Source organism: Zonotrichia leucophrys, chromosome 23 (genome assembly GCF_028769735.1).
Source record: "Zonotrichia leucophrys gambelii isolate GWCS_2022_RI chromosome 23, RI_Zleu_2.0, whole genome shotgun sequence".
Lineage (NCBI taxonomy): Eukaryota > Metazoa > Chordata > Aves > Passeriformes > Passerellidae > Zonotrichia > Zonotrichia leucophrys.
The window spans coordinates 3,984,829-4,124,361 of NC_088192.1; the positions used below are offsets into that span (position 1 = coordinate 3,984,829).

The 139,533-nt window shown below is 50.6% G+C and overlaps 6 protein-coding genes across 16 annotated transcripts; 2 read left to right on the forward strand and 4 right to left on the reverse strand.

Annotated features, from left to right (window-relative positions):
- The first annotated feature begins 18,026 nt into the window (after positions 1-18,026).
- Positions 18,027-28,368, forward strand: ZC3H12A (zinc finger CCCH-type containing 12A). 2 transcript variants are annotated; one of them, XM_064731746.1, is made up of 6 exons: positions 18,027-18,030; positions 18,200-18,643; positions 21,508-21,647; positions 23,491-23,725; positions 25,412-25,518; positions 25,623-28,368. In XM_064731746.1, the coding sequence occupies exons 2-6, from the start codon at positions 18,243-18,245 to the stop codon at positions 26,609-26,611; spliced, it is 1,872 nt and encodes a 623-aa protein (XP_064587816.1). In that variant the 5' UTR covers positions 18,027-18,030; positions 18,200-18,242; the 3' UTR covers positions 26,612-28,368. The 2 variants fall into 2 exon arrangements, with proteins under 2 accessions (XP_064587816.1, XP_064587817.1); XM_064731747.1 differs by having other exon boundaries at positions 25,591-26,501.
- An 8,529-nt stretch (positions 28,369-36,897) lies between these two features.
- Positions 36,898-43,499, reverse strand: MEAF6 (MYST/Esa1 associated factor 6). 5 transcript variants are annotated; one of them, XR_010442675.1, is made up of 9 exons: positions 43,345-43,499; positions 43,113-43,228; positions 42,939-43,026; positions 42,257-42,302; positions 41,561-41,753; positions 38,891-38,920; positions 38,731-38,788; positions 38,099-38,132; positions 36,898-37,651 (listed from the first exon to the last, which is right to left on the reverse strand). XR_010442675.1 is itself a non-coding variant. In XM_064731595.1 (8 exons), exons 1-8 carry the CDS (start codon positions 43,438-43,440, stop codon positions 37,643-37,645), a joined length of 612 nt encoding a protein of 203 aa, XP_064587665.1. In that variant the 5' UTR covers positions 43,441-43,499; the 3' UTR covers positions 36,898-37,642. The 5 variants fall into 5 exon arrangements, 3 of the variants coding, with proteins under 3 accessions (XP_064587665.1, XP_064587667.1, XP_064587668.1); XR_010442676.1 differs by lacking the exon at positions 38,891-38,920; XM_064731595.1 differs by lacking the exon at positions 38,731-38,788.
- Positions 43,500-45,080: 1,581 nt separating this feature from the next.
- Positions 45,081-50,695, reverse strand: SNIP1 (Smad nuclear interacting protein 1). The gene is made up of 4 exons (XM_064731820.1): positions 50,559-50,695; positions 50,381-50,483; positions 48,442-49,001; positions 45,081-46,536 (listed from the first exon to the last, which is right to left on the reverse strand). Exons 1-4 carry the CDS (start codon positions 50,693-50,695, stop codon positions 46,272-46,274), a joined length of 1,065 nt encoding a protein of 354 aa, XP_064587890.1. The 3' UTR covers positions 45,081-46,271.
- Positions 50,696-50,772: 77 nt separating this feature from the next.
- On the forward strand, positions 50,773-56,823 carry DNALI1 (dynein axonemal light intermediate chain 1). Its single transcript, XM_064731411.1, has 6 exons — positions 50,773-50,896; positions 51,004-51,080; positions 51,160-51,329; positions 52,158-52,336; positions 55,375-55,539; positions 56,480-56,823. Exons 1-6 carry the CDS (start codon positions 50,816-50,818, stop codon positions 56,513-56,515), a joined length of 708 nt encoding a protein of 235 aa, XP_064587481.1. The 5' UTR covers positions 50,773-50,815; the 3' UTR covers positions 56,516-56,823.
- A 662-nt stretch (positions 56,824-57,485) lies between these two features.
- GNL2 (G protein nucleolar 2) lies at positions 57,486-69,271 on the reverse strand. Its single transcript, XM_064731403.1, has 16 exons — positions 68,993-69,271; positions 68,821-68,905; positions 66,805-66,899; positions 65,772-65,911; positions 64,339-64,523; positions 64,017-64,083; positions 62,763-62,921; positions 62,115-62,228; positions 61,840-61,968; positions 60,756-60,860; positions 60,499-60,657; positions 60,239-60,361; positions 59,490-59,920; positions 58,795-58,874; positions 58,064-58,155; positions 57,486-57,666 (listed from the first exon to the last, which is right to left on the reverse strand). Exons 1-16 carry the CDS (start codon positions 69,054-69,056, stop codon positions 57,517-57,519), a joined length of 2,178 nt encoding a protein of 725 aa, XP_064587473.1. The 5' UTR covers positions 69,057-69,271; the 3' UTR covers positions 57,486-57,516.
- A 4,362-nt stretch (positions 69,272-73,633) lies between these two features.
- RSPO1 (R-spondin 1) lies at positions 73,634-106,999 on the reverse strand. Of its 6 annotated transcripts, XM_064731408.1 has the most exons (7): positions 91,687-91,764; positions 91,354-91,473; positions 82,078-82,454; positions 79,154-79,345; positions 77,625-77,774; positions 77,132-77,320; positions 73,634-76,548 (listed from the first exon to the last, which is right to left on the reverse strand). In XM_064731408.1, exons 3-7 carry the CDS (start codon positions 82,169-82,171, stop codon positions 76,397-76,399), a joined length of 777 nt encoding a protein of 258 aa, XP_064587478.1. In that variant the 5' UTR covers positions 82,172-82,454; positions 91,354-91,473; positions 91,687-91,764; the 3' UTR covers positions 73,634-76,396. The 6 variants fall into 6 exon arrangements, with proteins under 6 accessions (XP_064587478.1, XP_064587479.1, XP_064587475.1 ...); XM_064731409.1 differs by lacking the exons at positions 91,354-91,473; positions 91,687-91,764 and adding an exon at positions 106,952-106,999; XM_064731405.1 differs by lacking the exons at positions 91,354-91,473; positions 91,687-91,764 and adding an exon at positions 106,677-106,810.
- Positions 107,000-139,533: the final 32,534 nt, after the last annotated feature.

A 139,533-nucleotide genomic window follows, 5' to 3' on the forward strand; every position in this document is an offset into this window, starting at 1 on the left:
TTTCAGGTTTTTCACTTGACAGAACAAGAGCTGTGGAGAGAAGGACGTGAGGATAAAGAGCTCTCTGCTTTCCATTCAAAGCAGAATGACCTGGGCAGGAAAGGAAAACTCAGGAGCTGTGATGATAACACTGCTCATGTCGTGCTGCTCTGTGTTGTGGCTTTGTGGGCTTTTCAAGCAGGGCTCACCACCTACTTGAGCATCTTGTGCCACTCATGAAATGCTCCTGCCAGCACGAGGGTGGGACAGTGTTCACAGGGGTCTCATGTTGAGGGAAGAGATGAGGATCTGACTCCATGTTTCAGAGGACTTGATTTATTATTTCATGATATATGTTACATTAAAACTATACTAAAGAATAGAAAAAAAAAGTTTCATCAGAAGGCTTAGCTAAGAATAGAAAAGAAAAGAATGAATAACAAAGGTTTGTGGCTCAGACTCTCTGTCTGAGCCAGCTGACTGTGATTGGCCATTAATTACAAACAACCAACATGGGCCAATCACAGATGCACCTGTTGCATTCCACAGCAGCAGATAACCAGATAAACTTCTTCTTTTCATAAAAGATGTCTGTGACACTTGGGGACCCCTTGGTGCCCCCAGGACACAGCCCTGGAGCCTGTTGCTGCTGGTTTGTGCTCAGGACTCTGGTCATGCACTCCCCTCACCAGTCAGCTCCAAAATCATGAGGGCAAACCCTCCCCAGCCCTGCTCCTGGGACACCCCAACGCAGCTGCAGCCCAGGGTGATGAAAAATGGATGAAAACAAGACAGGGAGGAGAAATGCTGGGTCAGCCTGGGGAGACAGCTCTGTGTGCCTGTGAGCATGAGCCTGGCTGTGCTGTTGCTGGATCTAATGGCTTTTGCAGTTCAGTTTCTGGCTCACTGGAGCATCACCTGATTGAAGGCGCAGGGGAAGGACTGGGCCATGCCCACACTGCCACAGCCTTTGGTTCAGGCTGAGTGAGCACTCAGCAATGCTGCGGCTGCCTCCAGGTCTGCAGCAGTGTCAGAACCCAGGAAATTCCTCTGGCTGCCCTGGAGGGCTCAAAGCCCCTGCCAGGGGGCTCAGAGACCTTGGCACAGAGCCCAAGACCCCTGTGCCTTTGATTTAGCCCTTGGAAAAAACAATTACCAACCTTATATGAAGAATTGCAAGCCACGAAAGTTTAAGTAGAATGACAGTGAATTTATCACAGGGTGAAAAATAGATTTTTGGGGTTTTTAGAATGGGGGTTCAGGGGGCAAGATGGAGGAATCTGGGCGTGTCCGGCCTTTCTCCTTCTTCTTCGTGGCCTCCATCTTCTGCTGTGATGGTGGCACTTTGGGATTGGTTTAGAATAGAGGCAGACTATCTAACACAGGTGATAGGTATTGGAAAATTATTATAAATAAAGTACACGTAGTTCTTACTATGAAAAGCTGACACCACCCCAAGGGCAGGGACTGTGCTGCAACCTGACCTGCCAGACAGATCTCAGTGTTGGGAAGGATGAAAGTTTGACAAGAAAGTCTCACACATGTGTATGCTTAGCAGAAAGATTTTTGAATGTAGAATTTGAAGAAGGAATAGAAATGAAAGCAAGTTTTGATATAGAAGAAAAGAATTGCTGAGCCACTCTTACTGGATAACCAAGGAGGCAAAGGGTGTGTTAGTTAGAAGGGGTTTTCATGGCTTAGAGCAAAGGATAAACCCACCCCAAACAAGAAGATGTTTTTACCAAGCAGAAAGAGAGCACAGGCAAACAAGCCTGCTGATGTGGCAAGTAGAAAAAAGGTCTCAGAATTTTCCACTGCAAGAAAACTGAAAACCAACTTCTATCTTAAACTGTAATGTACTGACTTTTAGTGATTGGAGAACAGTAACATGAATATGGTAATTATAGTAGTTATGATAGGCTATAGATAAAAGTTAAGGTATAGATTGGTTCTGCTGTATTAAGATGCTCAGCAAAGTATAGAATGCATTGTAACCAAAACCAAAGTATATAATGCAATGTAACCAAAACTAAAGGGTCTCCAGGCCTGCCTGCAGCTGGAGCTGACAGCTGTAGGCACAGCTCTGTCACCCATGACCCTGGACTGCTGTAACCTCTTGGAATAAACTGCATTTTGAAGAACAGCCTGGAGTCCCACAACTCTCATTCAGGCTCTTACACCTCAGCAGGTCAGAGAAGGAATGTTATAAATAAGGAAAAATAAACAACCTTGAAAAGCAGAACTGACAAATCTCGACTTCTTCTTCGGTCACAGGACTGGGAAAAAAGAGACTTTCTAATACCTCAGGGTCATCTCAGCCACAGAAACCCGAGATCTGTTAATTATGCCACTTAATGAGATGACAAATATTCATATTTCAGCAATGACTCTGCTCGTGCTGCATTCAGCTCCTCGGCTGCAGTGATGCAGCTTCCCCCCGTTCCCTCTCTCCTAATGAACAACCACTTAGAATTTTAAAAAGTGGAGAATATCTTTCTGAGTTAATTAGCTTGAAATTAGCTTAATCACAGCTCATTTAAACTTATCTAAACAACAGCATGAGGAACTCTAGGAAAACTTGGGCTCAGCCTTACTCAGCTTTCCACCCAGCGAGCGGCCAGCTGGGGGTTTTACTCCTCTGTACCAGGCTGATTTGAATATTAATCGTGTGTGACCTGTTGCATTCAGCTCATGCAGATCCAGCCCACAGCTACTTTATTTACCTGCTCTGCCTCCTGCAATAGCTGTCAGGAGGAATGAATAAAGCCTGAATTAGATCCTGAACAGAGAAACGTCATGCTGGAACAAGTTTATTATTTCATGTGCTTTTCAGGGTTCCTGAACACGATGTTAAGATCGGATCAATGGAACATCTGGGTTTCCTGGAGGCTGAGGCAGGATCATGCAATATTTACACCGATAGTCTGAGATCAAAGAAGGCAGGGAGTCTTCAAGAAAAGCTCCATGCAGAGGGATGAAATGGAGTGCAGGAAAGCACAGCTGAAATCCAAGTCAAGCCCTGTCCTGCCCTGCTGGAACCTGACAGGGAAGGACACCAGGAGGTCCCTCAGTACCACAGGGAGCTGCTGGGACTTGGGGACCATCAGAAGGTCCACAAGACCCTGAGATCCACTTGGCCCACTGTGGAGTGACAGCACACCTCAGGAGTTTGCTCTCTGTGCTCCCACCCAAACTGCCATGATTTTAACCTGCTCTTTGCTTCAACTTCAAAGGAGGCAGACCCTTTAATGCTGAATTTCGGTTTCCAGAGCAAATTCCAAAACACATTCCCCCCACGAGCAGCTGGGAGCTGCCTGGTAGCAGGAGATGCTGATGGCAGTACCAGCCCTGCTGCTACTGCAAATAGGAGGAGAGAGAAGGGTGAAGGCAGAACCCTCAGAGATCTCATTAGTGGGAAGCATCCTCCAACTGCTGCTGTATGGCTCTGAAAGCCCAGCGTGCTCAGGGCTCCAGAACCATGTCCTGGGCACAGAAGGGAGCAGGAACAGGCTGGGCTGGACTGGGTTACCTCTGAGCAGAGAGCTCTGGGCTGTGGGTGTTCCTGAGCTGTGCCACTGCCCATCTCCTCGCTGCAGAGGTGGAGGAGCATCCATCCATCCATCCATCCATCCATCCATCCATCCATCCATCCATCCATCCATCCATCCATCCATCCATCCATCCATCCTCACTGCAGAGCAGCTGCTTATGGAATCAGAGGTGGAACGTGGAAGGTTCTGTTTCTGTTCCATTACACCAGGCTGAGGCTTGTTCTGCTGGGGATGAGGAGCAGCTCATCCCAACATATCCTGCTGAGGATGAGGAGCTGTGACCGTGTTCACAGGGGTCTGAGGATGAGAGAAGAGATGAGGATCTGACTCCATGTTTCAGAAGGCTTGATTTATTATTTTATGATATATATTATATTAAAACTATACTAAAAGAATAGAAGAAAGGATTTCATCAGAAGGCTGGCTAAGAATAGAATCAGAAAGAATGATAACAAAGGTTTGTGGCTTGGGCTCTCTGTCCAAGCCAGCTGGGCTGTGATTGGCCATTAATTAGAAACAACCACATGAGGCAAAGATGCACCTGTTGCATTCCACAGCAGCAGATAATCATTGTTTACATTTTGTTCCTGAGGCCTCTCAGCTTCTCAGGAGGAAAAAATCCTAAGGAAAGGATTTTTCATAAAAGATGTCTGTGACAAGGAGTGGCTCAACCTGATACATCCTGCTGAGGATGAGGAGCAGCTCACCCCAAAATGTTCTGCTGGGAATGAGGAGCAACTCAACCTGGCATATTCTTCTGGTGATGACAGGCAACTCGCCCAGGTACCTCTCTAATTGCAGGTTTGCTGCATGAGCAGATTATTTTCACTGTGTCAGTGCTTCCCAGAAGGAGCTCACTTCAGGAACACTCTTATTTCCTGTATCATGGAAAATATAAGTAGTGTTTAGGGCCTGTTTCAGCACTCTGGTATTTGTGCCACTCTCATTAGCTGTATGAGGCAGCACTGTGCTGCACCACGAGCGGCACAACTCCTCTGTTTTTAAATCAGACACAAGATCAAAATACTTGAGGGCTACTTGAGCAGAGAAACAAACGCCCTCTGCCCACTGCAGTCATACCTGGTCCCTCTGGCTTAGTCATTACTCTGCAGTTAGCAACAAGGTGAATTTTAATTCCAGACCATTTTTTCAGTCCTGCTGCTCCTTGTGTGTGTTGTGTCTAATAACAATGTGAGCCATATGGTGCCTCCAGCGCTGGGACTGCAGCCATGGGGTAACAGATGCAAAATGGCCCAAGATAATAGATGGAAAAGTTTGTATTCTCACTTCTGAGGATCTTGAAGAGCTACCAAAAACAGCAACATGAAATATTCAGCAAGTTAAACATGGCTGGAGTACATAAAGTCCAGCCCAGCTGGAAATTAGTTCTTCTGGGGAGCCTTTCTAGGACACTTTGGAGGCACAGCTCCAGAGGCATGTCTGCAGGATGCACTGCCTGAGAGCTGCTAGAACATCTCCTTCACTGATCCTTTCAGGAACTACCCAAAAAATGTCCATCAGAGCTAGCTGGGCAGGGCCTGGAGCAGGAGAGGGCTGAGATTGCACCCTGAGGTCCTTCCCTTAGCTGGATTTGAAACTCCCAGACTCTTTTCCTAGCCAGATTCTGTCCTTGCCTACAGCACACAGCTGGGCTCTGCAGAGTCCTGCCTCACCCAGACAGCCAGGTCCCATTGTCCAAGAATGTCCAAACTCATTGGTACAGAATGAAGCAAAATGAAAGTCAGATACTAAGGGATGACTTTTAGAGCTCCTGCAAAGAGCAGAACTGGTAGAGGACAAGTCAAAGCAGCTCCCAGCCCATGTCAATATTGGGCTGAGACCCCACCAGGGCTTGGCTTTGCTGCCAGCTCTCCCCAGCCCTTTGGCTGCTCTGACACAGGGAAAGGAGTGACTGGAAGGCAGGAGGGTATTGAACACCAAGGAAAGCTCCTGAGGATGCTGTGTTTGGGTTCACTGCTCTCAGGGCACAGCCTGAGTGCTGAGGAGCTGGTGTTGCTCATTAGAAAGGCATTAAAACACGATTTCTAATGACTGTGGAGTTCCACAAATGCCACCGCCCCATCAAACAGTTATTCAGTTATTGATTTGCATTAAACAAGTAGATAAATACTTAATCTGAGTAGCAGCAGCACTCTCATCATAAAGTGAATTAGTGCCTAAAATGTCTCTGGCTCATTAGCAGGCTCAGAGCTGTGTCACTGCTCCCAGGGCTGCAGCCAGAGCTGTTCATGACCCACATCCCCCATGGCTGAGCCCCCCAGGCTGCAGGACATGAAATGAACTGCAGAAAGATTCTTTTTTAGAAGGGTAAACTGATAATCCCAAGTTTTGTCTCTTTATGTTGTTGGTGGAAAGGAAAGAAGGGCTGGGGGGAGAAAGGTGTTCTGAAAGTTTATTTAGTTCTCATCATTCTTCGTTTCATTCTGTTAATAAAGTTTTCTTTATACCCTTTAAAGTTTTGAGCCTGTTCTGCCCCTAAAGCATTTTCTCCTAATCCTTATCTCAACCCCATGAGCTTTATTTTAACTAGTTTTCCCCTCCTCTTGTCCAGCTGGAGCAGAGGAAGATGAGTAAATGATTTTTGTGAGTGCACTGGCCTTTGGCCAGAGGTCAGCCCACCACACAACCTGCTTTGTGCAGTGCCTCCAGAGGATCCATGGGCAGCAGGAGCAGCTGGGGGGGGCACAGCCTGCTGAGGCACCTCCATCCTGCCTTCCCTCAGCACCCCAAATCTGCTGTAATGAAGTGTGGAGTGCCAGGGCAAGGGAACAGCCAGGATCTGTGTTCCTGCAGCTCCTCCTGTATGATATTCACATTCTCTGAACAGAGAGAGACATCATTCTCTCTCTCTCTCTCTCTATCTCAGGTTTTTCCTGGAAAAGCACAGAGATCAAAACAATTCTTATCTCATTTGCTGCTCCTGTGTTTGTGCCCATGTGGAATGTATTAATTTAATTAATTAATGGAGATTTTTTACCCAAGGTGACCAACTGGATCCACATGTGTGAGTCAGGACTCTCGGACAGAGAGTCATGAGTTTTTCAGTACTGTTAGAAGCTAGAAGTGAGTATTATGTAGTCTAGAATATATCTGTCTTTAATATAGTATAATGTAATATAATACAATTTTAATAAAGTGAGCATTCAGCATTCCAAAGCCATGGAGTCAGATGCCAGTCATTTCCCAGATGTTGGGGGCTCCCTGCTTTTACAATACTCCTGTCTGTCCAGGGGCTGTGCTGGGGCCCCGGTAATTAAGGTTTCAAAAGGTAATTAGGACTTTGGACAACTTTCTTATTACAGGTGGGAACTAATATTGATAACTTCTTCCTGAGCTATTCTCCTGTGGAAGGACTTGCTGCAGGAAAGTAACTGAGCAACATATTGAAAAAAAAATCCATTCTCATCATCCCATCCTGCTTCCCAGAGTGTATCCTCTCCTCCTGCCACCTATCAACAAATAAAGTTTGGCAGTTTAATTGTGAAGGACACCCTTTAGAGCTGGGAGCAGTGAGCCCAGAAGGATGGATGGGTGGGGTAGGATGGTGTAGGAGCATCAGGGGGCAGGATGGGCAGGATGGACAGACACCAGAGACCTCTGCAGCCAGGGCTGGGAACTTGTGGTTTATTGCAAAGGGCCTGGGTGCAGGGCCCTGCTGGGAGCTGCCAGCCACAGCTCAGAGCAGGCCCCAGAGAAGAGAGGGGAGAGAGGATGAGAAGGTGAGAGAGTAAGAGGGGTAAGAGCATAACAGAGCAAAGTTCCCATTCCACTACAATAAATCTTCTTCTGTGCTGAATATTCTCATTCTCACTACCCAATCTAGTACAAGATACAAATCCTACAGCATTTCCATACAGCCTATAAGAATCATTACAATGCCACACTGTGTTACATTTTAAACACTAAAAACTCCTCTTTGGGCCCTTCTGCCAAGCTGGCAGGGTCTGCTCTGAGCCTTGGGCCTGTCTGCAAGCAGAGGGGATTGTTTGATCAAAAGGGGATCACCTTCAGCTGGCCATGCCATTGTTTTCCAGTTGTTCAGTAACTGAGGGATCTCAAAGCTTGCTTTCATTTCAATCTCTCTTATAGTTTCTGTATTCTCAAACTCTTTTGCCAGACAATCATATTTATAAGGCTTTCCTGTTTCATCTTCCCCAACAGGGTGGGATGTTCCCCACACTGACACCGTGTCCCGGCACGGGGCGGGAGCAGCCTGGGCTGATTTACTCCAGATTTGAGCTGGGAGTAAATTGGAAGGCATGAATCATCCTGACGCAGCCGCTGCGGAGATGGATTACCTGCTTTGGCAGCTTGCTCCTCTCTTTCCACAGCCTTGCTTTTCTCCTCTCAGTGAAGTTTCATTTCCCAGACACAGAAGCTTCCTGCTCCATGCCCATACCCCAGGGAGCCCTGTGTCACTCTCCAGGCGCTTTCATGGCCAGACTGGACCTGTGGCTGCCAGAGGCACTGGGTGATTCCTGCTGGTTGGAAGCTGGTGTCCCCCTCCAAACCTGGGCTTAGGGCCCCCTCCTTCCATCTGGCACCTCCAGACTGTCAGCCACAAACAGCATTGAGCTGAAATAGTGCCACATTAGCTCTGTCTACTACAAAAGTGGATACAAAGTGCACCATCTCTTTCTGCCCAGGCTGCTAGGGGTGTTCAGCACATCCCTTCCCAACTTTTTCCCCCCAAGAACTGCATCTTCTTTTGTCACAGATTGCAAGGCAAATTGTATTCTATTTACCATTTATGGCAGTCGTTTGCTGTTCAGTGGGCAGTTTTCCTTATCTCTTCCACAACTGGGGAGACTCCTGCTGATAACAGCTACTGAATGTCCCTGCATGGCTGATAAGAACTACAGCATCCCATTGGGAGATGGGAGCCCAGAGGGAGGAGCCAAGCATTCCTACCCGGATAGAACCTGGAGATTCTGGAACACCAGCACGGCTTCTGCACTGGATTGCCCAGAGGAGCAGCAGCTGCCTCTGTCCCTGGATCTTCAGAGGCAGAGACTGCACCTTTCTCCAGGATCCCTGCTCCAGCAGAACCAGCCCTGACACTGCAGGAGGGCTGAGCCACAATTCCAATGGGACTGCTGCCAACAGCCTGACCCACAGGGTGTCAGGTTGGGTTCTGACTCTGGCAGTGTTGGTTTAGTTCACTGCATTGTTTATTTTATCCTTTTTTTTTTCCCTAATAAATAACTGTTATTCCTGCTCCCATATTTTTGCCTGAGAACCCCCCTTAATTTAAAACTTAGAGCAATTTGGAGGGAGGGAGTTTGTATTTTCTATTTCATGAGAAGCTCCTCCCTTCCAGATACCTGTCTTTCAAAACCAGAACATCTTTTAAGACCTGTAGCTGAGCAGCAGCCTGCAAGGGCTGGATGGCTGCTGCTCTTCCTTTGCAAGTGACTTTTGCCTTCTCCGTCTCTGTGGAAAGCTGAGCTGGAAGCACAGGGAATAATGCTGCTCCACATTTCATTCACCAGGCAGACTGACTCTCCCTCTGTGATCCCTGGGGCTCCAGCAAAGGGCAGCACACCTGAGAGAAATCTTGACTCACTTGTATGATGAGGGAGGGCTCAGCCTTGCTCTGGTGCAGCAGGCCTAAATTCCCACATAAATACGGTCCTGACACCTTCTCACCTTAAAGAATTCAGCACTTCAACACCACAAATTATGAGCTAAACAGGCAAATAAGCCCCAGCCCCGTTTTGCAGTGATTGCAGCAATCAGAGCCCAGCTCAGGTTGGCTCCCAGGGACTGTAAATCCTGAACTCTGCAGGCACAGCCCCGGCTGATGGTTGATAGCAAGTGATTAGCCCTAATTCCACTCTTCCTCTCTTTTAGGATGGTTCATCTGGAGCCCCCACGGTGTTCCTCTGATCACAGCCCTGTGCAGGAGCAGCACAGGGGGCAGAGACACCTCCAGCCTCCCCTTCCTGCTTTCCTTCTTGTCTCCAGCTTAACTCCTCCTGGAACAGAGGTTTTCCTTGGTGGGAGGGGATTTGGAAGCAGAGGGAAATCTGGGGATGGAAGCAGCCCTCTCCTGAAGGGTGTTAGAGCAGCACAAGCTGCTGCTCTGGGGCAGGTACACTTTGGGAACCAACTTCTCCTGGCACTCAGAGCATCCAAGCCCTGGCTTGGGACATGCCCAGCTCTCCCCAAAAGCTGGCATTCCCAGACTATGCCATTCCCCAATGTTCCCACCTGGCCTGTGCAGCTCTGGAGTTAACAAGCAGGTTGGCTGCATTTATTTTTAAGAGGTGGTGGATTTTTGATCACAGCCTTGCTTCCACCCTCCTCTCCATCCCCTTCTCCAGCTTTCTTTGAACAAATCATTCCATTTGCAGAGTCCTGTTGTTTAATTTTGCCAGTTGCTGAGTCTCAACCTCCCGTTAATTGGTTTTGCCCGTCTTTGTGCATTCCGTTAAATGAGAAAATGCCACACATAAAATTTTAATTTTGAAAGCCGCCTTGTTTGTTTTATATTGAAATTACCCACGCCACGTCGGCCCACAGAAACAGACGCTTTCTCATTTCATTAAAAACTCTTTGTGATGATAAAAAAGCAGCAGAAATGAGATAAAGAGTGGTGTTTCCTTAAAGGCACATGAAAGTGAGAGAGATAAATCCCATGTATTGTAGGGATCAAATGCAGCGCAAGGCTGCGAAGTGGCGATACCACAGAAGAGGCTGTGCCAGCAGCAGTGCAGCAATAGCTCCTCTCCCAGGATGCTGCAGGCTCTGCCTGGCCTGGCCTCTGTCACCTGCCCATGTTTCTGCCCCCTCTGTCACCCACCAGTGCTTCTGTCACCCACGAGTTCTTCTGTTACCCACCACTGTTTGCCCCCAAGTATCTGCAATGAGACACGCGGGAGCCCCCCAGCCCTGTGTGTCCCCAACTCTGTATGTCCCCAACCCTCTGTGTCCCCAGCCCTGCTGATGGCTGGCATGGTAAAACCACCAAAAGAGGGGCCCTTTTCTGCCTGGCATGTGGGTATGGGGAAGAGGGAGCAGCTCCTTCCTCTCCAGCCTCGTGTTTCAGACCTGCTGTGTGAGCACACACAGGGGATTTAACCAGCTCCACGTGAGGGATCCTCTGAAGGACCAAAGCCCTTGATGCTTTAAGTTTTAGGTTTTATATTTTTCAAATTCTGTGCTGCTTTAGTGTGTACTTCTGAGCTATTAAGGGATGGTGAGCTCCCTGCACAGAGTAGGGAGACAAAACAATTCCTGCTTCAGCTGGGAACTAAGGCCAAATGATCCAAATCTCAGGACCAAGAGCACAAACAACGTGGGCTGAGACAAGAGAGAAAAACAAGAAGGATGGGACTTCATAACCTAAAGCTGTAATTAGACAATTAACTCCAATATGCAAATGAACCAAAACTTATAAAATGAGAGACCTCATGACCAGGTGTCCATTTTGTGACCAGTTTGGTCCATCTTGGGTGTAGCCCTGGCTGGGTTCTTGTACTGCCAAAGTGGATCCATTGAGGCCTTTTAATAAATCCCTATTTATTCTTTAACTCAGGCTAGCCTCTGTTCTAGGTCAGCCTTCACCAGGCATCACCCTCAGCAGCTTCAACACCTGCTGATCGTGGCAAAGCAAATTTGTTGTCACCATTCTGCTGTCCCCTGCTCTGGGGCAGATGTGAGCACTGAGCACAAAGGGAGCTGAGGTGTGTAAGCTCCTGTGCACAGGGAGGTGTTCCCATATTTATTCTGCCCAATGGGATTTGTAAAACAGCACAAATGAAGAAAAAACTTCCAGCTTCAGACTTGATTGCTTCACTTCCCTTTACATCAAAGTGAGTTTTTTTCTACTCGATTTTCAATCTTCTTCAGCAGTTGCTGAATTGCTATTCAGCTTTGCACAATTTTTCCACCCACTGCCATTTTAAAGGTCATTTAATTATTATTACAGAGAACTACAAAAAGATAGAGAATTGTTTAAATACCTTAAGCTACAACAGGTTATTGGCACGGATTTTTTTATAGTCATGTTAAATGGATCAGTATTTACTGCTCAGGAGTCTTTCATTGGAAAGACTAATTTCATCAGTACATAATTGTGTCTGTTAAAGCAAACTGAAATGGGAAGCAAAAGCCAGCCTCCTGTTTTCATGAAAACGTTTTCTACCAAAATTCAATTGTTTTCTACCAAAATGAGCAACTTTCCACCCTCACAGAAACACTGCATGGAGCAAGGAGGAAGAGAAGAAGGTGCTGCTCGTCCTGGTTTGCAAAGAGGCAGGATTGCAAACAGGGACGGTGGTGAGGCACACCAGGTCCACCTCCTGCTCTGAGCAATCAGAATTTGATGGTAGTTGCTGTAGAGAGAATTTAAGATTATAAACCTAAGGACAAGCTTTCATTTCTGCGCATCAGAATGGACAGAAAAGCCCAGCAAAGAACATGGGTTTATCAGCAGAACTGGAAGAGGCATTAACCAGCCTTGGCCAATCGTTAATTGCTGCTTTCAACTGCTTTCTGCATCTCATCATCCTCCTCATCCCAAATGCTCTTTCCATAAAGCTGAGACGTTAAATCCGAACATTTAGACTAAGCTGTAAAGCCTCGCTTAGGCCTCTAGGTGGAAGGCTGAGAAAGCAAATCTGATTCTTGGGAAAAGAGGTAGTTGTCCCAAAGAGGAAAACCAACTTGCAATCCCTTCTTTGCCCCTTTTCTTGATGTCAGCTGTGAATCAGGTGTGTGGGCTTGGGAGGATGTTAAGACTGGCAAGGTCTTAACAGAAACTGTCTGACAAACAGACCTCAGATCCCACACACTGAATATTGTGTCTCCTGAGCCTCCGCTCCAGAAGCTGTTTTGCAATAAATGCATCACTCCTGCACACGGTTGTGTAAAAGTGGAAAGACAGGCTGGGGCCGGGCTGGGCTCTCCCGTGGCACAGCAGGGGGACCGGGATTTGGGCTGGGGGTGGCAGCGGCCCAATCCTCCAGCCGCAGCATCCTGAGCTCTGTGCTGTGCCAGGGCAGCTTCCGCGGCCCGGCCAGCGCACAAACAAGCACCAAACCCACAGCTCCGGCTCTGCTGCAGCCCCACAGGAGCCCCACACGCCTCGCAGCGGGGAAATCCCCAGCCAAGGGAGCGAAAGCACGGTGTTGCCTCACTCCGCTGGGTGTTCCCGGAGCAGGACGGGAGGCCGGGGCTGCTCGCTGGGCTGCGCGGGGAGCGTTGCACAACTGCGGCGAGGGCTGCTCCGTTCTCTCCCGCACTGCTCAGCCCCGCTGCCCGGCACGGCTCAGCCCGGCACGGCTCAGCCCGGCACGGCTCATTTCTGCTCCTGGCACGGCTCAGCCCTCCTGCCCGGCACTGCGAACCTTCGTGGGCAGGCTAGCACCTTCACAGGTGGCGCCGGAGCAGGTGGGAAGCCCCTCCCGGCCCCTGCCTGCCACCCCTGAGTCACAGCGCAGCGGCCGCTGACATCACGGCAACGGCGAGCGGGCTGTGGCTGTTTGTCTGTCTGTCCCGCTGACACACATCCGTCCCGACCCGCGGGACGCCCGCCGCTGCCCCACATTGCGCAGGACGGCGGGCAGCGGCACGGCCCCCACGACCACACGGACCCCATGACCCCATGGCTCCCATGACCACACGGTCCCTGTGATCCCACGGCCCCCATGACCACACAGATCCCATAACCACACGGACCCCATGGCCACCCGGACCCTATGATCCCATGGCCCCCATGACCACACAGATCCCAAAATCACACGGTCCCCATGACTACATGGCCCCCATGACCCCATAGCTCCCATGACCACATGGTCCCTATGATCCCACAGCCCCCATGACCACACAGATCCCAAAACCACACGGTCCCCATGACCACATGGCCCCCATGACCACACAGACCCCATAACTACACAGACTCTATGATCCCACAGCCCCCATGACCCCATGGCCCCCACAACCACACGGCCCCTATGGCGACATGGACCCCATAACCACATGGACCCTATAACCACACAGCCCCCATGACCACATAGCCCCATGACCACACAGCCCCCACAACCACATGGCCCCTATGGTCACATGGACCCCATGACCCCATGGACCCCATGACCACACAGACCCCATAAACACATAGCCCCCATGACCCCACAGCCCCCATGACCCCATGGCCCCGTGGCTGGGGTCCCCACTGACCCTGCTGGCCCACAGAAGGAGGAAATTAATTTCCTGACGGGCAATGTGTGATGAGAACCAGGACCTTGCATTCCTAAGAAAAGCATTGGGGAAGTCCAGCCTGTCCCCCAAGTGATTCACCAGCCAACTTTGCAGAGAAGGTCCCAAAGTTGTCCAGGAGTTACTGTTTGGTTTGGGATTTCAGAGGGGCTGCCACATCCTACTCTGAATTCCTGGGTGCCCAGGGCAGACACTGCTGCTCTGCTTTTCTGTTCCTTAGAAAAAACACTTCCCAGATGGATGTGACTTCTTAGGAGATATTTGCTTAGCAATAGGCATAAATCTCCTGCTCTTCATATCGGTCTGGGTGAGATAAAATATTCTGTGACTGTCTATTTAAACATCTTATGTTAATACCATGAAGTGTTTGTTCAAGTTTTATTATTCTTTTAGTTCTGAAGTCGCGAATGCTCCCAGGCATGTCAGAGTACAGCAAACCCAGAGCTGCAGACACTGCATCCAAACTAACCTGGGGTACAGCAGGCTGGGATATTTCTGGACAAGGGGAGCACTGACATTTTCCGGCAGAGAGGCCACGGCTGGGAAGAGCTGAGCAAAACAGTAAATGCTGCTGTCACGGCCCCTTGCGCAATCGCTCGGTTTTCCCCAATTATTTATTACTTGAATTTGTTGCTTCTCTCTGCTCTTGATCAGGCTGCTGGGAAGCTGAGGTTGCCTGGTGAGCCAGAAGTGCTGCTTCAGAATGGAGACGGTGTGGATGCTCTGGGTGCTGCTGCTGGACATGATGCTGTGGGATGAGGTGATCACAAAGGGAAAATATCACCAGATATTGAACCCCTGATGCAGCCTGGGCAGGGGCACTGGGACTGTTCCCCCAGGGGTGTCAAGGAACTGCTTTCAGCTGAAAGCTCAGGTGATGGTGAGGCTTCTGCTGCCTCTGTCACTTCAGCCTCCCCAATGACAGATTTATAGCCCAAAAGGCTGTCAAAGGACAGCTCTTTTCCTTGACAAAAGTGCATGAGAAATAATTGTCAGGGTGTGCCCAATCCATCTGTCATTGAGGAGATAGGCTCATCCTATAACTTAATGCCATCAATCACTAAGACCAAAGGTAGAGATCAGGGCTGCTTACTCAGAGGAGTACCTAAGGCCGTGTCTAGTCAGGCACACAGTGACAGCCAAATAAATTTCCTTGGTATGGTCCCTGGGGAGCCTGCACTCTCCTCCAGAGCTCAGAAACATGCCTGCTCTGCAAGGAGCCCTCGGGCTACTCAGGGAGTAATTACTCTGCAGAGTGCTTACAAGGATCTCCTTATAGCCCATAGAATAAGTTCAAAATAGAATGTTTCAGAGAAAAATGCATCTACTTGTCTGCAGCTGCATATGAATCCCATACTTGTGGGTGAAGACAGAATTGGGAGGACCACAAGCAGCGTGACAAGGACTGCAGGTATACAGGCTCCAAACATGAGTTTATAAGCTCCTCCTCTAGTCCTCCTTCCTACATTTTCCTTTTTTCTGAGCAGAGCTGAGCTTTGTTTCTCCTCTGGAATCACTACAGCACACAGCACCAGGGTCTGGAGGCCAGGAGCTCTTGCCCAACATGAGTGGGAGGAATCTTCCCTCAGTGCCTCATGGCACTGGGCACGTGTCCAGCCTGGCTTTGCTCAGCTGGCAGCTTTCCCTGCAGCAACCTGTGATGGTTCTGCCACCAGACCCTTGTTCATCAAGGCCAGTCAGAGCAGCAGATCCCTCAAGTGCCATCTCCATGAACCTGAGTGGCTGCACTGTAAAAACAGTCATAAAGGGATGTTGCTCAGCTTTGCTTCCAGCATTACTGCTCAGCTTTCCTCGTGAGGCATGATGACCCTCTTCCAAAGAAAGGGATTAAATCATCACTTGTTTTCCCTTTCATTCCAGAATGTGCTGAGTCCTCTGTAATAAATTATACTGCTCGCTGTAAAAAAAAAAAAAAAAACAACAGAGGCAGCTCTGTGAGCTGCAGGTGATGGGAGAATTCAGTTCATCACCAGAACCCCGTGTGGGTGAGTGCAGTGAGATGAACCATCAGGTCACTATAGATGAGCAAGGCATTGAGGACACCAAAGCTGCTGGAAACACACACATCCCAAGCCAGTCCCAGCCCTGTCAGCTCCCTGAAAAGCTGAGGAATGAGCTCAGCTTGGAGCAGGTGCCTTAGTAGGTCCCTCATTTCTCAGGGTTTGTCTATACAGGATTCTTAAGAAAATTAAATTGAATTAACTAATTCTAAAGTAGAACATTAAAATTCTGCATAAAATTCTCATTCAGAATTAAAGCAGCCTTAATTCAGTTTAATTTACTCCCAAATGCTGCTAAATAAGGCCATTTAAGTTGTCTTTAATTAACATAATGGTCCCACATAGGCTTTTATAAATGAGATATAATTAGGCCTTTTTTAGAAGTGAGTTAGCTGCCTTGAGCTTCCATAGGGAAGCAGCCAGGTCCAGGGCCACTGTGCTTACAGGGCTCCTGGTTGTGGCTGGTTAGCAAGGAACTGGCACAAGGCCAGCTCCTACCCCACCAGCAGATAATGGGAGCCTTGAATATCAACTATTTTGGCTGTGTTAAATGCATGAGTGGGAGATGAAAGGCTCTGCCAGAGGATGAGCTCTTCCTTTAAAATGTGGGACATGGGGGTGGTAATCCCTAGGAAAATGTGACATTAAGATTTTGAGGACTTGTTCATGAACAAGGAACCAGGGTGGAGGAAAGTCAGCAGAGAAGGGGATGGAGGTGGAGGACAGGCAGGGACTGACCCCATCCATGGGCTCCTGCTGTCACAGAGCATTTTGGGGTCCCTGCTGTCCCTGGATGCTTTAGCTCCTTTTTTGTCCACCAGAATTCCCAGCTCAGCAGGATGAGATGCAGCTGGCTGCTCTTAATGACCATCCTGAGAGCATCTGGCCCTGTCCTCCCCTCGGTGTCACAGGTTCCTCCTTGGAACAGCCCAGTGCTTTCTTGTGCTCTGATGGGGACTTCCACCTCTTTCCTGTGGCCACAGATGTGTGACAGAGGACAGAGGTTTGGCAGTACCAGGTGACAGCCTGTCCCACCACAGAAAGGGCATGATGCAGCTGTCCTGCTGTGGGCATCATCATCATCATCATTGCCTGGAGCTGGACAGCCTCAGTGCATCCACAATCCCAGCAAAGTTCTGTGAATCTTCACATCCTCAGAAACTGCAGCTTCCACCATAGCCCTTGCACTACCAAAAAAAAAGAGAAGTACTGTTCAAAGCAGTTTTCAGCTGTGGAAAAGAAAAGAAAAAATAGTCAAAATCACCCATGAGGAGCTCTGAGGTGTGCCCAGCATGTGACTCCCTCTGACTTTTTGGGTGGAGAAGCCAACAGCCTCCCTCTCTCCTGGCTTCTCTTTCACCAAATTAGAGCGATGTGGCTGCTGCCACTGCTTTGCATAAATCTGGAGATTCAGCTTTGTTCCTCTTCCTTGGGGTATGGCCTATAGGAAGTACGTCTGTGGCCACACTTTCTGGTGCAATAGACTTTAGCCTGGAAGCAAAAGCACACAAACAATACTAAATTCATGCTGACTGGAGTAGATTCCAAGGGAAAGAAGTGTTGGGAAAGCACCTACTTAAGGACTGAGTAAGGATTATCTCTGATCTGAATCTCGCTCTGTGTGTGTGTTACTGTTGAGCACACAGTGTGGTTTCAGACACAGCCAGAGACAAGGAAAAATGATTGTTTCGGGGTAACCACAAGGAAGATGAATGCAAATGCATTCCTGTAACTGGGAGAGTTCCTCGCTCCTGAGCTGGGCTCCGGTACATGGCCTGGGGGAAGCAAATTTGCAACTACCTTCATTAAATTGTTTAGGCATGATTAATCAGAAGTCAGAGATGTGAAGTTTTTGCACGTTTCACAATATAGATTTAACCCCTGTATTTCCATACAGGTGCGGTTTGGCGCTTGGCAAGGCACAGGCACCGGTGGGTGACAGATGTTTCCTGCCAGCTCCTATCTCCGCACGGCCGCGTTGATAAACCACCAGTGGCTGAATCACGGCCGCCTGCATCGCTGGGACCCAGGCGGTGCAAGGGACGCGTGTCACGGAGCCACAGCCCGGCAGCACAGAGGGCTGGGCTGGGAGGGCCGGGCCGGGCCGGGCCGAGCCTGCCGCTCCACCCCTCGCTCTGCCCTTCCGCCCTGCCGCTCTCGGTATAAATAGCGGCCGCCGCCCGCCCTGCTCCGGCCCCATGGAGAGGCAGTGGCAGCCCGGCGGTGGCAGCGGCCCGGTGAGCGCGGGGGGCTGGGGCCGACCCGGGAGTGGAGCCGGGGTTGGGCCGGGAACGGAGTGTAGCTGGGGCCGAGGTTCGGCCGGGAGCAGAGCTGGGGTTTGGCCGGGAGTGGAGCCGGGGATCGGCCGGGCTGCGGGGCGCTGCTAACGCCGCTGTCGCCCCGCAGGTCCCGGCGGCGAGCGGAGGCCGCGAGTCCCCCGCCGGGAGCCATGAGCGCGGGCAGCGTCGCCCCGGGCTGGCCTGAGGCGCTGCCGGCCGCGGCCCGGCCCGCAGCGGGGATGAGCGGCAGCGAGAGCCCCGAGGGGCTTGGAGACGGCCCCGAGCTGCAGCTGAAGGTGGATTTTTTCCGCAAGCTCGGCTACTCGTCGGAGGAGATCCGCGTCGTGCTGCAGAAGCTGGGCCTGGGCGCCGACACCAACACGGTGCTGGGGGAGCTGGTGAAGCACGGCCCGGCCGAGCGGGACGGCCCCGAGGCCCCGCCCGAGCCCGGCGAGGCCCCGCTGGTCCCTCGGGGCGGTGCTGGCAATAAATCCCCCGCGCCCGGCCCCGAGGAGAAGGAGAGCGACAACCTGAAGCCCATCGTCATCGATGGCAGCAACGTGGCCATGAGGTGCGTCCGGGCTGGGCGCGGGGCTGTCGGGTGTGAGTTCTGCCAGGGCTCGGAGGTGAAAAGCTGTGAGTGCCACGCTCAAAGCAGCCGCTTCTGGGTGCTGGGAACGGGGCTGGTAATATTTTCCAAAGTTCCTCTCCGACACACGAGGACGAGCATCACGTTTGCGTTTGCGGGCCCGGCTTGCCTGTTCTGCCTGCCCAGAGCCGCCAGTCACGGGGCAATGGTGAGGGCAGCAGTGCTTCCTCTGAAACCAACACTTCCTCCTGGGCTCTGGCGATGAAGGGATAACTGAAGAGACGTTGTCCTCTCAGCTAGTGGCTTTGTGTAAGTTTCCGTAGCAGGAAGTTGCTCAATAAATAATTACAGGCTTAATTAGAGAAGGGTTTGTAATATGGAGCTCCGTTGGAGGCTTGTCTCCGAATTGTGCCTCTTGTATATTGGTGAAATTCTGTACGAGGTAGAGCGCGATGAGATGTCAGAGGTGTCACCAAGGCAGGGCTGTGACTCATCCTCGCCGTTTCACGTGTCCCAGTGTTACTGGAGCAGGTTCTCATGGACGCTCACCAGAGCCCCCAGTATCCATGAAACATTCAGAATCTCAGGGCTGGATATTTATTGGTGTGATGTTCCCACTTTCACCCTGGATTTTTCTCCCACTTTGGTGGACATTGCTTGCCCTCACCCCACCCCAGCAATGCGTTCCCCACCTCTGCATAGCACACTCTTGAAATTTAACACACCAGCTTCTGAACTGGGTCCTGAAAGCTTTTTTCTGTTGCAGCTCAGAGGCAGCCTCCTTTGTTGTTTATGTTTGTGTATGCAGATTTTATAAAAAATAACCCTGGGTGCGGGTGGAGCTGCCGTGTCGGTTGCAGTAGGTTTGTCTGAGGTGAAAGTGCTGCGTGGAGGTTTGTTTGCAGGTGTGGTTTTTGCCAAGCCCTGGCTGACAGTTCTGAGAACAGAACAGAAAAGATGGGGCACAGGTGAGCCCCAGGGCGGATGAGGAATGGTGGTGGCAGTGGAACAGGGCAGGAGAGTGAAAGCCATGCCTGGCACTCCTGAAGAGAACCTGCTCCAGTTCCTACCTTCTCTACAGCTCTAGGAACACTGTGGAAAACGACCTATTGTGAGCCCAGGCTGATAAGTGACTCTGGCAACAAAGTTTACCTTGGATAAGTGCTTGGGCTTTAACAGCAGGATTGGCCGTGTTAGTGAGGAGCCTCTTAGAGGTGAAAGTTACCCCAAACTGCAGAGGGGAAATCACAGCAGCTGTGAGTCAGGGCAGGCCGGAGCCCAGGGTCTGACATGAGAGAAGCAGTCTGGCTTTTTTAAGCAATTCTCTAGAAGGGGAATTCCATTCTGAAACTTCCTGTATTGATGGTGTGATGTTCCCTGCTGATTCATTTGCAGTAGGTACAGCGGCCTCCTTCAACAGCTCTTGACAAACTTATGCAAATCATAGTGGAAATTAGCTTTTACTTCCTTCTAAGGGAATTTTTCCTTGGCTGCTGCCAAATCAGATCAGCCCAATTAGCTGCCTTCTGGAGGTTTGAGGTTGGTAGCAGAGACTCAAAAAATAAAAACAACCAACAACCCAAAACAAAGACAAAAGAAAATCCAACAAAAAGGATTTGTTTTTCACACTTATCTCTAAAAAATTGTAGTAGTCTATGCCTGGCTATAGCTAAATCCATCTGATATTGGAGAGAACTTTTAGAGCATCTTCTGGTGGTGATTTTCAGCCTTTTGTAATTTAGGATTCTTATTTGAAGGTGTGTTAGGTGTCTCTTTAGGTGTTAGTTCTGTTGCCAAGTGTTTAGTTCTTCTAGAATAAGTACTTTTGTACAGCTCTTCAACTTCCTTTGTAGTTTCAAAGAAAGGGTGAGGCTGGGAGGGGAACTGAAACTTCTCTGTAGTGGTGCTGCAACAGTGCCACTGCAGGAACGGGGCTGATGGGGGCTGAAATGCCATTCAGGTGTAGATGGAGGGAGGAAGATTTGGGACAGGTAATGCCCAGGTGAGGAAAACCTTCCTGGATTGTGAGAGCAGCTCCCCTTTTGGTGTAGTGCATTGTCACAGAACATGGATCCCCACAGTGACATATCAGGCTGCAATAGAAGTGTTGGAAGTTTGTCAAAACCGCTATCAGCAGAAGAGCTGATTGCACTGTAAATACTACTGCTTGTAAAACAGGAGGGGTAGTTTCCTCCTAGAAGTTCTGGAAACTTATTGATATGACTTAATGAATAATTAAGAAGCTTTTTACATCAGTACATGGCTTCTGACAAGGTTGTCAAACTTTGTTCTCTGGCTGCCATGAGCAGCACTGATGACAGGAGATGATGCCATTTTGTGCAAATAGTGCATTTGTAGATGAGGTTTGGAGCCATCATGGAATGAATCATCTTTCCTTGAGATGAGAGTGCATATAAAATACCTTGTTTTGCTGAAGTGATCAGAACAACTTTGCAAGCAAAGGCCCGGTGAGGGTACAGTGGCAGGAAACAGTCACTGGCATTGGCTGTCAGAGTAGCACAAAGGGCTTTTAGGTCACATTGTGCTCTGGGCTAAAAATAACATCAGAAGGCTTGAAACAGAGAGTTTCAGAGCAGCTGCAACAGTTCCAGCTGCTGCCTCCCTCCCTCCCAGTGAGTCCTTGGGTGTTCACTGGTATCCTGAGGTGCTGACACAAACGGGGGTGCTGGGCAGGTCTGAGTGAGGCTGTTGTTACACAAGACAAGCATCTGTGTTTGCTGCCTGTGCTCCTCAACACTTCACTGAAGCTTGTCCTAATTGCCAGTTCCCTTTGCTCTGTGCACTGAATCATGAAGGGATTAAAGTCTTAATTTTCTCCTTTGCAGCCATGGGAATAAAGAAGTGTTCTCCTGCCGAGGTATCCTTCTGGCTGTGCAGTGGTTCTGGGACAGGGGACACAAGGACATTACAGTGTTTGTGCCATCGTGGAGGAAGGAGCAGCCCCGACCAGATGTACTCATAACAGGTATGAAAATATGGAAACCAAAAGCAGCTTTTCAGGCTGACTGCTCTGTCACTTAGTGAGCTTGCAGAGTTCTGGCTAAGTCAGTAATTAACTTCAGAATGGAAAGTCTGAGTAGTAGGAGCTGAACTGACCAGGGAGTATTAGTCATTAACTTCTCCCATAAGCCAGCTTTTGCCTGGATCAGTTGCAATAATTCAGAAAACAAGGAATGTAATACTGCTCTGCTTCCTAACTTCTTGTCTTTTATTTCTTGATATTTTTCCTCTTGCAGGTACATGCTTTGTATTTAACTGAAGCATATTTAGCCAGAATTATTCAAATTGAGGGGAGCTTGCAGAGAGCTGAGATTTGAATAACAGCGATGAGCAGGACTGAATATAGTCTGGGTTGTGGAGAGACAGAATAAATGTTTTTGTTTATTTATAATGTCTTGTATTTGCAGAGTTCCCAGATGAAGGGAGGAATGATGAATCTGACTCCATGTTCTTGGCGGCTAATTTATTATTTTATATTGCATTAAAGACTACTATACTAAAGAAAGGATACAGACAGAAGGCTAGAAAGATATCTTGTGACTCTCTCTCCAGTGTCTGACACAGCTTGGCCCCAGTTTGGCCAATAAGTTAAAATAACTTAGCAGAAACAATGAAACAATCACCTGTTGGATAAACAATCTCCAACCACATTCCAAAGCAGTAAAACACAGGAGAAACAAAAGAGATAACATTGTTTTCCTTTCTCTCTGAGGCTTCTCAGCTTCCCAAGAGAAGAATCCTGGGCAAAGGGATTTTTCCAATAATGCTATTTCATCTGTGTGAAGGACTGTGTAGGTGTGTCACTGTCATATTTTCTGGAAAAACCTCTTCACCAGGATTTTCTCCTGGGAAGCTGAGAAGCCTCAACTTCTCCTGTTTTGCTGTTTTGGAATGTGGTCTGGACATTGTTTACCAACAGGTGCATGTTTGATTGGTTTCATGTGAGTTGTTTTTACCTAATGACCAACCACCATCAGCTGTGTTGGACTCTGAGGAGTCAGTCGTGAGTTTTTCATTATCGTTCTTGTAAAGCCTTTTGTCTGTATCTTTTCTCTATTCTTTAGTATAGTTTTAGTATAGCATTCTTTAATATAATATTGTATAGTATTAAATAAAAATTTAAAAATTAAATAAAAATTTAAAAATTAAATAAATTAAAAAATTAAATAAAAATGTAAAAATTAAAAATTTTAGAATTTAATAAAAATTTAAAAATTAATTAAAAATTAAAAAGAAAAATAAAATAAAAATTAAAATGCAAACATTAGAAAAATAAAATAAAAATTTAAACATTTATATATAATGTATACTTATATTTAAGTAAAAATAATGAAATAAAATAATAAAAATAAATAATAAAATTTAGCAATAAAAATAAAGAATATAATATAAAAGTGGTATTAAAAATATAAAAGTATAAAAAATTAAAATAATATAAAAGTAATATAGAAAGTAATATAGAAATAGAAAAATATTAAATAATATTAAAATAATATGAAAATATAAAAGTACTATAGAAGTTTAAATAAAAATGATAATATTTTTATATACTTTTATATTACTTATAAAAGTACTCTAAAAGTATATAAAAATATTGTCGTTTATATGAAAATATAAATGATAATATAAACATAAAATTATAGAAAATAAAAATATTTAAAATATAATATATAATTATAATATAAAAATATAACATTAAAGTAAGTTAGCCTTCTGATATCAACGGAGTCAGATTCACTCCTCTCTTCCCTCCTCCTGGGGCCCCCATGAGTCCCCCCCAGGTGTTCTGACCGCTGTGTTTGCCCCAGACCAGTACATCCTGCGGGACCTGGAGAAGAAGAAGATCCTGGTGTTCACGCCGTCGCGGCGCGTGGGCGGCAAGCGCGTGGTGTGCTACGACGATCGCTTCATCGTCAAGCTGGCGCACGACTCCGACGGCATCGTGGTGTCCAACGACACCTACCGCGACCTGCAGAGCGAGCGGCCCGAGTGGAAGAAGTTCATCGAGGAGCGCCTGCTGATGTACTCCTTTGTCAATGACAAGTAGGGCTCCTGCCTTGTTTTTAGCTTGTATTGTTTTATTTTTTGTACAGAAACTCTATATGGAGTGTTAGTAAGCTCATCACGTGTTGGTCAGATCTTGTGTTTGCAAGGTTCCCAGATGAAGGAAGGAGCGATGCATCTGACTCCATGTTCTTAGTGGGCCTTGTGTTTAACTGAAGCATATTTAGCCAGAACTTTTTTTTATATATTCTAATATAATTTTTAATTTTTTTTATATTTTTAATATAATATTTTAGTCCTACTTAGCCAGATTTTTTTTCAATTATTCACATTGAGGGGAGCTTGCAGAGTGCTGAGATTTGAATGACTCAGAACAGTGATGAGCAGGGCTGAATATAGTCTGGGTTGTGGAGAGACAGAATAAATGGTTTTGTTTATTTATAATGTCTTGTATTTTTGGGGTTCCCTAATGAAAGGGAGGAATGATGAATCTGACTTCATGTTCTTAGAAGGCTAATTTGTTATTTTATGATCTATATTATGTTAAAGAGTACTATACTAAACTATATTAAAGAATACAGAAAGGATACTGACAGGAGGCTAAAAGATACTCATGAGAACTTGTGACTCTTTCTCCAGAGTCTAACACAGCTTGGCCATAATTGGCCAATAAGTCAAAACAATTTGCATGAAACCAATGAAACAATCTCCAACTACCTTTCAAAGTAGCAAAACACAGGAGAAGCAAATGAGATAAGAATAGTTTTTCTTTTTCTCTGAGGCTTCTCAGCTTCCCAGGAGAGAAATCCTGGGCAAGGGGATTTTTCCAGAAAATATGATGGTGACAGTCAGACAATCCAATCCTTCTGGGCCTGAGAACCAAGGGCACCCTCTGCCTCAGGCCCTGAAAAGTATCAACAAAATTGAATTGGAGAGAGAGGAGCAAATTGGGGAATATGACTTCATTACCTGAAGCTGTAATTGGGCAATTAACCCCTGATGTGCAAATAGACCAAACTTAATCTAAAAAACTCAGGACCATGGTCCATCTTGGGTGTAGCCTGTGCAAGGCTTTTGCACTGCCCAAAGTATACCTGTTGAAGGTCTTTAATAAATCCCCACTTTATTCTTCTAACTCTGGCTAGCCTCTGTTTTAGGTAGACACTCCAGAGCATCATGATCACATTTTCCTGGCCTTTTAAGAAAGATTTGTGTGAGCACACTGGCTTCTTCTAATGAAGCAATAGTAAGTGCTGCATGAGAAGAGCAAAATGCTAAAGAAGAAATAATCAAAAGAAATAATGAAAGCTTTTCAATATTTCTTCACTAGCATTTTGCTCTTCTACAAAGCATCATCTCAGCAGCTACTGAGATGCCACCAGCTCCTTTGGCTTCTACAAAGCCAAAAGGAGTTGGGGCATCTCAGTAGCTGCTCCTAATTTGGAGCTAGGAGTTCCAGGCTGTGATTTCCTCACAGGACAATTGTTAGCAGCAGGTAGTAATTCTGGTTGACAATCAGGCATTGAGCCTCCTCTGTGCCTGAAGGGGAAGCATTTTGTGCTGGTGTGGACTGGGTGGCAGGAGGATTATCTCTGCAGGAAATGGGAGAGCTTTGTAGGGCTCAGAGAGCTTTTGATCTTCAATGATATGGGAGGCTTTGAGAGGAAACCCAACCTCAACTCAAAAAAAGTAAACTGCTTCTGACTGAAATTTGGTTTTCTTTAGGTTTATGCCTCCAGATGATCCCTTAGGTCGTCATGGCCCCAGCCTGGATAACTTCCTCAGGAAGAAACCTGTAGTTCCAGAACACAAGAAACAGCAGTGCCCTTATGGTAAGATCTGCCTTATTAATAAAAAGAACAAGGTGCCTGTGCAAGTGTCACTCATAATCTAGTCAAATCCAGCTGGTCATTTCATGCTCTGGCTTTCCTTACAGGGAAAAAATGCACTTATGGAATTAAGTGTAAGTTCTACCACCCTGAAAGGATCAACCAGCCGCAGCGCTCGTTGGCTGATGAGCTCCGTGCCAACGCAAGGCTGTCCCCAACCAGAAGTACCAGTGCCAAGGAGGAGAAGAAGGGGAAGCGGGGTTCCCAGGCAGAGCTCTTGTGCTCTGTGCCCACAGAGAGTGACAAAAGCTCTGTACAGAAGGTGTCTGCAGAGAGGAAGAGCTTGGCCCACAAAGCCAAGCCCAGTGACGTTGTGCTTCAGGCCAAAGGCTGCGTGTCAGGCACTGTCTCCCCTGACAGGTACCAGCAACCTCCCATGGATTCTCTGTCTTACATCTCTCAGGAGCATCTCGACTCAGGCATTGGCTCTCTGGAGAACCAGCTGTCTGACATGTGGCCTCACAGATGTACCAGTCACTGTGACCATTCCCACGGGGAGCAGGTGCCCATGTGCACCTGTGGCAGGCAGAGACCCATCTACCCCCATTCCCCCAGCCTGGAGCAGAACGGGCTGCTCTCTTACAACCACAGCTCCCACAAATCCTCTTCCTCTGGTGCTAGCTTCTTGCAGTACAGCCCTGAGATGCCTCGCTCGGGGGCACCCCACTCTTTCTCAGGCTTTGGGGTGCCCGTGGGTGCAGCAGGGCAGTACAGCCTGCCCGGTGAATTTGGCGCTCCCATGCCGCGCTCACGGGAGTTCTGGTCCGAGCCCTACCCCCTGCCCCAGGTGAGATCCCCCGGTGTGCCCGGCCCACACCCCATGCACGGGGCTCCAGGGCCGCCCTACGGGGACTCAGGGCCCTGGGCTGACCCGGAGAAGTTTGCTGAGGAGAGGGCCAGCGTGCACGTCAAGCTGTGCGGCATCTTCCACCCGCACCTGGTGAACGCTGTCATGAGCCGCTTCCCCCGGCTGCTGGACCCCCAGAGGCTGGCAGCTGAGATCCTCATCTACAAGGCCCAGAACCCAGGGGTGTGAGGCAGGTGCTGAGGGCAGGCAGGTGTGGGGAGAGCTGGAGGGGCTGGGATTGCCTCTGCAGCTGCCACAGGTGCCTTCGAGTGCTCCTTATTCCTTTGGAAGTACTGGGCTCCAGCTGGAGGCTGGGTGCCAGAGCAAATTGTGCTCACAGCAAATTCTGCTCCAGCTATGACCACGTGCCTGTGGGAGAGGTGAGAACATTCCATCATCCCGCCTTCCCCAGGGGCTAAGCAGGAAGGGAGGCTGCAGCTCTGGAGCAGGGCTGTTCCTTTGGGGTTCATGGGAGTCTGGCACACCCTGAGCTCCTGTAGTTGTCCATAACTGGATGTGAGAGAAGTGGGTGCTGCCTTTGTAGTGGCCTAAGGCTGGTTTCTGAGGACCCAAATGCTATTTCAATGCTGTTGTTAGGTCCTGACTAAGCCTCTTTACTAAATCCCACCATTTAGATCTGTGGCAAATATTGGGTTATAAATGTCATCTGGAGCTGGATTTTTCTGACTGGCTTTACTGGTGCACTTCTTGAATGATGTTTTCCACACCCCTCCCACCTCAGCTGACTTTCCTGAGGTAGTTGTGCCCCATGGACCACAAGTGCTGGGTGAGCTCTGAGCTCCCAGGAGCGCAGTCCTGGCTCTGAGGAGTGGCTGCACCCTGCTCCAGAGCTGGGTGTGAGTTGTGTGTTGGGGATGTGCTGACAGCTGCAGTGTCAGAGCAGGTGGGTGAGCTGAGCATGCTGTGAGTGCTGCTCTGGAACTGTCTCTGTCCCAGGCTGGCTCTGTGCAGCACTGACAAGGATTTATTATGTGCCTTTTGCCTTCAGACAGCAATAGAACAGCTGCAGTCACATCTGGACTGCTGCCAGGGGCCTTCCCAAGGAGTCTTTAATATTTTGTGTTGTAAAGCTGTTGCTTTCTCTTCTTCCTCACCAATATTCCCCTGTACCCTTTGGCTGTGCCCAACTAGAGCAGCATCCAGAATTGTAGAATAAGAATTATTTGGCAAGACTGTTTTTGTTTAATTTCCTCTTACTCTGTAAGATGTTTTCTATTGTAGGTACTGTAAGAGATTTTAAATATGCAAAACCAATTGCTGTAGTAATTGTTTCTGGTCCTGGAATTTTGCTGTGCCAAGGGATGCAGAAATGTTCCTGGCACTCGCAGGCCAGAAGCAGTTGATTTGTTGATACACATTGTATCTGTGTGTGTTGTTGTTTTCTAAATACAATACGCCCTTCTGTGGTTAAACCAAGGTTATTGAGTGGCAAATTAGGAAGGGGAGAGTGGAAGGCAGCTGGTCCTGAAACCCTCCTGGGAGCAGGGTTGTCTGTTCTGCTCTTCCCTCTGCTGTCCAAGGAATGACCTGCCCAGACTGGCACCATGTGCCATGAGACCACAGGGACACAGAAACCTGTATACCTGGTTAATAATGATACATTACAAATTAGTAATGTTTCATGTTAGTAAGCAAAATGCTTCTTAATTTTAAAGTAACCTGATACTTTGCATATTTGTAAATTACAGATAAAATGGTTTTTAATGTTACTGTTCAGCACCTTGCTGCTTGCAGTTTTTAATCAATGCTGTCTTCACCTCAGCCATGTGTTACTTGGCAAGGTGGGTTTGGGTTTCTGGTGGAATGCTGGTATCTGCTGCCTCTCTTGCAATGAGAAGATTTAACATTTTGTACTCCTCAGCTGACACTTGCTGAACTTTCTGTATCACTATGCAGTATAGCCATGTACTGAATAGCCATGTGACAGCCCTGGCAAAGAAAAACTGTGTTATATAAATAAAAACTGCTGAGTTGACATATTTGGTCTCTGGTGGCTTTGTGGAGGAACATTCAACATTCAGGGAAGCCAGAGAAATGATCCTTCCTCCCCGGGGCTCCTCTGACTGGCTTTGATCTCTGTGTGCAGCCTGAGGCTGTTATTGACAGGCTGGCAATCGATGCAGTGACACCAAAACATCCATGTGCTGCGGCAGATAAGGGCATGAGCAGTGTCTGCTGCTGATTTGGGCTTGCTCAGTGCCCAGGGCAGGTGCCATGGGCAGCAGCACTGGCTCTCACTCAGCACCACAGTGTGGGTGCCCTGGGTGCTAAAGCAGCATTTATTGCCATTTAAAGCGGCAGAATTGCCAGACTCCTGGCAATTTTGGAATCAGCATGGACTGTGTTTGGCTTTAAGGAGCAATTCCACAGTACAGCCAGGAAATAAATACATATTTTATCCAGTTACAGTACATCTGTGTCAGATATTGAGTGTGGAATGCATGAATGGTAACATGTCCAGGTTTTGCTCTGAAGATTTGTTATGGACTGAAGTGCAGCAGGAATATCAGTGCTCACCTTGTGGAGTAAAGCTCTTCCCCTGCCACCTGCTCCACTGCAGCACAGCACGTTCTTATCTCACTGGTTAAATAACTTTATGGTCTGTATTGAAACTTGTGCTCTTCATTTACCACAGGGCAGTGACTCTGTAGTTAATGAGAAACCAGGCAGGCAGGTGCATTTCCAGGGACCAGCTGCATTTCAAAACAAACCTGCAGCTCTCACTCTGAAGTCTTTATTGACTGTGGGAGAGGAAGCCTCTGGGGCTGTCACTGCAGTGACACAGCTCATGTGGGGATGGAGAGGTGTGTCAGGGATCTGAGCACACCTTTAGCCAGGTGAGGAGTTTGCTGCTGTCCTTAGTGGGATTTGTAGTTGAAAAACGCTGCAGGATTTTAAGGCTGGTGTTCCTGTAAAAGACAATGGTAATTTGAGTTTTACAGGATGTGTAAAAGGGTAAATGTAGAGGGGTTTGGGTTTGTATCTCAAAGCTGCACTGAGAGACAATTAAAGGAATCAGTGTGTCGCAGACATCTTTTCATGAAAAACCCTTTCCGTAGGATTTTCCCTCTTGAGAAGCTGAGAGACCTCAAGAACAAAATGTAAACATTGATTATCTGCTGTTGTGGAATGCAGCAGGCGCATCTGTGATTGGCCCATCTTGGATGTTTATAATTCATGGCAAATTAATGCCCAGCTGGCTCGGAGAGAGAGTCCGAGACAGCTGCCTTTGTTATCATTCCTTTCTATTCTATTCTTAGGATTTCATCAGAAGGCTAGCTTTCTTCTATTCTTTTAGTGTAGTTTTAATGTAATATATATCATAAAATAATAAATCAAGCCTTCTGTAACATAGAGTCAGATCTCAGTCTCTTCCCTCATCCAAAAACCCCTGTGAACACGGTCACGTCAGTGCAGGGGTTCATTATCACAGCCAGGAGAGGAAGAGCTGGAGCTGACTGACTTTTGTTGTGATGTTTTGCTGCAGTGACAGTCCTGGGGACACACAGTGGTTTGGGAGGGTCAGGCCCTAACACAGATCTGGATTTCTCCCCCAGACTGCTGTGTGTGCTGCTGGGGCAGCCACAACCCCACTGCTGTACTCTGAGTTTCCTCCTCATTCACACAAAGTTCTGTGTCCCATTCCCCAAGCTCACTGTGGTGCCAGAGATCTGGGACATGGGAATGCTGACTGGAACTGTTGCTGCTGCACATTTTTTCCCCTACACACTCCTCAGTGCCAGGGGTGGTGGGGCTGCCTGCCTGCACAGCTTGGAGCCCTGCTGGGGCTGTTCAGGTGGGGGTTTTGGGGTGCATCCTCTGGTTTAGCACTTCCTGGGGCTGGGGGGAAGAGCCTGCTGTGATGCCGGGTGTTTGCTTTTGGGTGTTTTGCCAAACTGGGTCAGATCTGTGTCAGCTCTCTGGGCTGTTAGAGGGAAGGCGGTCACACACGGGCCTGCTGAAGGTTTCCTGTGCTCAGGGGCTTCCCAGCCCTCATCCTGTCAGCTGAGTGCCACTGCAGCCTCGTGCTGAGCTTCAGGAGGGGCTGCTTCCTCCAGGCAGGCCAGTCTGCTCTCCAGGGCTTGCTTGTCACAGACATCTTTTATGAAAAATCCTTTCCTTAGGAGTTTTCCTCCTGAGAAGCTGAAAGGCCTCAGGAACAAAATGTAAACATTGATTGTCTGCTGCTGTGGAATGCAACAGGTGCATCTGTGATTGGTCTCATGTGGTTGTTTCTAATTAATGGCCAATCACCATGAGCTGGCTCAGACCCTCTGGTCAGTCACAAGATTTTATTATCATTCCTTTCTATTCCTTGCTAGCCTTCTGATGAAATCCTTTCTTCTATTCTTTTAGTATAGTTTTAAGATATCATTTTCTTTTCATATAATATATATCATAAAATAATAAATCAGCCTTCTGAAACATGGAGTCAAGATTCTCATCTCTTCCCTCGTCCTGGGACCCCTGTGAACACCACCACATTGTTGGTGCTGCCTGTTTCATTTCCTCTTACTCTCTAAGATGTTTTCTATTGTAGATACTGTAAGAGATTTTAAATACCTAAATTAAATTACTACAGCAAAACCAATTGCTGTAATAATTTGTTCTGGTCCTGGAATTTTGCTGTGCAAGGGATGCAGAAATGTTCATGGCACTTGCAGGCCAGAAGTAGTTGATTTGTTGATGCACAAACATTATATCTGTGTGTTGTCAGGATGCTGTCAGCAATTGCCTTCCAGCCACAAGCTTTCCAGCTCTCACATATTTTCCTAAGAGCCCTGAATACCCCAGAGCCCCCCAAGGCCAGGGGCTGCCCCTGGGAGCCAAAGCCCTGTCTGGGGCAGCAGCAGCCTGCTCAGCCCTCCTGCCAAAGCCACCGAGGGCCCTGCCAGGGCTGGGGAGCAGGGTTGCACAAGTGCTGGAGGAAATGCAGCCTCGGGTTAAGCAATAGGTCAGGAGCTTTGGCTGGGGAAGGTTTCTGTGGCTCCTGCCGTGCTGCAGGTGCTGTGGGGAGGTGCAGGTGCTCCATGGGGTGCAGAGCTGGGGGCTGCAGCTAATCCTGCTTGATGTCACCCTCCTCTTCCTCCTCCTGCTCCCTGTGGGCTGCCTGGGGATTTTCAGCCCAAGGATTGCCATGGGGAGCTGAATGGAGGCTGCAGCAGGAGCAGGACCTGGTCACTGCCTGGTGTTCCCAAGGTCCCAGCATGGAGGTGCTGTGATTCCTGCAGGACTGGGTGTCACGGTGTTCACAGGGGTCTGAGGATGAGGGAAGAGATGTAGATCTGACTCCATGTTTCAGAAGGCTTGATTTATTATTTTATGATATATATTACATTAAAACTATACTAAAAGAAGAGAAGAAAGGATTTCCTCAGAAGGCTGGCTAAGAATACAATAGGGAAGAATGATAACAAAGGCTTGTGTCTCAGACAGAGTCGAGCCAGCTGACTGTGATTGGCATTAATTAGAAACAACTCTATAAGACCCATCACAGATCCACCTGTTGCATTCCACAGCAGCAGATAATCAAAGTTTACATTTTGTTCCTGAGGCCTCTCAGCTTCTCAGGAGGAAAAATCCTAAGGAAAGGATTTTCCATAAAAGATGTCTGTGACAAGTGGGGGGCCAGCTTGGGGCCCCCATGGCACCTGCCAGGACCTGGTTTTCTGTGCCATTTCTGAGCAGCACGGGGCAGTCCCTGGGTGAGTCAGGCTGCTGCTGTTGGCGTTGCATCAGTTCCCTGCATGTGGGAGCTGCACGGGCACGTTGGGAGCACAGATCCCTGCCTGTCCTGCTGCTGCTGGAGCCCAGCCCCTGCTCTGCTCCAGCCACAGCTCATCCTGTGCCCCTCCCAAAGAGCCTGCAGGGCTCTGGTGGAGCTGTCCTGTAGGGGGACACAGGATGGGTAAATGAAGGTGGTATAGAATGTGTAATCTTATCCCCTAAAGAGTTGCAGCTGGACTAATTGCTAAAGATTAGGAGCAGGCCTGATCTTAACAGGCCACACCTGTAGCCAATAAGAACAGTGGTGTAAAAGAGTGGATTGGTGGGATCTGGAGTCAGATGGCTGCTGCAAGGACCAGGAAGAGTCAGTGCTTAGAGGAACTGCCTACAAGAAACATTGAGGAGGTACAAAACTCTGGTGATACGGAATCCTTGCACTATAATGATAACAGAACTCTTGATATATAAGACTGTCCCAGCCCTGCTGGGGAAAGACCAAGCACACACAAACAATGGAGGGCAGCTGCCTGTATTGAGCAGGGGGAGCCTGGGGCAGGGTGCAGCCCCTGTGCAGGGCCAGGCCTGGGCACTGGGCAGCCCCTCAGCCCTGCAAGCTCCTGGGCCAGGTGTTGTGGCCAGCACAGAGCCCTCAGCTGTGCCTGGGGAGCCGCCTGCCCTTGGCTGCTCTCCCAAGGGCCATCCCAGGGTTGTGACATGTGCAGGAGCAGCTGGAGAGGATGGATCTGGTCCACAAGGAAGTCAGTGGGTAAATTCTGCAATCCCTCACTCCAGTGCAAGGTGACTGAAGCTGCTGCTGACCAGACTCTTGTTCCTGGAGCTCCCAAAAGCAGCAGAGCAGGAGGATGCTCCTCGGTGAGCTTCAGCAGGCACAGTCAGCCCAGGGCAGGGAGGGCTGTGCTGTGTCCTGGGGCAGAGCCAGGGCCAGTGGCTTGTTCTGAGCTGCCTCCAGCTGGCTCCTGCTCCTGGGGAATAGCTGCAGCTCTGCTGGATGGGGCTGGGCCCAGCCAGCACCAAAGGATGGATGGAGGCACATACAGGGTGCAGCTGGGACTGCAGCAGCCTGGGCAGGGAGGGATGTGTGGATCCTGCCTGGTTTGCTGAGCCCTGCTCACACCTTCACTCACATTTTCTGCCTGTCACGCTGGATGGAGCCACGTGCTTGCTGAGGTGCCTCCATCCACGGGCGACCTGGAAAAGAGAAAAGGAGAGAGGGGACAGCAGTGGCAGCCCCCAGCCAGGCTCCTGCTGGGAACAGAACTGGGAACCCCCCTCCCTGGGCTGCCCAGTGCACCCAGTGTGTCACAGACATCTTTTATGAAAAATCCTTTCCTTAGGATTTTTCCTCCTGAGAAGCTGAGAGGCCTCAGGAACAAAATGTAAACAATGATTATCTGCTGCTGTGGAATGCAACAGGTGCATCTGTGATTGGCCCATGTTGGTTGGATGTTTGTAATTAATGGCCATTCACAGTCAGCTGGTTTGGACTCTGTCTGAGACAGAAGCTTTTGTTATTCATTATTTTATTCTGTTATTAGCCAGCCTTCTGATGAAATCCTTTCTTCTATTCTTTTAGTATAGTTTTAATGTGATATATATCATAAATATTCTGAAACATGGAGTCAGATCCTCATCTCTTCCCTCATCCTCAGACCCCTGTGAACACGGTCACAGAGGTGGGAGCTGGGGGAATCACCCACACTGCCCAAAGCAGAGCTCAGCATACATTGCCCCCTCCTCACCACTGCCTCCCCGAGCCCCTCCACCATTCCCATTCCCTCCACCATTCCCATTCCCTACCTTCTGGGCTCTCTCCCTCACTCCCACTGGCACTTGGGTCCTCTGCTTCCCCCAGCAGCTCGGGGCTGTCCCTGCTGTTCCAGGGCAGCTCCTGCAGCTGGAGCAGGGTGTGAGGGTCTGGGGGGTCACAGGGGCTGTTTGAGGGCTGGCACCCCCTGTTCCCCCCATCACTCACCCGCTGGCGCAGGCTCTGCTGTTCCCGCAGCAGCTCCAGGAACCTGGAGCTCCACAGCAGCTTCTCAGCCCCCAGCTCGGTGCACAGGAATCGGACATCGGCCTCCAGCGCCTCCAGCCTCGCCAGCACGGCCTCGCTGCCCTGGCCACGCCACTGCCCTGGCAGCACAGCTCAGCTCAGCTCCTGCCACCCCCGGGGCACTGCCAGCCCCGGGCACACCCCCGGGCCGGGCACCCACCTGTCTGTGCAGGCTGCCACGCAGAATCCGAGTCCACATCCTCCTCCTCCTCCTCGCTCCCCTCCAGTCTCAGCTGCAGGGCTGTGCCGAGCTGGAAGCCAACACGGACAGTGGGCATGGGCAGGTCCGTGGGCACCAGAGCCCCCCAGTGCCACCCAGCAGGCGCTGTCACCGGGCCCGGCTGTCCCGGGGCTCTCCCAGCCGGGCTTTACCTCCTCGGTCACCTGGAAGGCGCCATCCCAGCAGCTCTTGTAGCACATCAGCAGCACCTGGGCGAGAGGACGGCTCACACCTGCCCTGAGCAGAGCGGTGTCCCCGCGTCCAGAGCGCTCTCGCTGGGCACAACCGCCCCCGCCCAGAGCCTTGAGCCGCGCAGCCCCAAGGGACGGGGGTGCCGCTCCCGCACGGGGTGCTGTGGTGAGGCAGCTGCAACACCCGCAGCAGCAGCAGTGCAGGGACTGCACCCTGACCCCAGCTGCAACACCCGCAGCAGCAGCAGTGCGGGGATTGCACCCCAGCACGCCCCGTTTGGAGCCGGCCGAGGTTCGGGGAGCCCCCTGGGGAAGGGTCCGCGCGGTACCGACCCAGGCCAGGCTCCAGAGCCGCCGCAGCCCCCGCAGCGCCGTCCCGCAGAGCTCCAGGACCCAGCGGCCCCCGGCGCGCAGCAGCCGCGTCCAGCAGGGCCCGGCCGGGGCTCGGTGCCGGCCCATGGTGGCACCTGCGGGCCGGACATTACCCTGATCAGGCCCAGCCATGGCTCAGGGCCGGACACGGGGCTCAGCCTCGGCCGGGGCTGCCCAGCAGCGGTGCCGAAGGTGGTCAGGCTCTGTCCCGGCTCGCCGTGAGCAGCACAGCGAGAGGGGAGCGGACACGCGGGACCCCCTCTGCCCTCCCCGTTCCCTCCCCACTGCCCCCTTACCCACCGGCTGCCCCCTTACCCAGCCGTGCACCGCGCCCCTCCTGCCCCTCGGCCCCCAGATGAACTCCTCCTGCCTAATCCTCTTGGTGACGAGGCTGGGCAGGGATTAGCGCTTCCCTAGCGCTCCACCTTTAGGGTCCATGACGACAGTGGTAGTTCTTCTGAGCTTTCCTTTGCTCAGGATTCATCTTTCACAAGCAAAGGACTCAGGATGTATTTCTAATCATTACTTTTAGCTTTAATTAGCTTTCATGTGAAGTCTGTGCATCTCTCTCTGACTCCTATGCCCATCCTGGGGATCTTTAGTCACTCAGGCTCTTTAGGAAGTAAAAGAGAAGTGTTCAGAAGTCAAATGGGAGTTTTAGGCACAACTGCTGGAGTCAGGACCCAGCAGGGAACAGCTGATGCTTTGACTGAATCAGGTGTGTGCCATTTCTCTTTCTGCCCCATCCATGTGCAGGCTGTCCCTTCCTTCGGTGACAAACACAGCCAGGGCAGGAATGGCTGCACTTCACATTGTCCCTGCAGCGCCCCAATGTGTCACAGGGAATGCAGAGCTGGCCCTGCCTGCACAAGGCTCCCAAGCTACACCAGCCCTTTGCTGCTTCTTCACTCAAAATGTTCCACCCAAGAAAATCTGGCAGCTTTCCTCGAGGGCAGAGGTGCAGCAGAGACTTCAGCCTCTGAAATCCAGGTGCTCCAGCCATCCCTGCTCAGAGCAGCAGCAGCAGAAGTGTTTTCATACCAAGGCCAGGGAACCAAAACCATCAGCTGAGAATTCTTTTTTCCAGAACTATGGAGGAGTGAGACTTTGTAGTTTATGCTGTTTCCTAGATCTTCCACCCCCCTGTACTTAAACTGTAGCTTAAAACACAGAAGTAGGCCGGCTTTGCAGCTTGGCCTTTAAGCTGCTCTAGCCTGATCCCCCTGAGGAGGAGCTGCCACAGGTCCCAGCTCCCTGCAGGATAAGCCAGCTCCCTCCAGGAACAAACACAGAGCTGCCTTGATCTCCAGATCACACACAGCCCAAAGCAGAATTCTGCTCCCTCACAGTCCCAGACCCCAAACACAGGAGAGCAGAGGTGCAGCAGAACATCTGAACCCCCAGCTGTTCCACAGGCTGTGCACACTTTGGGGACTCAGTGACATCCCTGTCCCATGCAGGGGTTACACAAACACATCCCAGCACTGATAAAGCAATTCCCCACAGCTCAGTTCAACAGCAGCAATAAGATTCTGACGTGGCTGCTGCAAGAAGCACCCAGCCATGGTTCCTGTCTCTCTCCAGGGACAATCCAGCTGCCTCATCCTGATCTGCCAGCAATATTCCCTCACCAGCACAACCATGGACATTCCAGTCATGTCTTGCAGCAGGATCAGCCAAACACAGCTGGAAATCAGAGCCTGGCACTCCCTGCAGAATTTAGGAACAGCTGCCCCAGGAGAGAAAGCACCAAGAGAACACCCAGGGACAAGGAACAGCTCCAGTGCCAAAGGGGAAGAAGCCCAGCAAGGCCCCATAAAGCAGGTGAACACTAAAAAGCAGCAGGAGTCAGTTTGGACTGAATAAACCATGAGAAGAGACAAACATGGAACTTTTATTGTTTATGTACAAATGACAGAGGTTTGTATTAAAAAGAGAACCCACCCAAAGTCAGCGACAGTGAAGAGCTGGCACTGAGCTCTGGCCCTTCCTGCACCTAATGCACTGAGGAATATTGGGAGATGGTGTTTAAAATGAAAGAGAAAAGGGTTAAACTGCCTTCTTCTCTGCTTGAGTAAGAATCAAAAGCTGCTCCACAAAATGAAGAACCTTCCACTACACGGACTAAACAAAGAAACCCAAAGTCAACTTGTAACTATACACTTCAGCTTTAAAAAAGGCACAAAAAAACAAACAAAATAAAACCAGAAAAAAAAACCCCAAACCTGCAAAGCTAAATATCAGCAACAAAAGTAATTTAAGTCTCACAACATGGATGGGACACACTGAATCCTAGCCCAGTTCCAGTGGAAAAGGAAATGCCTCTGTGTGGGTCTGCAGGTGACAGGGGGCAGCAGTGTCAGCCTTTCCAGCAAGTTCCCGACCAAGGTGGAAGCACAGAACAGTCAGGAATTCAGAACTACGACAACTACTACACCACCTTTGTCCTCCTGCAACTCAGGTGATTTAAAAATGATGCAAAGTACATGGTCCAGGATTTCCTCCCCCCATCCAAGTCCCTTAGAGTGAGTCACTCCTGCTGCAGCTGCCATCCTGCTTCAGGGCTTCTCAGTGGGGAGTCACAGACCTAAATCCCAGGAGCATCAGCACTGATGGCTCTAGTAGTCCTGCAGAGAAAGGACAGCACATGCACATTAACACCTTCCCACCTCCGAGTGTGCTCTTGGAGCTGGGGGTCTCAGTCCTCTCTCATCTCACACACCACTAGCTGCTGGCAGAACAGATCTTTCTCTTGTAGCTAAACATTGAAAAGCAGGACCCTGCCAACCTTGAGTATCAACTCAAACCAGATGCTTTTGATGCTCCAGATCATGACAAGAGGATGCAAAGCAGCTTTTTCCATGAGAAGCACACAGGAGTTATCTGTGACCTGGGCTCAGCTGCTGCCACAGCCAGGGGACAATGCTGACCTCACACTGCGACTCCTCAACCATGACAATAAAAACTCAAATGACAGCAGCAGCAGCAGCAGCAGCAGGAGGGTTTTTAAAGCTTGTGAGTCAGCCAGCCCTTCCAGTGAGCAATGAAAACACAGACAGAGCACGGATACTTACGGCTCTTGGCTTTTTGTTTAACTTGAGATCAATCCTGTGGTTGGAAAGACAAGAGAAACGTCCATGTCAATACCTGACCCAACACCAGAGTTACTGCACAGGGCACAGCTAGACAGAGACTATGGTTAATCCATCCACTCCCAGCTGGCTGAGCCAGGGGCTGTGCCCAGGGTTACTGGGCACCAGAGCAGCACAGGAGAACCGAGTTATTATTTGCCAAAAAGCAGATTCCATCCACTCCCAGACAGAGTTAATCAAGGGGCACAATCAATCACAGGGCACTTAGGCAGTGAACAAGGGGAACTAGGCATGCTTTATGTTAATTTAATCTGCCAGAGGTGTAACTATGCCACAGGTAATTAGCCAGACATAGCGTGAGAGTTATTTACTTGGATAGAGAGAGGAGTTAGGATGACAGGGATTATATGAGCCAAAATTACTGAGTTAAGTACATTTTTCCAAAAGGAAATATCCAAGTCTATACTTATCTCCTTAAGCAGCAAAGCCAAAAGAATCAGTGTTTAAACTAAGTTTTAAAGTTAAAAAGTTTTATCTATTCAAATATGAAACAGAAAGGTAAAGAAGAGTGAAGTTAATTTATAATTTGCTGAAGTTATTAAATAAAATGTTACCTCCATCACGCTTTTCTGTTTTTAAAAAATACTTCCCAGCCTAACCTAATATACATACCTACAATTAAACAGATAAACTAGGGGTTAGCGAGGTCTCAAAAGGCACATCGTGTCTACACACTAACAACACAGCACAAGTACTAATTCAAGTCAAACTTACTCAAAGTCATAATCAAACATGCCAGACGGGCTGAGGGGCAGCATTTGAAAGGAAGAAAGCAATAGAAATTAATATACTAATGAATTAAATCAATTAATTGATTAGCCACCCTAGCAAGATCGCTAAAAAAATCAAATGAAATAAATAATAAAGCCAGTGTTCAAACACCATCAAGTTCTTCAGATATCTTAACCAGGACTGGACACAAAAAGCTCTCTGGCTTGGCAATGCAGAGTCCCCCTCCCCACTGGATTTTGGGAACAAGTGTTAGCAGAGGTGGGGTTGGGTCACACAGGGGATTTCAGGAGCTGGAGGAGGGGCAGCTGCCAGGAACCCAGAAGGGCTTGGGGAACCAAAGTGAGGGGTCAGGAAGCTGGAGAGGGGACTGGGCTGCCAGGGCAAGGCAAAGCTGCTTCAGGCAGAGGTGACACAGAACCCCCACACCCCAACAATGCTGCTGTCCCCAGCTGGGTTACCCAGGGACATTGGGCCAGAGCTGAGCACTTTGGGGACTGTCCCACCCCCCATACAAGTGGCCTCCAGACACAGCTGTGCCCACAGCTGGCAGGACTGATCAGGGAATCCCATTCCAGCACTGCACTAAGAGCAAACAGCACTGGGTTTGCTCAAACCCAGCCAAGCACACAGAAAATCATCTCCAGCCTGGCCTTGCTGTGTGGCAGGGAGCAGAGGGACAGCACAGCCCCTGCAGCCACACCTGAGGCCCTGGGTGCACCTGGAGCCAAAGGTCCCACAGGGGAAGGCAGCGAGGCTCCTGCAGGGCCCTTCCCCAGCACCTCCCAGAACGGGGCAGCACAACCCAGAGTCGTGCTGGCAAGAGGAAAAGCTTCTGAATAAAGAGAAAAGCCAACATTTCTTTTATTTTTCTCTTTTGACCCCTCAGGGGACAGACCCACAGGTCTGGCTGGAGCACCTGTGGGGTTGTAGGGCCTGGAATGCCCTCGCTGCACGTTGTTGCTGGGGGGGTTTTAACCTAGACATATTCGAGAATTGTTTGGTCTTGTCTGCCAAAATTTAGGGGATACTCAGTAACAGCAATCACAATTTGAACAGAGCTTTTATTACAGACAAATTTAATGATCTTTTTATGGTTTTTAATTCTCTATCTGGCCCTGCTAAACATTACAAACAGTCAGTTCCTGCCTTGCTGAGCCCCTCGGAGTGTCTGAAGGGGCTTGGGAACACAGAGGCTGCCACAGGTGAGCAGGGCAGGGCTGCTCTGTCCAGCCAAAGCTGCACAGGGGGGATGAGAAGGAACCCAGAGCCACACAACCTGTTGGGGAACAGCTTCCCCCCAGCTCCTGTCCCTAAAGTCCAGGTCAAGGACCAGAGCAAAGAGATTTGTGTCAGTTCCAGCACCTGCCCTGCACCGCACCATGTTGTTGGCCATGGTTTGTGCAGGGAGAATATTTTATAATTTGTTTGAAATGGCAGTTTCCTTAAGCTGTACTTCAGTTTTACAGGTTGTTTCTCTGGACTTGTTCACGGATGTGGTTTCCTTGTGTTATTCCTGAACTTCTTCCAAATATCTACAGGCAAAAAAAGAGATTTGAACTTCTTTGGATTCCCAGCTCATGGGGAACAAAGGGACATCCAGTCCTTTCGGATATCTGCCCAATTCAGGCTGCTGTAGGAAGCAAATTCTGACCTAAGAATTAAAGACATGCTAATGACTCAACACTTAATGAAGGCAAAAAAGGAGTTAAGCATTTTTCAAGCATTGTACCTACCTCACGTCCCCATCCCAACTGTCCCCAGCCCCCCTTGGAAGTTTCACCACTTTAAACCCTTTCTCTAATTGCATGGCAGGTCCCTTAAAGAGGAGAGCCAGGCAGAGCAAACAGCTCAGAGCCAGCACAGACTGGCTCTGAGAGAGCTTTTAAAACAAAAGAGTTTTAAAAGCTCCATTACTTCTATGAAATACTTAAGCCCCAGCTTCAGCAATCCTTCCAGACAGCTCTGCAGCGTCTCCTCTCCAGGGTTTTCCTCCCTCAGGACCTGACTCAGGCACTGTCACTGCCAGAGCCTGGCTGAGGGCACAGGATCCAGCTCACTGCCCTCATTATGCCCCAAGGGCAGAGCTGGACAGGTAAATCCAACCAGAAAAGAGTTCAAGGAATCTGTTCCACGTGAATTTCAGGTCAGTTTAATAACAAACACTCTGAGGTGAAGGTGACACAGCAACTTCTCTATGCCAGCACTGAGACTCGGTTGGGATGTGAGAGCTGGAAGGGGCTGGAGTGGAAATCCAGACACAGGGAGTGTCCAAAACCCCAAAAACATTCCCATTTGCATTCCACCCTCCCTCAAAGCAAGCACTAACATTCCTGTCCTCCTGGGCTCTGCAGAAACCAAGCAGCAAGCTCAGGAGGTCAGGACCTGCTGGAAGGAATAAACTTTATCCTGGAGAGATGGGAGAGCTGGAGAAGCTGCCCAGCTGTGCCACAGCTGGAGTGAGCACCCTGTGCTGCTTGTTTAACTTCCTCAGCACTCTCCCCTCCTCTTCCAAAAGCAGGAAAACCCCCAAAAAACTAACCCCAGCTGCCTGTTGGTTATTCCAACGTGTTACTGGTTCCCTTCAGGCAATAAATTCAATCCAGCCCCAGCCAGCTGTCCAGGTGTGGTGAGCAGGCTGCTGGTCCCACTGACCTGTGTCTGTTTTTGTTCTTTCTCTTTTTGTGGCTGCTGTGGTGGCTCCCAGAGGAAGTGGAGGAAGCAGCTTTCTGAGGCTTCACACCCTGCACGGAGCCATCCAGCTCTTCAGCATCCTCCTGGTTGGGCTCATTCTCCTGGTTGTGGAAGTCTGGAGAAGTGTCACTCTCTGTGCCACTGCCCGGCTCCCCTAGAGCAGGACAAAGCCAGGTGAGCACCAGGCTGAGCTCCTGGCACAGCCCTGAGTGGGAGAAACAGCGCCAGAACAGCAGCAGAGGCACCTGAGCCCTGCAGCACCAGGTGAATCACAGAGCCAGGGAAACAGCCCTGCAGGATGGACAGGGAGCTGCTCCCCAGCTCTGAGGAACCACATCTGATTTGGTGCTGGTCACAAAAAGGTTTCTCAGTGTCCTGGAGCTGGCTGGTCCCTCCCCAGGCCTCCTGTGACTGACACATCTACAGATGCAGGGCTTCAGCTCCTCCAGCCTCTTCCTCTACAGAGCACCAAAGCAAATTCAATCCTTTTCACACACAACAAAGCCCTCTGAGCCTGGAAGGAACTTGGGAAGTCAGGAGCAGCCTGAGGGCAGCAGACACAGGGGCTGGGCAGGGGAGCCAGACCCCAGACAGGGCAGAACGGTGGGGAGGGTGTAATTCTTCCCAAATTCAGAGCAAAATGACAAAGGCACTTACGCTTCTCAATGAGCTGGTCCTGCACTCCAGCTAATGCACTGACAGCCTGCAAAACAAACAGGGTGTCAAGGCAAGCAGGGATTCACTTCCCAGGGCTCAAAGCACAGAGCCCAGGTCACACAGACAGGTCCCTCTGAAGTGCCCCAAGTGGCACCAGGGGTCTGGGGCAGAGACAAAGCCAGGGGACAGCAGTGACACCAGGGACAGGCACCCTCCCACCCCTAAACACCTGAAAAAGGGGCTCTGGAAGAGGCTGCAGGGTGGGATGGGGGTGCTTAGGGCAGGGAGCCAGGGCAGGTATGGGATTTCAAATGGGGAAGTCATTCTGCAGGTGATCCCAGCAGGACTGAGGCACCAAGGGGCAGGGATGGGATGGGATTGGATGGGATGGGATGGGATGGGGATAAAACAGGAACAGGACTTGGGACAAGGAAAGGGATGGAGATAAAACAGGAACAGGACTGGGGACAAGGAAAGGGATGGGATGGGGATCAAACAGGAGCAGGAATGGGAAGAAGGAAAGGGATGGGATGGGGATAAAACAGGAACAAGACTGGGGACAAGGAAAGGGATGGGATGGGGATAAAACAGGAGCAGGACTGGGGACAAGCAAAGGGATGGGAATGGAGACAGGGATGGGCACAGGGACGGTTATGGGGTCAGGGCTCATCCCAGCACTCACCGCTGCTGAGGTGACCGAGGACTTGCTGAAGAGCCTCTCGGCCTCCTTGAACTTGCGGTTCCTGCGGTCGTTTTTGCTGTTGGAGTTCCTGAAACAGAGACAGGCGCGATGGCGGGGCCGGGCGGGCGGGGGGGACCGGGCGGGCGGGCAGCGCCTCCTCCGCCCCTCACTCACTTCTGGTTGGTGAGATAGCGATCCCAGCCGCGGATGATGTTGCCGTACATCTGCGTGTCCTCCAGGTAGCTGCCCTCGAAGGCGTAGATCTGCCGCTCCAGGTTTGCCAGCGTCTCCTGCCGGGAAACACCGCCGCGCATGGAGCAGGCCGGGCCGCGCCGCTGCGGCCCCGCCGCTCCCCCGGCCGCTCCGCCGCCACCCGCACCGCACCGAGCCCTTCCCCGGTGCTCACCGCCAGCTCCTGCTTGCGTTTCACCAGCTCGGCGAGCTCCCGGCGGGTGTCCGGGATCTGAGGGGGCCCGCCGGCCTTGGCGTGCAGCGCGGCCATGGCGGCGCGGCCTGCGCGGGAGGGGCGGGCGGTGCCAGCGGCGGCCGCCAGGGGCGCTGCTGAGGCGGGAGGGGCGGGGCGATAACCTCACCCTCATTAAACCCTGCACTCCTAATTAATTATCCTGACTACCCTGGGAGGATGAATGGGGCTCAACCAAACACAAATCCGAAAAATCCTAGCTTTTTCTTCCATCTCTCACCTAGGCTGAATAGCAATCAATATCATCTACAACCCTAAACTTACCCTCCTCAACTCCTACCTGGCTATCCCCTCAGCAGCCCTGGGAGGATGAATGGGGCTCAACCAAACATGAATCCTAAAAATCCTAGCTTTTTCTTCCATCTCCCACCTCATTATCATCTACAACCCTAAATTTACCCTCCTCAACTTCTACCTATACGCTATAATAACTGCAACCTTTTTCCTCACCCTAAACACAATCAAAGTCCTAAAGCTTTCTGCCCTAATAACTGCATGGACCAAAATTCCATCAGTAAATGCAATACTCCCAAGGGTTGGAGCGTTCTGTGGTTCTGCCGCTAAAATTTCTGCTAAAAATTCAGATCTCCCCCAATTCCATGTTTTTTAGGGTCACTCTGAAAGGAAGGAGGGGTTTGTCTTTACAAACAACCTGTGGGTAGATAAAACCAGTGCTGAGAGGTAATAGAAGCAATGGGAAGGATTGCACTGATTGATAAATGATTCCATTTTGAGAAGGATTTGTCTTTACAAACTGTAGGTCTGCTAATAAATAAAATTGTATATTGAGAGATGAAAGGAACAATGGGAAGGATTCTGCTAATTCATAAATGGAATGAGAGGTTTGTCTTTGCAGACAAACTGTAGGTCTGCTAATAAATAAAACTGGGTACTGACATGAAGGAAACAATGGGAAGGATTCTACTGATTGATAAATGGAATGAGAGGGATTTGTCTTTACAGACAAACTGTAGGTCTGCTGATAAATAAAACTGGAAACTGAGAGATAAAAGAAGTAATGGGAAGAAGCATTAATTCCATAGAAATTCCACTGATTGGCACAAGGAAAATAAAAAGGGGGGTATACATTAGAAGGGGGTCTCTATTAGGTGTTCTGGGAAGTTTGTACCTCTCAAGTACCTCAGCCAGTCGGGAAAGAGAGAGGGAAATGCAGCTGGGAAATTGGGATAAAAAGTGTCCTCTAACAGTTTGAGATACCCCATGGGAAATGCCCTATGGCCTCTCTCTTTATTGGAATAAAGTTACAGGACTCCTGTGTCTCCTTTTTGGACACAAACCTCAGGAGTTTGTGGATTAATTATCCTGACACCTCCAACTCAAACCCTTCTGTGATCCTATTAAACTGTGTCACTCTGATCCTCTGCAGTGACACTGGGGGCCAGTTTGCCCTTTTGCAGTACAGCAATTCTGTCACCTGCCATTCCTGTGAGAACCCTGTCAGGGCACACAGAATGAGCCACCCTGGGGTGAGAAAGGGGAGCAATACAAACCTCCTGTGCTCACAGCTTCTCCAGGGTCCAAATTGTGCAGTTTCGAACTTATTTGGTTTCTTTACTACAGAAACAAGTGCTAAAACTTCAAGTGTTCTGAGGAAAAAAGAAGGCTAGAAAAATATTACAACTGAAAGCAATCAAGGCTAAATTTACAAATTGTTTATTTAAAAACCCTTGGAGTAGATATAAAGGAGCTCCTCCTGCTCAAACCCCATCCTACCCATCTGAAACCCCAGAGCAATGCCCCATATTTACACTATCCATGTGTACAACAAGCACCTTTGTGTACAGTCTGTACACAGCAGGGACAAACAGGTGAGACCACAAACACCCAGGTGAGTCAGTGAAGTGTGGGACACACACATTGAACATAAAGCAACGTTGGAGAGACACCAAAAACTCTGCAACTCCCAGTGAGTGGGACTGGTGCTTCTCTCCCTAAACACTGACTTCTTCACTGTTAAACAAAGGACTTGGGTACCCAAGTTTTTATAAAAAGAGAACTTAAATAGTGCAAACTGGTTAAAACATGTCACCCTATCAAAGGTGGTTCTGTCTGACACAAACAAACCCTGGGGTGGGGTCAGGAAAAAGGGTTCTAGCTTACAACCCAGACACTCCACATCCAGGACAGCTTCAGCATCATGTGTGGGAACAGGGAACTTGGCTCACAGTCTCATCACCTGAAATTCCAGGAACTGTTTAACTTCTGTTTCACATCCCCCTGTGATTTCCAGGCGGAATTCCAGTGAAATGCCCGTCCCTCAGTCACCATGAGACAAATTAAATACTAAAAACATACAAATACATGAGAATCTTTGCCACATTTCTGCCATTTTAGCAGTGATCCAGGTAAATTCTCCTGTCAGAACTCCCAACAGGCAGAGGAATTTGGCAAACTACGGAGGAGGACGTGCATCAGGTACTCTCTAACTAACCTTTCAGTCTGTAGCATTTTCAAAGGGCTACAACAAAACAAGTCATAAAAATAATTTTCCAGATGCTGTCTGTGTTTGACATGGTTTGCTGGAAGAGTCTGGCAACATCTGGTGGAGGGTTTCCAGCACCAAGAGTTTTCACATCCAGGTGCTCTTCGGCTTCTTGGGAGACAAATAAAATAAAAAATAAAGCTGTAATTCTTGATATGCAAAACTATCAAACACAAATAACGAGCAAAGCCCCTCAAAACAAACTATGGGAACAGACCAGCAACAGAGAAAGGACTTTAAGGCAACAAGAGGCATCAGTGCTGCAATGCTCCACGTTCACATCCCAGTCCCGTTCCACCGCAAGGAGTTTCCCTCCTCTGCCTCTCCCCAGCTTCTCCCTCCTCCGTTAACTGTCAGACTCCTCCTCCTTCTCCTCATCCTCATCATCGTCCTTGGTGTTGGCCTCAGATTTGTCAGAGGACTCGTGGAGCAGCACGTACTCCCTGCTGCTGAAGCCGAACTTGAGCACGTCCTTCTCCTTGAGTTCGTAGTAGCGCTGGGGCTCGATGCGCTGGTTGTTGAGGAAGGTGCCGTTCCCCGAGCCCAGGTCGATGATGTAGGGCCTCACCCTGCGGCCCACGGTGCCGTCAGCCCGGGTGTACTCCACCAGCCTGCAACAAAACCACTGCTGAGCCACCTGAGACACTGCAAACGTGTTCATAAAGCAGCAGGGGCAGAAACTGTGCTCTGCGGGGAGGTGGGAAGATGGCTTATAACTAAGGGTCTTGTAACTTTTTGACCTAAACTGTAAAAATGTGAACTAAACTCACCTATGTAAGAAAACAAAACAAAAAAAACCCTGCATTATCAAAAAAATTAAAAAACCTTAAATTCCTTCCAAATTCCTCCCACTCCCCAAGCTCTCACTGGTACTGGAAGACGGCTTATAACTAAGAGCCTTATAACTTTTTAACCTATACTTACAAACACCAACTAAACTCACTTTTCTTACTTGTGTAGGAAAAAAACCCAACTGAATTATTAAAACCAATTCCAAAAGATCATCCTAAATTCCTTCAAAGTCCCTCCCACTCCTGAGTCTCACCGGTAGGGGAAGACAGCTTATAACTAAGTATAACTTGCAACTTTTTAACCTATACTGTAAAAACATGAACTAAACTCACTTTTCCTACTTAGGTAAAGAAAAAAAACCAAACAACTGCATTATCAAAACCAATTCAAAATTCTTAAATTCCTTCCAAACTCCTCCCACTCCCTCGAGCTCTCACTGGTACTTGAGGACAGCTCATAACTAAGAGTCTTGTGACTTTTTAACCTATACTGAAAAAATGAGAACTAAACTCTCTTATCTATGTAAAAAAAAAAAAACCAAAAAAAAACCAAAAAACAAACTGCATTATCAAAACCAATTCAAAAATAATCTTAAATTCCTTTAAAACCCCTGCCAGTCCCTGAGCTCTCACAGGTACTGGAAGACAGCTTATAACTAAGTTGGCTTATAACTATAACTCTACTGTAAAAACCTATAAACTCACTTTTCTTACTTATGTAAAAAAACAAAAAAACAAAAAAACACATTATCAAAACCAATTCAAAACCGTTAAATTTCTTCCAAACTCCTCTCACTCCCTGAGCTCTCACTGGTACTTGAAGACAGCTTATAACTAAGAGCCTTGTAGCTTTTTAACCCATACTGTAAAACCATGAACTAAACTCACTTTTCTTACTGATGTAGAAAAAATAACCAACTAAATTATCAAAACCAATTCAAAAATCTCATCTTAAATTCCTTCAAAACTCCTCTCAGTCCCGAAGCTGCCTGAGCTCCCACTGGTACTGGAAGACAGCTTATAACTAAGAGCCTTGTAACATTTTAACCTATACTGTAAAACCATGAACTAAACTCACTTTTCTTAATTATGTAGAAAAAAACCAAGACACAAACCGCATTATCAAAACTAATTCAAAAACCTTCAATTCCTTCAAAGCTCCTCCCACTCCCAAGCTCTCACTGGTACTTGGGGACAGCTTATAACTAAGTCTTGTAACTTTTTAACCTATACTTACAAGCACGAACTAAACTCACTTTTCTTTCTTATGTAAAAACAAACAAACAAACAAACAATGGCATTACCAAAACCAATTCAAACCCTTAAATTCCTTCCAAGCTCCTCCCACCCCCAAGCTCTCACCCGGTACTGGAAGATGGCTTATAACTAAGTATAACTTGTGACTTTTTAACTTATACTGAAAAAATGAGAACTAAACTCTCTTACCTATGTAAAAAAAAAAAACCAAAAAAAACCCCAAAAAAACTGCATCATCAAAAACAATTAAAAAATCTCATCTTAAATTCCTTCAAAGCTCCTCCCACTCCCAAGCTCTCACTGGTACTTGGGGACAGCTTATAACTAAGTCTTGTAACTTTTTAACCTATACTTATAAGCACGAACTAAACTCACTTTTCTTTCTTATGTAAAAACAAACAAACAAACAAAAAATGGCATTACCAAAACCCCTTAAATTCCTCCCAAACCCCCCCTGCCGAGCCTCACCGGTACTGGAAGACGGCGTGCTGCTTGGAGCAGGAGGGGTGGTCGATGGGGATGTCGGCGATGCGGCGGTGCCGGCCCAGCAGGTAGGCGCTCTGCCTGTGGATGTACATCACGGGCAGGAACTCGTCGTTCTTGAAGGGGTACAGGCGCCAGCGCGTCTTGGGGATGCGCGCCTCGGGCGGCTCGCTGTACTTGATCACCACGCCCCGGAAGGTGTTGCTGTCCTCCAGCAGCGCCCCCGACAGCTCGAAGCTCGGTTTCTCCTTGTTGGCAGCGGGTTTTTCTTTCTGTTTGCTGTCTGACTGCCAGGGCTCAGCGTTGGGCTCGCCCTGCCGATGCTCTCGCCTCCTCTCGTTGTGCAGCTCTCTCTCCGCCTGCTGCTCCCGCAGGTTCTGTGCGTCCCGCTCGTGGCTGCGAGCTCCAGGGTTCTTCTTCCTGTCTGAGTGCTCCTTGTGCCTGTCCCTGTCCCCGCTCCTGTCGCGGTCCCGCCGCTGCTCCTGCTCTGCTGGGTGCCTCTGCTTCCTCTCCTCCTTCACCCTGCCACAGTGATCCTCCCGCTCCTGCAGGGACAGCCAGAGTCAAACAGCAGCTCAGCTACCTCGGCCTTTTGGAAAATCGGCACCTTACAACTAAGTAGAACTTGTAACTTTTTAACCTATGCTGTAAAAATAGGAACTAAACTCATTTACCTATGCAAAAACCCCCCAAAAACTAAACTGCATTATCAAAACCAATTCAGAACCCTTAAATTCCCTCCCGACCCTGCCCACTCGCTGAGCTCACACTGGTACTTGAAGATAGCTTTTAACTAAGAGCCTTGTAACTTTTTAACCTATACTGTAAAAATGTGAACTAAACTCACTTTTGTTACTTATGTAAAAAAACCAACTGCATTATCAAAACCAATTCAAAAATAATTTTAAATTCCTTCCAAACTCCAGCCAGTCCCCAAGCTCTCACTGTTACTGGAAGATGACTTATAACTAAGAGCCTTGTAACTTTTTAACCTGTACTGTAAAAATCTGAACTAAACTCACTTACCTATGTAAAAAAAAAACAAAAACCAAACTACAAACTCCATTGTCAAAACCAATTGAAAACCCTTAAATTCCTTCCAAACTCCTCCCAATCCCAAACTCTCACCGGTACTGGAAGACAGTCTTGTAACTTTTTAACCTATACTTACAAACACAAGGAAAACTCACTTTTCTTACTTATGTAAAAAAACCAACTGCATTATCAAAAGCAATTCAAAAATAATTTTAAATTCCTTCCAAACTCCTCCCAGTCCCAAACTCTCACTGATACTGGAAGATGGCTTATAACAAAGAGTTTTGTAACTTTTTAACCTGTAAAAACATCAACTTTTAAACTGTAAAAACACAAACTGAACAGCAGCTCATCTACCTCGGCCTTTTAGACAATCCCAATCCCACACTGGGAAAACACACACTGGGATGTCCCTCCCTCGTGTTTGAGGCATGGGGAGGAACATCTGCGGCTTGCACACGGGAAATAAATGAGGGTGCAATGCTGAACCCACCATTGGTGACACTAAAATGACATCGATGCAGATATACAGAGAGTATTTACACAGGATGCAGAAAGGGTTTTGCCATCTTGCTGGGGTGCAGCTCTGACACCACCTAGAACAGATTTCCCTGCCAAACCACTTGGGTTCCCGCAATTTGCATGGAATAAAGCGCCACAAACAGGCGGTGCAGCCTGCTCTGGGGAAAGGATGCAGCTCCCTGCGCTGTGGCACCGGCAGGGCTCGGAGAGGAGCTCCAGGCACGGGTGGCACAGCTGAGCTGGGCAGCGGGAGCTCCTGACTCCCCAGACACGGGACACCGGGCAGGGCCCTGTCTGAACCGACTTTCTGTGCCCGCCAGGCCGAGTCCCGGGAACCGGGCCCCGCTGTACCGACAGCCCCGCTCACCTGCTTCACCCTCACGGCGCCGTGGTGCGGGCTGTGGCTGCGGCTCCTCCTGCCTCGCGGCGAGCGGCTCCTCCTCCCGGACCTGCTCCTCCGCCGCGGCGACCTGCGGAACAACGGGAGGGGTTGAGCGGCGGGGCCGGGCCGAGCGTGGCGGGGCCGAGCGGCTGGGCCTCCTCACCTGCTGCCCGCGCGCGGTCCTGCCGGGCCCCGCCGCTCCTCGCTCGGGCTGCGCCGGGGGCTGCGCCGCTCGGCCTTCACCGCCACCTCCCGCCGCCGCCGCCGCTCTCTCCGCCGCTCCTCCGCCGCGGCCTCCATGGCGCCCGTCCCGACGGAAGTGCCGCCACTTCCGCCCCGCCGGTACTTCCGGCCCGCCGGCGCTTCCGCCCGGGCGTTGGTGCGCGGCGCGGTCGCCATGGTGACAGTGCCGCGGCCGCCATGGCGGCGCCGCCGGAGTCGCTGCTGCGGTACTGCCCGCCCGTGGTGGTGTCCCACCGAGAAGACAGGCCCTCCGCGGCGGTGAGCGCCCACGGGGGCACGCAGGGGGGCACCGCGCTCCGCCGGGGCTGAGCGGGCCGGGGACGCGGTGCCCTGCCCGCTGCTACAGCGCTGTCGTGTTCCCGCAGGGTCAGGCTCCGCGCACCCCCGCCGGCTTCGCCACGCAGCAGCCGCAGGAGCTCCTGAACCTCATCCTGCCGCCGCGGTGAGCGGGGCCGGGCCGGGGCCGGCGGTGCCCGGGGGGCGCCCGGTGCCTCCGGTAACGGCCGGTGCTTGTCTGGCAGGGAGTGGGAGGAGGCGCAGAAGCTCTGGGTGCAGGAGGTGAGCACCGCGCCCAGCACCCGCCGCGACGTCGTGCAGCTGCAGGAACAGCTGGACCGGCAGCTGCAGCAGCGGCAGGCGCGGGAGACCGGGCTGTGCCCCGTGCGCAGGGAGCTCTACACGCAGTGCTTCGGTCAGTGCCCGACACAGCTCCCACCCTGGGGACACCCTGCACATGAAAAACAGCCTTAAATCCTCCTAGTTACCCTCTTAGCTGCACTTCAACCGAGTTTATTTAAAGTTACTTATTGCCGTTTTTATGTTACACTCTAATGACACAGTGCTGGGCTCCCAAAGGTGAGGGGATGCCTGCACGTGAAAAACAGCTTTAAATCCTCATAGTTATGCTCTTAGTTACATTTCAACTGAGTTTATTTAAAGTAACTTACAGCTCTGTGTGTTACACACTCTATGGTGTGGGCTCCCAAAGGTGAGGGGATGCCTGCACCTGAAAAACAGCTTTAAATCCTTGTAGATTTCCTCTTAGCTGCACTTCAACTAAGTTTATTTAAAGTTACTTACAGCTCTGTGTGTGTTACACACTCTAATGACACAGTGCTCAGCTCCCAAAGGTGAGGGGTGGCCATGGGTTGGAGAGCAGGGTCCTCTGAGGGCTCCCCAATGACTGCAACAATCATTACACATTTTTAAGTGTTTGCTGTTGCAGATTTAGGGGATCAGCTAATCACTGGCATTACCTGAAGGGCTGCACCACCACTCTGCTTTTACCTGCTGTGCTCAATATAACAAAACACTGGACAAACCAACAACCCATCAAATTCCTCCTTCTCCATAAAACCTGCAAACCCACAAGTTATTTACACAAACCGTGTGAGAAAGTTTGTTACAGGAATATAAACATGAGAATGCTTAGGAAATCTTGACTAATCAGTGTGACAGCGAGCCGAGCAGCCGTGTCCCTGGCAGAGGCACTGCAGGCTCTGTCCCTCCTCCCTTGCAGACGAGCTGATCCGGCAGACCACGGTGAGCTGTGCGGAGCGGGGGCTGCTGCTGCTGCGCGTGCGGGACGAGCTGCAGCTGACGCTGTCGGCGTACCAGGCGCTCTACGAGAGCAGCGTGGCCTTCGGCGTGCGCAAGGCGCTGCAGGCCGAGCAGGGCAAGGCCCACCTGGAGAAAAGGGTGAGACACCTGCAATAAAGGGTCTGAAGGACATGGGGTGGAAGCAGATTTCCTTGCTGGAAGAGCCTGAATGAGAGATGTGGAGCTGTCAGCTCCAGCTGCAGGCAGGCCTGGAGTCCTGCATGCCTCATTCAGGCTCTTACTGAGGGTACCCAACACTGGGTGCCACTGTAACAGCCTAAATGAAAGATGTGGAACTTCAGGCTGCTCTTCAAAATGCAGTTTGTTGCATCCAAGGTGTTATAGCAGTCCAGGGTCATGGGCAACAGAGCCTCTGCCCACAGCTGTCAGCTCCAGCTGCAGGCAGGCCTGGAGTCCTGCATCCCTCATTCAGGCTATTACTAATGGTGCCTCACGTTGGGCGCCACTGTAAGAGGTTAAAAGAGAGATGTGAGACTCCAGGCAGCTCTCCAAAATGCAGTTTGTTACATCCAAGTGGTTACAGCAGTGCAGGGCTAGGGGTGACAGAGCCTGTGCCTACAGCTGGAGTCCCACATCCCTCATTCAGATTCTTACTAATGGTGCTGCACGTTGGATGCTACTGTAAGAGCCTAAATGAGAGATGTGGGACTCCAGGCTGCTCTCCAAAATGCAGTTTATTGTATCCAAGATGTTACAGCAGTCCAGAGTCATGGGTGACAGAGCCTGTGCCTACAGCTGGAGTCTCACATCCCTCATTCAGGCTCTTACTGATGGCACCCCATGTTGGGCACCACTGTAAGAGCCTGAATGAGAAATCTGGGACTCCAGGTGGCTCTCCAAAATGCAGTTTAGTACATCCAAGAGGTTACAGCAGTCCAGGGTCGTGGGTGACAGAGCCTGTGCCTACAGCTGTCAGCTCCTGCCGCCCACAGACCCTTTAGTTAGAGTTACATTGCATTCTATACTTTTCTTTTGGTCACAATGCATTCTATACTTTTCTTTGCTGAGCATCTTAATACAGTAGAACCAATCTATACCTTAACTTTTATCTATAGCCCATCATAACTACTGTAATTACCATATTCATGTTACTGTTCTCCAATCACTAAAAGTTAGTACATTACAGTTTAAGCTAGAAGTTGGTTTTCAGTTTTCTTGCAGTGGAAAATTCTGAGACCATTTTTCTACTTGCAACATTGGCAGGCTTGTTTGCCTGTGCTATCTTTCTGCTTGGTAAAAACATCTTCTGTTTAAAGTGAGTTTATTCTTTGCTCTAGGCCATAAAAACCCCTTCTAACTAACACACCCTTTGCCTCCTTGGTTATCCAGTAAGACTGACTCAGCAATTCTTTTCTTCTATGCCAAAACTTGCTTTCTTTTCTATTCCTTCATCAGACTCTACATTTAAAATTCTTTCTGCTAAGCACACGTATCTCTGAGACTTTCTTGTCAAACTTTCATCCTTCCCAACACCTTGCCAAACTGCTTGGGTTCCTGTGGTGGTGTTCACAGGGGTCCCAGGACAAGGGAAGAGATGAGAATCTTGACTCCATGTTGCAAAAGGCTGATTTATTATTTTATATTAACATATTATATTAAGATATATATTATATTAAAAGAAAATGATATATTAGAACCATACTAAAATAATAGAAGAAAGGATTTCATCAGAAGGCTAGAAAGGAATGGAATGATAATAAAATCTTGTGACTGACCAGAGACTGGACTTTGATTGGCCATTAATTAAAAACAACCACGTGAGACCAATCACAGATGCACCTGTTGCATTCCACAGCAGCAGATAGTTATTGTTTACATTTCGTTTCGGAGGCCTCCCAACTTCTTAAGAGAAAAGATCCAACTAAAGGATTTTTCATAAAATATGTCCTTGACAGGTTCCCACAAGGCGCTCTGCAGGCACTGTGCAAACTATGGGAAAGTTGTTTTCTTTCCCAAAGTCTGCACAGTGGAATTTTTGTCTGCTATGCTAATTCCAAACCTCCACCTTGACACCTTCCTGTTTGCCTTACAGTGTTTATATCAAGTTTCTGTTGTGGTGGGTTATTTTATGGGAAGATCCTTCTTTGATAGTGTTTAGAGAATTTCTTATGTCAAGTTTCTGTTGTGGTGAGTTATTTTATAGAAGATCCTCTTTGATAGTGTTTAGAAAATTTCTGCTCTTTAAATCTCTACAGCTTCCCATTGCGCAATGGATTCTAAATAATTACACTAAAAATATTGTCCGCTGTCTCTGCTCGCCATGTATGAACTATGATACTGAATTTCTTTCTCTTTTACTGTTGAAAACAATGCAAAAGCAGAGTTTAATTAGTGCTAGTATCCCAATTAATGTAATACAATTATTTTACTGAAACCTATTATCTTTTTTCAAGTCTTGACTGAGAATTAAAGTGAGACAAGGTGAATGACGCCTTGGGGCCCTGTGATGGAGCTTTCTGCACATGAACATAGCAGATTTTATATCCTTAAATTCATTGTTTCTGTTTCCACAGGATGGCAGCAAAGACCATCAAAATACTCAGCTCACTCTCCTCGGACTTAGCTGCTCTTCTGAAGCTTGTTGCACAGCTTTAAATATTGCACCACACGCCACTTTGTCCTGACACCTTAAATTTTAGCTCTTGTATTTTTCAGATTCTGCACTGCATTAGTATATAACTCTGAACTGAATATAGAGTGTTAGCAAGTTCTCTTCACAGTTTAGTTAGCCAAACAATCCTTTTTCCTTTCCTGAGAACACCATTATAGCTTCAGGTCCACAAAGTATGAACAGCAGCAAATTGAAGAGAGCAAACTGGGAGGATGGGACTTCATAACATGAAGCTGTAATTCAACAACTAACTCCAATATGTACATGGACCAATACTTATACAACTGTGAAAACTCTTGACCCATGGTGCATTTTGGGTGTAGCTACAACCAAGTTCTTGTACTGCCCAAGATGTGTCCTTTGAAGGCCTTTTAATAAAACCTCCTTCATTCCTTTAACTCTGTCTAGCCTCTATTCTAGGTAGCCTCTCAAGGCATCAGTCCCATCTGAACTGAAAATTGACTGTTTTCCAACAAAACTTGAGACATCTGTGCTCTTTCCCAAGATTGCAGAGCTGGAAGAGGAGAAGGAGGAGCTGGAAAAACAAGTGAGCGAAGAGAAAGCGAAATGTGAGGCCATTGAAAGGCAAGAAACAGAACGGAGAGAAATAGAAGAGAAGAAACACAGTGAGGAGGTTCTGTTCCTCAAACGGACAAACCAGCAGCTGAAGGTCAGTACAAATCCAGAATTCCAAATACTAGTGGTAAAATTCTCATTAAAACCATTAAAGCCCTAGTAACACAACACACCATTTAACATTAAATATTACCCAAGAACAACTGTGCAGGGACCGGATAATTATTTGTGCTTGTGGCTTTGGGGAGAACAGAGCTGCTGCTCTGTACTTTGTTTTTAAAAGGAAAAACAAACCCCCACATCTTTTAAGTAAGGAAAGAATGTCACCCTGAACAGCATCAAATGTTTCTGGCTACAACTAAAAACATTTCCCTTAGAGCAGGCTGATTTTCCTGCAGATCTTGCTTTTTAACTCAGATTTTCAGGCTGCCTTGGAATGTTTTAAGACACAAAATCTTAGATCAGATGTGTGTTGCCTCTGAATCAGATTCTTTTTTGAAGTACCTGTACTTGACCAGCTGTGTGTGCCACTGCTGAGGGTTATTATGGCTGCTCCCATCCATCCACTAACTGGCATCAAATTTTCTCACTAATCACAAAATTTGCTGTTCCCAGCTACTCTTGTCCTGGAGTCAGTTCATGTTCCAAATGCTAGAGAGCCAAATACTTAATTTAGCTCACATAGTCCAGCTTCAAATCTGAGAATTCAGACCACTGTTTCAACAGCTTTTATTTAATTTCCTCCTCAATGCTTCACATTCTAAACAGAATCTCTCATCGTACAGAGCCAAGGCCAGCTCTCTTCTCCTCAGAATGTAACAAATTTCATGCCAGGAACGACAAACTAATTTATAAAACATGTAGGAACGGAATTGCTGGGGAACAAACCTGGCCTGGCTCTCCTGGCAGCAGCACAGCATCCCTCAGCTCCTTGCTGTGAACATCCAACAGAAAATTTAGCCCTCCACAGCACTGAAGGTTTATTTTTTAGGTTAGGAAATCTAATTTGTCTCACTGTCTCATTTGTTTTTCAGGCCCAACTCGAATGCATCATTGCAGCAAAGAATTAATTGTTTTGTTGTCCTCAAGGCAGGCTCAGAAGAGCTGTCAGAGCAAGAAGCTAGCAATTAGTGACAAAGATTTGTCTTCCTAAAATGATCTTGAGTTTTCACTTACCAGTAACAGCAGGCAGTGTAACTGTGTTCTTTCTTTCTCTCTTGAAGAGTTGAAATTCAAGAGCTTTTATTAATTATTGCTCCCTCCTTCAGAGCCATCTCAGCAGTCAGCTCTTTGAACAGTGAACTTGTCTGGAACTTGCCTGTTGGTAATGTGCTAATGACCTTCAAAGCAATAACTAATAAATATTTTTAAATGCAAACATCTCTCTGACATTATTAATTTGAAAATGTTGTAGAAGATTCAGAAATATAGAAGTGCTTACAAGCAAAGTCACAATCACCAAGAAAGAAATGGCAGCTCACTCTTGGACAGGTGTCTTGGGGGCATTTCCATGAGTACCTGCTGGTGTCAACTGTACATGGAAATCCCTTGTCAGAGCCATCAGCAGTGACAGCACAGGCAACAGCAGAGCTCTGGGTGTGATTATTTCTGGTGAAAGGAAGAGGCACAATGGCACTCACAGATTCACTTCTCACTGGAAGCAAATGAAATCCCTGCTTGAGGTACCTCTGTGAGCAGCTGGTTACACAGAAGGTGAACAAGGCAAAGAGAATTCCCTGTAGTCATGTGAAAAACCCCACAAAGCCAGTTTCCAGAACTGGAAAAACTGGGTTTCCAGAACAAAACCCACCCAAACCCCACCACTGAGCAACACTGGAATAGCTGCTTGGCTACTGCAGTGTTTGCTGGCCTGGGACAGCGATGTGGAAATACCACCAGCTCCAACTGCACAAAGAACTTTCAGATGATGCAGAAACAAAGACAGAGATGCTGCTCCTGGGGCCAGGACAGACCGGTCACATTGGGCTTTGAACAGGAACCGCAAGTTTTATAGTAAAAAAAGCCACCGCATACTAGAGCTGTTTTATGTAAAATTTAATAGAATAAGCAGCTATTGCTTATGGTTGTATTTTTTGTGCTTTGATCTTTGTCCCTCCAAGCCAGTTTTTTTCTTGTTCTTATTCTTATTTTTCACGTTGTGAGTTTCATAATAGCGGACTCCGACTTTCTTGGAGCGCTGCTGCCTCTCGGCTCGTCTCCTCTGCAAACACAAAACACATTAGCAAATCCCCAGCATCCAGAGCCTCAGTGTCTGCAACTCTCCAATGGTGTTCACTTTGCATTCCACACACGTTAAGTAAAATAAATAATTTCAAACAAAATGTTACTGATATGACTCTGTACAGAACCCACCCGCCCTGCTCTTATGGGAGAAAGCTCCATTTCAATCTTTGCAGAAAGACACAAAATTCAATCTGGTGTGTATGGTCAGGTAAGAGGGAGGTGACAGAAGTTGTCACAGAACATTCATAACAGAATTCTATTTTCATTCCCCTTCTGTTCATGCCCAAAGTCTCAAAGCTCTTTAGTGATATGGCCAAGGATAGAAAAGCCAGCTGATTTCCCTGCTCAGTTGTACTACAGGAAAGAACACTTACTTCTTTGGATGTGAGTTTCTTACAAGGCTGTTTACCCAACTGGTCATCATCATCACTTTCCTCTTCTTTCATCTTTCTTTTCTTCTCTGTGCCTGCAAACAGCAGAGATCATGCCCTTGGTATCTTCCAGAACACTCATTTGTTTGAAGAACTGCAGGCTGAGGTCACCATTTCAACTCCTTGAGCAACACATTCCCTTGGCTGTATTTAAGAGCTTCTACCAAAACAACATGAATGTTCCTCACAAGAGAATCACAGCTATTACTGCAAAAACTGCTCTTGAGCAGCAGGTTGCTCCAGCCTCATCCAAGTCCAGGAGAATTCCACAATCCTGTCAGGACAGGGCTCTCACACTGGATTGTGCCTTTACTAAAACTGACAACAACTCAGTAAAAACTTACAGCTTGAAGTATCTCTGCTTTTATAACATCCCAAACCCCATCCACTCCTTCCTATAACACCCCATGGAAGGGGAGCTGCTCTGGCTGCATTCTGCTGGGAGCCCAGGCTGTTGGAATTCAAAAATTGTCTTCACTGTATCCTCTCTCACTGAGAGGGACACCTCCCATCACACACAGCTGTTCCACAGGAAGGCTACAGCAGGTCAGCAGCAGCCCTTGGGACAGCTAAAGGGAGATTTAAGTAGTTTTAGGGGAAAAGATCTTGCACACAGGATCCAGTGCATGCTTCTCCCCTTAATGCCATTTTTTTCTCTACTAATCTTGTTTTACCTCTGTCTCCAGTTTCTTTGGGTTTTTCAGCCTTCTCCATGGATTTTGCAAACACTTGGTCACTCAGTCGCTTGGGGATTCTATGGAAGATAAAACCAGCAATAAAAGATTGTTGTTACACAAACAGTGACCACCTCTGAGAAGCCATCAGACTCCAGCAGATCCCAGTCCCCTGTCAGCATCAAAGCCAGTCTTTGCACCAGAATATTGCAATACCCTTGTTGCTGGAGCTTTTGTTGTGCTTGTGTGCTATATGAGAGAGAAAATGTTGCATTTAAACCTTGAAATCTCCCTCCTAACAAGGCTGGTGGGTCAGCTTTGCTAAACTGGGCCAGGACTCACTGCACATGCATGAACACCCAGGGATATCCAACCTTGGGATTATCCAACATCAAGGAGAGATCCAAGGATGCAGTATTGCTGCCCACATAACCAAGATAATGCTAACTCTGATCCATAGTTTAAGAGGCAGCTTTCCAAAAGTGAGAACATTTTTAATTTGCTGGTAAATAGCAGCTCCTGGAATAATCTTTCAAACACAAATTGCTTACTTGGCCCAATTCCCAACCCTTATAGCTAAGCCAGATAAGCTGTGGCAACTTATGTGTGTCAAGCAAGTCAGAAATTGAGTCAATCTACAGCAGAGCCTCATCAAACCTTTCCCCCCCTGCAATGTATTGGTCAGATTCAGGTACCTTATTGCTGAGAATCTCTTGGCCTTGGCTCTGTCCAAAAATTTTTTGTATTTTGCAATCTTGTCCTCCAAAGCCTTAAGAACAGCTTTAGAGCTCTCCTGGACACCTGGTGCTGTCTGCAATTCCTCCTCTCCTGGATGTTCCTCATTCTCCTCTTTCTCCTCTTCCTCCTCCTCTTCCTCCTCTCCAGTGGATTCATGGTCTGTGTCATCAAAGCCTGGCACATCCACAGGAACCAGGTCTTCTTCTGAGAACTGAGGTGCCACGTTAATCCTGCCGAAGTTCTGCCGCACGTGGGACATGAGCTGCCTGATTTCATTGTTTGTGTTGTTCCCCTCCTCTGCTGCCTCCACAGCTGGTGCCACCAACTCAGAGACTTTCTCCTCAGTGATATCTTGGCTGGATGTCACAGCTGCTTCCAGCACAGGAGGCTGCAAGGAAGAGCAGGATGTTATCCCCAGAGTTTGTCACACCATCTCCAGAAACAATTTCCATTTTTTCTCACCAGAAAAAGCTTAAGATGACAACATGATTCCTGACATTTCTCATAGTAATAATGACTCAGACATCTCTGTAAAGAGCACTGCTACCTGGTCCTCACTAAATTCAGGTGTCACGTGAAGGACCATGCTTGGGCAGAGCCCAGGACATGCACTGCCAAAGATCCGTGGCACTCTGGGAGAAGCAGCAGTGAATACCATTAGGAAAATCAAATATGAGGGAAGGAGGCACAAGCATCACATTCTTACCTGGGGAGCTGGCTGACCTGCCACTGGTTCTGCCATTGGTGGCATCACAAAGAAAGGGATTCTGCCCCTCTGCCAGTCATTGAGAACCATCTTGCTCACAGTCTGCAAGTCAGGCTCACCACCCTGAGAGAAACAGAACAGTTTATGTCCATGTTTGTGAGGCACACAGCCCTCCCATGCCCCGTGAGCAACAGAACCATTGCCATTTCCCATGTTCAGAACAGGATCTTCCAGCCCACAAATGCAGGAAGCTGGCACACCTTTAGCAGTTTTCCAGTCCTAGCAGCAAGTTTCTCAAGGAAGTCTTCTGTATCCGTCCAGGACTCAATTTTGTATGTCTTCCTGATGTACTCCTCTTTGGCTCTTTCCAGCACAGCACAAATATGATCTTCAGGGCTCTTAATCTTTTCAACTTGAACCTGAAAAAGCCCAGCAGAGCATCAGCAGAGGATCAACCCTCTGAGACCATCACAGTGGGAACAAGCAAAGCCTCCCAGCCCCCAGTGCAGACACATACCACTCCCTTGAGCACAATGTCTGTCTCTGAGTCTCCTGATGGATAAACCACCCCGGGGCAGTCGATGAGGAAGATCCGCCGCATCAAGGTGATGTACTGCCACACCTGCAAGAGAGCAGCAGCTCCCATCAGCACCTCCACACAGGCCTTGCTTCATTCTTGAAGCCCAGAGTCAGAGAAACAGAGCCTGACTGCTCCAGATTGCAAGGCAAGATGTTTTCAATTACCATCTGGCAGATTATATTTTGTCAAGTGGGCAGTTTGCCTTATCTCTCTCTCTCTGAGTGACCACATTCACACCTCCCTCAGGAGGGGACACCTGCTGATAACAGCTATTGAATGTCCCTGCATGGCTGATAAGAACCACAGCATCCCACTGGGAGATGTGAGCCCAGAGGGAGGAGCCAAGCATTCCTACCTGGATATAATCTGGAGATTCTGCAACACCAGCACGGCTTCTGCACTGGATTGCCCAGAGGAACAGCAGCTGCCTCTGGCCCTGGATCTTCAGAGGAAGAGACTGCACCTTTCTCCAGGATCCCTGCTCCAGCAGAACCAGCCCTGACACTGCAGGAGGGCTGAGCCACAATTCCAATGGGACTGCTGCCAACAGCCTGACCCACAGGGTGTCAGGTTGGGTTCTGACTCTGGCATTGTTGTTCTAGTGCACAGCATTGTTTATTTTATCCTTTTATTTTTCTGCCCTATTAAAGAACTGTTATTTCCTGCTCCCATATTTTTTGCCTGAGAGCCCCTTAATTTAAAATGTATAGCAATTCAAAGGGTTTGGGAGGGTTTACATTCTCCATTTCAGGGGAGGCTCCTGTCTTCCTTACAGACTCCTGTCTTTCCAAACCAAGACATTGACCCAGTAATTGGATCAGGGAGTGAGGGCAGCTGAGCATTCCCATCACAGCCCTGCAGTACAGCAGAGTGGGAATTTGGGAATGCTGCCAGAGCAGGGACTGTCCATGAGCCCCTCCTCAGGGTCCCACAACCTGTGCAGGTCAGTGCAGAACCTGACAAGGTCACTAGGCTGTTTCTCATGAGCACATTTGTGTCTTTAGCACTGGGATGTTCCTACCTTTGTTTCCCCTGCAATGGGGGCCACACTGCAGACCTTCTTGGACCTCAGAGTATTGATCACTGAACTCTTGCCAACGTTGGGGTAACCAATGAATCCCACACTGATCTGCTTCTTGTCAGAGTGTAACTGGTGAGAAATAACAGATCCTTTTACATCTTGGAGTGAGGGACAGAATTACCACCGTAGTCCTGAACCCCAATTGCTAACAAAGCTGAAGACCACACACAGTAATCCCCCCAAACCAACCACAGATCCCCAAAATTGTTTTGTACCTTTCCAAACTGCCTGAGGAGCTGGATGAAGGCACCTTTGCCGAATGGGTTTGTGAGGCTGGCATGGAAAGCAAGTGTTGGATACTCCTGGGAAAGGACAGTGACCCAACGCTTCTGCAGAGGGAAAGAGGACTGGGTTAGAGACTGGGGCTGGACAGTGACACTCTGAGCTCAGAGAGGAGGACACAGCCTCTGCACTGGGCTCACAACTGCAACATGAACATTGCTAAGGAAGAACCTTTGAAGCACTTCCCCAGCCCAACAGTATTGTTTGTATTAAAGACAAACAATTTCCCAAAAACGCCTTCACTGCTAGCTAAAACTCATTAGTTTAATGACATAAAGCAAACCAGCTGGGGTGGATATGGATCCTAGGCAGACTAACATTTAGCACACTCTGGAGACAACAGCTGAACTGTTAAATCCAGACAGAGGAAGTAGGGAATTTGTGGCTGGCGTGTGTTGCTCAACTTGGCCAAACTTGGACAGATTTACATGGTAATTGTTACTTTTACTGCAGGCAAGCAGAGAACTCCCAGCGCCCCAGTTGCAGTACGCCCTTCCAGACCAGCATGGGGACTGGCACAGAGCTACAGCCACAACAGGAACAAAGAAGGTCCACAGAATAACAGGCAGGACTGTGCTTACAGTGGCCCAGGTAGGAATGAGATCACATTTGTTCAGGACAAAAATGAGATGTTTCCAAGGCTTCTCCTTTTTAAGGTAGGATTCCACGTGAGGGGAGCGAGTGCCCATGGGATCTCGGGCATCCAGAACTTGAACAACAACATCTGATGAGTCAATCACCTGAAAAATATAAAAAAAAACCCACACAGAAATAATGGATTTTGTGGAAAGTAAGATATCTGTACCTCCCAAATGAAAACTAGTGATATTTGAAACTACAGCATTAATTTAAAAACCTTGTATCCTTCACAAACTGCTAGTTCCCCACAGACTTGTGAAATTCAGACTAACATCCATTGATGCTCTACTCTCTCCTCTCCTAAATCCCCTCCAAATTCAGCCTGGACCTGGACAGCTGAATGACTTTTACCTGTTCCTATGCACCAGGGAAAGAAAACATTATACCCAAATGGGAAAACTAAAGTTTTGTGTGTGCTGCAGCACACAAACCCCCAGTGTTCATCCTCCATTCAGCAACAACTCCCTTCTCCCATTTCATAATGCATCAGGGTATAAAGGATGTTTTCTGGACCAATATGAAACACACAACCAAGCAGGAACCTGCTGTTAGTCCATGAAGCAGCTACAGCAGGGAGCTGTCATTTATGACTTGTTTCAAGCCAAGTGAATTTGTTTCACAGCTTTTTCCTGCAGTTCTGGCAGCCTCTTACTGAAATCTGTTTTGCTCAACCATTCCCAGTGCTTTTAGATCCAAATGAAAAGGTTTTAAGCTACATTCAGAAATTCAGAGCAAAAAGTCAAACAATTTCACACCTAAGAGTCACTGAGAGCACACAAACTGCTCATACCACCCTGATTCACTCAGTCTCCATTTCTCTGGCAGCCATGGTGGCTCAGGGAGAATTGAGGGTCAGAGCTCTCCCAAGATGACCCCATCAACATGCCAGATGTTTTTAGCCTAAAGAAACTGAAGGGAACATGACTCTTTTACTTGTGGTGAAGACCCAGGAGTCCAAGAGAAACTGATACCTTCACTCTGCCAGTCCTCTTCTAGATCATGTATTTTAAGAATGTTTGTTCCTGCAGGACAAGAGCTCAAGAATCAAGCTCAGTCGGGCAGAGATTTAGAAATTAAAATCTACTCTTTTTGAGTTTTTCTCATTGTTGCTGTACAGGATTTCAGTGCTGTGCTGAAGCCCCTAACTGTGTAAAGGCTGACAGATGTGACTGCTGTAAAATCCAAGTGCCATTTACCTTGTAGAGCTCACCCCAGATTCTTTTGGACTGTCCTTTCTTAAAGATTTCCTCTTGTGCTTCATCCCTAGAAGACATCACCAGAAACATCAGCACCACAGATACAGAGTCAGGATCTTCTTCTCTTAATCCATTTACAGACAAAAGAGGGGACAAAGCCCAAGTAACAGTTGGTATTTAGCCAAAATCCCACATTCAGCTAATCTCCTTTTCCTTCCTCCTCACACAGTAACAGCATTGATGGAGGTACCAGATCCTTATTTAAAAACAAGGCTGGCTTTTCATATGTGTATACAATGAATCATTTGTCCTTTCCAGTCACCTTACACCAGTGTCCTCTGTCACCAGGTCTCGGTCCTTGCCCTGGTCATAAGACTCTGATGAGGCCTCAGCATTCTCCACCAGAGACTGCACATCACTTGCAGACAGATTTGGTCTTTTCCTCTGTGCTTTGGGGCCAAACGTTGTTTCAAATGTTTCTGTGTCAAGAATGTGAACTCTGGAGGTCTGAGGAAAAACAGGTTGGTTAAAAAAAAACAAATCCCAAACACCATTTTTTTCCAATCTCTCGTGACACACAGGAAAAGAGCCCCAAGTTCAACATAGCCCTGGCAGCCTGTAAGTGACAGGCACTTCCTTAATAATGTTTGAGTTTTCCACTTCAAGCTTTGAGAAACACAAGAGTGGATACTTAATAAGCAACAAAACATTCTGCACTTGCCAACGAGCCATGCTTCAGTTCTTCCACCATAAATGGTGTCAAATGCAATTACAGGCACCGTGATGAAAATTCAGCTGCTATCTTTGATCACTGCTTGTTTTTCTAACAAGAGCACAAATCTCGCCAAATTCTCAGATTTTTGTCAGGGATAATTACAATCAAAACTAGATTTTAAAGCTTGCAATGAAAGCCAGCTTGTCTTGGAACAGCAAACAGTGCATGGCTGAAAGGAGCAATTTGTTTTTGTAATGCATGTTTTAACACAACCTTTTCTCTAATTTAAATAATGTTCTTATGACATGAACTTGCAAAGTTTCCATATGACAAAACAGCTACCAATAGTCCAAAATAATGGTTTGGACACAGTGAAAAAATGGCAGTAACTAAAACTGGATGCACTAGAAATGAAGACTGAATGGAGAAGAATTTCTGATACAGGATAAAACACGTGTTTTTGAGTTGAAATTCATCTTGTGAGTGTCTTCAGGGTACAGCAGCCCAGCAGCCTCAGGAAAGGCACAGAAGCTGTTAGAGGCATTAGAACTTCAAAAGACCACACACAGTAACCCCTCAAACCCCCATTAACCTATCAGAAATCAGATCATAATATGACAATATCATAACCTGTCACAGAATCACAGAAGGCTTTGGGCTGGAAGGGACCTTAAAGCCCATCCAGTGCCAGCCCTGCCATGGCAGGGACACCTCCCACTGTCCCAAGTGGCTCCAAACCTGGCCTTGGGCACTGCCAGGGATGGTGCAGCCACAACATCTCTGGGCACCCTGTGCCAGGGCCTCCTCACCCCCACAGGGAAGAAATTTTGGGGTAATTTCCTACTGGAAAATGAGAATTTTTATTAAATAATATATCTCTTTGCCCTCACACATGATGGCCACAGTGACAGGGAATCAGAACCATCCTTCCCCAAGGAATCCACTTCAGCTGCCCCTTGCAGAAGGCAGCATTTCCCAGTATTTCCCAGGCTGAGCAGGACAGCAGAGCTGCTCACAGCTGTGCACACAGGGATACCCACGTGTGGTTTGATCCTGTCGTGGAACAGGGACATGGGCAGCTTCTTCTGCTTCATGATCACCCTGTAAGGATCCTTCATCACAGTCTCCATCTCCTCCTGGAATTTCTGCAGGGATGATTGCTTGATCACACGAGTATTTCCTGAGTGTAAGAAACAAACATCACACCTGGCCATTCTTGATCTCAACTGCTCCAAATGGGGACACTAATAAAACATGAGCTTTGCATCTAGGAAAAAAAATATCAGTGAAAACAAAAAGGGTTTTACTTGAGACCAAGCCCAAAGAAGCAGCCAATCCCTTTCTTTGCCACAATTTATAGGAAATTTCAAAAGTCTTTCTAGGACATTTAACAGCCATACACATGGGCAAACCTTGGGGAACAAAACAGGAGCCAAAATAACTCCCCTGAAGGGAGTATGTTGAAAGCAAAGCCCCAAAGCACAGGTACAGGCAAGGGGTGACAATGATCCCTCAGGATTTCAGCTTTTATATTTTCATGTATTTGTAATCCTGCAGTTCTTTAGTGGATAACTCCAAACTCCACACACAGTGGGAGCTGCTGCTTTCCCATTTTGGGCAGACACAACAATTCCTCTGCAGGCCTGGCAATCAAGGACACCTCACTGCCCCAGGCCCCAGAGATGGAAACAAAAGTGAGTTGGGAGCAGCAAACTTGGGGTAAATGACTTCATTAGCTGAAGCTGTAATTGGAAGATGAACACCCAATATGCAAATGGCCCAAAGTTATAAAAGTGTGAAAACCTGTGACCCATTGTCCATTTTGGGTGGCCCTTGGGGGGGCTTTGTCTGTCCAAAATGTACCTGAAGACCTTCAATAGATATAACTGCTTTTTATTGCCTTAATTTTATCTGTCCTCTGTTTTTAGGTAGCCCCACAAGGCAGCAACAGCAGCAGGGGTCCCTCACCATCCCACAGAGCTCTCAGATCACCATTCTGAAACAAACCCCTTGCATTACACTAAATTCAACAGCTTTGAAGCTTGCTGAGTCTGGAATTTGGAGAAAACTCACCAAACCATTTGATATTTGGTTCTACTCTTGCAACAGTTCCTGGTGCCACAGTTGACTGATACTGCAGAGGTTTGATGATTTTGCCACGTTTGTTCCTGAGGGACAAATGAAGAAATGTCAGTGCACAAAGGGCAGCTCTGACCCCTCAGCCCTGGGTGTGCCAGGGCAGAGGCACAAAATGCAGAGAGACTGTGATGGTGCTCACAGGGGTTCTTGGATGAGGGAAGATGATCTGACTCCATGTTTCAGAAGGCTTGATTTATTATTTTATTATATATATTACATTAAAACCATACTAAAAGAATAGAAGAAAGGATTTCATCACAAGGCTAGCTAAGAATAGAATAGGAAAGAATGATAACAAAGGTTTGTGGCTCAGTTCTCTGTCCAAGCCAGCTGACTGTGATTGGCCATTAATTAGAAACAATCACATGAGACCAATCACAGATGCACCTGTTGCATTCCACAGCAGCAGATAACTATTGTTTATATTTTGTTCCTGAGGCCTCTCAGCTTCTCAGGAGGAAAAAATCCTAAGGAAAAGATTTTTCATAAAAGATGTCTGTGACAGAGGGACCCTTCCCTGCAGTGGTGAATGCTGCTGTGCCTCCCTGAGGTGAGTTACCCACCCTGAGTGGCACTGATGGCAGTCACAGCCCTTGGTGTCACTCCAGCCTGGCCAGACCCCCCCTGCAGCTGCTTGTGGCAGCCAGGAATGGCTCCAGGGGCTGCAAAAGGCACCAGTGATGTTTTCTGGCAAATCCCACTGAGCTCTCTCACAAAGCCCTTTAACCAGCTCTGCAGGACTCACCCACACAGGATTTGCAAGAAGAGACCTGGTTTGAACTCAGCAATATCTCAAAATCCCTTCACCCCATCTGTTCCCCCAACAGGGGGGAATTTGGCACAAGAAACCAAAGAAGGTGATGTGAAACAGAACTGCCATGGCACAGCCAGGTGGGTGCTGCTCCCCTGCCATGGATCTCTGTGTGTGGCACAGGGGCACCCTCTGTGGAGATGCTGAGGGAGCTGAGGCTCTTCAGGTGTTTTGGGGGAGATTTTGAGCTTTGCTGCTGTGGGAAATTCAGGAATTCTGTGTGGTTTGGGTCTCTCCAGGCAGATGCATCAAGTGTTTTACACCTGTATCCCGGGTACATTGCTGGGCTGCTGAGAGCTTGGGATCAGGCTCAGGATCAGGTTTGGGATCAGGCCTGGAATCAGGCTCAGATCAGGCCTGGGATCAGGATCAGGCTCCCCAGCTCACAGGGTTACAAAGCCCACCATAGAGCAACTCTCAAAGTTTCCACATGACAAAACAGCTACCAATAGTCCAAGATAATGTTTTAGACACCATGAAAAAATGGCAGTAATTAAAATTTGATGCACTAGAAATGAAGGCTGAATGAACAAGAATTTCTGGTACAGGATAAAACACCTGTTTGAGTTCACATTCATCACGTGAGTTTCTGCAGGGTGCAGCAGCCTCAGGAAAGGCACAGAAGCTGTTAGAGGCATTAGAACTTCAGCTGGCACACTAACTATCAGAAATTAGATTTATATGACAGCATCATAAGCTATCAATGAAGGCTTTGGGTTGGAAGGGACCTTAAAGCCCATCCAGTGTCAGCCCTGCCATGGCAGGGACACCTCCCACTGTCCCATTGCCCTGTCCAGCCTGGCCTTGGGCACTGCCAGGGATGGGGCAGCCCCAGCTGCTCTGGGCACCCTGTACCAGGGCCTGACCCTCCCAGGCTAATTTTTGGGGTAATTTCCTATTAGAAAACAAGAATTTTTATTAAAAAATGTATCCTTCCTTCCCAGTGCCAGTCCCAGCCAGGGATCCCGGGGCAGCCCCAGCTGCTCTGGGCACCCTTTGCCAGGGAACAATTTTTGTGATAATTTCCTATTGAAAAACAAGAATATTTATTAAACGATGTATCTTTCCTTCCCAGCCCCAGTCCCGAGGCGTTCTGTGGCCTGTCCCGGGATCGTGGCCAGGCCAGGCCGGGCCCTCACCTGCGCTCCTTCTGCCGGTACATGTTGAGCCGCCGGATGGTCGCTCGGTCCCGCATGTTGTTCCCTCCCTCGCCCCCGATGCGATCTGCGGAGACAAGAGAACATCAGCCCCGGTTCGGTTCAATTCCGTTCGCTCCGGTTCAGCCCGCCCGGCCCGCGGCCCTGCCCGTACCGGGGTTGGTGCTGGCGCGGGAGGGGTTGATGGAGCAGCGGCCCTTGTAGCGCGGCTTCACCATGGTGCCGGTATCGGTGTGTGTGAGGGTTCCGGTGTTGGTATCGGTGTGGATGCGGGTTCCGGCGCCGGTATCGGTGTGGGTGCGGGTTCTGGTGCCGGTATCACTGTCGGTTCCGGTGCCGGTATTGGTGCCGGTGCCGGGACAGGCCCGGAGCGCTCAGGCCGGGCCGCGGACACGCGCGCGGCACTTCCGGCGGGCAGCAGCGCCTGACGCAATTCCGGGAGCACCGCGCTGCGGCGCAGGCGCAGTGGCACCTCCGGGCTCGGTTGCCACGGCAACCTCGGCTCGGCCTGCCCGGCCCCGGTCCCGTGTCCCTTTGTGTCCCCCGGTGTCCGCTCCGTGTCCCCGTGCTCTGTGTCACTGTGTCCCGTGTCACTGCCCGTCTCTGGAGTGGCGGTGCCCGCCCGAAGCGCCGCGGTGTGGCCGGGTCCGGCCCGGGCCCGCGGGGTGGTTGGGAGGCCCGGCGGGGGCGCTGGCACGGGAGCCCCCATTGTTCGGGAATGGAGTTTGTGCAGTGACACATCATGGAAATGGTTCGGGAGAGCGGCGGGAGCGCTCCCTGCCTATCGCTAGTGGATAGGGACTGCTGCTGTGACACTGGGGCTGCTGATGTGACACTGGGGTGGCTGGTGGGACACTGGGGTAGCTGGTGAGACACTGGGACTGTTAAAGGGGCACTGAGGTGGCTGGTGGGACACTGAGGCTGCCAGAGGGGCACTGGGGCTGCTGGTGGCGCATTGGGGCTGCTAAAGGGACATTGGGGCTGCCAGAGGGGCACTGGGACACCCAGGAGGACACTGGGACAATCAGAGGGACACTGGAGCTTCTGGTGAGACACTGAGACTGCTGGTGGGACACTGAGGCTGCTAAAGGGGCACTGGGGCTGCTGGTGGGACACTGGGACGGCCAGAGGGACCCTGGGGCTACTGCTGTGTCACTAGGGTTGGTAAAGAGGCCCTGGGGCTGCTGGTGGGACACTTGGACAGCCACAGGGACACTGGGGTGGCTGATGTGACACTGGGGCTGCTGGTGGGGCACTGGGGATGCTGGTGTGACACTGGGGCTGCTAAAGGGGCACTGGGACAGCCAGAGGGACCCTGGGGGTACTGGTGTGACACTGGGGATGTCAGAGAGGCACTGGGACAGCCACAGGGACACTGAGGCTGCTGGTGGGACACTGGGACAACCAGGACACTGGAGCAGCCAGAGGGGCCCTGGGGCAGTCAGAAGGACATTGGGGCTGCTAAAGGGACACTGAGGCTGCTGGTGGGACACTGGGACAACCAGGGGGGCACTGCTGCAGCAGACTCGAGCACCAGGCAGTGCTGCTGGGTGTTTACAGACACACAGGGCTGCTCTTTCTGGGTTACTGGCAAAAAATTTTAGAAATCAGCAATAACAGCACTGCGTGTTTTCATGTGAGGGTAAAGAACTGTGTGGATGGTGCATTAACAGAGCAAATCTGTGCAAGGTCTGTGTCCAGAGCCCACATCCCTGTCACTGCCAGACTGTAACAGCAATTTGAAAGCCCCTCACCTAGGGGAAATGAACAAAGCTGAGCTGAAACTGTGTTAATTGATAGCAGAGCTTGGGCTGGGGCCAAGCTCAGCATCTTGGGGAATACTTGCCCAAAACACAGCTCTGGCCCATCCTTCCCAAACACTTATTAGCAGCACAGCAATGTCCTTCTGGTGCTGCTAATGCTCCTTTAAGCCTAGAACAATAACAGAGCTGCTGGGATTTTGTTCTCCTAATGATTTTCAGCGTTTTGCTGTGAGGTGCAGAGTCCCTGCTGCACAAGGGAGCCACGATGAGTCAGGCCTTGGGACATGTTTTGTAAGACTGAGTCTGGACTTGGAGGCTGTTTGGCTTAAGCCTCCACGTTCTGGTTTTTCTCTTTAATAGAATTATCTGTGCCTTGGGCATTGAAAAAGTACACATTGATGTGGCTATAAAAAAAATCAATTCCAAATTGTAGATAATTGTTTAAGCTATCAGACTTGAGGCTCATGGAGAAGAGTTTTCCCGGGACAAGTGTGTTTTCTATTAGAGTCGATATCAATCTGTCAGAAGAGCCTTTTGATTTTCAACATTTTAGACTAAATAGTTGAGTAATACTTTTGCTCTGCTCTCCCCAACTCTTTCTTCCTTTCCCTTAAGAAAACTCCCTCTTTATTGTTAGCAAGACATCTTGGGGAGCAGCCAGAAAGTCGCCGTCTCTTTCTGTGAGGGAACAGACCCAGCCAGCTTTGGGCAGGAGGTTGTGGCAGGGAGAGCTTGGCTTGGGGATGCCCTGGAGTTGGGTGCTGAATTCCCAGGTTGGAAGTGTTGGTGGGAGGGTGGTGGTGGCTCAGACCCTTTACCAGCCATTGGGGTGGGCTACAAGCCTGGATTTTGTGTCATAAGAAAAGATCCTACTGATAATGTGTGGGACCTGCATTTGAACTGGCACCTTGCTGTGGCTCTTTCCTCACCCTCCCAGATCCCCTGGCCCAAATTCCAGCAAGGGGCCAGCAGTTGGTGCTGAACTTGCAGCATCCCTGAGGCTGCAGCTGCTTGTTGTGTATCTGATAACGTGCAAGTCAGATATTTTGCTCCACTAAACTGATGTTTTGTTGTTCCATGACTCACAGCTTTTCCTTTGCTGCCCCCCATTTCAATCTTTAGCTTTTTCTCATTATGTTCTGGCCAGGACAACAAGGTCACAGATCCTTGTCCCTCTCCTCTGCTATGTGGCCTCAGCTCCTCTGCCTGACCAGGGCTGAAATGAAAGAATTTTGAGTTTATTGTGGCCTCATCTTTGTCAAATTCCAGTGAATGTGGTTACATGATGCCATCAGAATGACTCATTCCCATAATTACATATGTTCTGAGGGGTTATTCCCATTGTATTATTAAAAACTAGTGATGTTGGATTTTTGGCAGGGCTTGTCTTCCTTGTATGATCTACAGATTTTGTCAATTAACTGAAGGAAAAGTAGATTTCCAAGAGTTCAGAACAAGACCAGACTTGCTCTCAGAGCCCTTTTTCAGTGTGGTATTGAGCTCCTCTGTTTCATTAGCAGGATAAAGCAGCCTCAGCCATCTCCCTTACAGCAGCAATTCCTTGCAGAGCACAAGTGGATTTTGTAGCTCATCTTCAAAAATCACAGCGGAAGATCTTGTAGGCAGTTTATCAGCACAGCAACTCTCCCAGCTCAGTTCCTCAGGCTTGGCTTCCCCAGGATACAGGAACAGGAGGGCTCCTGGGCAAAAGGTTCCAGGTGGGACAGCAAAGACAAAGTGATCCTGGATTGTTGCCTTGAATATGGAATTCCCAAAATGGTGATTGAAGGAGGAAAAACTGAAGTCAAGAAAAAGGCAGAGAGGTGTAAGAGAGCTTTGAAAGCCAGGAAAAGTAACTTCTGGGCTCCTCTGTGGCCCTGTCAGTGCTCTAAACCAGCATTTCACCTCAGGCTGGAAATTACAATATACCACCTACCTGGCTGCCTCTCTCTTCCTGTTCTTCAAAAATCCTGGAAATTCCAGCAAGCAGCTCCAGCCAAACTTTGGTTTGGCATTCAGTTGGGTGTGATGTATTACTGAGTACATAAATGCCATCAGGGTGATTTATTGATGGTTAAATACTCTGGTATTTCTGTACTTTTAATATAGATTTTTAAAATGTGATGCCTATCATGTCTGTCTGTGAAGTCTATTGACTTCATAAAATTTGTAAATATATATCTGAATTATCCCTTTTAGTGTTCTCAGACAACGTAATCGAAACCATAGTTTTAGAGATAACCTTTTTCTCACTATCCTACTTTCTTTCCTTTAATCAAAGCTAAGATTTCTCCTGAGTGAGAAATCATTTGAACATAAACATGGGCTAAGGAGTATATATACATTACCTCCACCTCTCTGGGGGTGGAGAGTCAGTGAATTACTGTGTGAGGAGTGTGTGTGCACACAGTTCATTGACTGTAGATGATGAAAAATACAGATTTATATTACCCAGAGAGGGTTAAGAATGTGATAGAACCAACATGTGTTTGGTGACATTCATCTTCTTTAGGTTCCAAATCTCAGCAAATAAGAGAGAAATGAAACAGTTCCAAACCCACAACTGCAAGCTGCCCATTATTGTTCCCCCCATGGCATGGGATGAATTGCTCAAAATCTGAGGAAACAGACTGGAAACCATCCTGCAGATTCTGAGTTAATGGAATTCTGTCCAGCAAATAACACCAGGGAAAATGAAGCTGTTCCCTGTGCAGTGGAGCTCCTGACAAAGCATGTCTGTCTGTCTGTCTGTGCATCCAGCAGCTGCTTCTCCAGTCCAGCACCAAGCTGACCAAAGCAGAGGGTGGGAATAGGTGCAGGAACTGGAGCAGTGACATTCCCAGCCATGATCCATGATCCATGTGGTCCTTTGGCTCTCAGGAGTGGCTCCTGTATCTGTGGATATTTTTGAATCAGTTGGGTTTGACTCCAGTTTTGGTGAATAAACAAATGAAGCTGGTTCAGCAAACCCATTTATTGATTTATTTGTTTAAAGACATGTATTTTACAGTGATGCCAAGGAGACAACACCACAACAGGGTCATTTAGTGCATGGAAAGAGAGCATTCACATGTGTGTGAGTTGAGGTGACATCACCCAGCTAAGGACATCTCAGCTTGGACTGGGGAGCTCAGTGTGCAGTTCATGTTGGTCAAAGGCAAAATGTTCCTAAATTCATAACTGAACCAGCTCTCTGGGAGTGGGAATAAGCACAATTCTTGAGCTGACTCAAAAAAAAAAAAAGAAGAAAATAAATTGGATTTATTTTTTAACATTTTTTCTCCTAATTGTTCTAAAACAATTTAATTTTAAAATCACCCCTACTGAAAAATCTTGGATATTCGTAATATGCATCTTAAACTTCCTGTTGCCTTTGTCCCTTTTTCTTCCCATTTTGCTCTGAAAAAAGGAAGAAAGTAGGGGAAAGGCTACAACAGAAAGAAGTTTGTCAGATTTTCTAATAATCCCTAGAGTTCTCTAAAATAGGTTCTGTTGATTTATTACATGCAGTTTAGTTTTGAAATAGTTGTGCTAATAGTGCCAGGAGTTACTGTAGGGAATCAAGTCATTACCAGAGCCTCATGTAGGAAACTTTCCTAATGCATTTTCTTTTCCTTAATCCTCACTGAGAGCTCGCTGGGGACGTGGCTCCAGGAGGGAGCTGAGCTTCACCAGTGGGTGCTGCTAAAACTGGAAGGGAAAATGGTTCTGCTGACAAGCAAAAATACTTCTCTCACAGGCTAGAAAATAGAGCAAGGTTGGATCATTGAGCTGGGAAGCTTTCAGAAATCATATGAACATGATCCATAAACAACTTAAAGGATGACTTTTAAGAACCTCTTTCTCCCCCCTGTTTGGTATGCTGGTCGTTTATCATTGTGCTGAAATGGAATCCCCTTTCAAAGATGGAACAGCTTCTTGTTTACTTAAACACAAAGTGGACGAGAGGCTGAAAGGTTTTTCTGCCAGCAGAGCAGTCAGGGAGAGCTTGGTACAGCTCTGGAGCCCAAACAATGTGCAGCCTCCACGTCCTGCCCCGAGCCAAGGCAGCCCTGGGGTGAAGGGAGTTGGGGTGTCCTGGCTAGAGCTGAGTGCTCAGTGGGCACCAGGAGAGAACCAGGGCTGGTGACCCTCAGAGGGACAGGAGCTCTCTCCTGCACACCTGTTGACTCCAAGCCACAGAGCAGAGATGGGATGGAAGCAGTACAGCTTCCATCAGGGCTACAGATTTACCAGGGTTAATCTGGGTGAGTTTCCCCTGCCCCTCTGGTGCTATGGAAGCAGTACAGCCAAGATTGGATTCACCAGGGTTAGTCTGGGTGAGTTTCCCCTGCTCCTTGCCCTACCAGGGGAGTGGAGCTCCCAACAGCACATCCCCGATCCACCCTGTGAGCACATCCCTTGGGAGGAGAGAGCTTCTGCTGAACTCTAGAGAAATGAAATGTGTCTCTACGTATTTATACAGAGAAATCACATTTTAAAACCCCAGGGCAGTGATGGGGAGCCCCCCTGTGACCCTGCCCTGAGCAGAGCAAGCAGCAAAGCCACGCAGGGCTCACCAGTGCTTGTCCCAGTTCCTCTGCTCAGCTGGCAGCTCTGGCAGAGCAGGAGAATCCAGGGAATTCCAGCACACAGGTAGTTTCTACCCAATTCAAAAATTTGTTTTTCTCTCCTGCAGGACCTGAGCTGTGCCTTCCCCTCCCTCCTGCCACACACTGGAGTGGTGGCACCAGCTGTCCCCAGCCCCGGATTGTCCCACAGCTGGGACTGGCCAAGCAGAGTCCCAGTGTGCTTTTCTGCACAATGTGCTTTTCTGCACATAGCACTTCCATTGATTTCTACAGGAATTGTGTGAGTATGAAACAAGTGCAGAATGTGTAATGGAAAGCTGCACTGCAGATAAAAAGGAGGTAAAAAAATGCACATGTATGGATCCACTGCCCATGGCTGCTGGAGCAGACCCCAGTCACAGTCTGTATGCATTAAAAAAATGTTTCAGCAACCTGTGGTTTGTTGGAACCTCTCATTTTCTCAATCTGCTGTGTGTTAAGTGGATCCTTCAGTGGGGAGCTCCTCGGGGCTCAGGTCCCTCTTGCAAGACGGCTGATTTGTGCTGGCAGCATTTCCTGGGATTTTCTTAAAGCTTTGGTGAGTTTCCCTTCCACAAGTGAGTCTCTGTCCTGTGGGACACCAGCCTCCATAGGGGCCAAGGTATGAACCACACACTCAGGAAGCTGGTTGTCATTTGGATTTTGGGTTTTGTTTTTTTTAATTTGAAATAATTCTTTGAAGCAGATTCAGGGCAGATGCCACTGACCTCTTACCACAAACACATATTTGCAATGATAAAGTCATACAGCTTAAAACACAAAATAAGGGGTGAGGGAAGAGAAAGAGGCCCCTGTTGTGTGTGTCTGGGGGGTTCAGTCTCATCCCCTGGCTGAGTAGGGCTGTGTGCCTGGGCTCCATTTGAGGCCTTGATTATGAAATCAATCCCATGTCTGGGTCCTTCAGTGGCTCATACTCCACCTCTCCTCCCTGCAGTGTCCCCACAGAGCCCTGGGGACGCTGTGGCTTTGCTCCCACTCCTCAGCAGCGTTCTCCCACAGCCCTGGGCAGGGTGTGTGTGTGTGCAGCCTCCTTCAGGGTGTGTGTGTGGCCTCTGTCAGTCCATGGGTCAGTCTGGAGTATATGTCTGTCTCTGGACACGTTACATGATGTAGCAGTGCTCTGTTCAATAAAGCTTTCATATACATAGCAGCAATGGAGTCTTGCCATCCATGACACGCTGCCAGCTACTGGGCAGGGCTGGCGGGCGTCGCGGGCACCGTGGCCCCTCTCTGTTTGTTCTTCCTCTTCTTGGTGCCAGACTTTGTGTCTTTGGTGTCTTTCCTATTTCTGTTCCCATTATCTTGCTTTCCTTGCTCTTCCTTTTTCTTCCTTTTCCCTGCAGTAAAGCAAAGGGGCAGTGTGAGGTGGAGTGAGGGGAACAGACCAGCCCTGTCCCCCTGGTTAATTCCTGTGCATTTAATCACTGCTCAGAGCCCTTTCCCCTCAGAACACTCAGCGCAGCTGCAATCCTGGTCCATTCTGTAACAAAACAACCAAACCACCATTCATCCTGAAGACTCTAATTCCTGGGAAAAACAGATCAATTCTGGTAGAGAAGACAACTCCTACCATGGCAGCACACAGGCATGCACCCCAGGCTGCTCTCTGGCCAGGGAAGAAACTAAAATGGGGGGTTTTTTTGGCATGGGTTGGACTGGATCTTGAAGGTCTCTTCCATCCTTGCCATTCTGTCAATTCTCTAAAATAGGTGAAACCTGTGGCACACAACAAGCTGTGCCAAGCTGGGAGCTGAGCCCCCTCCACCTGCAGCTCTCCCAGGTGCCATCCCATCCCTATCCCTGCACTTCAGAGGAATCAGGAGCTGCCCAGCACATTGTGACACTGTTCAATTGGCTGACTGCCTGTCCCTGAGCTCCCTGGGCTGTGGGCAGGGATGGGAGCCCCCCAGCTCTGCTCACCTTCGGGGCACTGGCTCTTCTGCACCGTGCAGCGCCGCACCTCCGTGGTGGCCGGGCACAGGGACACGTCCCCAGCGGGCGCCTGCAGGATCCGCCGTGTCCGGTCCTCGTTGCCCTTCTTGAAGCCACAGAGCTTCCTCTTCTTGGAGCAGGGGCCCCACGGACCCCACTCACTCATTTCACATTGTGCTGCAGAGAACAAGAGAGCCCAGCTGTAACTCCTGCTCCAGGCCATCCCGGAGCCCACCTCTCCCCCACCTTAGGCTGCAAGGGAGTCTGTGTTTCCCCCAGCAGGTTCCTAAATCCCTGAGCACTCCTTCAAGTCTGTGCTTCCTAAGTCCCTGAGCACCCCTTTGAGTCTGTGCTTCCCAAGTCTCTGAGTACCCCTTTGAGTCTGTGCTTCCCCAGCAGGTTCCTAAATCCCTGAGCACCCCTTTGAGTCTGTGCTTCCCCAGCAGGTTCCTAAATCCCCTGAGCACCCCCGGTTGCTTACCAGGACTGCTGCACTCCATGGTGCCGTTGGCAGCAGCGTAGCCTTCGGGGCACGTCACGTAACATCTCCCTTTGTGCAAATACAAACCTTCCTTACATTTTGTGCAAAAGTTTCGACTGAAACACGACTCACAGTTCTCAATTTTGCATTCTGGGGGGAAGAAAAAAAGCAAAAAAAAAAATCACCAAAGCCATCATGTAGTTTGATGTGAGCAGAAGGGTCAAGAAGCTCCACACTGCCAAGCCAGGTCTCTGAGCATCCTGTGCCACTCAGGAGTGAGTTTCTTTGCCCCATTCCCTGTGCAGGACAGCCCTGTGCAGCAGCTCTCATAGCCAGGCCAGGATCAGGCAGGGTGGGAAGGTTTTGGGCTGGGGTTCAGCTGAGCATGGTCAGCCAAAGGGGATGGTGCAAAGCATCCAGCCCTGGCTCCAGCTGCAGCTGCAGGACAGGCTGCATGGAAAGGGAGCTGCATGGAAAGCTGGCTGTGAGGGTGCTGTGCATGGACCTGCCAGGGCAGTGAGCCCATGTCTCATGTCCAGCTCTTTCTGATGCTCTGGCTACAGAATTCAAGTCAGGGATTTCACTCAGAGCTGTCTGAGTCTGTTGAGCAGTAGGGCAGGAAAAGAGGCACCAAGTGCCTGAAAGGATCTCCCTCCTCACAAAGGCTGCCAGTCTGGCAACCCACGTAACAAAACTGCCCAGAGGTCCTGCAAGATCCCACATCCACAGCCTGTGCAGAGCTGAGCAGGGCTGTTCTCAGGCTGTCATGATCAGCCCTGCCTCACCCCTTCCCCAGAGCCATAGTGTTGTGCTGTGATTTCAGGGTTTACCCCAGAACCTCGGGTCCCTCCCCTGATAATTCCCTCCCAGGTGTGTCAGTCACCTCTCCTTTCCCCTCCCAGCACTGTCTGTCACTCCTGCAATTCCAGAAGGGCCCCGAGTGACTGGCAGATCCAAAGGATGCCCTCTACCCCTGGGGGCATTGGGCCATCCAGGTGTCCTTTGTCCCTTTGTCCCTCCATCCCTCCCCTCCTGTCCCTGCTTGGTGGCTCCCTGCCCCTTCCCTGCCCCTCTCCCCGGGGTTCAAAGGAACAGCAACCACGGGCTCAGGGAGTTCTGTTGGAGCTGGTGCTGCATTCAGAGGCCTGTGGGCCAGAATAAAGCTCTGCATCCAAACCCTCCATCAGAACCGACTCCATTCCTTCACCATCGCCTTAAAGCTTCTCTGCCAGAGGGAAACCTGAGGAGCAGCCCCTGTTATGGGGGGAAGCTCCATCCCAGCACCACCAGAGCTTCTGCAGGCCTGGCCTTGTCCCCACGGGCCCAACTACAGCACCCAGCCAGGCAAAAGTGTCTGTGGGGTGAAACACCACACAGGCCCACAGGCCTCTGAACCAAATAGTGCCACTCTTTGGTTCAGCAGCAAGGCCAGACAAGCTCAGGCATGTCCTGTCCAGCGATATTGGTAATAATTCCAATACCACAGCAGTCCCTGCCCTGCCCACAGCCTCCCCCAGCCCCAGACTCACTGATGCACTTGTTCATGTCCGTGTTGCGAAGGCCGAAGTAGCCCAGGGGACAGGAGGGCAGGCAAATCCCGATCTGCCGGATGTCATTGCGCTCCAGGAGGATGAAGAGTTTGGGGGAGCACCTCAGGCACCCGTTGAACTCAGAGCACAGGTCACAGCCCCTGGCACAGCCCTGGCTCAGCTCCGTGCTGACTGCAAGGGCAGCAGAGAGGCCCTGGTTAGTGCTGGGCTCTGCAGCACCAGCTGTGCCCACAAACCACAGGCACCAGCAGCAGGAAGGGCAGGAATGGGGGCACAGCAAGGCTCCTGAAGCCCTGGCACACTGGTAAGGGATGCCATAGAGCCAGAGCTGTGCCAAGGACAGGCACAAGGGTCACAACATGGCTGTGCTGAGGAGCAGGACCCTGAAACAGCCAAAGCTGTGCCCATCCCAGCCCTGAAACAGCCAGAGATGTGCCCAAGGACCCAGCACTGCCCTAGAACAGCCAGAGCTGTGCCCAAGGACCCAGCACTGTCTACCCCAGCCCTGAAACAGCCAGAGCTGTGCCCAGGGACCACCCCAGCCCTGAAACACCCACCAGCTGTGCCCAGGACCCAGGCAACAGCTGAAACAGCCACCACTGTCCACACCAGCCCTGAAACAGCCACCAGCTCTGCCCAGGGATCCACCCCAGCCCTGAAACAGCCAGAGCTGTGCCCAGGGAGCCACCCCAGGCCTGAAACTCCCACCAACTCTGCCCAGGACCCAGCACTGCCCATCCCAGCTCTGAAACAGCCCCAGCTGTGCCCAGGGACCCAGCACTGAAACAGACAGAGCTGTGCCCAGGGCCTGGCACTGCCCACCCCAGCCTTCTGTCTCCCATCCCTGGTGCCCATTGGGGCACACACTAACATGGGCATGGCCCAAGGGGTCCAGCACCTCCTGCTGCCTCCCCTGCAGTGCCTCCATGCTGAGCAGCAGAGTTCATGGCCCTGGAGCAAAACTGTTCCATTAATTCTGTCCCAGGCTGGATCTTTCCCTGACCCTGCCTACGTTAAATTCTCTCTGGCAGTCAGGAGGTGTCACTGCCCCCAAAATAGAGATGTGTTCTCAGCTCCTACATTCAGTCCAAGAAAAATACTCAATCCCATGTCTTGAGAGTTTTCTGCTTTCAATTATCATATAAAATGCTGCTTGTTTTGAAACCAATCGCATTCTTTGCAGACTAGAATGCAGGTTATTTTTATTAGTTTATTATGCAAGCCATGTCCTTGTTTATAGAAAAGCTGTGTATTTAAAAGATGTATTCTTTTAAATACCATGTTTACTACACTTCAAAAGCAAGCACAGAGCAGCACAGTGCTCAAGTGCCAGGACTAGAGGTGAGAGAGCTGCTCTGTCCCCCTGCCATGACCCAAGAGCTGCTCTGTCCTCCCACCATGACCCAAGAGCTGCTCTGTCCCCTTGCCATGACCCAAGAGCTGCCCTGTCCCTGTGCCATGACCCAAGAGCTGCTCTGTCCCCTTGCCATGACCCAAGAGCTGCTCTGTCCTCCCACCATGACCCAAGAGCTGCTCTGTCCCCTTGCCATGACCCAAGAGCTGCTCTGTCCTCCCACCATGACCCAAGAGCTGCTCTGTCCCCCTGCCATGAGCTTCCAGCCCCTGTTGCCTGTCCCAGCCCCTTTTCCAGGCCTGTGGCCTGTCCAGCCCTTTGGAACCCCAGGCAGGATGGCTCAGCCCTCAGCCTTGGAGCCGCCAGGGGGTCCCTGTCCAGACCCCAGGGTCCGCCCCATCCCTCCTGCAGCGCTGGGCTCTGGTGCCAAGCTCTGCCTCCATGGCAAAGGTATAAACTGGGCTCCCATTGGGAATTGCCCTTTATAGAATTAGCCATGATGTCAGGTTTTCCTTGTTCTCCCAGGGCTCGGCAGTCCCAGTTTTAATATAAAATCAATTTTCTATAATTTAATTTAAACCAGTTTTAATGTAAAACAGCTCTAACATGAGCTTACATAAAGGAGGGCAGTTGGCTGCTCTGGTGCCAATTCTGCCCTGCACGAGCCCCTCCAGGGACCCTCTGGGCTGGAGGGAGAACTGACCCCCCCATGGCCTCAGGGATGTTGGGAAGGATGAAAGTTTGACAAGAAAGTCTCACAGATATGTGTGCTTGGCAGAAAGATTTTGAAATGTAGAGTCTGATGAAGGAATAGAGATGGAAGCAAGTTTTGATATAGAAGAAAAGAATTGCTGAGCCAGTCTTACTGAAACGCCAAGGAGGCAAAGGGGGTGTTAGTTAAAAGGGGTTTTATGGCTTAGAGCAAAGGATAAACCCACCCCAAACAAAAAGATGTTTTTACCAAGCAGAAAGCACAGGCAGATAAAATTGCCAATGTTGCAAGTAGAAAAATGGTCTCAGAATTTTCTACTGCAAGAAAACTGAAAACCAACTTCTGGCTTAAACTGTAATGCACTGACTTTTAGTGATTGGAGAACAGTAACCTGAATATGGTAATTACAGTAGTTATGATAGGCTATAGATAATAGTTAAGGTATAGATTGGTTCTGCTGTATTGAGATGCTCAGCAAAGAAAAGTATAGAATGGATTGTGACCTAAAGAAAAGTATAGAATGCACTGTAACCTAACCTCAAGGTCTCCAGGCCTGCCTGCAGCTGGAGCTGACAGCTGTGGGCACAGGCTCTGTCACCCACAACCCTGGACTGCTGTAACCTCTTGAATACAATAAACTGCATTTTGGAGAGCAGCCTGGAGTCCCACATCCTTCATTTCAGCTCTTACATCAGGGGACAGGTCAGGGCACATGGTGAGAGGGATTTGGGGATCTCTGCAGGCTCTTGGGGCACCACAGGCCCTGCCCAGCCCCGTGTGCTGTAAACACACTCACACCATGAGAAGAAGTAGACAAGAAAAGCATTTCATACATACTTCGTCTTTGCCTCTTGCCCTTCACCACCTTGCTGCTGCCTGTTGGATCCATGGAGCTCAGAAAAACCACCACCACAAGCAGTCCAAGCTGCATAGTAACTCTCCAGAGCTGCAGCCCCTCCGTGCTGGGGTGGCTGGGGGAGCGTGCTCCACAGCTGGGGGCTCTGCTGCCCCTAAATCCTCAGAGCTGAGAGTCTGTGCACAGAGCCAGGGCTGGCACCATATCCACGAGCTGCAGCAGCAGCAGGCAGCTCAGGTAGCAGGGAACATGGCTCTGCCTTCATCCCTGTCAGCAGGGCAGGAGCTCGGCCCCAGCGCTGTCCAGGGCTCAGCTGTGGGTGTTAGGGGCTCACAGTGTCCAGGGGTGCTGGCAGGAACTGCAAAAGAAGAGGAGAAATGGGTTAATTTGACAGACAGCATCACTCCCATAATGGCTGGGGGTGAGATGGGGGGTGTGGGGTGCACTGGGGGTGCTGGCAGATGGTGGTGTAGGGAGAAGTGTGCTCCAGCCTCATCCATGAGTCCCTGTTACAGAATCCCAGAATCCCAGAATCCCAGGATCACTGAATCACAGAATCAGTCACTGAATCACAGAATCACAGAATCACGGTATCAATCACTGAATCACAGAATCAATCCCAGAATCACAAAATCAATCCCAGAAGCCCATAATCATGGAATCAATCACTGAATCACAGAATCAATCCCAGAATCACAAAATCAATCCCAGAATCACAGAGTCAATCACAGAATCACAAAATAATGAGGTTGGAAGAGACCTCTAAGATCATCATCCGACCTATGCCCTAACACCTCAACCAGACTATGGCACCAAGTGCCATGTCCAGTCTTTTTTTAAACACATCCAAAGATGGTGATTCTCCCTGGGAAGAGCATTCCAGTACTTTATTATCCTTCCAGTGAAAAACTTATTCCTAATATCCAACCTATCCCTTCCCTGACATAGCTTGAGACTAGTAACCAGTTTGAATGCTCAGTGCATCTCTGCCATCTGCCAGTGCTACAAACAGTAGTTATGGCTGGAACTTGTTTAAAACAGAGCCAGAGCCCTGGGCTGCCCTCCCCAAGAGGCAGATGGCTGCTGTGGGTGCCAGGCACTCAAGCTGTTTCCCATCAAGGGGGCACCTCTGGGGCTGGTAGTCAAGCCAGCCTGCAGTCCCCAGCCAGCCTGGTGTGTCTGGGGACGGGGTGGGATCCTCTGCCCAGAACTGCTGCCTTTCTGCTCGCAGGGAATTTCCAAACCTCCCATCTCCCGTTCACTCCCCGAGGCACAGGGCAGGGTCAGCGCTGCTGCACAGGGCTGGGAGCGGGAGCTGCTCTGCCCTGGGCTCACTGGCACAGAGAGCCTGGTGTGGGGCAGGGACAGCCTGGTGTGGGGCAGAGAGACTGGCACAGGGCAGAGAGACTGGTGTGGGGCAGGGACAGCCTGGAGAGGGGCAGAGAGAGCCTGGTGTGGGACAGAGAGCATGGTGTGGGGCAGGGACAGCCTGGTGAGGGGCTGAGAGACAGCCTGATGTGGGGGAAAGAGAGATCCTAGTGTGGGGCAGAGAGCCCAATGTGGGGCAGTGAGTCTAGCATGGGGCAGAGAGCCTGGTGTGGGGCAGAGAATCCAATGTGGAGCAGAGAACCCAACATGGGGCAGAGAGAGCCTGGCTGTGAGTGCCACGCTGCCCTCACCAATCCACGTCACAGAGTGGCCCAGTGTGCCTGGCAGCACAGAGTGATGAGATGGCAGCACCAGCAGCACAGGCTGGCACCAAACCAACAGCTCTGCATGAAATTCAGGAGAGAGAAGGAAAGCCCAGCTGCCAGCCAAGACTCCACATCTTTTCCTGAGAGTGCCCAAAGCCTTGCTCAGCTGGCTCCTGACATTTTCCCTGTACTTTCCAAGTGGTTTTCCCTGTGCCCTGTGTAAGGAAGGACAAGCTCCACGCTGCACCAAGAGCTCTGGCACTGCCAAGCCAGCTCCACTCCTCTCTGCAGCTGGCAAAGCCCTGCCAACGGCAGACATTGTGCTGGAATGGAGGCGACAACATCTGCTCTGTGAAGTCAAACGGAACAGAAAATTGTTTTAATCCCTCTCTAATAACTGCGCAATCACCGATGCCCCAAACAACGGCTGGCGACAGAGCTGGAAGTGAGCCCAGCCCCTGCCTGGGATGGTCCCCATGGGGCTGTCCCTTCTCTGCCCACCCTGCCTGGGGGACCTGCCGAGGGGCCACTGGCACAGCACCCCCTGCCCCAGCCCATCTAAGGGGGATTGTGGCCTCCAGGTGTGACTATAACCCCTCTGGAGCAGAGCACCTGGAGGGAGGGGGCTGTCCCAGCAGCATTGGGCTGCTGCGACCCGGGAATTGCTGAGCCTTGTGGCAGCCCGTGGCACCAACACTCCTGGCACTCACCTGTGCCATCACCAGTGTCCCCTAGCCCTGGTGGCTCTGAACTTTTCACTGTCCCCTCACCCTGGTGGCTCTGACCTTTTCACTGGGTGACCTGGGTATTGCTGAGCCTTGTGGCAGCCCATGGCACAAACACTCCTGGCTCTCACCTGTGCCATCACCACTGTCCCCCTCATCCTGGTGGCTCTGAACTTTTCACTGAACCTTTCCCTGCCTCCCACTCTGATGGCTCTGAACTTTTCCCTGTCCCTCTGTCCTGGTGGCTCTGAACTTTTCATTGACCCCCCACCCTGGTGTCTCTGAACTTTTCACTGTGTGACCCAGGTTTTGCTGAGCCTTGTGGCAGCCCATGGCACAAACACTCCTGGCACTCACCTGTGCCATCACCACTGTCCCCCCACCCTGATGGCTCTGAATCTTTCCCTGTCCCCTGTCTGGTGGCTCTGAATTTTCCCCGTGTCCCTGCTGTCCCTGCCAGGGCAGGAGCCCAGCTCTCACCATGTGCTTGTCATTACAGCCCACGGCTCCTCCGCAGGATTTTCAAATAAATAATTAGTCACTTGTGTAAACACCGACTTGTTCTGCACTTCCAAGCCTGTTTGCTGCAAGCTGCTTTATAAACACTGTCAAGTGCTCCAGCTGGGCTGGTGCAGCATTTAGGGAGCTGAGCACAGGGGGATCCCCTGCAGCTCCTCTGCACTTGGGGGGCAGCAGGGTCACTCAGACAGGTGCTGTGGGACAGTCCCCATGCCCAGCACAGCCACTTGTGGGGATGGCATCAGTGCAGCACAGCCCAGAGTGTCCCCAAGGAGCTGTGGAGGGACCGTGGTGCTGCTCCCGGTGTTTAATTCCGCCGTGTTTACACAACACTCCCAGCGTGGGGACAGCCCCCAGCGTGGGGACAGCAGCAGGGATGGATGTGCTGAGGGAGCCAACACAGCCCCATGTGCCAAGAGCCAGCATGAAACTCGTGGACCCCATTGCTGAGGGCAGCCAGGGCAGGAGGTGCCAGGAAAACCTTGAGATTGCAGCACGAACCAAGCGAGCACACACTTCTGTCACAGCCATCTTTTATGGAAAATCCTTTCCTTAGGATTTTTTTCTCCTGAGAAGATGAGAGTCCTCAGGAACAAAATGTAAACAATGGTTATCTGCTGCTGTGGAATGCAACAGGTGCATCTGTGATTGGTCTCATGTGGTTGTTTTTAATTAATGGCCAATCACAGTCAGCTGGCTCAAACTGACTGTCCGAGCCACAAACCTTTGTTATCGTTCCTTCTTTTTCTATTCTTAGCCAGCCTTCTAATTAAATCCTTTCTTCTATTCTTTTAGTATAGTTTTAATATAATATATATCATAAAATATTAAATCAAGCTTTCTGAAACATGGAGTTGGATCCTTGTCTCTTCCCTCATCCAAGAACCCCTGTGAACACTGTCACACACTTCTCCCTCCTGTTCCCTTGCTTTCTAGCCCAAAAGAAGCCTGGGCTTGGCTACATCTGCTGCTTCAGCGCAGAAAGGCACTCTAGGTGCTGTCTTTGAAGGTCACACAGAACCCACAGGTGTCCCAATCCCCCCACGAGCACTGGGGGTCTGTGGGGAGCTGTCTGGCTGGGCTGCCTTCCCCACCCTCCCTGCAGGACACAAGTTATGGTTCCTTCTGTTACTGCAGCCATCAGTCAAGCTCAGGTTGCTACAAGCAATTTCCAGTCTAAACATTCGCAGGATTTATGCCATTATCCAATCTACAGGAAGAATTTGGGGTAACCTGAATTGTTCTGAGTTCATTTATGGAGAGACCTGGCCCCTGGATGTGAGATGGCACTAAGCCTTGTTTGCAATTCAATCAGGATAAATTGGTCCTTGGGAGCTGCAATACAAACCAGAAAATGTAAACCATGCAGATAATTTGCCATTAGTCCTCCTCCACACAAGGTGAGAAAGACCAACATTATATCCCCAGGATATTTGAGACCTAATCCACAATAACTAAATTGCTGATATATTGCCTCTTGCTGAACCTACCAGGGATCCCAAATGTAAACAGGCTCTCCAAAGGTTTACTGAGCCTTGCAGAGAAGGACCAGATGCTGGAGTCAGGACAGACCTGGTTAGAGCAGGAATGAACCCCTGGGAGCTGCCAAGGGTCCAGCTGTGAGCTGGGGAATTTGGGTTTGCAGGAGCTGCATGGAGAATTTGAATCTCCTCTGTGTGAATGTGCTCAGAGTGGCTTCATGCAGGAGGAGTCAGGGTTTTGCAGGGGTTGTTTGGTCCCACATCTCCCAGTCCTACACCAGGGGACAGGACTCACTACCCTGAGGCCTCCTAGGCCCAGGACACACCATCCTGAGGCCTCCAACACCCAGCACACACCACTCTGAGGCCTCTAACATTCAGGACACATCACCCCAAAGCCTCCCAGCACCAGGACACACTATCCCAAGGCCTCCAGCACCCAGGACACACCACTCTGAGGCCTCTAGCACCCAGGACACACCATCCTGAGGGCTCCCAGCCCAGGAGACGCCACCCCAAAGCCTCCAGCCCCAAGACACAGCACCCTGAGGCCTCCAGCACCCAGGACACACCACCCTGAGGCCTCCCAGCCTAGGACACACCACCCCAAAGCCTCCAACACCCAGTACACACCACCCCAAATCCTCCCAGCCCCAGGACACACTATCCCAATGCCTCCAACACCCAGGACACACCACCCTGAGGCCTCCCAGCCTAGGACACACCACCCTGAGGCCTACAACAGCCAGCTCACACCACCCCAAAGCCTTCTAGCCCCAGGACACACCATCCCAAACCCTCTCAACCCCAGGGCAGACTCCAGCTCTGGAAGGTTGTGGGTGGCAGCAGCAGCTCCACACTGCTCACTCCCCAGCCTGCCTTTGTGGAGCTTTCAACAGGCTCCTCAACCACCAGAGATGGCAGCTGGTTATCCCTGGTTATCCCTAGTTATCCCTGTTCCATAGCACCCAGGGATGTGCCCTGGTGCTCCCTGAGTCCTCTCCCTGCTCTGCCTGTGCCCTGTGCCCTGTGCCCTGTTCCCTGTGCTGGTGACCCCATGGCAGAGCTCCCTGCCTGCTCCACCAGCCCCACCATGGCAGGGAAGGGCTGAGGGAGCAGCTTTGGGGCCTCATTCTCTTTGTCCATCAGCAGGGCTGGTGCTCCAGGAGCAGCTCTGTGAGTCCCTCAGCAGTGCAAGGTCCCACCAGGCCTGGCTCAGCCATCCCAGCCACCACAGGGTGTCTCACGTGCCTCTGGCAAACAGCACATGCACAGGCACAGGCAGAGCCACTTTGTTCTGCCTGATCCTTGAGGCAATAAAAGAGGGCTGCATTAAGTCCAATTTCTGAACCAGAAGGTCCTCATTTGATATCAGATCCCAGCGCCAAGTCCTGCGAAATCCCCAACCCATAAACTTCACTGAAAAAATAAAAATAAAAATAATAGAAGCCCGATCTGGCAGCAGAGCTATCCACGGCTTTGTTGAGGTCTGACTTCCTCCAGCAGCTCCTGCACTGCATTCCCTGTGCTGTGACACTGAGGAGGGGCTGCTGCTTGTGCTCCTAAAAAGCCCACCCCAATGATTTGTTCCAAAAATAAAACTTCACACCTTAGCCAAAAAAACTTTGCAAGATAAGTCTATATGTGTTATAAATATATATATAATTATATAATTATATTAGTAGTAATATATATAATTATATAATTATATTAGCAGTAATACCTTGCATCCTTCAGTGTGTGCAACAAATGATGAACAAAACTATTAAAAAAGTTTTTATCATACAAAAAACCCCATAAACTTCACTGAAAAAAATAAAAATAATAAAAGCCCAAGTGCCCAATAAGTGCCCCCAGTAAAATAAAAGCCCAATAAGTGCCCCAAGCCCCAAAAATAAAAGCCCAAATGTGCCCCACAGTAGCTGCTCAAAAAAAAACTCATCCCAATGATTTGTTCCAAAAATAGAACTTTAAAAAACCTTTGCAAGATAACTCTATGTGTGTTAAGTGTTTTAGTAATTATATTAGTAGTAATACCTTGCATACTTCAGTGTGTGCAACAGATGATGAACAAAACTATTATACAAAAAAACCATAAACTTCGCTGAAAAAAAATAAAAATAAAAGCCCAATCTGGCAGCTTTGGGCTGCCCCACAGTAGCTGCTCCAAAACAACCCCAGTGCCACAGGCCTCCCTCCAGGAGCAGAGAGCTCCAGCCCTGTAAAACATCAGGAAATGTTTTACAGGGGGATTCCCGTGGCCCTCATGCCAGCACACAGGCTGCTCTGCACAAGGAGAGCCCTGAGGCAGGCAGGCTGCAGGATCTGTGCCTGCTGCTCCTCCACAGAACCAGAGCAGCAGCTGGAGCTGCACTGGGATCACCCTGGCGGGCACAGATCTGTGTTTGGGATCTGTAGGAGCAGCAAACCTGTGTGTGTTGGGTACAGCTCTGTGTTTGGGGTCTGGCTGCAGCTGTGGGAGCAGCAAGCCTGCACACGGTGGCACAGCCAGCTGGGCTTGGCAGTGCTCAGGACATCCCTGCCTGCATCTGCAGAGCTCTTGGCATCACTGCCCTGCATTTCCAGAGCTTTCGGCTGTGCTCAGGGCATCCCTGCATCTGCAGAGCTCTTGGCTGAGCTCAGGGCATCCCTGCCCTGCATTTCTAGAGCTTTTGGCAGTGTCCAGGGTGTCCCTGAACTGCATCTGCAGAGCTCTTGGCCATGCTCAGGGCATCTGCAGAGGTTTTGGCTGTGGTCAGAGCATCCCTGCCCTGCATCTCCACAGCTTTTGCCATGCCCAGGGTATCCCTGCATTTCCAGAGCTCTTGACCGTGCTCAGGGCATTCCTGCCCTGCATTTCCAGAGCTTTTGGCTGTGCTTAGAGCCTCCCTGCACTTCCAGATCTTTCAGCAGTGCTCAGGGCATCCCTGCATTTCCAGAGCTTTTGGCATCACTGCCCTGAATCTCCAGAGCTCTTGGCCGTGCTCATGGCATCCCTGACCCGCATTCCCGAGCGTGTCCCCGCTCCCGGCTCCTCCCTGCCTCGTCCCTCAGGGTGGTGCTGCTGCTCTCGCAGCGGCCGCGCAGGGCCGGGGGAGCTGATCCAGCTCGATCCTTTATTCCAGGGTGGTTCCCAGGCGTGTTACAGCACTGACATTGCTGCCATCCTCCCCTCCAGCCTGTGCAGCCCTGGCCCCACAGCGGGGTGAGGGATGGAGTCAGGGCTTCACCCACTCTGAGCTCAGACAAAATCACTGTGAGTGGAGAACCCTCCAAAAAGAGGTAAAATCTCACCAAATAGAGAACCCTTCAAAAAGAGGCTCCACTGCATTCAGTCCCTGGCAGATCTCAGCACAGATCTGGCCACCCCAGCATTGTAAGCTCCCAGACCTCCAGGTGACAGATTTTTGTGTGTGGGTACTGCTGACCCCTGCGCAGCAGAGTGGAGGCTCCACACGTGCACACATGGACTAGGAAAGAAAGGCTAGAAAAACTAGAGAAAGAAAGTCAAATGAAAGCTGGGGGATGTTGGGAGACTTTAGAGTGACAAGGGACCTCAGAAGAAGATCATTTATGTTTCCAAAGTCATGTCATGCCCTTTGTCTGCCTGGATTATTGCCTGTATTGCCCTATTTTAATGCCTTTCACTGTAAGTGCCTTGTTAAACCCAAACCCCACCGTTCAGGGGAGCACACATGCCTGAGACTATAAAATACTCCAATCCAGTAACCCCCAGCCACATCTCACAGCTCCTGGCTCCCTCAGCACCGAGGCTGAAGCCACCCTGACCCTTGGGGAGCTGAGCCCCAGCCGAGCTGCAGGAGCCCTCACTGAATCCAGCAGCACTTCCCTGCACGTCAGCACCAGCTCACACCGCTCTAATTACTGCCATCATCCCCATTATTAATTCTCTCCCCACGGATCCCCCATTCCAGCTGCACAGAGCTGTTCCTACCCCATGCCCCCATGGGTGCCTGGCAGCAGCCTTGCCTTAGGGCTGAGCCAGCAGCAAATTCCTGCTTATCCTCCCATTGCCCCCGTGCCTGGCACCAGGGCAAGGGCAGAGGGCACAGCTGGACCCACAGCTGGAACAGAACCAGCCAGGAGCTCCAGGCAGCTGATCAACACCCCAGCTCTGTCCCTGTCCCCAGTTTGGGATGGTAATACAGTGCCAGGGGACACAGAGAGCAGCTAGGGGACACAGAGAGCTGCCCAGCTCTGTCCCTCTGTCCCCAGCCCATGATGCTAACACGGTGCCAGGGCACACACAGAGATCAGCCCAGCTCTGTCCCCCTGTCCCTGTGTTCCTGTCCCTCTGTCCCAGCCCAGGATGGGAACACAGTGCCAGGGGACACAGAGAGCAGCTAGGACAGACAGAGATCAGCCCAGCTCTGTCCCTCTGTCCCTGTCCCCAGTCTGGGATGGTAACACAGTGCAGGGGGACACAGAGAACAGCCCAGCTCTGTCCCTCTGTCCCTGTCCCCAGCCCAGATGCTAACACAGTGCCAGGGCACACAGAGATCAGTCCAGCTCTGTCCCTCTGTCCCTGTGTCCCTGTCCCCAGCCCGGACGGTGCCAGGGCACACACAGAGCTCAGCCCAGCTCCCCTGCAAGCCGCAGCAGCTCGGGGGAAGGGAGAGGAGGGAAGGGAGGGAGGGAGGAAGGGGATCCCACAGATGGTGCTGTGATCCCGCTCCGCTCTCATTGTCTGCGCTCATTATCCACGTTGCACAAGGCGAGCCCGCGGGCAGATGCTGACACGGCTCTCGGGCTCTTCATTAGCAGCCCCGCGTTGCAAAAGCTCCATCCACACAAACATGCATGCTTGAAGCCCTTACCTTCAGCTTGTCACTCCCTCATCCCTGCGGGAAAGACTCTACTGCGTTCTCAGCTTTAAAACGCTACGAGAACAACTAAAAAATTCCTCAGTTCCTCCAGAGAAAGTTACGCGCACGTTTCTGTCAAAAAAAACGAAAAATAGATTCATGGCGAGTCCATGGAGAAGCCGGGTGCGTGTGGAGGTTTTGGTGGCTCGGTTTTTGAGGCAGGTTCCTGAGGGGGTCCCGGGTTTGGCACAGAGGAACAAAACCCTCCTGCGATGTGCGGGATCCCAGCTCGGGCTGGCTCCTGCTCCCTCAGCCCACGCTGCAAAGCAGAAAGTTTGTGATCACCTCAGAGCAATTTGCACGTCCATAAATGCTGCTCTCAATCCGAAGACTCCATCCCATCCACCAGCCAGGAGGCTTTATTATTACTATTATTATTACTATTATTATTACCAGACTATGCAGCTTTGTAAAGGCATCCAGTGCAAACTCCTGCATGAGGGAATTCCACCCCACTGGTACCACCTCCTCAGACAATATCCAGCCAAAATATTGTGTGGCTGTTGCAAAACCCGGACTGGAGCTCCACAAAGGACCTTCCAGAGCCAGCAGGGTCTCAGTGAATTACTGCAGAGTGACACACCATCCAGTTGTCTTTGTAGTCTTTTTTTTTTTTTTTTAATTTATGACAGCTAATTCTGAGTTATTACTAACATTTCAGTGGTAAGTGGCGTATGAAGTCATCAGCTGTCACAACTGCATCTGTTAATAAACATGTCAGATATTAAAAGCAGCTTATTATCCTCTGGAGGGGGGGAAGGCATGAAGGCAAAGAGCTCAGAGCCTGATTGTTTTTCCACTGCTGAGGAAACACTCCTGCTCAGGGGAGCAGCATGGGACTGCCTGGGGTATCTGCCCTGCAGCACCCCTGAGCAGCCTGGGAGCTTTGCTCCCTGTGCCCTCAGCTCCCTGTGCCTCCTCCAGCAGGGTGAGCACATGGCAGAGCCTGCTCTGGGCAGGGGACAGGGGATGTCAGTGCTCAGGCACCTTCCCTGAGCCCCACCATGGCTGCTGGGGTGAGCAGATCAGCACAGGGGTGAGCAGATCCTGCACAGGGGCTCAGGGAAGGTGTCTGAGCCCCACTGTGCCTGCTGGGGTGAGCAGATTCTGCACAGAGAACACCTCAGCCCCACCATGGCTGCTGGGGTGGAGCAGATCCTGCACAGGAGCTCAGGTACCTTCCCTAAACCCCACCATGGCTGCTGGGTGAGCACATCCTGCACAGGGGTGAGAAGATCCTGCACAGGGAACACCTGAGCCCCACCATGGCTGTTGGGGTTAGCAGATCCTGCTCAGGGGCTCAGGGAAGGTGTCTGAGCCCCACTGTGCCTGCTGGGCTGAGCAGATCCTGCTCAGATGTTCCCTGGAACCCCACCGTGCCTGCTGGGGTGAGCAGATCCTGCACAGGGGTTCAGGCACCTTCCCTGAGCCCCACCACACCTGCTGGGGTGAGCAGATCCTGCTCAGGTGTTCTTTGAGCCCCATCATAGCTGCTGGGGTGACAGATCCTGCACCGAGGCTCAGGGAAGGTGTCTGAGCCCCACTGTGCCTGCTGGAGTGAGCAGATCAGCACAGGGACTCAGGAACCTTCCCTGAGCCCACATGCCTGATGGGGTGAGCAGATCAGGCGCCTGAGCACCACCATGGCTGCTGAGGTGCACAGATCTCATCAGGAACTCAGGAACCTTCCCTGAGCCCCACCACACCTGCTGGGGTGAGCAGATCCTGCTCAGGTGTTCCTTAAGCCCCACCATAGCTGCTGGGGTGACAGATCCTGCTCAGGGTTCTCAGGCACCTTCCTTGAGCCTCACCATGGCTGCTGGGGTGAGCAGATCAGCACAGGGACTCAGGAACCTTCCCTGAGCTCCACCATGGCTGCTGGGGTGAGCAGATCCTGCACAGGGGCTCAGGTGCTCCCAGGAGCCCTGGCCAGTGCTCCTGTACAAGCCCCAGTGCTCCTGTTCAAGCCACACAGAGGAGCTGGTGGCCACCAGCCCCCCGAGGGCCAGCAGCCATGAGTGACCCTCATCCCTGGTTCTGTGCTGCCCAGAGCCCTGGTCCCTGCAGAGCTGTGCCAGGGTGTGTGCCCAGCTGCCCAGCAGCCCCTGGGACCCTGGCAGTCCTGGGGAGGCTCCCCAGGCTGGCAGGGCTCTGAGCTCTTCCAGAGGGTGTGAGGAGCCCTGGGGGGGCTCCTGGAGCCCTCCTGGGTGCCCTGCTTGGCCAGGGCAGTTCCCCTTCAATGCTCTGCTGTTCATGAGCCCCCACTGCAGAGAGGTCCCTGAGTGTGCCTGAGAGCTGCTGGCACCAGCCCTGGAGTGCTCAGTGCCTCAGGATGGAGCTGACAGCCCTGAGGAAGAGGAGGGCAGGGGTGTGGGCACAGAACAGGGCACCAAGACCCAGAGATCCTCATCAATTCCTCACACAGAGCTCTGTGAGCACAGAGGTGCAAAACAACCCAAACTCGGGCAGGAGGGGACACTCACCCTTCCTGCAGCTTTCCCTTTGTGCTGTGTGTGTTAGTGCTCATGCACGGGGATGTTTTATTCATCCTGAACTCTCCTTGGCACCTCATTAAATGGTTTTTTATTTGTAAATGATGTCCCTGAGACCTTTGCTGTCCCACAGGAGTGTGGTGAATTTGTGCTGCTTGTTGGCAGCTGCTGAGCAGCCACTGCTGCAAATCTCCACATCCAAGACCTTTTTCTATTTCTATTTAGAGCTTTTTTTTAAAACTTTCTATTGTAGGAAATTCTCAAGTGCCATCAAATGTTGTCAGGGACAACGTCACTCCATTGACTGGATGAGTGAAAAATCTGATGAACCCAAAATCTGTATGATGAGTACAGAACCCAAAATCTGCATGATGAGTAAAAAATCTGATGAACCCAATGTGTATTTCATGCACATTGAGCAGCCAAACCTCCTTTCTGATACTGGAGTGGTGCAGGCTTAGCTGACAGCTGTAGATCAAGTTTCCAAGTGAGAGATAAACCCAAATTTTGTGATATAAAAATATAATAAACCTGGCAGTGCTGACAGCCCCAGACGCAGCAGCAGGGCTAGAGCACAGCAGTGGGGCTGGCTGGAGGCAAGGGGACACACTCACAGCTCCAGAGGTGTCATTGCAGACACATCTGCAATTTCAGTGTAAATCACACCAAAACCTGCTCAATAAACCCAGCACCAAGTCCTGCATTTCCTCCCCCTCTGACAGGAGCTCATTTGCAGCTTTGGTTTTATGTAGCTAATGGCTCTTGAGGCTGATCCCAAATTAATCCCAAACAGGTTGTTTCTCTCCAGTACAAAAGGACATGAAATCCCCTGTTTTAGCAGGAGAAGAGGCCAAGCTGCTCCAGATGGAAAGCAGAGGGTTCATTCACACCCACAGCAGATTCTCCAGGCTCCTCTGGCTGGGACATGGCACAGTGGCTCTGAGGGGACAACCCCACTCTGCTTCTGCACAGGGAGTGCCAATTGCCCCACATCCCCCAGCCCACCTTAAAGGACATGCTTCTCCTCTACTGTTGGGGTCTCTGCTGCTCACAGTGACCCCAAAATATTTTAAAGTCTCTTTTCCCAGCCTGGTGCTTGAAGAAGGAGTGAGAACTCTTCAGTTCTCGGTCTCAATGTTGTTTATTGTTTCTTATCTATAAAATTCTTTCTCCTGTCCTGCCAAGGTCCGTTCAGCAGGTCAGGCAGAGGCACTCTGGTGTTATCTTTTTATACTAAAACCTACATTTACAATATTTACAATTACTTCCCAATATCCATAACCCATGTTAGACAGTGAGCTTCTGCTCTAAACCAATCCAAAAGTGCCACCATCACAGCAGAAGATGGGAAGATGGAGGCCAAGAAGAAGAAGAAGCAGAAAGGCTGGATATGCCCAGATTCCTCCATCTTGCCCTCTGAACCCCCATTCTAAAAACCCCAAAATTCTTTTTCACCCTGTGATAGTGATTAATTCACTATCATTCCATTCAAACTCTTGTGGCTTGTAACTCCTCACACAAAGCTGGTAATTGTTTCCAGCCCTTGGGGTGGTGTTAGTTTTTTATACTATGAACTACCTGTACATTATTTACAATTACTTCCCAATACCCATCACCTATGTTAGACAGTGAGCTTCTACTCTAAACCAACCTAAAAGTGCCACCATCACAGCAGAAGATGGAGGGCAAGAAGGAGAAAGGCTGAACATGCCCAGATTCCTCCATCTTGCCTCCTGAGCCCCCATTCTAAAAACCCCAAAAATCTATTTTTCACCCCGTGATAAATTCACTATGTGTCATGGCTTGCAGATCCTCATATAACGTTGGTAATTTTCTCCATGGGTCATAATCAAAACCACAGGGGCATTTTTGGGTCTCTGAACTCCCTCTGGCAGGGGTCTTGGCTGCTCAGGACAGACAGAGGGATGTCCTGAGTGTCAGGACTTTAAAAACCTGCAATATTTTGTTCTAATTTCATCCCTCTACATTTCCTGCTTTGCAAACCCCTCTGCCTCTCTCAAAGGTGTCTCCATGGAAGGTGGCCCTGCCCAGGGGCTGCAGGAGCCCTGTCCCTGCTCTGGTGCAGCTGAGGACAGAGGGGCTGTGCCTGTACCCAGCTCTGCCCCACAGCTGCTTTCAGACCCACATGAACCCAGCAGTGCCCACAAACTCCCAGCTGGCACAGAAGGTGCTTCACTCATCCCTGCTGCCTCAGCAGCCTCTGATCATATCTCAGCACAAGCAAAAAGCAGAAAAGGCACTCACAGAGAAAGCAGAAGGAAAGTGAGCACATCCTGAAGTGTCTGTGACACTCCCAGAGTGGACATGAGCTCTTTTCTGGCTGCTGCTCTGAGGGTTCCCTGAGGGTTCTGCTGCTCTGAGGGTTCTCTGAGGATTCTGAGGGTTCTCTGAGGGTTCTGAGGGTGCTCTGAGGGTTCTGAGGGTTCTCTGAGGGTTCTCTGAGGATTCTGAGGGTGCTCTGAGGGTTCTGATGGTTTTCTGAGGGTTCTGAGGGTTTTCTGAGGGTTCTGAGGGTTCTCTGAGGATTCTGAGGGTTCTCCGAGGGTTCTGAGGGTTCTCTGATAGTTCTCTGAGGGTTCTGAGGGTTCTCTGAGGGTTCTCTGAGGGTTGTGAGGGTTCTGAGGGTTCTCTGATAGTTCTCTGAGGATTCTGAGGGTTCTCCGAGGGTTCTGAGGGTTCTCTAAGGGTTCACTGAGGGTTCTCTGAGGGTTCTGCTGCTCTGAGGTTTCTCTGCTGCAGGGTGAGTGACAACCCAGGCAGTTGTTTATAACACCTGAACATCAACAGAGCAGCTCCTTTGTGCCCAGGGAATCTCCTGTGTGCCCAGGGTATCTCCTGTGTGCCCCACCTCACTGTTCAGACCCCTCTCCAGACCCTGGCACATCTCCTGGCACCCCATCCCTGCAGCCTGCACATTCCCCTGTCCCCAAGGAGCAGCATTCTGTGCATGTTGGGAAATGCTCCTTTCCCATTTGCTCCCGGGGCCCTTTCCCCCTTTGGGTGAGGAATGCTGTTTGAATTAGCTGCAGGAATTGCAAACAGACCCCCTTGTTTTCCTTTCCCAGTGCAGAGAGGCTTCTGTTCCCTCTGTCCTGCTGGATTAACCAGGGGCCTGGCACAGTGACCCCTCTGCAGCTCAGGGAAGCTAATTTAATCCCAATATTGTCACAGATTCCTTGGGGCAGAGCAGCACTGAGGGCTGGCAGGGACAGCAGCACTCTGGGTTTGTGGATGTTGTGTGAGCTGCACTGAGCTCCTCAGCAGTCCAGTCCCTCAAAAGTGACAGAAACAGCATTTGCCTGATGATCAAGCTTCAGATGCAAAAGATAAACATGTAAAAAAGCTGTGCAAAATCAGTGTAAAGTGAGAAAGCACCAGGCTTTTGCCCAAGATACAGGAAAAAGAAGAAACCAGTGCAAATCAATGTTATTCCAAATATGATGCAACTGGAAATCTTCTATTGTGAAAAATGCCTTAAACTGTCTTACTGAACTGACCTCAGCAAGGCAAAAGAATTTTTTTTATAGATAAGATGAAATAAACAACCTTAAAAACAAAAAATAAATAGCCCTAACTCCTTCAAAAGCTGAGCTGAGAAAAGAGAGTTTAGACCTTTCCTCAGAGTCACTCTGAGCAGCTAAAGATCCCGACAGGAGAGGCAGGAGCTGCTGCAGTTTTCTGTTAAATTCCCCTGCAAAGCTGGGGAGGAGAGCAGCGCTGGGGATCCCCTGGGCACAGAGGAGATGCTGTGCCTGCATCCCCATGCCAGGGGGTGCAGGGTGGCTCTGAATCCTGGCAGAAGAGAGGGAGACGCAGACTCACATCTCCTCGCTGTTTCTTTCTCATTATTATTCTTTTTTCTTTGGTGTCAGAACTCAGTGCATCCCTCTGGGTGTCCAGAGTTGGGGGGCTCAGAGACCCTGGCACACAGCCCAGAGCACCTGGGGATTTGATTTTGACCCTTGGAGCAAGTTACCAGCTTTGTATGAGGACCTGAAAGTCACACAGATTTGAATAGTATAATAATAAAATGATCACTGGGTGAAAATGTAGATTTTAGGATTTTTGGTAGGGGGGTTTTGGGGACAAGATAGAGGAACTTGGGCATGTCCAGCCTTTCTCCTTCTTCTTCTCCTTGTTCTCCATTTTCTGCAGTGATGTTGGCACTTTGGGATTGGTTTAGAGTAGAAGCTCACTGTCTAACATAGGTGATAAGTATTAAAAAGTAATTGTAAATATGTTGTATTTAGAATAGAGTTCTAAGTCTAGTTAGTTCACTGTCTAACATAGGTGACAGGTATTGGGAATTAAGTGTAAATATGTTATACGTAGTTTGTAGTATCGAAGGACAACACAGAGAGTGCCTGTGGCTGCCCTGCTGAGCAGACCTCGGCTGGGCAGAAAGAAAATTTTATAGATAAGAATTAATAAACAACCTCAAGACAGAAAAGTGAAGAGTCCAGACTCGTTCTTCAGCTGCACGGGCAGAAGCAGAGACATCCTGCACATCTGGGGGCTGCAATTAACAACAGCAACCCAAGACTTTGGTACCTGCTCCTGAAAGTGATGCTGAGCCTGGAAAAGGCCTCAGCACCGTCACAGCAGGGCAATCCACACCCACCTCACTTGTATTTTCAGGGGAAGATCTGCACTCTCATCCTGTCCCTGCTCCGCCTCCCCTGGTCCCACCTGAAGCCACCTCAGTCCCAGGGAGGGTGTCCGGCCCCCAGGCAGGGCAGAGGGCTTGTGTCACAGACATCTTTTCATGAAAAATCGTTTCCTTAGGATTTTTCCTCCTGAGCTGTGACGCCTCAGGAATAAAAAGTAAACAATGATTATCTGCTGCTGTGGAATGCAACAGGTGGATCTGTGATTGGTCTTATGTTAGTTTGTTTGTAATTAATGGCCAATCACAGTCAGCTGGCTTAAACTCTCTGTCCGAGACAGAAGCTTTTGTTATTCCTTTCTATTCTTAGCTTAGCCAGCCTTCTGATGAAACCTTTGCTTCTATTCTTTTAGTATAGATTTAATGTAATATATATCATAAAATAATAAATCAGCCTTCTGAAACATGGAGTCAGATCCTCCTCTCTTCCCTCACCCAAGAACCCCTGTGAACACCATCAGAGGCTTGGGGGGAAGCCCTGCCTCTCCCAGCATTGCTCAGGGGGCTTTGATGTTTGGGGAAAAATAAATCACTTTGGGGTACTGTTAAAGAGAAATTTGAATGATGACACATCTTGCAGCATTTCTTGTAAACTCCATGCAGAGCTGGAAGGGGAAGAGGCCACTGGCACAGCCAGGAGGGCATGGAACCAAGAGGATCTGCAGCAGGAGTGGCTCTGTGAGCAGCCTGTCCCTCTGCAGGCATCTGCTCCCTGCTGCAGATGTCCCTGAGGAGCAGGGACAGAGCCTGAGGAGCAAAAATGGGGCACCCAAGGGAGCCACAGCCACTCCTGCGACACTGGGACAGGCTTGGGAGCAAAGCTGGGCATGCAGCCCCTGCTCGAGCCCATCCTTCTCTCAGCCATCAGCAGCTCTTGGGAACATTCCTGCTGGATGACATTTCCCAAGGCATAGAGAAAAAAAAAGGAACAAAAAAAAAAAAGCACTTTTTTCCCAATATAAATTCTTGCAACATTAAAAACCCCACACAATAGTTGTAAGCCCTGGAACGGCTGGGGGTAAAAAAGTTACAGTTCAACATGGAAATAGCACTGCCATGTCCAACTGGTGAGTCCCAGATGTGGCACATCATGAGGGACAAAACCCCATGGGCAGGACATGCAGGGAACCTGGGATTGTTGGGGGCTCCCTTCACCGTGTGGGGACAACCTGGGGAGTCCTGGGGGTCACCTGCACAGCCAGGGCAGAGCCCTGCATCCTGTCAGGACCCAGGACATCCCTCTGGCTGTCCTGGATTGCCAGACCCCTGCCAGGGGGCTCAAAGACCCTGGCACTGAGCCCAAAACGCCCTATGACTTTGATTATGACCCATGGAGCAAATTACCAACCTTAGATGAAGAATTACAAGCCACGACAGTTTAAGTAGAATGGTAGTGAATTTATCATGGGGTGAAAAATGTGGAATTTTGGGGTTTTTAGAATGGGGGTTCAGAGGGCAAGATGGAGGAATCTGGGCATGTCCAGCCTTTCTCCTTCTCCTTCTTGGCCTCCATCTTCTGCTGTGATGGTGGCACTTCTGGATTGGTTTAGAGTAGAAGCTCACTGTCTAACATAGGTGACGGGTATTGGGATGTAATTGTAAATAATGTACATGTAGTTTTTAGTATAAAAAGATAAGACCAGAGTGCCTCTGTCTGTCCTGTTGAGCAGACCTTGGCAGGACAGGAGAAAGAATTTCATAGATAAAATACAATAAACAACCTTGAGACCATGAACTGAAGAGCTCTGACTCCTTCTTTGACCACCAGGCTGGGAAAAGAGACTTTAAAAATATCTTGGTGTCCCTCTGAGCAGCAGAGACCCCCACACATCCTGGACTGGCAGTGACCCTGGCACAGAGCTCCTGCTGGCCCGGCTGTGCCCACAGAGAGCAGGATGCAGCAGAAGGGACCTGAGGCAGTTTTGGGACCCTGGGGTGATTTTGGGATGCTGGGGTAGTTTAGGAATGCCCCAGGATAGCAGGATGCAGCAGTTTTGGGACCCTGGGGTGATTTTGGGGTGCTGGAGCAGTTTGGGAATGCCCCGGGCATGAGCTGGATGTTGCTGCTCACCCACAGAATAGGTGTTGGTGCTCTGGGTTGTCCTGACACGGCAGCAATGGGTGGAAATTCCTGTCTGTGTGTCCTCACCAGCTGTGGACGTGTGTCCCCTGGGCAGGGACTCTCCAGGCTGGCCCAGGAACATCACTGCAGCAAACACCTAAAGGGGAAATCTACACCTAAAGGGAGATCAGCAGCAAACACCTGGAGGGGAACCTGTGCAGCAAACACCTAAAGGGGAACCCTGTGCAGTGAAAGAAGTTAATTATGTGCTCTCTCTGCTGTATCTAAGCCACTTCTAGAACATATTAATTACATGTAATTACTCTAATTTCAGCTTGGCACTCTCCCAAGGGTGCACATCTGCCGTGCCCAGCCACCTTCTGCCATGCAGCAGTCCTGCAGAACTCCCCAGCAGAGCTTTGCTGGTGTGGATGGGAAATGTCCACATGTTGTGTCTTAAACCATAGAATTAATTGGATGCAGCACTGAGCAAGGAGCTGATTCTGCCTGGGGGTTTTGTCATTGTGCAGACATGGAGGGGAGAGAGGCACTGCAGGATGGGGCTGGGGTGGAGGAGGCTGGGCAGGGAGCAAGGCTCAGGCTCCCAGAGGGGAGGCCAGGATGGAGATTGTCCCCATCCTCATCCTCATCCCTGTCCTCTCCATCAGGGATTGTCCCCATCCTCATCCCTGTCCTCTCCATGGGGATTGTCCCCATGCCCATCCTCATCGTCATCCCTGCTGGAGCCTCTCCATGGGGATTGTCCCCATCCTGATCCTCATCCTCATCCCTTGTGTGGGAGCATCTCCATGGGGATTGTCCCCATCCTCATCCCTGTCCTCTCTATGGGGATTGTCCCCATCCTCATCCCTGTCCTCTCCATCAGAGATTGTCCCCATCCTCATCCCAGGCTGCTGCTGAGAGCCACAGCTGGCCAAGGGGAGGCCGGGATGGGGAGGATGAGGAGGGAAAGGCACTGCAGGATGAGGCTGGGGTGGAGGAGGCCAGGCAGGGAGCAAGCCTCAGGCTCCCAGGAAGGGGAGGATGAGGAGGGAAAGGCTCCCTTGGTGGGAGGGACCATGGCACAACCGTGGCAGCTCTGCCCTGTCTCTTTCTGCCTTTTCCCCCTTCCAGTTTTGGATGCAATCATTATGTGGGACCTAGAGGTGAGGCTGCCCCCCACAGCAGTGCCAGACAATGCCCTTTTCTCATCCCAAAGTTTGCACACAGATACTGTGTGCGCCTTCTGCCAGACCCTCAGAACTTTCTACAAAGTTCTACCAATCCATTTCTACAAATCCATCTTTCTACAAATCCATTTCCCCCCCAGCAGCCCCTGAATCCCCTCACCCCAATCCCCCTGTGCCACCAACCCTCCCCAAAATCCCCACACCAGGCACCAGGGGCACACAGAACACACTTCAGACACCCCTGCCTGCATCTGTGTGGATTTTAAATACCTACAGGACAACAGCATGAAGGAGAGATGTATTGTAAATTCCTACAGGACAACACCATGAGGGACAAATATATTTTAAATATCTGCAGGACAGCATGAGGGAGAGATGTATTTTAAATATCTACAGGACAACAGCATGAGGGAGAGACGGGTCAAGCCTGGCTTTTTCAGGAGGCTCAGCAATCCCAGAACAGGGCAGGACAAGCAAGAACAGAGGCAGGGCAGCTGTGGGGCAGGGCAGCAGGAGGTGGGGCAGTCTCTCTTGGTGCCTCTGCCCTGGGTTTCATTTCCAATTAAGTTTTTCATCTGGTAACATTCAGAATTTTGATGGGAGATGAGGCTGCTTTTGCCTAAGAGAGAACATACTTTCACTGCTGCGCCTGGCCCAGGAATGAATTCTCCACTATTAAAATGTAATTTAATTTATCTCCATGGGTTTTGTGATGACTGGGATTTGCTCTAAGGAGACCTTTAAAGGAGAATTTTTGCATTATTGAATGTATGTGCTAGGAAGTCGAGTTCTGGCATCCTCTGATAACCAAATTTCTTTTCTATCCTCCACTATATCAATCATGATAAAAGCCCCTGCCAAAGCCCTAACTCAAGCCATGCTTCTGGCATATCGTGAAACAAATCAGCAGGGGAAAAAAGCAAAACCCACAAGATGCTCTGGTCCAGTATTTTTTAATGTAAGATTCAAGGATATTGATGCTTTACCTCATCAGATAAATATTTGTAACACAGTTGCTTTCCCAGGGTTAAACCAGGATCAAATGCTGCTGAAACTGCGGCTCATTTGCTCTGACAGATCCTGAGTAGCTTAAAAATGAGTTTTTGTGAGATCTGAGGCCTTGCACATGCCAAGCAATGGCTCTGGTGCCTTCCCTGATGGACACTCAGCTCCCAGAGTGTCCCAGGGCCCCCAAAACACAGAAAACCCCACTGGGTGAGCTCTGTGCATGGGGTGATGGGCAAGAAACCCTTGGTGTAGGAGTGATGGGGGTAGGATGGTTGGGATGGACAGACACCAGAGATCTCTGAAGGCAGGGCTGGGAACTCGTGGTTTATTGCAAAGGGCCTGGGTGCAGGGCCCTGCTGGGAGCTGCCAGCCACAGCTCAGAGCAGGGCCCAGAGAAGAGAGGGGGAGAGAGGATGAGAAAGAGAGAGTAAGAGAGCAAGGTTCCCGTTACAATATCATAAATCTTCTCTGCTGAATATTCTAATTCTCACTAACCACTCCAGTACAAGGTACAAATCCCACAGCATTTCCATACAGCCTATAAGAATCATTACATTACCACATTTTAAACCCTAAAAACTCCTCTTTGGGCCCCTTCTGCCAAGCTGGCAGGGTCTGCTCTGAGCCTTGGGCCTGTCTGCAAGCAGAGGGGATTGTTTGATCCAAAGGGGATCACCTTCAGCGGGCCATGTCATTGTTTTCCAGTTGTTCAGTAACTGAGGGATCTCAAAGCTTGCTTTCATTTCAATCTCGCTTAGAGTTTCCATATTCTCAAAATCTTTTGCCAGGCAATCATATTTATACAGCTTTCCTGGTTCATCTTCCCCAACACCTTGGCCCTTTGCCTCTTTGTGATGGGCATGTCCAGGGATGTCTGATGCACACTCAAGTCCTCAAACACAGAACCTCACTGGGTTCTGGGAAGCTCTGTGCATGGAGTGATGGGCAAGGGACCCTTGGCCCTTTGCCTGTTTGTGATATCTCCTGCATACAAAGAGGATTCTTTTTCAGAATCTCTATTTTATCACTTCCCTGACCCATTAGCTCACTCAACGCACCAACAACAGCTCAGCTCCAGGGCTGGCGTCCCCTCCAGACCCCAGTGGCACTCAGGGGAGCCAGGCTGAGCTCAGCACCGGGGCTATGACCCCTGTGGCACTCAGGGCTGGCTGGCATCCCTGCCAGGACCTGTGGCCACCTGGCGGTGCCCGGCTGGCCGAGCACACGGTGCTGTGTGGTCCCGGCTCTGCTTTGCGTTTAAGTCCAAACCTGCGAGCTGCCGGCTGCAGACTCTCGCTGCTGCAGCAGGCTGGGGTGGGAGAAGGGACAGAGCTGCCAGCTGCAGCTGCTCCCCGCTCCAGGAGCTGATGGGGGATTAGCCCAGCAGCGTGTCTTTACAAATTGTCAGCTCCCAGAGTACACAAAACAAAGCGCTGAGCATTGAGCGTCTCAGCACAGAGGCAGAGGCAGAGATTTTGGGAACCTGATAGCGCTTTCCAGCCAGACACGGAGAGTGTGGACCCGGCCTCCTGCAGCCCTGCAGAGCACAGCACAGCAGCTCAGCCAAGCTTAGCTTTGGAGCTGGTGATTCCTGCCTGCAGCCCCACCGAGCCCAGTTTATTTCACTGCAGGTCAGCCTTACCAAGCTCAGCTTTGGGGCTGCTCCTGCCTGCAGCCCTGCAGAGTCCAGCCTTACCAAGCTCAGCTTTGGGGCTGCTGGCTCCTATCTACAGCCCTGCAGAGCCCAGCCTATCTCACACCAGTTCGGCCTTGCCAAGCTCAGCTTTGGGGCTGCTCCTGCCTGCAGCCCCGCCAAGCCCAGCCTATCCCACAGCAGCCCAGCCTTGCCGAGCTCAGCTTTGGGGCTGGTGGCTCCTGCAGAGCCCACTTTATCCCACAGCAGCTCGGCCTTGCCAAGCTCAGCTTTGGGGCTGGGACTCCTGCCTGCAGCCCCACCAAGCCCAGTTTATCCCACAGCAGCCCAGCCTTGCCAAGCTCAGCTTTGGGGCTGCTCCTGCCTGCAGCCCCGCAGAACCTCTCCCTCTCCAGGCTGGAGCCCCACAAACCAGAGAGGGTTTGTCGCCACCAGAGCTCCCTCCTGGGATGTGCTGGGACACACAAAGCCGTTCCCTGCTCCGCAGTGCCCATGCCAAGGGCTGGGGCCTCTCCTCTGGTTGCCCTGCCATGCACGGTGGCAGAGCTGGGAGCTCTCCCTACTCGTTCCACGGGAACTTCCGACATCTCAAAATTTTTGTTTTCATTCTGGCTTGGAATGAGGACAAATATTTCAGAAATTTCCTGGATAACATAAAGTTTAAAATATCCTCTGAACTAAAATAGAAGTGTTGGGCTATCTCAGCTCTTGCATTATGTCATATCATGCCAGCTCACAGTAAACTATGCAGAGTCACAGAGGACTTCTCACGAGGAGACATAAACAAAAATACAAATAATGTCAGCAAGGGAGAAAAAATGAAACGCTGAAATGACAAATTCTCTAAAACTACTTTTTCTCCCCTTGTACAAATTAATTTTCCGTGGGGAATCGCTTGGATTTTTTTTTAAAAAAGAGCACGGTCTGGCCAAAGCAGCTCCGCTGTTCTCCGGAGCAGGAGGAACGCGGTGCCGGCGCTCCCCTCCAGCCCGTCCAGCCGCAGTCCCGCGGTTCCTTCAGCCGGGCTGCTCCGGGATGTCCCTGCCCCCGGCTCCCGGGCCGTGCTGGACCCTTTATCGCGTTCCTCGCAAACCCAGGGCAGGCGAGCCCGGCGCTGCCCGGGGCCCGGCTGTCCGAGCACCGATAGCCCCGGGATGGATCTCACCGGGGACAAAAAACGCAGGGATAGGTGGCACCGGGAGCACAGATAACGCCGCGGGCACCGATAACACCGGGATAGACAGCACAGATGTCTATCCCGGTCCATACAGAGCACAGAGCTCCCGGGATGATCGGATATCATCCGGGAGCACAGATATCCCGGGATGATCGCACCGGGAGCACAGCGAATAGATCGCACCGGGGGCACAGATAACGCCGGTATAGATCGTACCGGGGAGCGCAGATAACACCGGGAGTGCAGATAACCCCGGCATAGATCGCACCGGGAGCACCGATAACCCTGGCATAGATCGCCCCATGGAACAGGGATAGATCGCACCGGGGGCACAGATAACACCGGCATGGATCGCACCGTGAGCACAGCGGATAGATTCCACCGGGAGCACAGGGGATAAATCGCACCGAGGAGCACCGATAACACCGGGATGATCACACCGGGAACACCAATAACACCGGGGACAGATAACCCCGGCATAGATCGTACCGGGGAGCGCAGATAACACCGGCATAGATCCCACCGGGAGCACCGATAAAGCCGGGATATATCTCACCGGGGATAGATAACACCGCCATGGATCGGCACAGATAATACCGGGATGGTCGCACCGGGAGCACCGATAACCTCAGCACAGATCGCACCGGGGACACATAATCCCGGCATGGCTCGGCACAGATAATACCGGGATGGTCGCACCGGGAGCACCGATAACCCGGGGATGATCGCAGCGGGGAGCACAGATAACCCCAGCATAGATCGCACCGGGGAGCCAAATAACCCCGGCACGGATCGCACCGGGAGCACCGATAACCCCGGCATGGATCGGCACCGATAACCCCGGCATGGATCGCGCCGGGAGCACAGATAACCCGGGGATGATCGCACCGGGAGCACCGATAACACCGGTATCACCGCACCGTGGGCGCGGGGCGAGCGGCTCCGCGGCAGCTCAGGGCGGATTCGGCGCTGCCGCCCTGCCCGGTGCCGTGGCACGGCGCTTACCTGGCTCAGCTCCGCTCGGCCGGGGCTGCCTCCTGCCCTCCCTGCGCCCCGCTCATGGCCCGCCCGGGCTCCGCTCAGCGCCCCGAGCCGCCGGGGCTCCGTGGCGGGCAGAGCTGCGGGCGCCGGCGGGCTGCCATCCCCCTGCCTGCCCCGTGCCTCTCCAGAAAGGCACTGCTGGGAAGGAGTGCCGGGGCTCATGTCTCCGGTGCTGTATCCACCCCTTCCCACCCTCTTGGGGTTCGCTCCTGCCAGTTCCACTTGTGGGCTGTCCTCACCACTTTGGGCCTTTCTACCGCTCCCCTTCTTGTGGCTCTGGATGTCACCACAGACACGCTTTTATGAGAGTGGGCTTGTGCAAGGCTTGTATAAAGTGTTCTCAGAAATACGAGGTCCTGTCATTTGTAAAACTAATAAAAATGTCCAATAATTTTTACAAGGGAAAAATGAGTCATTGGATGGCACATTTCTCATTACTGGCATTTTACAATTAAAATGAGCATCTATTGAATCAATCCAAAGCTCTTATTGTTAGCAGACACTAATAACTTCCTGAGCTATTGAAGATACTTTTTTTCTGAAGAAACATGACCCTTTGCCACGGCATTTCTCGTTGAGAGTGGTATCCAGCTGAGACCAGCTCTGCTCAGCTCCTGCTGGAGGCTTTTCAAACACATCCTGATGAGACTGGTGGCTATAACTGGGTGGGAAATTGTTTTTAAGCCCTCAAAAATGTTCGAGATTTCAAAATTTTTCCCGCTCCACATGGGGACGAAACCAGAATTGTTCAACATTTTTACAAAAAAAATAAAAAATAAAGAAGTCCTCATGGAAACCATCTCCGGAATAGCCAATAGCCATGGGTCACACTGAGCATGGGGAGCTCAGACTGCCACCATGGTGGCTGCCCTGGCATCAGCCAAATTTGCTCCCAGGGTGGGACACCCATCGTGGACCTCCTGACCTTTTCTGGTGAAAAATTAAATAATTTAAACTTTCCTGGTTTCTCTACAGCTGCTGTGTGTGCCTGGCAGAATCAGCCAGGCCAGCAGAGTGGAGGCATCACCACCTTCTACCTTTGGAAAACCAAGGGTTTTGCAGCTGCTTGTGCTTTGAGGACATTATATACAGTCAGATCTTAATTTTCAACAGGCACCAAGCCCATCTGCTGCTGCTTTCTGAAGATCAGCCTCCCTCCAGATGTCTTGGGATGGGTCCTGGTCACCGTAGTCACCACCTGCCTTTTGGAAATGGGCACCCTGATGGAACAGAAGGTGTGGTCTGAGGAGGATTCAATGAGAAGAAGCCCCACAGGAGCACAGGGGGACTCTGAGTGCCTTCCTTGTCCATGGGGACTCATTTCAGCCTCAGGAGATGAGACCAAGGAGAGCCAGCCTGACTGCAGGACTTGTTTCTCAAAGTTACTCCAGATGACAACAGAGATCAATATGCAAAACCCATTTTTTCCTTCAGCTGATGTGTCCAGGGAAATCTCCCAGTGCAGGATTTAGCAGAGGAGCTCCAGGTTGCTGTCTGGCTCTCTTTCTGTGCACAGCCACCTGTACATCCTCAAGGCAGAGTGGGAAGCCCTTCCCCTGCCATGATGCCAGAGCAGAGCAGCCAAATTGTGCCATGTGCTCAGTGAATACAGAGAGTTTCTGACTGTGAATGGACATCTTTCCTCTCAAGCCCCAGCGGGCCCCAGGCAGCCAGGCTGCTGTCACTTGTGGGGAGCTTCAGTTCCTATTTGTACTATCAAACACGTGCAAAGCTTGTGAAAAACTGCCATGAAATCCCAGTGCACAGCAGGAACAATCCTGGCTCCTAAACACTGAGCGCCCTGCCAAAGGGCTGGCAAATGCAGATCCTGCTGGGAGGAGGCATCCAGATGCCACATCTGCCACCACAGCTCCTCTTGGTGCAGATCTGCAGGAGACCAGCCCCAGACTCCCCAGAAGCCAATTCTTTTCCAGAAATAAACACCTGCAGCACTCAGAGACATCCATCATGGGGATTTCACTCTGTCTTGGGTGGAAGAGTCCTTATCTGCATGGAATTTGGTTTTTTCTGGCTGAGCAGTCCAAAGTGGGCACAACAGAAGGATGCCAGGCTCTGCTCCCTGGGCACCATGCTCAGGGCTCTCCTGTCCCCGTGGCTCTCTGGAAGGGACGGCTCGATCTCCTGGGAAAGCTCCCTGGGAGTGGGGATGCTGATGCTGGGGAGAAGCAGATGAGTTTGTTTTCCATTCTCTGCTGTTGTGCAATGGCCCCAGCTCTGGAGACACTTCCCACTCCTTTTCCTTTGCTACTGAGCGTGGGGGTTGAACCACAATATGTATTGTCATTTATAAGCTCTGTAGGACCCTCCTGGGACCCACGTACATAAATCATGGGTTTGCTTGAGCATTCCTTTTTTTCCTCTTGCATCCTTGCAACACAGCTTCTGCCTGTCCTGCCTGTCTGCAAGCCTGAGCTTTTTGCAGGATTTGGAGCCCTGTTCCCCAGAAGGCCTGTGCTCTGTGCTGCTGCCATGCTCATCTGCTCCTGCTCCAAAGGGAGAGCCTTGGGAGCGAGCTGCTAATGCTCCTTCCTGCTGGGGCTGCCAGGTGCCTGAGCACAGCACACACAGCGGGCACAGCCGACAAAAACGCTGGGAAATTCCATTTATGGCTCTGTGTTTCCTGCTACATTTTTATGGGATTTCCCCAGCACCCAAGAGCTGGCAAAACCTGCTGCCAGGAGGGGACAGGACACCAGGAGAGTGTCATTATAGAGCACAACACAGCACAAAGTACCACGACTCCATCAGAAGGGTGCAAGAGATATTTATTACAGCAGCATTGTACTTTTATACATTTTCAAGATATTTCCATTAACTTCACATACACATTGGTTATAGGAAAGGAACAAAGTTCTCAGTAGCTGATCAAGGAGTAATTTTGTGAGCCAGCTCGAGTCTGTATCTCTCAACTTTCTCTCCTTCATCACGTCCCCATGGTGACAACCTCGGTGTCTCCCTCAGGAGAGATATGGGGCTTTCCTATCATTAGGAAGCTTTGGTGGCTCACAAGAACAGCACAGAATGGCTTTCCTACAGGAGGGGACGGGGCTGGAGGTGCCATCAGCCCGGCCGGGTTCCCCTGCAGGGATAGTGCCAGGTGCCATTGCAGGGACAGTGCCAGGTGCCATTGCAGGGACAGTGCCAGGTGCAGGGACAGTCCCAGGTGCCACCGCAGAGACAGTGCCAGGTGCCACCATAGGGACATCCCAGGTGCCACTGCAGGGACAGCTCACAGGTGCCATCACAGGGACAGTCCCAGGTGCCACCTCAGGGACAGTGCCAGGTGCCACCACAGGGACAGCCCCAGGTGCCACTGCAGGGACAGCTCACGAGTGCCACTGCAGGGACAGTGCCAGGTGCCACTGCAGTGCCAGGTGCAGGGACAGTGCCAGGTGCAGGGACAGTCCCAGGTGCCACCGCAGGGATAGTGCCAGGTGCCACTGCAGGGACAGTCCCAGGTGCCACCGCAGGGACAGTGCCAGGTGCAGGGACAGTGCCACCCACCCTGCAGGGAGAGTGCCAGGTACCACCACAGGGACAGTCCCAGGTGCCACTGCAGGGATAGCTCACGAGTGCCACTGCAGGGACAGTGCCAGGTGCAGGGACAGCCCCAGGTGCCACTGCAGTGCCAGGTGCAGGGACAGTGCCAGGTGCCACTGCAGGCTGTCGGGCCCCGGGGCTGCCGTGTGCCCTGCCGGCAGTGAATTTGGGACATCGGCTGATGTCGCCGGATTTCCTGCCCCCGCCGGGAGCGCACAATAGGGGCACAGGCTGCTCCGCAGACACCCTAATCCCCCGCGATTGTGCCGCCTCTCGGGGGGTGACAATGGCTCAATGGACGTTTGCAAGGTTAGCAGGAACGTTAATCCTTACAGAAGAAAAATGTGACAATTACTTCATGCCGCGGCTGGGAGCTTTTGTGCAGCCCTTCTGGGCAGTGTCCCATGGACAGGCGCTGCTTGCCCGGGTACCTGCGACAAGAGGGGACATCAGTCTGTGCTGCCATGCCTGGAATTCCCTTGGAATTGTCCCTTGGAACTCCCATTCGAGCCAGGGAGTTTCTGCCACCGCCCAGTGAAAGCACAAACGCGTCCATGGTCACGGCACAGGCGGCTCTGGGGAGCAACAGAGCTTTTTGTTGTCTCAGCTTTAATTCCCAGAAAATCGGGTGTCTCTTACAATTCAGAAATGCTGCAGGAGAAATGCGGCTGGGGAAGGAGAACGTGGAGAGGGCACACGCCTGCCATGCTCCGAGCAGGGCCCAGAGGAGGGGCAGGAGGGAGAGATGGGGGGCTCAGAGGGGCTGGGGGAGATGGGAGAGCAGAATTTTGGTGACTGGACAGGGTTGGTGACGGCACCATCCCGGAGGAGGGCAGGGGGGCTTGGAGGGGCTGGGGAAGAGGGAACAGTGGAATTTTGGACAGTAATCCCAAGGGGTGGCGATGGCACCATCCAGGAGGGAGAGATATGGGACTTGGAGGGGCTGGGGAAGATGGAACAGCAGAATTTTGGTGACTGGACAGGGTTGGTGATGGCACCATCCCGGAGCAGGGCAGGGAGCCGCCGTCCTGCAGAACTGACCAGACCTGCCCCACGGTGCCGGGGGTGGGCAGAGCCCTCGGCTGGGAGCCTGGGAGAGCTGTGCGAGTGCCATTGTGTCAGCAGAGCCTCGGCCGCTCCTTCTGGCCCCGGGGATGTGCAGGAATGAGCCACGCTCGGCGCTGCCAGCGCGCAGAGAGCTGTGACAGCCATGCCGGGATTCCTCTGGCTGCAGCGGCGGCCGGGGCGAGGGAAGGAAGGGATGAAGGGCTGAGATCACAGCCGAGATCCCGCCTGCCCGCCCAGAGGCAGCGCAGCAGCCCCGCCAACCTGCTGCCGGCGGCGCTGGCGAAAGTGTCGCCGTGCTGTCCCCGCCTGACCCCGCCGAGCGCCGCAGCCCGGGGCAGCGGGGACAGCCGGGCACGGCCGGGGCCGCAGGGACCTGGGGCAGCCCCTGAGCCGGGACACATCGCCAGGTGTCCCTGTGTGAGAGTCCTGGCTGCCCTTGCTTGGGATGTCACCAAAGCAACCCCTGGGGGAGAGGGGAGATGCCAGAGGCAGAGCCAGATCGCTGTGGGCAGCTCGGGGCAGCCTTTCCTCAGCTGTCCCTGCCCTCACTCACTGTCCCTTCCCTCCTTCACCTGTCCCTTCCCTCCTTCACCTGTCCCTGCCCTCCCTCACCGGTTCCTTCCCTCTCTGCTGTTCCTGGCCACACCTGGGATGTCACCAAACCAACGCCTCGGAGAGAGGGGAGCTTCCAAAGGCAGAGCCAGATCGCCGTGGGCAGCTCGGGGCAGCCTTCCCTCACCTGCTCCTTCCTTCCCTCACCCATCCCTTCCCTCACCTGTCCTTCCCCTCACCTGTCTCTTCCCTCCCTCACCTGCTCCCTCCCTCACCTGTCCCTTCTCTACCTCACCTGTCCCTTCCCACTCTCAGTGTCCTTTCCCTCCCTCACCTTCTCCTTCCTTCCCTCACCTGTCCCCTCCCTCACCTGTCCCTGCCCTCCCTCCGTTGCTGCAGCACCCCGGGTACACCGGGCAGGGCAGGAGGGCTCGCTGTGCCCGCAGCAGGTGGGGCCGAGCCCCAATCCCCTCCCCGGTGCCCCCCAGGTGCCCCCAGCCCCATTTTCGGGGCGCACCGTGCCTGTGTGCGCTCTGTGCCTGTGCCGGAGCCATCGCGGCTCTGCGGGCTGCGAGCTCAAATCTGCCTCTGATTAAACCGGCCCTTTGTAATATAACCTATATGAGCCTGCACTTAACACCCATCATGGTGAGGAAAGCCCAGGCTCTGTTCCAGCCGCTCGGGCTGCGTGCCTCCGGGGCAGATCTCCCAGGGACACCCAACTGCCGGGGCAGGAACTTGGATGCGTTTCTGTGCGGATCCTTCCCCCTCCGAGAGAGGCACAATGGGGCTTTGCATGAGTGATACAAACATGCCAGTTGTACTTAAGGTTGACAAATAATGTAAACCACACAATCTGGTTTGAGGGAAACGGCTTCGCCACAATTTATTTTAGTGCTTTAAACATCACGCCAAACTCTGTAGTGAATTGCTAAATTAATGCCGGGCTGCCATCTAAATAGACATCTTCAGATCACAAGCATGTTATAGGGGGAATGGTTTCCTTTGAAATGGTTCCCACAGCTTAAAGGCTGCGCAGAGAAAAAATGTGCCCAGGATTCAATTGCTGCCAACATGTGGTGGCCACATTTCTCCACTGCTATTGGCCAAGATGAGCAGTAAAGCTGAGGAAGCATCATCGGAGGTGCAGAGATAAACTGGCGATTGCAGGGAGACAGGGAATGCCACGAGCAGCTCGCTCTGAGGAAATGGGTGAAGCCAAAGAGCCTCTGTTCCAAGCTCTCAGCCTGGAAAAATGTGCCCTGCCCAGGAAGGCAGCTGGTTGTCCCCATGACACATTTTCTGGGCTGTTTGGGATGAAACAGAGCCCAACGACAGCACAGTGATGTCCTGCACTCCTGGTTTCACATGGGTGCCTTGGCTGATGCTCTCAGCACTGCTGCTCCCACATCCCTACAGCCTTGTCCTGCACCTCCTGACACAGGAACCTGACAGATCTCCTTGGTATGGGGAGATGGAATTCTGAGGCCAGTGATCCCCACAGGCAACAGGGAAGGGGACAAATGAGAGCAGGGCATCGTCCTTCCAGCTGGGGAGGTTCATGGTGAGTGCTCAAACCCCACATCTGCACTTCAAACTGGAGATAGCCCAACACCCACTGACCAAGAGTGGAAAAAAGGAGACAAAGGAGAGGGAAGGGAGCAGTCACAGTCATTTGTCCAGTGTTCCCAGCCTGGCAAGCTGGGGTTTGTTTCCCCATCACCAGCCTGAAGTCCATCTTCCATGATTTCGTGGCTCAGTCGCTCTTTCCCCTTATGGTTTCCTTCAGCTGAGCTGGAGGAAGAATAAAGAAATGTCTCTCTGGGCCCCAGCCTCTTGCAGGGCTCATAAATATGTCTCTGCTTAAAAACTCAAGGATTAATTAACTCATGAGTATCTCCTAACCAAAGTTCTGGGAAGGAGCACCCTCCTGCGTGGGAGGCAGCACATCTGTGGGAGGTTTCCCTGGGGCCTCTCCCCTTTCCCTGGGACCTCTCCCCTTTCATCCCCTGGCTGGGGCGGACCCGGGGCCAAGCAGTGCCCACCAGGAGGGATCCTGGCCTGGCAGTGCCCCCGCATGCCAGCTGTGCCCTGCTGGGACCCCACGGGGCACCTGGGTGGCCACCAGCACAGGCTGCGTTGCCGTGTTGCCTCCACAGTGTTTTCAATTAGGTGCCTGACAATGCCCAGGCTTGGTGGTCCCTCATAAATTTGGAGCGCTGACGGTGCCATGGGAGAGTTTGGGCCAAGGGGAGGTGGTGCCTGGGGGTGCATCACGGGGCTGGGCTCTCTGGACACTCCAGGCCTGCTGAGCCCCTGCCAGAGCTGCCAGCCCCATTCCTGCTGGGGTTACTGAGCCCTGCCCATGGCTCCCACCTCATCCTTGTGTCCTGTCCTACCTGGGGAGCTGCCAGCCCTGTCTTGTCCCACCCGGGGAGCTGCCAGCTGCATTCCTGGTGGGATGGCTGAGACCTGCCCATGACTTCCACCTTGTCCTGTCCTACCTGGGGAGCTGCCAGCCCCATTCCTGCTGGGGTTACTGAGCCCTGCCCATGGCTGCCACCTCATCCCCATGTCCTGTGCCACCTGAGGAGCTGCCAGCTGCATTCCTGATGGGATGGCTGAGACCTGCCCATGACTTCCACTTTGTCCTGTCCCACCTGGGGAGCTTTCAGCCCCATTCCTGGTGGGATGGCTGAGACCTGCCCATGACTTCCACTTTGTCCTGTCCCACCTGGGGAGCTTTCAGCCCCATTCCTGGTGGGATGGATGAGCCCTACCCATGGATCCCACCTCATTCTCATGTCGTGTCCCACCTGGGGAACTGCCAGCCCTGTCCTGTCCCACCTGGGGAGCTTTCAGCCCCATCCTTGGTGGGATGGATGAGCCCTGCCCATGGCTGCCACCTCATCCCCATGTCCTGTCCCACCTGGGGAGCTGCCAACTTCATTCCTGCTGGAATGGATGGGCCCTTCCCATGGATCCCACCTTGTCCCCATGTCCTGTCCCACCTGGGGAGCTGCCACCCCCATTGCTGGTGGGATGGATGAGCCCTGCCCATGGCTTCCACCTCGTCCCCATGTCCTGTCCTACCTCAGCTATCCCTTCCCTCCCTCACCTGCTCCTTCCTTCCCTCACCTGTCCCTTCCTTACCTCCTATTCTTGGCCACACCTATGTCACCAAACCAACCCTCAGAGCTGCCAGCTGCATTCCTGCTGGGGTGGCTGAGCCCTGCCCATGGCTCTCACCTCATCCCTGTGTCCTGCCCCACCTGGGGAGCTGCCAACTTCATTCCTGGTGGGATGGATGAGCTCTGCCCATGGCTTCCCCCTTGTCCCCATGCCCTGTCCCACCTGGGGAGCTGCCAGCTGCACTGCTGGGTGCTGGTATGTGCAGGACAGGCACCCTCCCTGCTGTCCCTGCCTGCTCTGGAGGCAGCAGGCATGGAGCAGAGCAGCTCAGGGCACTGCAGGATGGTGGGCAGGAGCTCTCCCCACCCTGACAGCGCCTCTGCCTCAGTATTTGCTCAGGTTCTGCCTGGCACTGGCTTTACCCAGTAGTCCCACGTGGCCATGGGCACCCTGGCCAGGGCTCTGGGCTGCTCTGTGCCCCCAGGGAGGGAGGGAAGTGTCTCCAGCAGGCGTCTGGTCCCTGGCACGGGCTGTGAGCCCAGCCATGGCCGGTCTCTGAGGAGCTGAGCTGCCAGCAGCCACTCCTCCTGCAGCGGCTCTGAGCAGAGCTGCTCCGACACAAACAACTTTTGCAACATGTTTTGTTTCCCACCATTGCATTTAAAAAGTAAGTAAATTAAACTCTTTTTTGCTGCCACTTTGCTCTGTCAAGTGTAACCTGAGCGCTGCTGGCGGGGGAAGCAGTGCAGGGTGCGAGGCTGGGCTGGAGCCTGGAGCTGGGCAGGGAGGAGGGACACACAGGAGGGTCACACACACAGGAGGGACACACACACAGGAGGGACACACAGGAGCTGAGCTGAACCTGTGCCTGTGACCCATTCTGCCCTGCTCAGCCCCTCTTGGAGAGGAATGGCCCTCATGGAGAGCTGGGCTGAAAGGGCTGGTGCTGACATGAGGAGGGTACAGGGAGCTGAAATACAGAGCTGGGCAGGGACCAGCCATGGAACACAGCTGCAGGTGAGGCTGGAGGTGTCCCCAAGCTGTCCCCAGGCCTCCACTCTGCTGTGTCACTTCACCTCCCTCACAGCCTCTGCAGGGATGGTGCTGCCACCTCAGGCTGTGCACATCCACCCTGGGCTGGTGTGTGCCACACGGGCTGCACACACAGTGTCACACACACAGAGTGTCACACACAGAGAGTGTCACACACACACAGTGTCACACACACACACACACAGTGTCACCAACAAAGTGTCACCCACTCAGTGTGTGGCTGGGGGCAGTGCCCTCCAAATCCCCACACAGTTTGGGGACAGCCCAGCTGCACTGTGCCCTGGGGCAGTTGTGACCGTGTTCACAGGGGTTCTTGGATGAGGGAAGAGATGAGGATCTGACTCCATGTTTCAGAAGGCTGATTTATTATTTTATGATATATATTACATAAAAACTGTACTAAAAGAATAGAAGCAAAGGTTTCATCAGAAGGCTGGCTAAGAATAGAATAGCAAAGAATGATAACAAAGGTTTGTATCTCACAGAGAATCTGAGCCAGCTGACTGTGATTGGCCATTAATTAGAAACAACCACATGAGGCCAATCACAGATGCACCTGTTGCATTCCACAGCAGCAGATAACCATTGTTTACATTTTGTTCCTGAGGCCTCTCAGCTTCTCAGGAGGAAAAAATCCTAAGGAAAAGATTTTTCATAAAAGTTGTCTGTGGCAGGCAGTGGCCTCCAAGTCCCCACAAAGCAGCAGCAGGGGGGGATCCCTTTGCACTCGGAGCTCCATCAGGGGCCTGGGTTTTCTCCTGCCTGTGAATGCAGCTGTCTGCACCCGGGACAGACCTTGGCTCCTCTGGCACGGCAGCCCAAGCACCCACTGATGTCATTCATGTGCAATGGAACTTGGCCCTGGGTGAGAGAGGGCTCAGGCTGCTTCCAGCTGGCCTCCTCGCTGCTTCTCCGGGACGTAATTAATTGTCTCTGTTGGAAGGGTAGTTTCCAGCTAAGCAGGGATCCTCTGGGTTTAAAAGTCAGCGAAAGTGATTTCCCAAGCACGGGACACCCTTTCCTCTCAAGAGCTGCCTTGGAGAGGCAGCAGCAGCACTCCTGCCTGCCCCAATGCCATGCTGCTTTGTTTTTGGACAAGCCCAGACACCTCTGGGCACAGTCTGGTTCTCTGCAGCACCATGGCACACAGCTCTCCATGGGCACAGCTGTGCCAGCTGTGCAGGATGTGCTGGCCCTGAGCAGTGGCAGTGGCTGCAGACCAATCCACCCACTTGGCCTTCTCCTTCTTCCACAGAACTTCTTCCATTTGCCTCTGCACTGCCTGCAGCAAGGCTACACTGTGCTGGAAGCCCAGAGAGCTCCTGCCCTTTATCAGCTTCAGCCCCAGCTCTGGGAGATGGCAGGGTGGGCACCCAGCATCAGCTAGGCCTGACACGATCGTGGTGCCCAGGGTGTTGTCCCCATCTCCACCCTGGTCATTTGCAGAGGTGTTTGATGAAACAGCTACCTCCATCCCATCCCATCCCATCCCATCCCATCCCATCCCATCCCATCCCATCCCATCCCATCCCATCCCATCCCATCCCCATGTCTCCATCCCCATCCCCATCACATCTCCACCCCCATGGGTGCTCCCATCAGGTTCCTCTCAGAGCAGGAGGAGAAGAGCAAACATTGCAGCAAACTGTTTTACCAGAAAACACGCAAGTGACTCTTTTAATAATGACATCCAGATGAAAACAACGTGAGCTTCAAAGTCTGTCCTCAGGGTGGTTTGTGGTTCATGGGCTTTCATTTCTGCCAGCAGTGCTCCTTTCCAAACTAGGGAAGGCACCCAGGAGCACCAGCCCCTTCCTGAGGTGTAGGAGTGATGGGGGTAGGATGGTTGGGATGGACAGAGAACAGAGATCTCTGCAGCCAGGGCTGGAACTTGTGGTTTATTGCAAAGGGCCTGGGTGCAGGGCCCTGCTGGGAGCTGCCAGCCACAGCTCAGAGCAGGGACCAGAGAAGAGAGGGGGAGAGAGGATGAGAGGGTGAGAGAGTAAGAGGGTAAGAGCATAAGGAAGTAAAAAAGGTCAGAGAGAGCGAAGTTCTCATTACAATACCATAAATCCTCTTCTGTGCTGAATATTCTCATTCTCACTAACCAATCTAGTACAAGACACAAATCCTACAGCATTTCCATACAGCCTATAAGAATCATTACATTACCACACTGGGTTACATTTTAAACCCTAAAAGCTCCTCTTTGGGCCCCTTCTGCCAAGCTGGCAGGGTCTGCTCTGAGCCTTGGGCCTGTCTGCAAGCAGAGGGGATTGTTTGATCCAAAGGGGATCACCTTCAGCTGGCCATGCCATTGTTTTCCAGTTGTTCAGTAACTGAGGGATCTCAAAGCTTGCTTTCATTTCAATCTTGCTTATAGTTTCTATATTCTCAAAATCTTTTGCCAGGCAATCATATTTATAAGGCTTTCCTGATTCATTTTCCCCAAAACTGAGGTGCCTCTCACCACTCAGGCACCCTCACCACGATCTGGACAGGGAATGGCTGCTGGCAGGGCCTTGCTGAGACCCCAGGGATTCTGTCCCTGCCCAAATTCACCCTTCAGCACCTCCTCAGTCCTGCCTTGGCCCAGCAGTGCTGGCCAGGCTCTGCATGGCCTCAGCTGTGGCTGCTCCAAAGGCCACCTCCTGTTACCCAAACGCAAATGTTGATGTTTGAGGAGGGGAGATGCTGATGAAAACGGAGCTGGCTCTGTTTGTTTGTCAAAGCAGCTATTTTAAACAAGTTCTGTTCACACAGCTTGCAGATCGGAAGGAAGTTTTCCCAGCCATAATATCCTAGCTCAGCGCTGGGCAGACAATGGTTCAGCAGTTGCCCGGGATTAGCTGGTGAAATCAGCCTGGGAAGGACGTCTGGGAAAGGGCAGCGCTGGATTTTGTGCTGGGGGGGTCAGGAGCTGCCTGGGGAGCTGGGTGTGGCATGGTGAGGGGGCAGCCAGGCTCAGAGCAGGGCAATGTGCAGCTGCTCCAGCTCGCCCTGGACAAGAGCTTCAGGACAGCCCTCCCTGGCCCCTCAGCATCCCTGTGTCCTGCTTTTTTTTCTCAAGGAAAATGGTTAAAAATGGTTAAAGTTTAGGATAAGATATCCCAAAGCAGCAAGCCTGAAAACAGGGTGCCTTGTCACCTGCAGTGTGATGGGGAGAGGGGAATGGGGAGAGGTGCCCTGCTCCCTGAGCAGGGGGAGCAAGAGACCCCATCAGATATTATTGTCCCTGACGAAGGAGAGGAATGATGAGGAGGACTCCACTTTATCAGAAGGCTAATTAATTAATATTGTATTAATGATTTATTATAGTAATTAATATATTAATTACATATAATTATATTAACTATTAATTATATATAACGATATTAACTATCCATTATTATAGTAATTAATAATAATATAGTAATTAATAGTATTAGTAATTAATTACTAATTAATTACTACTATTATAGTAATTAATAATAATATAGTAATTAATTACTATATTATTATAGAATTATACTATAATATTCTATATTATATTACACTATGTCACATTACATCGAAACTGCATCTGCCATTACTACTATTGTAGTAATTAATCACTACTATTATAGTAATTAATAATGATATAGTAATTAATTACTATATTATTATAGAATAATGCTATATTATTCTATGTTATATTACACTGTGTTACACTGCATCTAAACTGAATCTGCCAAGCACCCCACTGCACTTCTCTCGTGACTGTCCTGACACACACCTGGATTTAATTGGTCAGTGAATCACAACACTCACACCAGAGTCCAATTATCAATTCCCTTCAGGTAAATAATCTTCCAGGATGCATTCCCCTTGTGAACAACACAGGAGCAGTAAATGAGACAGAATTGTTTTTCCTTTCTCTGAGGTTCAGAGAATGTGGAACCCAGAAATATCCTTGGGAAGAATTGTGCCTTGCTTTTCTCTGTGAAATGTGGGGACACTGGGGGTCTCAGGGACACAGAGCCCTCGTGGATGCTGCTCTCACCAAGAGCTCCTCCTGCACCTCCTGAATTTCTGCTTGGGACATCCAGAGAGGGGCTGTGGCATGGCTGCAGTGCCACCAACATCAGAGGGAGACACAGAAGATTAAAGTAAATTAATCTGGGCCAAGCCTTTGGCTGCTCTGCGAACGCCAAGGCGTGAAAGCTCTGACTCCGGAGGTGCACATGGAAACTCCACCAAGGGGAATTAATTGCAGCAGCACTGGCCCTTACTGTGAAGATTTTTTCATTAAATGCTCAGATGAAGCCTTCTGCTTCTTCCTCCTCTTGGTGAATCTTATTGTGATTAAATTAAAGGAATTCTTGTTAAAATGTTAGTATCCTACTAAGGCCATTTGTTGTTTTTCTCAGCTGCCTCTGGCCTCTTTAGAGACTTTGCTGCCTTTTCCTAACATTTTCCAGCTCTTCCCCCTCCAGGCCGCCCTCCCCCCCCGTTTCTGAGGCGAACTGGAAAGTTTCAGTTGTGGTTGAGCCGTGGCTGCGGGCGGTGAGTCACGGGAGGATCCCCACTCACAGCTCGTAAACAGCGGGGGAAACACGAGAGGAGAGCTCCTGCCTGGGATGGGATGGGATGGGATGGGATGGGATGGGATGGGATGGGATGGGATGGGATGGGGGTCATAGCAGGGTGGGCATCGAGGAGGGGATGGTGGGGACATGGGGATGGGGATGGGAGTGGGAATGGGGACATGATGGGGATGGGGATGGAGGGGAGGGGATGGGGACATGGGGATGGGGATGGAGACATGGGAATGGGATGGGCATGGAGACATGGTGGGAATGGGGAAGGAGACATGGGGATGGTGGGGAGGGGATGGGATGGGAAGGGGAACATGAATGGGGATGCAGAGGGTATAGGAATAGGTATGGAGACATGGGGATGGGGATGGTGGGGATGGGGACATGGGGATGGGAATGGGGACATGATGGGAATGGGGAAGGAGACATGGGATGGGGATAGGGATGGTGGGGATGGGATGGGGACATGGGGATGGAGACATGATGGGGATGGAGATAGAGACATGAGGATAGGGATGGGGACAGAATGGGGATGGGAAGGGATGGGATAGGAATGGGGTTGGGAATGGGGATGGAGACATGGGGATGGGAATAGGAATGTAGGCATGATGGGGATGGGAATGGGATGGGAATGGGGATGGAGACAGTGGGGAGGGAATGGGGATAAAGATAGAGACATGGGGATGGGGATGGAGACATGAGGATGGGGATGGGAATGGGATGGGAATGGAGACATGATGGGGATGGAGAAGGAGAAATAGGGATGGGGATGGGATGGGATGGGATGGGATGGGATGGGATGGGATCAATGGGATGGGATGGGATGGGATGGGATGGGATGGGATGGGATGGTGGGGATGGGATGGGGATGGAGACATGATAGGGATGGAAATGAAGACATGGGGATGGAGACATGGGAATGGGGATGGGGACACGGGGATGGGGAGGGGAATGGGAATGAGGATGGGGATGGAGACGTGGGGATGGGAATGGGGATAGCAATGGGAATGGGGCTGGAGACACAGAGATGGGGATAGGGATAGGGATAGGGATAGGGATAGGGATAGGGATGGGGACACGGGGATGGGGATGGGTTTAGCAATGGGAATGGGGACCACGCCTCTCCCTGGTGAGCAGGGCAAACCCCAGGCTGTTCCCTGTGGCCATCACTGAGCTGGGGGTCAGAGGAGAGCCCCTGGACCACGCTGCTCCCACTGCTGTGCACGTGGCCATTCCCAACCTGTGTCCCAGCCTCCTGCATCATGGGATGACTGCACAGAGACCTTCAGTGACGTGACAGCACTGCCTAAAAGCTTGCTAAAAATCCATGGAAAAGTAAAAGAGTGATAGTTTGGGATTTTTTTTTCCACAACTAAGGAAAAAAATGCTCATTTGTGGGCATTTTCCATTCAGGAGCATCCTGTGCAAATGCATTGTTCCTCTTTGAATTCCTCAGCATATGGCATTCTGTGCTGTTAGAGTTTAATATTCTTTTCATTACCGATATCTAATACAGACAAGTCTTGAGGGTTACACAAAACATATGTGAGCCTAATTTGTTTTTACTGTGCCACATGGTTTTACTCCCTGCATCATTCAGTTTGTCTTTTTTTTTCTTTTTTTTTTTTAATCATGTGATCAGCAAAAACTTAATGCTATTTTTAAGCATGGTAAGAAAGTGAAAAACACATTTACTGTGACTGCAGAGGAAAAGGAGTGCAGATTCCCCTCTGCAAAAGTAGCTGTTACAGCGTGATAGCAAAGTGACACTGCTGCTGTAAAAATGGCTTTGCTTTGGCAGTGCAGTTTGTGAAAGCAGTGCCCAGGAGAATTCCTGAAAATTCTGGGCTTGGAGTGATTGAACTGACTGAGACAGATGAGAATGGGCTTCATAAACATGCAGATTAGAGGTGACAAGACACCTTTCTGTGGGGGAGCTCACCTTCTTCCTGCCCTTCATCCTTCCCCAAGCTTTCCTCATCTGACACCTCTCCGGAAAGGTGGGCATTAATTTATTGCATAAATCATCTCTAATGCTCCTTTTACCACTCAAATTATATCACGGCACCCACACTTCTAGGGAGAATACAGAAATATGAATTTTGGGATTGCTGGCATTCCCCATGTGAAAAATCCATGCTTGGTTCTCTGCTCTGCAGTTGTGTCCCCAGTTGGCCACACAGGTTGGGGCTGAGCTTATTTGGGGATTTGGGAATGAGCAGGGAACAGAGAGGGTGGGTCTCTGTCCTCTCTGCTGCTGGAACAGAAAGGCTGCAGGGGCAGGGTGGGGAGATGCTCACCCAGATTGGTCCCTGGACATGGGGTTGTGCAATGAAATAACCAATATTATTATTATTATGCTGCAGGAGGCTCCTCCATCCAGCACTGGCACTGTGTGGAAGGGGCTAATAGAGGGTTTGCTAGCTAAAAGAGTGAGAACCTGAGAAGTAAGAAGTTGATAAGGATTTTTTTTAAGGCTGTAACTAAGGATATTGAGAGAAGATAGAATTTTGTAGCTAGATGAAGTATTTTTAGCAAGTTAGTTGAAGTCACTATAACTTTTCACTAATAGTGTTATGTTGATTTATTGTGGCTAATAGTTAAAGTAGAAGAAGCATAAACAATTAGAAAGTGTATAATAGTCAGCCATGTTCAATAATAAAAAGTTACCAACTAAAACCACTTATAATCTCTACTTTATACCATAACCACCTCAACAAGAGCAGCACTGGGCTGGTGTGGCAGCTCCATCCGGTGTTGCCACATGCCTGGATCATGCTGCAGCAGCTCAGGGAAACCTGAGCCCTGGCATGTGGTGCTGCCAGAGAGCTCCAGCCCTCCCCAAGCACAGAAAACGCTGGTGCTGCCACACGCCTGCCTCATCCCCTGCTCCCACACATGTGCCTTGTTAGCAGTGTCAGGAGCCTCCAGCTCGTGGGTGACTGCTAACCACAACCACCAGCATTAACCTCCTGCTTGGAGGTCATTTGCAACAACCCACAGAAATGCCTCAGAATTGGGCTATATTGAAAGAAGCTGGTGCGTTCCTGACATAATTAAAAAAAAAAAAACGCTTTATTATTTATGTATTTGGGCCTTTGAGAATTCTGGAGTAGAGTAATAAAACTGCTGTGGACATCTGGAGCTTCCAGGGCAGGAACCCCAGAGTGGCTGTGGAGTGGGACAGCTCCGTTAATGGGCTGAGGTCATGGCTGCTGCTCTCTGCTGCTCAGTCTCAGCACTTGTGTGCATCCAGATGATCCTCTAGGGACCACAGAATCCAGTGTGGAAATTATCTCACCATCCCAGGAGGAGCTTGGTCTGAAAGGTGCAGCCTGGAGCAGCATATATAAACTAAAGTATTAAATCTTGCATCACATAGCATGGATGGAAGGGCAGAGCAGGATAGCACAGCAATTTCCCATTGCAAATCTATTCCTTCCTTCCTCCCTTCCTCCCTCCCTCCCTTCCTCCCTCCCTCCCTCCCTCCCTCCCTTCCTTCCTTCCTTCCTTCCTTCCTTCCTTCCCACTTCGCCACTTCCGCACTTCCTTCTGCCCCTTCCTTCCTTCCTTCCTTCCTTCCTTCCTTCCTTCCTTCCTTCCTTCCTTCCTTCCCCTTCCTTCCCCTTCCTTCCTTCCTTCCTTCCTTCCTTCCTTCCTTCCGACACTTCCTTCCTTCCGACACTTCCTTCCTTCCGACACTTCCTTCCTTCCTTCCTTCCGACACTTCCTTCCGACACTTCCTTCCGACCCTTCCTTCCGACACTTCCTTCCGACACTTCCTTCCTTCCTTCCGACACTTCCTTCCGACACTTCCTTCCTTCCTTCCTTCCTTCCTTCCTTCCTTCCTTCCTTCCTTCCTTCCTTCCTTCCTTCCTTCCTTCCTTCCTTCCTTCCTTCCTTCCGACACTTCCTTCCGACACTTCCTTCCGACACTTCCTTCCGACACTTCCTTCCGACACTTCCTTCCTTCCTTCCGACACTTCCTTCCTTCCTTCCTTCCTTCCTTCCTTCCTTCCTTCCTTCCTTCCCTCCTTTTCCTGGATGGAAAACTCTAGAACCTGCAATCAGGGTTCACTGTAGGACTCTCCTGTGCTCAGCAGGGGCTGGATGCTTTTGGGAACTGCCCCACATCTGTGTCAAACACATCCAACAAAAAAAAACCATTCTGGGGAGCCAGGCCCAGCTGTGCCTTTGGGGTCCCCTGTGGATCACCCAGAACAGGGTGAAGAACCTGGTTCTGTGTCATGGAGCACATCAAAACCTTTGGTTGCACACAAGGGCCTGGCCTTCAATGGGTTAAGGGTGATTGGAAAGATTCCTTTTGTTTAGATTCATTTCAGGTTTCGTGATTTCTGTTATTGCTGCACCAAATCACTTGCAGGCGCTCGAGGTGGGGTGGGCGCTCGGAGAGCAGCAGCAGATGTGGGATAATTGGAAGCACAACAGCAGCCACAGCAAGTGCTGCCCTGATCCTCAGGGTGCCTCTGAGGCTCAGCACACCCACCCTGGAAACTGCACTGGCCACAGGGAGGGCATGGCAGGGTGGGGTGCAGGATGTGGGACAGCAAATCTCTGCCCTTCTCTGGTGGGTGCTGGAGTTCGGGCTGAGCTCCTGGCATCCTGGCTTGGCTTTGAGGTTGGAGCGTCCTGGTTTTCTTTCAGTTCAGAAATAAAGCTGGAAAATATGGGAATTACTGCAGAAAGGTGAATTCTGTCTGCCAGGAATTTGGTGAAGGAACAGAACCAGAGATTTCATGGGTGCTTCAACAGATGGGCTGTGTGCTGGTGGGCAGGGAAAACCCCAGCATGACCATCCTGGCATGGGATGGGATGGCATGACATGGCATGGCATGGCATGGCAATAGCATGGCATGGCATGGCATTGGCATGGGATGCCATGGGGATGCCATGGGTGGCACCTCTCCATCCTGTCACTTTGCTTGCAGCATGCACTGGCCTGCAGCACCAGTGTGACCTGCTCCAGCCCCCAGATGGTCACCTGAGGGCAGGCACTGCCTGGGGGTGTGGGCAGCAGCGCTGGGAGCTGTGAGAGAACTGTCCCCTCCCATTGCAGAGGTGAGTGAGATGCTCTGCTGTCTGCCAGCAGCTCTCCCCTGGGCTGAGGGCAGAATCTGCTCCTTCCTCCCAGAACCTGCCTTATTCCCAAGGCTCGAGTAGAATCTGCTGCTCCTCCAACACCCACAGAAAGGCTCCTGTCAGGCTGGGATGTGCCTGTGCCAGGCAGAGCAGGGCTGATTGCAACATGCCCCAAACCTGCTCCCCGTGCTGGTGAGAACAGGAGGCCACACAATGAAAATTCGAAGCAGCCTGTCACACACATCTTGTATGGAAAATCTTTTTTTTAGGGTTTTTCCTCCTGAGAAGCTGAGAGGCCTCAGGAACAAAATGTAAACATTGATTATCTGCTGCTGTGGAATGCAACAGGTGCATCTGTGATTGGCCCATGTTAGATGTTTGTAATTAATGGCCAATCACAGCCCAGCTGGTTTGGACACGGAGCTCAGGCTACAAACTTTTGTTATCATTCTTTCCTATTCTATTCTTAGCTAGCTTTCTGATGAAACCTTCTCTTCTATTCTTTTAGTATAGTTTTAATGTAATATATATCATAAAATAATAAATCAAGCCTTCTGAAACATGGAGTCAGATCCTCATCTCTTCCCTCATCCAAGAACCCTGTGAACACTGTCACAGCAGCCCAATGCAATAACGAGCTGGAGCTGCAGGTGCTAATGAGATTGTGTGCTGGCTGTTGTTCCCCAGCCTGAGCCTGTCAGGAGCTCTCTGGACCCCACCATGGCAACCTTGGCTTTAATGAAAGAATCTCTGCGTGGCACCCGAGGGCAGATTCACCCCCGGGATCTGTGGCATTGCAGAGTCACAGACAGCCTGTCTCTCTGCAGAGATTAGGCTGTGGGAATCCCTCAGGTTGCTTGGCACAGGGAAGCAGGGGAACCTCTGTGTGGAGCTGAAGAACGTGGCTCATTAACTTTTCTCACTCTCCCTCTGGGGCAGATGCAGAGCGTGTCCGGGGGTTCACACCCCAGGAAGGCAACAAGGCTCAGGGTTAATTAAGGAGCTGACATTCCCAGGAAAGCTGCAGCCTTTCCTGGGAAAACATCCTGGTGCTGGAAGGCACTGGTTTCCAGAGCTGCAAGTGCAGCCGGAAGGGTACCCAGAGTGTCCCTAGCATCCCCTGCCTGCCCTGGGGGGAGCAGCGGGTGGCATTTCACTCCTCACTCACTGTTGCTGTGCTGGAAAAGTCACATCCACCAGTAAACCCCTTGTCATGGCTGGAGAAAACACCTGTGTGTCTGTGTGTGTCTGTGTGTGTGTGTGTGTCTGTGTGCTTGTGTGTGTGTGTGTGTGTGTGTGTGTATCTGTATGTATGTCTGTGTGTCTGTGTGTGTATCTGTGTGTATCTGTGTCCATCTGTGCGCATCTGTGTGTATCTGTGGTGTGTATCTGCATCCATGTGTGTGTCTGTATGTGTATCTGTATGTATGTCTGTATCTGTGTGTGTATCTGTGTCCATCTGTGTGTATGTGTGTGTATTTGTGTGTTTCTGTATCTGTGGTGTGTATCTGCATCCATGTGTGTGTCTGTGTGTCCATGTGAGTTTATCTATGTGTATCTGTGAGTGTCTGTGTGTGTGTATCTCTGTATCTGTGTGTATCTGTGTCCATGTGTGTGTCTGTGTGTCCATGTGTGTGTGTGTGTCTGCAGTGTGTATCTGTGTCTGTGTGTGTGTCTGTGTCTGTGTCTGTGTGTATCTATGGTGTGTATCTGTGGTATCTGTGTATCTCTGTGTATCTGTGTGTATCTATGTATCTCTGTGTATCTGTGAGTGTATCTATGGTGTGTATCTATGTCTGTGTGTATCTTTGGTGTGTATCTGTGTGTGTATCTGTTGTATCTGTGGTGTGTGTATCTGTTGTATCTGTGGTGTGTGCCTGTGTATCTCTGTGTATCTGTGGTTGTGTACTGTGTCATGTGTGATCTGTGTGTTGTGCTGTGTATCTGTGTATCTGTGTCTGTGTTCTGTGTCATGTGGTCCATCTGTTGTAACTGTGTATGTGTATCTGTGTCCATCTTGTGTATCTGCTGTGTTATGTCGTGTATCTGTTGTTCGTGTGTTTTTACTTCTTTCTGTGTATCTGTATATCTCTGTGTATCTGTGGCATGTACCTGTGTCCATGTGTGTGCACACATGAGCCCAGGTGTGTGTGTGCACATGTACCAGGTGTGCACACCTTGTCAGACTGGAGGGGTTCATTTCTGTGCTGTCCCCTTGGCCCCTGGGCCAGCACTGTGGGACTGTGGCCAGCCCAGCCTGGCTGGATCAGCGAGGGCTGGCAGGGAATTCTGGAGCAGCCACAGGGAGGGTGATGTGTCTGCCCTGTCCTGTCACAGCATGTGGTTCTTCTTCCAAAATCCCAGCACTTCCTGCAACCTGCTCCATTCAACCCAAATATCTTTCGAAAGAAATCTGGAAATAGACTCCGACAGTATCAAAACATCCTGTTTTGACATTTTCTGAATGAATCACTTTGATTTTTTATTTTTTTTTTCTTGTTTGGAATGACCTCGCTGCCTTTTTTGGTACAGCAATGGATTGTGTTTATCGACAAGTTGTAACCAAACAAAGTCATTGATTTTTGCCTCACTGAAACATCTCAACCTCCTCCCTCAAAACCTTCTTTGAGGTTTGATTTGCTGTACCAGAGTATTTCTAAATATTATCATTTTGTTCCAGCTTAGAGCCAGATTTTGCAATCCTGAGCAGAGCCTGAGTGTGTCTGTGCAGTGCTGGGCACGTCCTGCTGGGGCTGGGGCAGGACTGGGGGTCTCACCAGGGGCAGCCCTGGCTTGGGGACATCTCTGAGCCCCCCCACCACAGGCTCCTACCTTGGGCTGGGGGTGCTGGGGCCATGGCTGATGTGGCCATTAGCACCATCTGACAACTTGTCAGGATTAGAAAGCTCATCATAAAACCCTCCAAAATGAGCAGTTTTGTGTGTGTGTGTGTGTGTGTGTGTGTGAGTGTGTGAGTTAAGCTTTTCTGCCCCAACCAGGAACAGATGTCTGAACTGGTTGATGAATTGGAAACATCTGAAACAACTTTCCAAGCCGAAGTACAATAAATATACCTTTCATCACGATCCCTGCAAGAGGGTTTTAGAGGCAAAAATCACTGAAGTGTTTAATATGGACCGTGGTGAAGAATCATTATAACAAATGAACCAAATTAAATGAGAATTTCTCCCCATTTTAGTGACTTTGCTGGGACTCCAGGTATCACCTCCTGAGCTGGCAGTGGGGCTCTGTCCTGCCAGCCTCCTCAAATTGCTCTTCCATGGTCTCATGCTGTCACCTCCCATGAGTGCAGGAGGATGGAGAAGTGGGGCCACCCCAGAGGGTGTGGGGACCCCAAAGGGCACCCAAGCTCTGCCCTGGCTGCATGGGCAGGAGCCAGGTGCTGCTGCACAGGCGTGGGCAGCTGCCATCTCACAGGACATTGGGCAGGACAGACACATGCAGAGGCATCCCTGTGCCTCTCCTGATGGTTCAGCATCTCCAGAAGCTGCTGGTGAGGCCCCATCTCTTCAAGCATTGCCCCTAGGTCCACCAGTGCTGCCCCAGCCCAGCAGCCCCACACCAGCTGGGATGCAGGGGGAGGCTCAGGCTGACCCCAGAGTGGCACCTGGGGCTCGGAGGCTGCCCAGGAGCCAGCCCTGCCCAGCCCAGGAGCAATCAGCAAAGCATCCTCGTGCCTCAGTGCCAGGAACATCTGCCAGAGCCTGTGGGCTGCCTGCCATGGTTCAAGTGCTGCCATTCCAGAGCTGATCCCATGACCTGCAGAGATGAGGATCTTTCAGCAGGAGTTGTCAGGAAGAGTTTATTTTCCCGTGTCTCCACTTGGTTTGTTCCACTGAGCAAAGTTGTGTTCTACTGATTTATTCTGAAATCATTTATTTTCCTTTAAGAAATGAATCCCAGTGTTTCTTCTTTTAAAATTCATGTGGGTTGCACAGGATTTGAGGGTCAGATTTTCAAGGGTGAGCACATCCATAACAGCTTCTGCCTGGGCCCATAACTTCCTTTGTACATGGGAACCTGTTACAAGACCAAGTGCAGGGAGATGCAACCTTGCAGGAGACCTGGTGCTCCAGGGGAAATTCTCTCCTGCTCCCCTCCTGACTCCCCACCAAGGGAAATACAGGTGTAAGGGATTTCAGAATCTTCACTGAGAGCTGTAAATATGGAAACAGAACTGTGAGACCACAGCAGGATCTCTGGCTGTGCTCAGGAACCCAAACTCCATCCCCTGGTCCAAATGGAGCTGCCAGTGCCTTCAAGCCCTGCCACCATCATGTCATCACCCTGATGGAAAAAGGTGGAAATGATCCTCTTGGGATTTATTGGACACTAACTGACCTCCTGCTAACCATGGAGAGAGCTCTGGGCTGTGGTGCCCTTGCAGTGACACCATCCCTGTCCCTGGGAGAGCAGGGAGATGTGTTATCTAAGAGCTGAGTTCTGTTTTTGCACAAATCCATTATAGGAATGGCCACAGAAACCCTACAAGTGCTTGGAGCACAGTGAGTCACCAGAACATGACTCACAAACAAAGGAGACACCTTTGATGCCTCCATTCCCCAGCTGAGCTGGTGGCTGGTGGGGCCTGGGGAGCTCTGGGGATGTCACAGATGTCCCCAATGGGACACTGATGCTCCTCATGGGACACTGATGCTCCTGCCACCCAACAAGGCTGTGGTGCTCCTGTGAAAGAGCTCTGGGGCTATCACAGATGTCCCCAATGGGACACTGATGCTCCTGCCGTGGTGCTCCTCCCATGAAGGAGCTCTTGGGCTATCACAGATGTCCCCTATGGGAAACTGATGGTCTTGCCATGTCAAGGTTTTGGTGCCCCTCCTGTGAAGGAGCTCTGGGGCTATCGCAGATATCCCTAAAGAGACACTGATGCTCCTGCCATGCCTCAAGGTCATGGTTCTCCTCCCATGAAGGAGCTCTGGGGCTATCGCAGATGTTCCTCATGGGACACTGATGCTCCTGCCATGGTGCTCCTCCCGTGAAGGAGCTCTGGGGCTATCACAGATGTCCCTCACAGGACACTGATGCTTCTACACCCCCTCAAGGCCGTGGTGCTCCTCCCATGAAGGAGCTCTGAGGCAGTCACAGATGTCCCCAATGGGACACTGATGCTCCTGCCACCCCACAAGGCTATGGTTCTCCCATGAAGGAGCTCTGGGGCTATCACAGATGTCCCCAGTGGGACGCTGATGCTCCTGCCACGCCAAAAGGCTGTGGTGCTCCTCCTGTGAAGGAATCCTGGGCAGGGATCCACGGCCTCCAGCTTGCCTGCCTCAAAATTCTCTGGCTAATTCCCACCCATGGCAATGGATCAGCTCCTCCTTATGGTGGGGATCAGGGGCTGGGGGACTCGGACGTGACACCCACACATGCAGCAGGCCTTGGAAGTGCTGCCTCAGGTGATTAGAGTGAGGTGCAGCCGGGCTCCAGGTGTGGGGGCTCGGCCTCAGCCAGGAGAACCAGCACAATCTGAAGCAACTTTCTCATTTAGGGGAAAAAAAATATTTTGGAAGCCGCCACCTCCCTCCACTTGCCAGCAAGTTTAGAGTTTCATAAAGTCAGCCTGGTAATGGGTTACAAATGTACCTATCAGTTTTACATTTGTTTTCATTCAGGCTCAGCGAGTCTCCACCAAACCTGGCGATGGCAGGGAAGGGAGGGAAGGGCCCCCCCATGCCCTGCCCTCCCCGCTCCCCTCCCAGCACACCCACAAGTGAATTGTTCTTCCATAATCTAAACCAACACTTCTCTCCGGCAAATTGGATTTCGGTTAAACCCTGTGACTTATGTGCAAATCCTGACAGCAGCAGCTCGCCTTGCGCAAAGCTCCCTGCGGGGCGCGGAGCCACGGCGGGCACGGGGGCTGGGGCCGCTGCAGCTGCTGGCAGTCTGTCTGTCTGTCCGGCCCTGATCCGGGCACTGCAGGCCATCAGTACAGCCCTGATCTGGGCACTGCAGCTGCTGGCAGTCTGTCTGTCTGTCCGGCCCTGATCCGGGCACTGCAGGCCATCGGTACAGCCCTGATCCGGGCACTGCAGTCCCCCATGGCCCTGATCCCGGGCACTGCAGCTGCTGGCAGTCTGTCTGTCCGGCCCTGATCCCGGGCACTGCAGCTGCTGGCAGTCTGTCTGTCCGGCCCTGACCTGGGCACGGCAGCCCCCATGGTCATCAGTTCAGCCTCTTGATCCCAGGAACTGCAGCCCCCATGGCCCCATGGTCATCAGTTCAGATTCTGAATCCTAGGCACTGCAGCCCCTCATGGCCATTGGTTCTGTCCTAAATCCTGGTCACTGAAGCCCCCCAATGGCCCTATGGCCATCCATCAGTTCAGCCCCTGAATCCCAGGCACTACAGCCCTCATGGCGATTGCTTCAACCCTGAATCCTGGGCACTGCAGCCCCCCATGGCCATCGATTCAGCTTCTTGATCCCAGGAACTGAAGCCCCCCATGGCCATCAGTTCAGGTTCTGAATCCTGGGCACTGCAGCCCCTCATGGCCACCCATCACTTCAGCCCCTTGATCCCAGGAACTGCAGCCTCCATGGCCCCATGGCCATCCATCACTTCAGTCCCTGAATCCCAAGCACTGCAGCCCCCCATGGCTGCTGCTGATCCTTGTAAACACACCCCTGGATCCTGGGCGTTGTCCCCCCAGATCTTGGGCACCACTCTTACAGCATCGTACACCAGGTCCTGGGTGATGCACTACCCATTCTGGGTGTTGCACCCCAGGTCCTGGATGTTGCACCTCCAATTAAGCAGCAAAGCCAATCCCAGCAATGAGAAAACCAGCAAAGCCTGAGTTCAAAGAGCCTCGTGCTGATGTTGGAAATTCAGAATATGAATGTTATGTGGCATGGTGGGCACTGGCTGAGGTCATAAAAGTTAGCTTTTTTTCTGGGCATTATTGAATTTTTGAAGCTGTAATAAAGCACAGTTCCCTGAGGAGTCAGCTGAGCAGGTCTTGTCTGGATCGTGTGAAACTGAAGCTGAGCAAAGTCACCCATTTCTAATTCAGTTACATGGTGATTACATGGGCTCTCAGCTGAACAGCAACGAGGGCTTGTATTTTCTGTGATGAATGAGCATTTTTAGTGTCTGAAGTAGCAGCTGTCACACAGCTCATGCTTCTGCCAAGAAAGTAATTCAGAGGGGAAGGATAAATTTTAGCTCAACTTCTTTTTTATTTTGAGATTTAGGACCAAAGATTAACAGAAGAGCCCCCAGTCCTCAGGACCCAGCCACACCCAGTGCTGGGCCAGCTGTGGATGCTGCCAGCACTGCACAGTCCCCTGGGACTTCTGGTGATGTTCCACACTTCCCCTCAGCCCACCACCTCCCCATGGCCTCTGTCCATCCGTCCATCTATCCATCTGGCCCAGATGGACACACAGCAGCTCTGGGGTTCATTTTCTGCAGCCCCCCAAAGCTTGAGCAGAAGCTTCATGAGAAGATTCACCTCCTGAGCACTCTGTGTGCCCCATGATTGACTCTGCTGCCGAGAGCTCTCTGATGGAAAAAAAAAAATCTATTTAATTTTGTCGTCTGTTAGCAATTTAAGTTGAAGAAGTGGTGCTCAGTTCCATTGTTTCCAGCCCATGATGTTCGTGTGAGAGGTTCCTTTGATTCAGGATGCTGCAGTGCACGAAGGAACTGCAGGCACTGTGCAACAGCACATTGGTGAAAACACAGATAATTGATCAGGAGCTGATTGCAAGCAAGATACCAGTGTTGTTGTTTATTTAAAAGGATGTCATCAACTTAAAATTCATGTTTAATTTACCAGTTAATTCGCATGCTAAGATTGGAGAGATTTTGCACCGAGTCCAAGAGAGTGAGATCAGGAACGGGTGAGTTTTCCCTGCCTCACATCTCCTTCACTTCATGCTCTTGGCTGCATCTCTGCTGCATTCTGCACTCCCTCAGAGCACAGACCTCATGGAAGCACATGGTGCAGTAAAACCAAACACACTGTGCTGTGCATGGTCTGTGCTCAAAGCTCCCCCAGCACCAGCACTGCCCTCATGGACTTCACACCTGGCACTCAGGGCTGCCCAGCAGGAGCAGGTTATTGCAGCCAGCTCCCCAGAATCCCCCAAACAGGGTTGGGGTGATGGGTTTTATCCTCCCCTTCCTCGCCCTGAATTGCATTTCTGGTTTGCATTAATCAGCTTTGTTGTTCTAATCAGAATATCCACAGCACAAGCAGCGGTGACAGAATTTGTCTGTTTGTCTCTTGGCGCTGGCTCTGGGTATGGCAGGGCAGGTGCTGGGAACCTGCAGAGCTGCAGATGCCAACCCTTGGTGCACATCCTCCCTCCCCAGTGTCAGAACCCAGGAAATTCCTCTGGCTGGCCTGGAGGGCTCAAACCCCTGCCCAGGGGGCTCAGAGACCCTGGCACAGAGCCCCAGACCCCTGTGACTTTGATTTAACCCTTGGAAAAAATTACCAACCTATATGAGGATCTGCAAGCCATAACAAATTAAGTGGAATGATAGTGAATTTATCACAGGGTGAAAAATTGATTTTTGTGGTTTTTAGAAGGGGGTTCAAGAGGCAAGATGGAGGAATCTGAGTGCGTGCTGTCTTCTTCTTCATCTTCTTCTTCTTCTTCTTCTTCTTCTTGGCCTCCATCTTCTGCTGTGATGGTGGCACTTTTGGATTGGTTTAGAGTAGAAGCTCACTGTCTAACATAGGTGATAAGTATTGGGAAGTAATTGTAAATATTGTACAAGTAGTTTTTAGTATAAAAAATAACACCAGTGTGCCTCTGTCTGACCTGCCAGACAGACCTCAGCAGGTCAGAGAAAGAATGTTAGAGATAAGAAATAATAAATAACCTTGAGAATGAGAACAGAAGAATCCTGACTATATTTGACTGCTGGGCTGGGAAAAAGAAGTTTGTACATATCTCAGAGCCACTGTGACCAGCAGAGATTATGAGATTCCTGCACTGCTGGGAAGCTGCAGCACTGCAGAAGCCAACCCTTGGTGCACATCCTCCCTCCCTCTGCAGCCAGGCAGGGACAGGAGCTGGGGTTGTGTGGGGCTGAGCCCTGGCCCAGCACTCAGCACAGCCCTGTCCTGGAGCTCAGCAGAGCAAGAGCTCTGTGCATCCAGCCTGAGAACATGAGGGCAGCCCTGCCAAGGCTCTGCTCTCACAAATGGAGCCCACGCTGGGCTGGCTGCTCCCTGTGCCAAGAGCTGCTGATGGGTGACCAGGACAGTGCTCACAATCTGGTGCAGTCCTGATTTCACCAACCTCCTCCAGCGGTTTATTGATACCAGAGCAGCTGCTGCCCAGAGGAGAGGTCAGTCTTGCTGCTGGCACAGGGCAGACACAAAATGAGATTTCTCTGTGTCACAAGGAGCTGGGCTTTCCTGTGCTGCTGATTTGAGTTACAGACCAGTTTGTAGAAATGCAGCAAAACCTGTATCCTCTTCTTGAGGCAGAGCCACCAGTAACAGCTCCTGGAGACCGAAGGAAGGAAGGAAGGAAGGAAGGAAGGAAGGAAGGAAGGAAGGAAGGAAGGAAGGAAGGAAGGAAGGAAGGAAGGAAGGAAGGAAGGAAGGAAGGAAGCTCCACCAGCACCATGTCCCCCACATGTCATGTCTGTCGTTATTTATTCTGCTTAAAGTGTCAGCACAGACCCTGGTGTAGCACTTAACATTCTGAACTTGGCCCACAAACTCTGCAGTGACATTAAGCAAATCTGCCTCTTATTGTTATTTATCTGTTTAACGAAGCAGCAGGGACAGCTCCATAATTGGGGTCAAGCTGTGTTGCACTCAAAGTAAAACTCATTGCAAACTCTCTCTGAAGTGTCATCATTTTCAAAAGAAAGCTCCTTCTGAGATTTTACAAGAAAACTTCTTATTTAGGTTAATACTTTCAGTGGAAATTTCCCTGAAGGGGAAGACTTTATATCCCAGGATCAAACAAAATGAATCCTCTCAAGTTGTGAAAAATAACGACTAAAAGTGTCTATTAATGCTGAATAAAAATTGCTGGGTTTTTTTACTAGCTGTCCTGCTAGCTCTGCAGAGGCAGAGCAGGGGTGGAGGCAGAGAAAGGAGCACGTGTGCTGTGGGCATGTGGAAGCAGAAAGGGCCACTGGCATGGGCAGAGCTGTGCATGGGGACAAAGTGAGCTGGGTGAGATGGAGCTGGGCATGGAGGGACACCAGGATCCTGACAATCCCGCCGGGGAGATCAGGGGCACCCTCAGGGACGGTCAGAGGAGCACTGCTGGAGGCAGCACACCGAGCACAGTGGGGCTGAGGCAGCTCCAATGCCAGGCTGGGGTGGATGTTGGGACCTCCATGGCTGTGGCAGGGCAGTGATGGGCATGAACTGACATTTGGGTGTCTGGAAGTGAGAGATGGGGATGAAGCCACATCTGGGGGTCTGAAGCTGGCTGGGAGCCTGTGGCCATGGGAGAGGCTCTCCTCGCGAGGAAATGGCGAGTGTTCCACACACCAGGGACTGATGGGGACGAGCTCACATCTGGGTGTCTGGAAAGGAGAGATGGGCATGATGTCACATCTGGGTGTCTGGAAGTGAGAGATGGGGATGAAGTCAGTCACATCTGGGTGTCTGGACCTGGCCAGGAGCCCACAGGCAGTGATGCTGGCTATGTGTCAGGCTCTCCTTGCCCAGCCAGTGATAAGTGTTCCACGCACCAGGGACTTATGCGGATGAACTTACAACACGATGTCTGGAAGTGGGTGATGGGCATGAACTCAGATCTGGGTGTCTGGAAGTGTCTAGGAGCCTGTGGGCAGTGATGGTGGCCATGGGACGGGCTCCTCTCACAGGGCCAGTGGTGAGTGTCCCATGCACTGGGGACTGATGGGCATGAACTCATATCTGGGTGTCTAGAAGTGAGAGATGGGGATGAAGTCAGTCACATCTGGGTGTCTGGAGCTGGCCAGGAGCCTGTGGGCAGTGATGGTGGCTGTGTGTGAGTGGTGAGTGTCCCACGCATTGGGGACTGATGGGGATGAACTTAAAACATGGTGTCTGGAAGTGAGTGATGGCCATGAACTCAGATCTGGGTGTCTGGAAGTGAAAGATGGGGATGAACTCACATTGGGGTGTCTGGAGCTGGCCTGGAGCCCACAGGCAGTGATGCTGGCCATGTGTTGGGCTCTCCTCACCCAGCCAGTGGCGAGTGTCCCACGCACCAGGGACTGATGGGAATGAACACGATGTCTGGAAGTGAGGGATGGGCATGAACTGACATCTGGGTGTCTGGAAGGGACAGATGGGCATGAACTCACATCTGTGTGTCTGTAGCTGGCCAGGAGCCCACAGGCAGTGATGGTGGCCGTGTGTTGGGCTCTCCTCACCCAGCCAGTGGCGAGTGTCCCACGCACCGGAGCCTGTGGGCTGTCCCTGCCTGGCAGTGACAAGATGAATGGGCTCATTAGTGCAGCTTTCACTGCGCTGCCTGACACGCGCTCTCTCTCGCGCTCGTACACAAGTGCTGAGCCCTGGCTGCCGTGCCAGCGCTGATTCATGTGTCAATAAACAGCACAAGGGAAGCGCTTCTCCTGCCAAACAAAACAAACAGGATCGTCTTGGTCAGGGCTGCAGCACCCCTGTGAAACCAGTGGCAAGGGGGACTGGGATTCCCTGCTCTGCCAATGACCCCAGAGCCATGGGACAGCAGCCCTTGGCAGGTGTTAAACACGAGAGCAGGCTCCCGGTGCTAAAGTGATTTCAGCATTTATTATAATAAAAGAAAAGTATGGGTCAGATGCTACTTTTCATCCTGTTTTTTGTCCCTCTGGATTGGTTTCTTTTTGGATCTTTCATTTGCATGAAGGTTTAAGGTGCTTGATTGGCCCATTACAGTTCTGTCCAAGCTGGCTCATTTCACTTGGGGGTTTGTGCACTTTACTGAGGTGTAGTTTCTTATAACTCCCCTTTTAACCCCTTTTACCATAACCAAACTAACAGTACATGTTAAAAACAGGACCAGACTCCCAGTACTAAAGTGATTTCAGCATTTATTATAATAAAAGAAAGGCCTAAAGCAGGGGGCCTGGGCTGAGCAGGAGCGTTCCCATCGAGGATGCTGCAGTTGGCACTGAGTCTCCTTGAGCACTGATGTCCCTGATGCCTTCCCTGGGTCAGATGCCCCTTTTCATCCTGTTTTTTGTCCCTCTGGATTGGTTTCTGTTTGGATCCTTCATTTGCATGAAGGTTTTAGGCCTTGATTGGCCTATTACAGTTCTGTCCAGGGTGGCTCACGCTACACTTTACTGAGGTGTAATTTCTTATAACTCCCCTTTTAACCCCTTTTACAGTATAGCAACCAAACTAACAGTACATGCTTAACAATTATCAACTATTTTACAACAGTTTCTAACCTATTTTAACAGCAGATGTGGGGCACCCTGGCCCAAAATGTCCCTGCTCCCAGAGGGACAGCACCTTCCTCTGCCCCTCAGTGCCAGACACCTTACAGCCAAAAGTGGAAAGGGATGGGGGAAAGCATTGTTTGATGGTAGGTTTATCAATAAAAAGGAATTATTGGCCTGTATCCCTCCTGAAACTTTAATAAAAGTCAAATGATAGTTTTGTCCTCTTTCCTTTTTCATTTATTTCTAATTCAGACCTGCTCTGGGATCAGATCAAGAATGCTTTTAACCTTTCCAGCAGGCCTGGTGGAGGCATGGCCAGGAGCCGGATGGGCAGGAGGAGACTGCCTGGGCTCTGCAGCATTGTGACAGACCAAGGACAGGCACTGGAACTGCTGGGAGCCCTGTCCCATGGCCCTGCAGCTCCAGCCTGCCCTTTCAGCTGCTGAGAAACTCTGAGAGCCACACATTGCTGCACATCAGCTGATAAAATGGCTCAAGGTTTGTGTCCTTGCACCTTGAATAAATCTGAGAGCACAGGTGAGAAGCACAGAGGTGCTGGGGTGACCTCTGAGTGAGCTCAGGGCACTGACAGAGCTCTGCTCCCTTTAACACTTCACCACCCCAAAGCCAGGCCATGCAGACTCTGCCAGATCAAATTCCACCCTGATTTGGTGGAAACAGCTGGATTTGCCAAAGGATAAATGGAAAGTGTTTTCCATTAACACATCTAACACCCCGTCAGAGCAGCTCTGGCTGCACACAAGTGCTAATGAGATTTCACTGTGACACCACAGGAGGAGAGACAGTAATTGGGGCATTTTCTCTTCGTGCCTAGAGTGGCTGAATTAATTACTGGAATTAATCCTTCTGCAGGAGGCAGAAGCTCGGTGGTGAGGGGAAGCAGGAGGAAATGAGCTGGGTTTGGTGTGATTATCACCTGGCTGTGGACAGGTGCAGGCCTAGGTGATAACAAACCTGCTGTGGGTGGCCCTGCTGGGGGATGTGGGGCACTCTGAGCAACTTCAGCTTGTTCTTTACCTCATTGAAAGCCTCCTGTGTGCCATACCTGGTGTCCTGGGAGCAGCTGGGTGGGCAAAGGTGGCCCTGGAGGAGGTATTGACCCCCAGGCTGGCCCCATGGAGCAGCTCTGGCTCCCTCAGGACAGCTCAGTTCCTAAGGAGCTGCCCCATGCATGTGCTGGAAACCCTTCCCAGAGGATTGCAGCAACAGAGGGAAATAGTTCTCATCTTAGCAAATGAGAAAAGGGAAAAATAAGGTGAGTGAATGTTTTATTTAATGGACAATTTAATTGCTGACATCTGTGATAAAAGCTGGTGGTTTTTTTTCCCATACTGGAATTTGTTTCTGTCTCAGGATGAAGCAGGGAT

Excerpts from the sequence above, each read along its gene's own strand:
- MEAF6 (XM_064731595.1), bottom strand. The coding sequence starts at position 43,440 with ATGGCCGCGCTGCACGCCAAGGCCGGCGGGCCCCCTCAGATCCCGGAC. Across the intron at positions 43,229-43,344 it reads AACGCAAGCAGGAGCTGGCG|GAGACGCTGGCAAACCTGGA; the intron begins GTGAGCACCGGG and ends GTTTCCCGGCAG. Across the intron at positions 41,754-42,256 it reads GGACCAGCTCATTGAGAAGC|GGGAGCCGGGCAGTGGCACA; the intron begins GTAAGTGCCTTT and ends GTCCTGCTCTAG.
- ZC3H12A (XM_064731746.1), top strand. The coding sequence starts at position 18,243 with ATGAGCGCGGGCAGCGTCGCCCCGGGCTGGCCTGAGGCGCTGCCGGCC. Across the intron at positions 21,648-23,490 it reads ACCAGATGTACTCATAACAG|ACCAGTACATCCTGCGGGAC; the intron begins GTATGAAAATAT and ends TGTTTGCCCCAG. Across the intron at positions 25,519-25,622 it reads GAAACAGCAGTGCCCTTATG|GGAAAAAATGCACTTATGGA; the intron begins GTAAGATCTGCC and ends CTTTCCTTACAG.
- SNIP1 (XM_064731820.1), bottom strand. The coding sequence starts at position 50,695 with ATGGAGGCCGCGGCGGAGGAGCGGCGGAGAGAGCGGCGGCGGCGGCGG. Across the intron at positions 49,002-50,380 it reads GCGCCGTGAGGGTGAAGCAG|GAGCGGGAGGATCACTGTGG; the intron begins GTGAGCGGGGCT and ends CTGTCCCTGCAG. Across the intron at positions 46,537-48,441 it reads CACGCCGTCTTCCAGTACCG|GCTGGTGGAGTACACCCGGG; the intron begins GTGAGGCTCGGC and ends GTTTTGTTGCAG.
- RSPO1 (XM_064731409.1), bottom strand. The coding sequence starts at position 82,171 with ATGCAGCTTGGACTGCTTGTGGTGGTGGTTTTTCTGAGCTCCATGGAT. Across the intron at positions 77,321-77,624 it reads CATGGAGTGCAGCAGTCCTG|CACAATGTGAAATGAGTGAG; the intron begins GTAAGCAACCGG and ends TGTTCTCTGCAG. Across the intron at positions 76,549-77,131 it reads GAAGAGCCAGTGCCCCGAAG|GGAAAAGGAAGAAAAAGGAA; the intron begins GTGAGCAGAGCT and ends GCTTTACTGCAG.
- DNALI1 (XM_064731411.1), top strand. The coding sequence starts at position 50,816 with ATGGCGGCGCCGCCGGAGTCGCTGCTGCGGTACTGCCCGCCCGTGGTG. Across the intron at positions 50,897-51,003 it reads AAGACAGGCCCTCCGCGGCG|GGTCAGGCTCCGCGCACCCC; the intron begins GTGAGCGCCCAC and ends GTGTTCCCGCAG. Across the intron at positions 51,330-52,157 it reads GCTCTACACGCAGTGCTTCG|ACGAGCTGATCCGGCAGACC; the intron begins GTCAGTGCCCGA and ends CCTCCCTTGCAG.
- GNL2 (XM_064731403.1), bottom strand. The coding sequence starts at position 69,056 with ATGGTGAAGCCGCGCTACAAGGGCCGCTGCTCCATCAACCCCTCCCGC. Across the intron at positions 60,861-61,839 it reads CCATTGCAGGGGAAACAAAG|GTGTGGCAGTACATCACCTT; the intron begins GTAGGAACATCC and ends GCTCTCTTGCAG. Across the intron at positions 58,156-58,794 it reads CAAAGAAACTGGAGACAGAG|GCACAGAGAAGAAAAGAAAG; the intron begins GTAAAACAAGAT and ends TGCTGTTTGCAG.